The following is a 144179-nucleotide window of genomic DNA, read 5'->3' as shown; positions in this document are numbered from 1 at the left end:
CTTTCCCTCTCTCTTTCAGTCTCCCCCCACCCACCCTCAAAAAAGTCAATGGAAAAATGTCCTCAGGTGAGGATTACCAAAAAAACCCCCAAAACCCCACAACAAACAAACAAACAAACAAACAAAACAAGCCTGTCCGGTTTGGCTCAGTGGGTAGAACACTGGCCTATGGATTGAAGGGTCAGGGGATCGATGCCAGTCAAAGGCACATGCTCAGGTTGCCGGCTCAATACCCAGTGGGAGGCATGTAGCCAATCAATGATTTTCTCTCATCATTGATGTTTTTATCTCTCCCTCTCCCTTCCTCTCTGAAATCAATAAAAACATATTTAGAAAATAAAATAAAACAAAACAAAATTTAAAAAAAGCCTCCTTAGTGTCTGGTCTAATAGAAGACAGCTGAATTTTCAGATCTGCTTCTGCATTCAGTCTTTTATGATAAAGCACACCATGTGACCACTGCAGGAGTCCAATATTCACTCATAAGAGAATGAATTGTTTTCAAAAAGGCAAATGACAGCTTAGTTATTATTATGAAAATAATTTGACTTCATGAACTCTCTGTAAAGGGTCCCTGGACCACACTTTGAGACTACTGAACTGGCAAAATGGGTTATACTCGTTCAAAGCTAAAACAATATTAGATGTGATATTTTCTAATGGCCAATATTCTTTGAGTTTTTGTTAACATTTTTTTTCAATTATTATTGTGGTAAAATATATATAACAAAAGTTACCATTTTAACCATTTTAAGTGTACAGGTTAGTGGTATTAAATACATTTACATTATTGTGAACCATTACCACCATCCAACTCCAGAACTTCCTCATCTTTGCAAACTGAAAACTTGTACTCATTAAACTATAACTCCCCATTCCACCTTTCCCCCAGCCTCTGGAAACCACCAATCTACTTTCTGTCTCTATAAATTTGACTATTTCTCATATAAGTGGAATCATACAGTATTTGTCTTTTTGTGACTGGCTTAGTCACTTAGCACAGTGTCTTCAAGGTTGATCAATATCATATAGCAAGTGTCAGAATTTCATTACTTTTTAAAGCTGAATAATATTTCATTTCATTGCATGTATATATCACGTTTTTTATCTATTCATCTGTTGGTAGACATTTAGGTTGCTTTCACCTTTTGACTATTGTGAATAATGCTGTTATGAACATTGACCTACAAATGTCTGCTCATGTCTCTGTTTTCAATTCTTTTGGATATATACCCAGAAGTGGAATTCCTGGACCACATGGTAACTCTATATTTAAAATTTTTTGAGAAACTGTCTTATAATTTTCCTGTGTCAAAATTTTTAACATTACTTATTTCCTGCTAAAACTTTTAGATTACATTTTTCATAGTAGTGAAATATTTTTTATTTTCCTTAGATTTTGTCCAATAATTAACAAACATTCACAGAGTAGCTCATGGATTTGATACATAATATAAAGAACGATGAGTTTTCTGTAAGATAGCTTTCTTAAAGCCCTGGTTTTCAAGGAGCTCTTAAACTAAACTAGAATGTGAAAGTTAAATTCTACTATTAAAAATAATAAAAATAAGGAATAATATTTATTCTGCACTGAGTATGTTCCAAACACAATTCTAGGTGTTGGGATTCAGCAGTGAACACATTGGAATCCTTGCCCTCAAAGGTGAGCTATAGCTAATTACAAAAGTTCTGAAATAGTGATCCTCAGACCATGAGTGATCAATGTATCTTCAGGTGATCTGGGGGCTGTCAGAAAAATCAATAGTTCACCATTATTGATGAACTATTGGCCAGTGCCAATCCTTCACTAGTAGTGCAACATTGAGCAACCTTAGGAGACAGTCCCAGTACCATCCTGTCCACCCAAGAATTTAAGGAGTGATATCCATGAAATGCTAAATACCTCTGCTTTCCAACACCCCAAACTCCAAGGACCAGAAAAAACATTTCGAAAAGTTCTTTCTAGAAAAACAAAGGAACAGGAAAAAATAGAACGCTTTTCAAAGGGAAGGAGTGGGCAGTGGTTCTAGATATGTTTGTGCTCCCTCTACCCACCTTCCTCCACTTTCCCTCTGAGTTTCCGCAGTCTGTTCTATGTAATAAATTCTTATTTTATAAAAGACACGCTAGCACAAAGAACTCTTGCGGTTTTTCTATTCTCCGTGTTTATATTTTCCAGAACGCATTTGGCCCTGCCGTGTTCCTTCTTATATTACTGTTTCCTCTGCTACTATGTTTGCATAGTTGCTCTCTGTGTTATTTTGTTTATGCTTAATGTTTTTCTTTTCTTTTCATTCTTCTTATGCATAACATGGACAGACCTTTTCTAGATATGTTTTTCTCTGATATAGTATAGGTAAGTCTCTCTCAGCATCCTTTCTGCCTGTGTGATAAGTGTTATCATTTTCTATAGCTAGGTTTGAAGATTAATGTCAGGAACAGATTTATTATGAACCATGAAATGAGAAATGAATGAATGGAAACCCAGAAATATCTCTCTGCTGGGCTAGGACCTTTCCTAATTTCAGAAGTCTCTCTGCAAATATGAATTATGCTGAACAGAGTATAGTCATGTTTTTGTTTTTAAAAAAGGACAATTAAGGGCAACTTGTATTAAGTGTATAACTAAGTAATGTTCATTAAGAAAGTTTTATTTTTTAGGTTGCAAAAATAATGCAACCTCAAGATTAAAGAAAAATGTATCATACAGCCTTGCTCTCCTTATTCCTACTACTAACTGGACGACAGCTGTGGACATTGGACTCTGGTTAGAGGTTTATAATATAGTCTGTGTAAAAGCTCTGCCCAACAAAGACCCCCAATATGGCATAGTGAATGTCCAAAACAATCAGATGCTCTTTTTGAGGGCATTTGAACTTGAGACATAAGAGAAATAGTTCGGTAATATTAGTAGTAGAAGCAGAGTTGGAGTATTCAAGTCTCCTTAAAGGCAGAGTACAAATTGGAATGGAAAGCTTAATGTTGCTTTGGTGATGACAATACAACTTAATGTCTTATACCTTAAGACTTCTAGCTCTGGAATTATGTCATCCTTATAAGCCATGCTATTATGTCTCAATAAAACACCATTATAATTGTGGTTGGAAACGTAAGAGTATAACTTACAAAAACATTTAACTTGCTTCTGATTTTTCTTTTCTTTTTTTTTTTTTTTTTTTAAATATATTTTATTGATTTTTTACAGAGAGGAAGGGAGAGAGATAGAGAGTTAGAAACATCGATGAGAGAGAAACATCGATCAGCTGCCTCCTGCACATCTCCCACCGGGGATGTGCCCGCAACCCAGGCACATGCCCCTGACCGGAATCGAACCTGGGACCTTTCAGTCCGCAGGCCGACACTCTATCCACTGAGCCAAACCGGTCTTGGCATGATTTTTCACTATTATATATGAATAACTTCATGCACATAGCTTTAATCTTCTGTAAATTTTTTTCCTAAATTATTTCTAATTATAGCCTAAACTCCCCAAAGTAGACTTACTTTAGATTTCAGAAATAAACATTATGAGTTTTGCTACCTATGTTGCCATGTTACTTTCCAAAAGGATTGAAGGGATTTATCAGCAAGATTTAAATATGGATTTCACTATACTCCCATGCATTATTTTTTCTGTTAATTTTATACATACAATTGTACCTCAAAGCTTTCTTAGTTTGAATTTCATGATGTCTATCAAATATCACTGAGAAAAATTTTTTTAAATACTTTTACTGATTTCAGAGAGGAAGGGAAAAAGAGGAGGGAGGGGCAGGGGGAGAGAACATCAAGGACGAGAGATAATCATTGATTGGCTGCCTCTTACACACCCCACACTGGGGATTGAGCCCACAACCAGGCCATGTGCCCTGACCAGGAATTGAACCATGACCTCCTGGTCAATCAATGCTCAACCTCTGAGCCACACTGGCTGCGCTCATTGAGAAAATTTTGATGAACTTTGTGCAGACCCAAAAGTACACATAGCTGATTAATTATAATTGAAGAGTAAGAGCAAAATACTTTTTCAGGTATGCAAATACTAAGAGAATTTATTATCCGTAGATATATTATGAAAGAACTACCAAAGAATGTACATCAGCAAGGAGAATGAATCCAGAAGGAGTGAGACGTGGGAAGACACTGAATTTAGGAAAAATCACAGCTACATTTTAAAAAGTGTACAATTATCAGTTTAGCCTTGGGAAACACATTTCTATTTCATGTCAAATACAATGCTCAAAGACAAATTCTTGCCTCTGCAAATGCTTCCAGTAGACACTGAAGTTATAACTGTCATAAGACAGGTCAAAAATGTTTGGTTTTCTTAGCATAATGCCCAGACTTGTACCACAAGTATCAAACTCTTAAAAATGAAGATTATATATTCACACAGTCATAATTAAGCCTACAGCTAGGGCTGAGTAAAAAGAGAGGTCAGCTTTTAATTTGAACTTACCTGTTATAAATTCCTGTAAGTGTTAATACCTGAAGTGAGATGGAATTCCCAGTATTAATCAAGAATAAATGACTTCAATCTCCAAACATCCTAAATTTTGTCTGAGGTGAGTCTATCCACATTGCCTTCGACTTTTTGTAATCTTTCAACTTCTTTCTTAAATTAAAGGGTTTGAAGAAGACTACAATACTTATTACTGTAAGCCTATATTTCTGTGGTTGTGATGGGTATATTAGCAGTTCTGAGGTTGACCTCAACTTTTAAATACCTTATCATTTGATATCTCATTTTGAACATGTTATTTTCTACTTGCGTCTGCCATTATAATTTTTCTTTGTATGAGGTCAGGTGGTTACTTCAAGGTGAAAACAGTTGCTCAAATGAACGTTAGTCATTTCAGGCTAAGCACAGAGCATTTACTCAAATAATTTAGAAAATTTTAGTTGACTTAAGAAACAGTGCATGATGCTGCAATTTTTAACCATGACATCTCCCAGGATGTTGATGGGGAGGTATGAGTGTAAGTAAGACCTGGTACCTATCTATGTGAAATCTACAATCTGCTGGGGAGATGAGATGTGGGAAGTGCATGGGGCCAGTTTATAGTTGTCTCTACTGACAGAGTTGAGCAGTTTGAACTTGATCTGAAAATTGACTTTCCAGAGTAAGCAAGTGATGTGCCAAAAATATAATGTTTTAGAGAATGATATAAGTATAATCTGAACATTGTCTTATGATCTTTGCAATTACTGCTAGTTCTTTATGATCCATATCAAAGTTCTTTACCTATTGTGGGAATTAACCTCAACAGCTATTTAGACTATAAACTGGAGCCAACCTGTCATTCAGCATGCTTGTGGCCTGCCTTCCCCACCATCCTTTAACATGCTTTTTGAAATGCAAATTTTAACATCTGTCTAACCAAAACATAATTAGAAAGATAACATTGTAGTCAAAATCATAAAATCCAATATAAATGATTTCCTCTCATTTCTCCCTTTTTGCCTAAAATCTGCTCCTTTTGGCATTATAAACCGCTCTCTTTTATGGCTTCTTTATGATACAACACCATCCTGTTTTTCATTTTTAATTATAAAAATAATACAAGGAAAATATTATTGTGATCTTGTTGTGGGGAAGGGTTTCTTAAACAAGATACACAAAGTGCAGTCCACAAGGCAAAGAGTCAGAGCTGTGTATGGCTGCACATGTCATACACTGCACAACTCTGGGGGTGAGGGCGGAGGGCATTTACATAGATTTCTTTTTAATATATTTTTATTGATTTCAGAGAGGAAGGGTGAGGGAAGAAAGTGATAGAAACATCAATGATGAGAGAGAATCATTGATCAACTGCCTCCTGCAAGCCCCCTACTGGGGATCGAGCCTGCAACCAGGGCATGTGCCCTTGACCAGAATCAAACTTGGAACCCTTCAGTCCGCAGGCTGATGCTCTATTCACTGAGCCAAACCAGCTAGGGCTACAAAGATCTTGATGTGAATGCCTTCCCCAGAGTTGTGTGATGTGATGGCCTGGTGACAAATGAGTGAATTTGACACCATCAGCAAACTTAAGATGGAGGACAGAGTGAGAGAAGGTATTTTCAATGTCTAAAACCAACTAAGAATTAATATCTTGAACAGCATGCCCAATAGTAATATAATGTAAGCCACAAATATAAGCCACATAAGTAATTTAAAGTTTTCTAATAGCCACATTATAAAAGATAAAAATAAACGGGTAAAATGAATTTTAACAATATATTTGACACAACACATCTAAAATACTATCATTTCAACATATAATCAATATAAAATTATTAATATTTTACATGGTTTTCGTACTGAGTCTTTGAAATTGGGTGTGTATTTTACACTTACAGTACCAGTCAGTTTGGACTAGCCATATTTCACGTACTCAGTAGCTCCTGTGTGACTAGTTAGCAGTTAGTAGCTAGTGACTACTGTATTGGACTACACTCTAGAACATAAATGATACTCCTGAAAATCAAAAAACAAATGGACACTTATTAGAACAACATGAGAAAATGATACACTCAAGCAGTTTATTGAAGGAGACACCTGAAATCTGAGGAGGTATTCATACTTATTAGAAAAAAAAAATTAACCTCAATCAATAAGATGCAACTTTATATCCATCACATTGGCAAAAATGAGATTACCAAGTATTGGTGAAAATGTATAGCAATGGGAACTCTCATGATCTGCTGGTGGAAATGTGGACAGTGCAGCAGTTTCTAAAGAGCATTTCGGCTTTCTCATATGTACGTGGACATGATGTGGTAAGTGAAAAAAAATCACACAGTGAGAGCTACAGCATAATGCCATTCATTCACATTCAAACATACAAACTCCACAAAACCCCACACATTTTACAGAAATCTGTATAAATAAAAGCCTAAGTGACCGTTTGACTGTTCAACCATTCAACCGTTCAACCGTTTGTTAGCTATAACACACACTGACCAGATGCTCAATGCACAGGCATGATGCTCAATGCACAGGCATGGAAACATGGAACAGACTGATGAATCTCAGAAGGAAAGGGGAAAGGGGAAGGGTGGGAAGAGATTAACCAAAGATCTTATATGCATACTAGAGGCCCTGGCCTGCTGGGATTGGGCCAAAATCAGCTTGGTGCACGGATTCGTGCACCAGTGGGTTCCCTCAGCCTGGCCTGTGGGGATTGGGCCAAAACTGGCAGTCTGACATCTCTTAAGGGGTCCCCCAGATTGTGAAAGGGCTCAGACCAGGCTGAGGGACCCCCCCCCAGTGCACACTGGGCCTCTAGTATATACATATTTGAGGATAATCAGAGTGGGTGTCTTAAGTAAAGGGAGAAAAGGGGATCAGGGATAAAAATGAAAAACATGTAATACTGCTTATGACTAAAAGTTCACAATGCATAAGAGCTCATTCTAAATTCCCAAAATCTCTTCTGATTTCTCTTTTAGGGCTGTGGGGGTGTCTCTCTCCCCCCCCCCCAATCCTGGAGGGGTTTTTCACCATTTCTGCTCACTATTTTACATATTCTCTGAGAGAGCCTGATCTGATTTCAATTTTCTTCTCTATGATAAATCCTCCTACATCTCTACTTCCAACCAAGTCCTCTTGGACTATTTCTTACTGCACATTCTCACCATCAGCTAAACTCAACACTGTGAGCATTATTTTCACCTCCAACCTAGACGCTGCTCTCTTACTTCTACCACCATCATTCCTTCCGTCTCTAAGAGTAGCATTATAATAATATTTCCTTCCATTTCTTTAGCATCTAGGCAGTTATACAGACTTACTATTTTTACACTGAACATCATTGCTGTTTTGTTTTCATTGCCACACTCTAAACCTAGAGAACTTACCATCTGCCTTTAGATTTTTATAACAAAACAAACAAACAAACAAACAAACAAACAGCACTTGTTAAAGAGCAGTTCTAGGTTAACAGCAGTTTGAGAGGAAGAGATAGATTTTACATATATCTTTGCCCCTACACAACCATAGCCTCCCCCATTATCAACATCTCTTACCAAAGTGGCATTTTTGGTACAATTGGTGATCCTACATTGACACATCATCAGAAACCAAACTCCATAGTTTACATTAGGTTTCATTCGTCATGAAATACATTTTATCTTCTAGAAAGGACTGGATGAATGTATAATGACATGTGTCCATCATTATAGTATCATGCAGAGTATTTTCACTGCTTTGAAAATCCTCTGTGCTCTACCTATCCCCCCTCTACCTACCATCATCTTTAGATTTTCATTCCTCTAGGGACTAGAGTCTAGTCCATTTGCAAATTGCCAAATCTCCCTATAGCACATTTTCATCATGTTGCTACCTTGCTCAGAACCTACAGTGGTGCCAATAGTGAGCTTTTGTTGCTTTTGGATGCTCACATTTATTTCTCCTTCACACTTCATTCCCTTTTGGGGCATTCTCTCTTCCTATTGGATATAGTTTGGGAAAACTGTTAATCCAGTACTCATCTTCTTTAGCTATGAGAAGGGCATGTGACCCAAGCTAGGGCTTTGGGACACTCTGTCTCTCTATTTGAATCCTCAGCAGTGTGATAAAGAGATCAAACATGGTTGATATTCATTCATCCTAGCATGGTGCTCTGGCCTGCTTCAAGACCACTCTTCTGGTTCCTGCTTTTTAGCTCTTGGAGGCCACCTTGCTTTCTAATGCTTCCAAACCTGATTCTCCAGGCTCCCTATTGGTTCTGATATCTTTCCAATAAACTCCTCTCTTGAAGTTTGCCAGAGTTGGTTTCTGATGCTTGCAAGCGGAGCCTGATTGATCACTTCTCTGTTGTACAGAGTGCGAACTTCTTTCCTGGTTTTGAATCCTGCATGATCTGGTTGTGGCCTTATCTTCTTACTAACACCACAGCCAGGTCAGTCACCTCCTGACTCTGGGAAGTGCCATGTTAGTCTTGCTTCTATGCTTTATGACATCCTGGAATGACCTACTCTCCTTCGTGCATCAGTATCCATTTACTGATTCTTCAAGGTTCCGCTCAGGACTTGTTTTCTCTATGAAAATAAATATTATGCCCTAAAATAGTCTTTTACTATCTTTGAGATCTGTTAGTACTTAGCGTCTGTTATTAATTTTATAGTTGGAATCAAGTAATTTTGCACTTACAAGAACATTTGATGGACAAATCTCCTACCCCTCCAATTTTTTTGACTGATAATCTATTGTATAATCCATTGTTGGACAACTATAGTTAAGAACTCTTTCTTACATGAAACTGACATTTCTCATCCTAGTATAACCCATTAGTTCCTTTGCTGATTTCAGCTTGACATTCCATTAGCTAAGAATATCTTGAATATAGCCTCTGTGCTTAGCTAGTGTCTAGTCCTTCCACCCATGTGCCATCTGAGAACTTGGTAATGTCTCTATCTAGGCTCTTGATAAAAATGTAAAAGGGAACAGGGATGAAGACCACATACATTGATATGATATTTAATTAGCCATGAATCACTTAATAACTTACATTTTACATATTTTTAAAAAAGATATTGTGAGACATTTTGGGAAAGGCTTTGCTGAAATCAAGATACAGTTTGCCCTGATCAGTGTGGCTCAGTTGGGTTAGTGTATTCCTGTGCACTGAAAGGTTGCAGGTTCAATTCCATTCTGGTCAGGGCACATGCCTGGGTTGTGGGCTCGATCCCCAGCAGCGAGTGTGCAGGAGGCAGCCACTCTCATATCGATGTTTTTTCTCTCTCTCCGTCTCCCTTTCTCTTTCTCTCTCTAAAAAAAATCAATTTAAAAATGTTTTAAAAATATATATTCAATGTCATAATATAACTTAAAAAAAAAACCATACACACTAAGTCTGTGATATTCCCCTGATCTACTGACCTAGCTGCCCTACCAAAAAGAAAATAGGTGATTTTGTCGTGATTTGTTTTAGGGAATCCCTGTCAGCCGCTGGTGATCACCATGGCTGTGTTCATAAAACCAACTGCTTAACAATCCACTCTAGACTTTTCTTGATCAGGTTCAGACTTTGTAGTTTGCAGTTTCCAGAAGCAATACTGTTTTCCTGTTTAAAAATCAGAACCTTTGACTATTTTCAGCCTCCTGCCACCTCTTACCTTTTCTGTGGTTCTTAAAGTTGTTGATAACAGACTGTGAGGAATGCACATTTTTGGACTCTTCTTCACCTTGGAGCAGGCTTTGTCTGAGCCCAGGCATTAGAACAACTTTAAGGCAATTACATTTTCTCTGACTCTTTACTAACTTTGGGGCTATAGCTCATGGCCTCTCTTTCTCCTCAATTTGCATTTTAGTATATATTTAAAATTATGGAAATGATATATGCTCATTATAAAACTATTCAACTATTACAGAAATGTACAAAGGAAAAATGAAAGTCTCCTTCCCAATCAATCCTGGTGTTAACAGGCTGGAATGTATCCTTTTAGAGTTTCCATGCACTAACAAACATGTTCTTACATCATTTTAAAATTAGGTCATACCCTGCACATGTGCTGCAATTCCGTTTTTCACCTAACAATATATCATTAGCATCATCCTGTGTCTGTTATATAGACCTATCTCATATTTTTTTCAATATGTACATGGTATTCCTTTGTAAACACTGCAAAAATGCATTCTTGTACACATGCCTCTTTCTCCACCTGCTTTTCTACCTGCCATTCCTTGAGACGAAAGGGGAAACTGTCTTAGACAAAATAAGGGAGGAAGGGCACTGTTCTGTCCCAAGTATATGGTCATGTTGTTATCTCGAAATGGCAATTTATGGTTTATGACTGCTTTCACATTTCATTTGATCTTCACACAAGTCTGTGAAGTAGATAGGCGAGACGGTTAAATTATCATTTTATAAAGTCTCAGAGGTATTACATGACCTGACTCACGCCTCACAACTACTTAGGGGGAGAGTGAGGTTAGAATCTGTGTCTTCTGTCTCATAGTCCACCGTTTATTACAGCGGAGACAGCTGCTCCGCTGCCGCATGTGGAAGGAGAATAGGACTAACTGAAAAAACCCCGTGCCATGAATCACCAGGACCTTGGGATCATGGTTGTCAGGAATGTGCCCTGTCAGCCAGCTGGCGTCATGGGGAGCAGTGCTGGTGTGGGTAGTTTTTTTTTATACGGTAAGCAGCAAAGAGAATGAAAGTCTCTCCATGTGCTTCTAGGTTGATCAATGACTTCTGCCTATGCAGTAGAGATAGTATGCCTATGCACTTATATTCTTAAAATGTAAGGCTGGGATTCTTAACCCTGTCTGTACATTGCCATCACTAGGAGAGCTTTAAAAAATAATTACCCCGGGGCCTCAAACCACAGGCAGTCTGACTCACCTGTCTGGAAGGGGAAAGCTTCTCAGGTGATCCTAATGTGCAATCACCGTTAAGAATCACCAAGTGGAAGGGCAACCTGGATTGTGAGTGAATTGAAGCTTTATTAAGTTTCTGGGAAGAAACATTTCCCCCTTTCCTGCAAGTCTGCCCCAGCAGAAGGATTATGAACGACCTAGATGTTTGTTGATAACTGGCCTGATAGGTTGTAGAAGGTTCAGCAGTCAGCAAACAGGAGAGACAGGAAACAAAACCAAGGCCTCTTTTCTGGGAATTGGAGGCTGGGGGTGGAGGAGACCTATCACAGAGTGGGGAAATCAAGATTTTCTTCGTAAGGGAAATTCCTTAAAGTAGTGTGACTTTTCTTTTGAGTAGACAATAGCCAAGTTGTGGGCAATCTTTCCAGGGAAGGGAGCACTTGTCATTCCTAGCCCCTCCACAAGTCCTGTTTAACCCCATATTCACCTGCAGGGCTAAAGCAGTAACTCATTTCATTTCAGCTTCTGCTTGTAGTTCTGGGGTCTTAGACCCTGGGCCCAAAATTATACTCTGAACTTCAGAATAGCCTGTAGCTGACATGGCATCCATTTAGAGAATATTAATCTTTTAACTAGGAACCAACACCCGAAAGATACAGCTTAAGTGGGCTGAAGTCACTTTAAGAAACCCTTAAAGCAAATTTGGTATTCTCTTTACACCACATATAAAGGAGAAACTTTCAGATCCTGATTGCCCTGAGTGAATGGTTACCCAAAGATCCCAAGACAGGCAGTAGCAAGAAAATAACCTAGATTTTACTTCCACAAACATTATAGACTTAAGGAAACATCTTTAAATGTTACATGTTTTGTATCTCCAGACAGAGACTGTGTATGACTTCTTCCCACTCTGGAAAGAAAATACCATGGGGTATGAATGCAAAAATACAGCCAGAAACAAAGGCACTGAGTGCAAGTAGATGGAAAAAATCTGACGGAAACCAATAGCTCCCAAGATAAAATCAAAATAGGTAGGGAGGCGCAAATCTTACACAGGTAGCTTAGTAAAGGAGAGATAAGTCATTGTATCCATGAATTTTTAAAGACTAGCCTGTGGATAAATATCAAATTAAAGGATACTTAAAGGGAAGGTAATCAACCATCTCAGTTTTCCTGAAACTGTCCCGATGGAGCAGGCCAGTGCATACATGTCCCGATGTCTCTCCTTCCTCCTCTGACCTCTGCTAGTGCTTCCCACTGGCCAAACCCAACCACAAACGAGAAGGAAGGAAGCCATGGATCAGCCTCCTGGGGTACAGAACAGGATAGAAAAATGTGGAGAGTGGATCTGAAGGACAAATGGAAGCATCTGACACAGAAAGAAAGAGTAAGTGTCTATACCTATGCTTATCTGTGGAAAACAAGGAGGATATAGAACAGTAGCTGCTACCCAAAGATAAGGCTTTGGAGAGAGAAACATGGATAAAAGGGATAACAGATTTGACCTTGGGATTCAAAATGCTGAGGAGACAGAGGCTCCAAATTGTTTAGGTAAATGTTGTCCAATAAAACTTTCTGTGATGACGGAAATGTTTTATATCAGCCCAGGACTGTGACTGTTGAGCAATTGAAATCTGAGAATGTACATTTTAAATTTTATTAAATTCTAATATATTTGAACTTAAAGAGACACTGGTGAGGAACTGCCAGACTATTTTCCAAAGATACGGATTGGATGATGTAAGTCTATGTGCAGAGGTCATCTATGCCAGAGTACTGTTGCAGCTGGATAGAAGCCAAAATGAATTATATTTCACAGCACTCTCAGCCTTATCTTAACTGCTATGAAACATTTTTCACTGATGAGTATCCCTTCCTTTTTAAACTGTTATTTGTTTTGGCCTTTTATGATACTACTAGAGGCCTGGTGCACGAATTCATGCACGGGTGGGGTCCCTCAGCCTGGCTGGTGATCAGGGCCGATGGGGACCTGTCAGCTGGGGGGAGGGACCACAGGAGGTTGGCCAGCCACGGAAGGTTGGTTGTGGGAGTGCACTGACCACCAGGGGGCAGTTCCTGCATTGAGCATCTGCCCCCTGGTGGTCAGTGCATGTCATAGGCCTTTGTTTGGTTGACAGGTTGTAACAGTCGCTTAGGCTTATATATATATAGATATCCTCTGGTTTTTCCCTTACTTTTTTGTCCATTTCTTCTCATTCTCTTTTCTAGGCTGGTCTTCTTCACTTGCTCCTTAAATGTATCTCAGTATGTGAGGATACTTTGGTCTGCAAATATCAGAAAATCCAACTCAAAAAGATTTAAAAAATAAAGAAATTTATCTCACATTATGAGAAGTCCAGAATTCAGATGACTCAAGGGTTGCTTCACTCAGCAGCTCAACTGAGTCATTGAGGTCCCAAGTTCTTTGACATAGTTCTTCTCTGGAATCCTTAGTGTGTCAGCTTTTCCCTTGGACTAATGCTTTTCATGGCTGTAATACAGCTGCTGTAATTCCAGACACAATGTTCAAAAGAAGAGGTTTCCTTTCCTATAACTCTTGCTAGAAAGCTGTCCTAGAAACCCTAGAAAAACTTCTTACATCTTGTTGGCCAGAGTTGCACATATGCCCATGCCTAAACTAATCCCTAGCAAACTAACCATGATTAGCTCAGACTGGTGGTTCTCTAGCTTTGCTGCATATTTGGGTCACCTGAGTTTTTTTAAATCCTGATACCCCAATCTAAATAAACTGCAATCTTTGGGGATTCACAGAGATTATGCAACCATTGCCATGGTCAGTTTTAGAGCATTTTTTATCATTCCCTGAAAATGGTTTCTCCCATTTTGTGGGTTGTCTTTTCACTTTCTTGATGATATCCTTTGAGACACAAAGGTTTTTAATCCTGATGAAGTCCAATTTATCTATTTTTTTCTTTTGTCACATGTACTTTGGTGTCATATCTAAGAAACCGTTGCCAAATCTGAGGTCATGAAGATTTACCCCTATGTTTTCTTCTAAGAGTTTTATAATTTTAGCTCTTATATTATGTCTGTGGTCATCTTCAGTTAATTTTTGTTTATGGTGTGAAGAAGGGATCCAATTTAATTATTTGCATGTAGGTATCCAGTTGTCACCACATCTTTTGTTGAAGAGACTATGCTTTCCCCAATGAACTGTCTTGGCATCCTGTAGAAAATCAACTGACTAAGTGTGGGGTTTGTCCCTGAACTTTCAGTTCTATTCCATTGATCTACATGTCTAATACCACCGCAGTATCTCAATTACTGTAACTTTGTAGTAAATTTTAAAATCAGGGTGTCAGTCTTCCAACTTTGTTCTTCTTTAAGATTGTTTTGGTGATTCTGGGTTACTTACATTTTTATTTAAGGATTAGCTTGTCAATTTCTGCAAAAATAAAAGCCAGATTGGATTTTGATAGGGACTGTGTTGAATCTGTAGATTAGTTTGAGAATTGCTTTCTCTTAACAATAGTAAGTCTTCTGATCCATGAACACAAGATGTCTTTCTGTTTATTTAGACCTTTCAAAATTTCTTTTAACAACGTTTTATAGTTTTCAGAGCTTACAAACTAATGCCGGGGGTTGGAGAGTGGGTTGTTGTTAGGTGTATGTTTAGCTTCCCCCTAATGCACATGAGTTGCATGGGAGAGAGGAAACTCCAAATACAGACATACCTCGTATTATTGAGCTCTGCTTTATTGTGCTTTATAGATGTTGCATTTTTTACAAACTGAAGGCAAGACCCTCCACCAGCAAAAAGATTACAACTAACTTTCTTGTTAGTTGTAATCAATACTCTGAGGTATGCCTCTAAAAATCTAGGTTCTCTTTAGACAGAACTAAAGAGTATATGATGAGAACTAATTCCTTGGGCTTACTTCTAGCATGTTAAACTCATGGCCCATAGGCCACATGCAGCCCACAATGAATATTTTTGCAGCCCAGCCAATATATAATGGCATGTAAGAAACATTTTAATAAAAATCTCATAATTTAATTTTATAATATCCTGTTATACATAATTATTAATAACAAAATACAACGCTCACTAATGACTGATTACTATAATCATGCTGTGCTGGAGGCTAAAACCAGCAGGTCATAATTATGCAAGAAGTCCTTCAGAAGGCTGATGGACCTTGGGCTTTTAGCAAGGGCTAAAGATTATGCACTGATTGTTCTGTCAGACAATGGTGGCCGAAGGCAATTCCCCTATCCTGATAACATTTTACTGTTTACCAAACTTTACCTTTGATATGTTTGTTTGCTTTGCTGAAGGGCAAATGTATGTTCTAGTAAATAAAAGCAAAGGGGACGGAAAAGTCAGAGAGATTCTCCACTAGAGGGAAGTGATCCACCTGGTTCCCCATGCCTTCCAAATTTATATTTCTTGTCTAGTGTATCCATGTATGTCGCAGCCCCTCCTCCAGATTCCTGAACCCTTTTGCAAAAAGACTGCAGCAATGTTGCATTCATTTCCCTTACAAGCCTTACGCACAGGCGCACCATTTCTCCCCACTAATACTAGCAGCAATTACTTTAGCAGCCGATTGCCATGTCATTAGTCTTGGACTGACTTGATTGGTGTGCGCAACAGGAAATGTTTCACTTTCAGAGAACAAGAAAAATAGGTTTATTTGTGTTACGCTTATTAATTTGTGCAGTCATTCAGTGTCTGGTAAGTTAATGCTAAAAAAATATTAATTTTTATTAAAATGTTCTATTATTTTATGTTAATGATTACTCATTTATTTCAGCCCTTTGTATTCAGCATGTCTCTATCAAAATAAACTTACATTTCTATGAAAATTGAAGCTTTTGTTTTTTTGCAACCCACATAAATTTAAACCTTGTTTATTTGGCCCTTGTTAGCCTTTGAGTTTGACATGCTTGGCTTACTTGGTGCCTTGAGAACCCACACTGAGGACGGGGAGGTGGAACATGGTTTATTTTTTACACTTTTTTGCTCCTTCTGTTCTTTTGCAGTTCTGACTCCTCAAGGTGGTGTGTGTGTGTGTGTGTGTGTGTGTGGCAGGTAAATAGGCAAAGGCTGGTGCTATTTACCGTTTTCTCTTTTCTGTAAGATGCCTTTGTTGTAATGTACCCTGTGAATCACAGGACGCCTCAAGATGTCGAATTAAAAAAAAAAAAAAAAAAGATGTCGAATATAAGAGTCACATTTATTGCAATCCAGGACTATGAGGGGCCATTCCCCAAATCTCATAGCAATAAGATGGTCGCAGCTCCAAGATTATATAGGCAAAAAATCACAAAGGTATTGATTACATCCCAGGGTTTGGAATGAGGAACCTGGCTCGAAAAAAGCAGTTTACAGAAGCAGAATTAAGCATGTTAATTATAGTTTTGGGTCTCGGGGTCACTGAATTGACAGAAATACATTATCTAGAGCCCTCAGGTAACCTGGGTTAAACTTAGGCATGTTATCTAAATTACAGTTTTGTGCCTAGAGCCCTCTGACCTTGGGATAACTGTGCTGTCCTTCCCAGGTGAAGGAAAAATGTGCTTTCTAAGACCAGTATGACCACAACCCATGGGATATTCACATTACACTCAATAAGGCATTTAATTGAATGGGATGATTTATATAATTCAGAAAATCAAAGTAACTGTCCATTGTTAAACAAAGCAAATAGGTACCATACTTCACCTTCTATTATAGCAGGTGATCAAATGTCTCTCCTTTGTGGGGCATGTTTATGTGTTCTGTGGCAAACCTGTGGTGGGCCTCCACACACCTTTCTGGGTCAAAGGTAATCTTTTCTCTGGGTGACTTTTGGTGATCTCCCCTCACCTTTTCTGTCTTCTATGCGCACATTTCCTCTTTTGGGCCAGAGGGTAGGAGCTGTCACTCAGTGGTCAGTTCCCTCAGAGAAGGTTCTTTCAGACAGCTTATATGGGGCTCCCTTTGGCCAAGGAATTCATGTACTCTTGCCATGCCCAGTCGTGGAAGTACAGCATGACCACTCTCGCCTTGTCTTGCTGTCATGGTAGCTCTAGCAAGTCTCTTGCCTTCAAGTTCCTCCCGATAAAGAGAAGTCATCAGGGCTAAGACTCCTGCTACACTTATCAGGCTCTCCCAGGATTCCCAGGCTTTGCTCTGATGGTAAGTACCCTGGGGCAGGCTTATAGTTCCTATAACTCAACCAGCATTCATTCAGCTAATCTCTCCTGTTGCAGTGAATCTCAATATCTATGAAGATTCTCTCCGAACTCTAGTACCTGGCTTGGGAGAGGGTGACAGGGAGAAGGAAAAGGAGCCCAATGACCTTGCGTGGATTAGAAAAAGGACTTTACTCCTCAAGATACTTTACTGCCACCTGCTGGAAAATTGTGATAACCCTATAAATGTCCAATGAGTGTGGAGTGAATGGTGCCCCCTGTAGTTGTGCAATGTACACTTAGCTCAGTTGTAAGGAGTGTTCCCAAGAAGACAAGTCTCAACAGCCTTTGCTTCTATGAATTCCTTTTAGTGGCTTCTTTTCTAACAACCTCTTTTCTCATATTTTGATTACATGTAGATAGATAAGGGTTTTATCTTTTTGTAAACCCTGCAAAGATGTATTTAGCACATTTCCTACCAATGTGGTAGTCTTTATCACCCTTTGTCTTAAACTCTGTGGCTTTAGATGAAATTCTCAAATGATGGAAAAATCATATTTTACATCTTGTCATTGCCCTTTGTTAGCCGTTAGGCAGAGTGTCTAGGTCATTTATGAAGAATCCAGAAGATAACAGAGCTTTAGAAGTACAAAATATCTACGTAAACTTTCCTCCATCTACAGAGTTAGGAGCAAACAACCTTACCGTGGATAAGAATGTATCAAAGAATCTAAAAAGCCCCAATCATATTTAAAGCCAGGTACATAGTAGATATTTGATAAATGAATGAATGAATGAGAAAATGAATGAAGAAACGACCAAATGGAGGCCATCTCAGAATCTGAGAGTCGTTTGTTATCATTCATCAGGGTGTTTCTGTGAGAATATGCCTCACACCAGTTGTATTAGTTTTTTAGACCTGCCATAACAAATTACCACAGACTGGGTGGCTTAAAACAACAGACATTTATTCTCTCCGTTCTTGGGGTCAGAAGTCCAAAATCAAGATGTTGGCACGGTTGTTCTTCCTGGAGGTTCTGAGGGAGAATCCGTGCCAGGCCTCACTCCTGTCTTCTGGTGGTAGCTAGCGATCGTTGGCATTCCTTGGCGTGGAGCGGTGTACCTTCATTCTCTGCTCCCATCTGCACATGGCTTTTCCTCTGGGTCTCTCTTGTACCCAAAATCTCCTCTTTTCTCTTTTAAGGACAATTGCCATTAGATTTAGGCCACCCTAAATCCAGGATGATCTTACCCTGAGAGTCTTAAATATGTCTGTAAAGACCTCTTTTCCAAATAAGGCCACATTCATAGGTACCAGGGTTTAGAACTTAGATGATCATTTTGGGGGGCCATCATCCAACCTGCCACACCAGTGAAAACCACTCATACTGTAGTCCATACTTGGGTCCTGCAATACAAATGAATGATTTCCCCCTAGTTGCTTTTCAACAGACAGTAGGATTCTATTTGGCAAGTGCAAGCATGGCTTTGACTTTGTCACCACCAATGTCACCACCCACACTAACAAGGTCATAGGGACCTTGCATGAGAATAAACTAAAGGAAATCGCAAATAGAAAATCATCTTGTCCCAAACATTCTCAGAGGTACAGCCATCAAACTGAGATGTAAAAAAAATGAGTCTTTTTGAAAATACAGAGAAACAAGAGGCACCCTAGAAGATTCCTTCCCTGTTAGCACAATGGTTTTTCCTGATACAGTATAATTTGGTATTCTTTCATTTTCCCATCCAATAAAAAGACAAACCTCTCTTAGCCCCACAGCCTAGAGGGGCATTGTGTACTAGTTATTATGTATTTGAGTACAAGGCTGGCTCTCCTAAGATTCTTTCCCATCTCAAGAACCAGAACATTCCCAATCTATGCAAAGGATCTGTGCCTAACTTCCCGTTATAATATCTGGCAGGTAGTTATGGAAGATGTTTTCTGCTCAGAATCATTGATTCTGTTCAAAGTGAAAATCGAAGGGTTTTGGCCTGAAGGCAAAAGGTTTTAGCTCTTCCTCTGTGCTTTCCCTTACACAGTGACCTAGAAAAATAGAGACCTGAATGGATGTGAAAGTAGAAGCCACAGTCTTAGGATTATGAACCTGCAAGTGAGGTCAGACCTCAAACGCTATCGTTTTGAGGTTAATGGGGTATCCTAGAATTTTTTTGTTTTCTCTTTTCCTTGGCCACAGAGCATGAGCAGAGAACCTATGGTCGTGAAAGCTGCCTAAAGAGCTGGCTGCAGGGGTATTTGTATGAACCATATGGGAAAGCACAAAAAATCTTAGAATAATCCATAGGCAGCAAAGTATCAGACATATCTCATAGCAATATGTTTACTGATACATCTCCTAGGACAATGGAAACTAAGGAGAAAATAAACAAATGGGACTACATCAAAATAAAAAGCTTCTGCACAGCAAAAGAAACCACCAACAAACAACAAGAGAGCCCACTGCACGGGAGAACATATTTGCCAATGATATCTCCAATAAGGGCTTAATCTCCAAAATTTATAGGGAATTCATACAACTTAATAAAAGAAAGATAAGCAATCCAATAAAAAAAATGGGCAAAGGACTGAAATAGACACTTTTCGAAAGTGGACACCTGTCAAATGGCTATCATCAACAAATGACAAGTGCTGGAGAGAATGTGGAAAAAAAAGGAACCCTAGTACACTGCTGGAGCGAATGCAGACTGGTGCAACCACTGTGGAAAACAGTATGGAGTTTCCTCAAAAAATTAAATATGGAACTCCCATTTGACCCAGTAATCCCACTTCTAGGAATATAGCCCAAGAAATCAGAAACACCAATCAGAAAGAATATATGCACCCCTATGTTCATAGCAGCACAATTTACAATAGCTAAGATTTGGAAACAGCCTAAGTGCCCATCAGCAGATGAGTGGATTGAAAAACGATGGTGCATCTACACAATGGAATACTATGCTGCTGTAAAAAAGAAAGAACTCTTACCATTTGCAACAGCATGGATGGACCTGGAGAGCATTATGCTAAGTGAAACAAGCCATTCAGAGAAAGATAAGTATCATATGATCTCATTCATTTGTGGAATATAATGAACAACATAAACTGCTGAAGAAAAATAGATCCAGAGACATAGAAGCATCGAACAGACCATCAAACCACAAAGAAAAGACAGGGGAGGGTGGGGAGGGTAGGTAAGAGATCAACCAAAGGACTTGTATGCATGAAAATAAGCATAACCAGTGGACACAGACAGTAGGGGGGTGAGGACCTGTGCCGGGCAGGCTGGCTGGGAGAGGTCAATGGAGGAAAAAGGAGACATGTGTAATACTTTCAACAATAAAGAATTTAAAAAATAAATTAAAAAAATAAATACAGCACCTACATTCACTTTTGCATAAAGTGGCTGATTTCAGAGCAGCAAAAGCAGGAATGAAATTAACTTGGTGAATCTCAAAACACCACCCTATGGGAAACCCATCCTGTACTCACAGTAGGGTAACAAAGATTAGGTTTGCCTGAGATGAGATGGAAGTGATCAGAAAGAGAAGGACCAGTCAAGGAAAAGGAATTACATGAGTCATAGGATCCTTTTAGAATGTGAAACAAATATTTTACCTCTGTGGTTTTGTTCGTTGCGGAGTTTGAAGATGCAAAATATAATTCTCTCAACCTTAGCTCACTATCCTGGTTGCTACCCCTAATGTTGGTTTCTATACTATGGTCTGCTACTGTCTTTACCCAGGCTGAGAGAAAGACAGATTATATACAGGTCAGGAGAGATTGAGGATTGGGTGATGATGGGACCCAGGTCTGCAAATGAGCTTGTTAGCTCCCTTTAATTACAAGGTAGACTTGTACATTACCAGTTTCCTTTCCCAAGAAATTCCACTAGGAAGAGTCTAGTGACTAGTCCCTAAGAGAATTGCTGCTCCATCTAGGCCACTCTAGTCCATCCGTGTATCTCAGTTCATTCCTTAGTGGTGGTTCCTCCTCCAATTCCTTCATTCTTCCAATTCCCACACCTGATGTCCATCACACCTGTCTTCCTGTTCCAAATTATTGCCGAGTACCACTTGATTCCTTGAGGGTGGGAAGCATTCAGAGGGGAATGAGTATTGCTCCAAGTTTATCTCCTACATTCTCTCCATCACATGGATAGAGTGTAAAAGCATGAATCCTAACCACATTTTAAGCAAGTCTCTCTTCTCTATCTTATTGGTCATAATAGAATTTTATCTGCAATACACATATAACAAGTGATTTATACTTTCCTTCTAGTAATTGGATGTAGGAATCGCATACTCTCATTAAACTATTCTCAGCAGTTTACACTGTAACTTCAGTTTATGACAGTGCCTACCTGCAACAGCCACCTGATACTCCCCTCCCTGAAAAGAATTTTCTTCTCTTGTGCTTCCTTTGCTCTTTTGTGTATAAGCTTCTTTTGATATACTTTCATGGTTTGTCGGAATCCTGCTGCCTACGCCCTTCCTTTTCCTCGCCGGGTTGAGAGGCTTGGGGATGATGCGAGTCCTGGGCTCCTCCCTCCTTAGTGGATTCTCTGGTCCCCTGGCTCTTTCTTCTCCCATCTCCTGCTCTCTTGACACTGGCATCTCCAACCTGCCTTGTCTTTTTTAAAATATGTTTTATTGATTTTTTACAGAGAGGAAGGGAGAGGGACAGAGAGTTAGAAACATCGATGAGAGAGAAACATTGATCAGGTGCCTCCTGCACACCCCCTACTGGGGATATGCCCACAACCAAAGTACATGCCCTTGACCGGAATCGAACCTGGGACCCTTCAGTGCGCAGGCCAATGCTCTATCCACTGAGCCAAACCAGTCACGGCAACCTGCCTTTTCTTATCTCTTTCCTCCTTTGCCCAGCCTTATAGTACCCCCTAAGAAGTGTGTTTAGCAGGAAGAAGGTGCCTGTATAATTTCTTCTTTGGCTATCCAGTTGACCCTTGAACAATGTGGAGGTTAGGGGCACCAAACCCCATGCAGTTGAGAATCTGTATCTAACTTTTGACTCCCCCTGAACTTAAGATTGGTTCCAAGACTACCACAGATAATAAAATCAGTGGGTGCTCAAGTCCCCTACATAAAATGGCATAGATCAATGTGTGTGGTCATCCCTCTGCATCCATGAACTCACTACCACAGATCAAAAACCATACAGATATTTATTTAATTTTTAAAAAAATTGGTTTATTTTTATTTGTTTAAGTATGTTTTTATTGATTTCAGAGAGGAAGGGAGAGGGAGGTAGAAACATTAATGATGAGAGAGAATCATTGATTGGCTGCCTAATGCACGCCCCACACTGGGGATGGAACCCATAACCCCAGTATGTGCCCTTGACCAGAATTGAACCCGGGGCCCTTCAGTTCCCAGGCCGATGCTCTATCCACTGAACCAAACCAGCTAGGGCCATACAGATAGTTATTGAAAAAAATCCACATATAAGTGGACCATGCAGTTCAAGCCTCTATTGTTCAAGATTCAACTGTAGTTGTAGTTTTTGTGTAGGATCTGAAATTTCTGTTGCAGTAACACAGCTGGGCCCTAAGGAACAGAGAGGGGAAGTTGAGCAAAGAAAGAAAAGAGCGAAGGGGTGGACCCCAAACAAGCTAGCATGGGGTACTTGGGAGTTAACCCTGAAAATAGACACACTTTTATAATATTTATCATTTATCAAATGCTTTTCACATTTGTTACCTGAATTATTTGGAGCATCCGTATGCTTCTTCACATTTTGTAGATGAAGAAACTGGGGCTTTCCATTAAGAATGATAGAACTGTGGCCCTAGCTGGTTTGGCTCAGTGGATAGAGCGTTTGCCTGCGGACTGAAGGGTCCTGGGTTTGATTCCAGTCAAGGGGACATGCCTGGATTGTGGGCTCGATCCCCAATAGGGGACGTGAAGGAGGCAGCCAATCGGTTATTCTTTCTCATCATTGATGTTTCTATCTCTCCCGGGTCCTTCCTCTCTGAAATCAACAAAAATATATTTTTAAAAAAATGACAGAACTGTGGAGCTGCAGCTTGTAACAGCAGAATTGGGATTTGGAACCTCAGCTCTGTTCCTCTGTTGGCCATTCCATAGCGCCAGGAGAGATGAGGAGGTTGAACTCAGGGAGATTTAGGTCATACAGGCTATTCTTTTCACAAATTTAAAAAACCCAAGAGTCAAGACTTAAGCCCTACATTATTGTAATTAATTTTTCTTGTGGTAATCAGATAATTTAAAAATTAGGCATGTTTGTTATAGCATCAAGCCATGAATTATTGTCCAAATTGGGAATATCCCTTAATAGTCAAAAGAATAAGTAAAAGTGTGAAAGAGTAAATGTGCTTAAAGATAAATATGAGATAAATGTGCTGAAATTTAAAACATTCCTGAGACATTGACAGAGTGCTTAGACCTGATTTCCCAGTGGGCAGGAAGCTCTCTGTCTAGAACAGCTTTGCTGTGGTCCTGTGCAGAGGCAGAAAGATGGGCGTGGAGGCCACTCAGGGTCCCCTTCAGCAAGTCAGGAAGGGTAGGCGTATTAGCGGGTCATTTTTGTGATTTCAACAATCTGGCAGATCCCAGGCTCCCTCCTTTCTGTGCGGACGTGAGCTGCTCGTTCTCCCTTACAGCGCCTCAGATCCACCAGGGCAAACATTCTGAGCGGGGAGCTCACTGGATGTAAACAGGCCGCCCTGTCACTGCGTTTGGCAAGCAATCATCTTAAGAGTTTTCAGGTGCGTGAAAGAACCGGCAGGACAAACTGACACCACGGCCTCTGCAGCCGACCTGACGGGAGTGCGTTCCTGTTAGGAACCTGAGCAGAAGGTCTGGCCCGGAGGCCTCTATTTTGCTGGAATCCTGCCCCAATTTAAAGGTCAGATTGCAGCTCTCCTGAAAAATAGCCGGTAGTAGGCTGCACTGCAGAATTGAAAATTCCAACAAAGCACCAAAACGTCTGAGATAAGAGAGCTCTTTGTAAATTAAGGAGAAAAATAAAGGACATCAGCATAATCCTATCTCTCAGCCAAATCTGGATAATGTTAAAGGACTTCCAAATAACACCATTTAACTCCTTCTTTGCTAGAAGTACAAGAATCTGCCCTTAAAAGGTGTTTTGTTTTGTTTTTCCCTTAGCAAAGCAAGTAGCAACACCTCGTGAACTTACTATTTAAACTGTGGGAAAAATGAAGGAGAAAAGTGGAAATGAAGATAAAGTGAGAAAACAGCAAGGAGGTGACCCACTCTTAAATACTTTAAAAAAATTGCAATGCTGATATTTGCTTAAAGAATTTCTACCCCCCATTATACCTTTACTTCCCTCCTTAGGCAACTTTGATTCATGGTTCTCGAATACACCCCATTTTGTCGCCCCTCTTTCCTTCTATAGTACTTGCCTGCCAAAGTACAACTCCAATTAAAACAAGCTCTGTCTAGCCCTAGCCAGTTTGCTCAGTGGTTAGAGTGTCGGCCTGTGGACTGAAGGGTCCTGGGTTTGATTCTGATTAAGGGTACAGACTTTGGTGTCAGGCTCCACCCCCAGCTCCAGTTGGGGTGCATATTGATGTTTCTCTCTCTGTGTCTCTCCCTCTCCTTCCACTCTCTCTATGGGAAAAAATATCCTCGGGTGAGGATTAACAACAACAAACAACTAACACAACAAAACAAAAAAAAACAAGCTCTGACTATTTCACCTGTAAAAATTTTGGCTGAAAAAATACAACCATGCCACTGGACTCCATTTAAATTTATGATCATCATCAGCTTGGGTACCCCAAGCTGCCTGACGATTCCATTGCATGGCCCACTCCTCCGGATGGCTAGTTCCACCTGCTGCTCCTTTGTACTTTGAGGGTCACCTTGATTACTATTTCCTTATATGACTAACCGGAGGAAACTTCCCTGTGCTCCCATTACCCCAATTCCTCCGTGACTCACATCTCGCAAGGCCTTGGAAGATGGGGCCCAGCATTGTGTTCATGCTCCTACTCCAGCTGTCACTTTCTTAAACGGCAGAATATTTACTGAGGTTAAAACAATCAGAGAGTACGAATCAAGATAGCACCTCCCTGGGCATGCTCCCTGGTAGCAGTATACCTTTGCCTCCTGTTGCTGCAGCTCTTCCGTTGGAAGCTTCAATAAGCGAACGCAAGCCTGTTTAAACTAGGGCCCGAGGGAATGGCCCCTGCCTACATTTCTGCTGAACTCCAGGTGGCATGCCTCCCTGAGCCGGCCCTGAGAGAATGCTGAGTGTACAGACCGCCATTGGCTCTCACCACTGCTGTTAACCACGTCCAGATGCCTCCCAGAGCCCTGCCCAAGGCTTGCAGGTGCATGCCCCAGGGGGAAGGTGGGACCAAGGGACAGCACCTGCACAGGGCTGCCCACGGAGAGCTGAGAGCTGCCCTGCTTTCTGCTGCTTCTGATGTCTGCCAGAGAAAGAGACCATGGTAGGGCCTAGGAAAACAATACTGGCTGTATTCATAATATCTACCATGATCGAGTATCTGTTACGTGCCAGAGCCTTACGTGCATTAGCTTACTTAATTCCCACAACCACATTCCAAGGTGAGTTTCATTGTCCTTTCTTTCTAGATGTGAACACCCTTGTAGTCTCAAGGGCCTCCGTTTCAGATTTCTAGATAGTAGTTTCTCTGGCAAGAATACCCTCCCCTCTTATCCCCCCCGCTTTTTTTTTTTTTTAAAGGTACAAGCAAGAGGCTGCTTTAATTGGTTTAGATTCATATAGAAAGACAAGAGACAGTACCTCCCCCTCAGAAGAGACAAAGCAGGAAGGGATGAAGCGCCGTCTCAGCAGGAAGCAACTATGTTACCAACGAGACACCTAGTCAGGTCTCCGCTGAGAACATCTGCATGGAGGTTTCCTCAAATGCTCTCCATGACCCAGGAAACCATGAGCTTCACTTTTTATAAAGGGTTCATTTCACCAGAACAAACGGTGACATCGATGAGTAGTCAATGTTTTGCCTCTTCCAGTGGTTCTCCACCTTCTGGCCCTTTAAATACAGTTCCTCATGTTGTGACCCAACCATGAAATTATTTTCGTTGCTACTTCATAACTGTTATGTTGCTACTGTTATGAATCGTAATGTAAATATCTGATATGCAGGATGGTCTTAGGCGACCCCTGTGAAAGGGTCGTTCGACCGCCAAAGGGGTCGCGACCCACAGGTTGAGAACCGCTGTTCTAGACTGAAACAATAGCTTTTCCTCACCTTTTAAAATCTTACAATGTCTGGGCATCCTGTTGAAAAAACTCCATTCCAAAGATTAGATAACTGAGATTTAGAGGCTTGATAGCTTGCTCAAGATCTGCCAGGACATGAGCCCAAATCTTTAGGTACATCTATTCCCTGCATTCTTCATTGTGGAACGCTGTCAGTTTAAGCTACTATAAACTCAAAGACTTTGAGAGACATTCCTTAATAAGGCCTCAAGTTTGCATATGCCCCTGTGTACTTTTTTCTATGGAAAAGAAACTAGCCCTAAATCTTCACGTGACTATAGGTGGAAAAATAAGTACGGATGAATTCTACACCATTGAAGCTTAGAGGTGTAAGCAAATTCTAGTTATTATCTAATCCAAATCCATCATAAATTTTAAGTATAAGGAAAAACTCAGAATAGCCTTATTTAAAACAAAAACATGCCTTTAGATAGAAATGATGCTATTTTCAATGACACATTATTGATACATGAATATATTGAGACAAAAATTATATTAGGATAAGATATCTCTGAGGCCATGACTGGTCCTTTTTATATTAATGGTAAAATTACAGGTTCAAAATATATGTTAGGACGAAGGTGAAAAAAGTTACTGAGGACTGAAAATATAATGAAAGTTTTGGCTTTCATACAAGGTTTGAATTTGTTTTGTAGATTCTTCCTTATAATTAGATTTAGGGTTTAGATTATCCCATGTGACTCTTACAAAAATAGAAGTTTTAGCCAAGCACTGACAAGCAAAATATAAATAAACATCTTTTTCCTTCAGGGACTAACTTAGCTATAGTTTTAGCCGGAAATTCAGTAATGCATATACACATATTATGGCAAGTAAATCTAGCTTCTAATAAACTTAAAGTTAAATTTTAATGTCCTTTTATAGCTGGATAATAAATTATATAAGTGAGTCATAGATGGAGACCTTAGTTTTATCAAATGTCAAAAGATAGGACTGATAGATACACTGCCAAGAAAAGGGGCCTGAGAAATCTTATCTAAGTCTGCCCCCACAGGTCCTTAGCCAAATCACTTAGCTTCTTGGTTTCCTCATTGGTAAAATATGATGGTTAGGCTCGGTAATTGTAACATTGTCACTAATGTGTGTACAGTACTTAAGTCTCCAAAGCTCTTCTCTGTGCATGGTTTAACTTAATGCTTTAATTCTGCGAAGTAAGGATGATACCCATTAAACAGATGAAGAAACTGAGGCTCACAGAGGTAAAAATACACGACCAGAGTACTGCAGTTTGTAACTGGTGGAGCTAGGGTTCAGACGCAGAGCTTCTGACACAGTCCTGTGTGGGTGGGGGCACACAGCGCCTACCACCTCTAAAAGTCGATATAATAAAATGGTGTTTAGTCATTACTCAATTATAACCAGACTTTTAAAGCACCTTAAACACTATTCAACAGGTACAACATGTTCTCTAGCCTGCAGGACTGAATGCTCTTGTGATTCCACTGTAGGAGGATCCAATTAAGTGCTAAGTTAATAGCCAACTTTATAGCCAAGCTAATAAGAAAAGCCACATTACACTGGCTCCATCTTGTCAGACCAGCCACTTTTAAGACTTCGTGCTGATTTATGTCCCCTGATATTTATTGGAACCTCTAGATTACTTGGGGGAAAAAAGAGCATTCTCCCAATTGCTTTGTTAACTGAGATGTGTTAAGTCACAATAGTAGCCAACTAGTTACGCCCTGGCTGGTTTGGCTCAGTGGATAGAGTGTCAGCCTGTGGACTGGAGGGTCCCTGGTTTGATTCGGTCAGGGGCACATGCCCAGGTTGTGGGCTTGGTCCCCAGTAGGGGGCATGCAGGAGGTAGCCAATCAATGGTTCTCTCTCATCATTGATGTTTCTATCTCTCCCTCTCCCTTCCTCTCTAAAATCAATAAAAAATATATATTTTTTAAAAAAGATACTATGCTAGTTAATTCCGGTCAGGGGCACATGCCTGGGTTGTGGGCTTGATCCCCAGTAGGGGGTGTGCAGGAGGCAGCCAATCTATGATTCTCTCTCATCATTGATGTTTCTCTCTCTCTCCCTCTCCCTTCCTCTCTGAAATCAATTATATATATATATTTTAAAGTTTACTTGTATTATCATCTTAAAGACAAACAATGCCCCATACACTCCTTTCTTCCCAATCATAAGAGAGAGCATAGAACAGTGGGAATGTTAGGAGATCCTGCTGCCCTCCTTAACTTGCTGTATTCACTATTTTGTTTTATACTTATGAAACACCAATGTGTAGGTTGAAGTTATTCTCTGAGGTCTCCAAATAGCTATTCATTTATTTACTTAGGCTCTGATTTTCTGCCTGTTTTTAACCCATTGGGGCATTCTAAACGTTGAAGAATGAATACAACAAGAGGGCCATAGAACTTCCATGAAGATAACAGAATGAAGAACAGTAAAGTGTGCTATAATCCCCCTAAAGTCTGTAGTGCTTGGAAGCAACAATGATAAAATAGAGCAACACGTGTTTCAAAAGCTCTAAATCATCTTAAAAAACATAACCGAGGTTCAGCAACTGTGCAATTTGAAAGGATAAGAGAAAGTTGGTAGGAATTGGCAAAGAACACCTTTGCAGAAATGCCAATAACAAAGAGGCCAAAATAAATTAATACTACTTATTTTTAAAAGACAAATAAACAATTGAACACAACTTTACCAAAATGCATAAATGGTCAAAGTAAGAGAAGAGAATGTGGCATGAGGTTAATAGTTAGGTATCATGATTTCATAAATAATCCTTTTTATAATAATGTTTTAAAGATTATTTGAGCGTGCTAGTTTCTACAAAGAAGAAACACAGTCTGAAGGCATATATACCACTTTATTAGCAGCAATTGTCAAGGAGAGAATATTTATTTGTGTGGACTTTCATCTGATCTCACACAGAAGTTTCTAAATGTTCTTAAAATAAGTGACAGTATTCTCTTTCATTCATAACAGTAGGCTCAGTCTGCTTTAAAAATCCCAGCTGGAGAGCTACTGATCTGCCCGTGAACTTACCGTCCCTTGAGACATTTTAAAAGTCAGTGTGTTTCAATCGTGGGCCCGTCAGAATTTGGCTTTGTGCCTTTCTCATACATTCTAATGAGTGAGGGAGAAGGAAGAGAGGAGAGAATAAGATCTGGAAGTCACAAGACGAAGGATAAAATATTATGGTCGTATTTTAACTTATCCAGGAACAGAGAGAGGAGCATCTTAAGTCGAATGCTCACCATAGTGTATTTCAGAATATCCAGGGCTTCCTGGCCATTTTATATCTGGGAAGGCTCCAGACAAAGCCCAACGTGGTTTATTGCCTTTTGGGGACTATCTGGCTCCGGCTGGAGTTGTTTTCCTCATCTGTCCCCTCTGAGTGCACCTAAGTGGCCACCTAGTGGCTGGGTTAGGAATTGCAGCTTCCCTGTAACCAGGAGCAGTTGGGTCAATTCAGATGTGGGATGAGAGAAATTAGGTTTGCAAGCCTCTCCCTAACAGAGATGACCTTAATGACCCACTTTGCAAGTCTGTCTCTTTGTCCAGAAGCATCGCTCAGAGAGCCTTAAATTCTCACATTACCTCACAAGGGGATAAGCTGAAATTACATAAACTGGAACATATAAATGTAGTTTTAAAATTACTGCTATTGTTTTTGTTAGTTGAACCCTAGGACTAGGTCACTGAAGAGCCTCGTTAAGAGCAAGTATGTCATAAAATCAGAAATGCTAAGGTAGGCGGGCTTGAGAAACTGATTTCAAGAATGAGGAAGAGGCCCTAGGCCTATCCGGTTTGGCTCAGTGGATGGAGCACCGGCCTGCGGACTGAGGGGTCCCGGGCTTGATTTCAGTCAGGGGCACATGCCCAGGTTGCAGGCCCGATCCCCAGTGGAGGACATGAGGGAGGCAGCCAATCAATGATTCTCTCTCATCATTGATGTTACTATCTCTCTCTCCTTCTTCCTTCCTCTCTGAAATCAATAAAAATATAAAAATAAAAAGGGGGTAGAGTTTGGAGGTGGTGGGGGGGAGAGGCAGACAAATTACAGCTCATTATAAAGGATGCTTCAATTGCAGGGTGTTGTGGGGGAGCCCCAAAAGTCTAAATTTAGGGTCCATTATGAAGAACTGACAAATTCATAAGAGCTTTAATAGGAGAAACTTACAGACACGGGCACAGTGGTGGCTAGCTGGGAATTATCCAGACTCCTCCCAAGACAGGGTCTCTTTTTTATAGGGGGTTAATAGTAAAACCTTTTGGGGGAGTGGGGGTTAGACCTGTAGACCACCAGAGAGAACAGTGCATTTCTATGGTAACAGGTAGCATCAGGCAGTTATCCACACTCTGTAACTTCATTAACCTCCTTCCTGGGGGCATGTTTATCTTTGGACAGAATTTCAGATTTCTAGCTAGGCGGTCAGCCAAGCCTGAGGCTACAGAGTTAAACAGTCACAGAAGGTTAAGCAGAGTGCAGCATTTCCCAGATGCCTTTGCTGCTGGAGTCATATTGCATCTCTAAGTGAGTTCCCCTCTAAAGGGTTAGAATGGGGTCTCTCAGGAGATCACAGTTAAGTTGAATAAGCACCCACTTCCGGGCCAGCTGTACCTGGGTATAAACTCTGGCTCTGCCACTTGGACTATGTCACTCTAGGAGTCTCAGTTCCACATTTGTAAAATGGGGCTAGTGCCAGCTACCTTGCTGGGTTACTTTCAGGAGTCGTGACAATGTCTACAACATGACTAGCACGGGCCTTGGCCCATAGGAGGTTCTGAATAAGTTAGAGAAGTTATTTTCAGTAGAAAATTAAATAGAAGGTGGATAACACCTCAATAAGGTGTTAGAATATGTATTCAAGCATTAGTCACCTCTGAGTCCAAGCATTTATGATTCTTTGTACCATTCTTTGTAAGTTTCCCAAGATCACACAGCTACTAAGTGGCAGGCCTTCTGTCCTGAGAGCAGTCTACTCTGTTGGGCTGCCTTAGGCAAGAGGATTACTAGTTGTTAATCAGCGAGTCACATCCACAGCAGGCCCTGAGGTATAGGAGCCCGTTCCTTTAAATTTGAGTGTTCTCTGGAAAAGTTTGGAGAGGGGAAGGTTGTTGAAGCAGTGGCTATGAACACACAGGCTTGAGGATACCATGACTTTGGGGTGGGTGGGTGGGTTGGGAAGATGGGAAATTGTTTTTAAAAAGTGAATTAAACAGGAACCAGGATGGTGGCATAGGTAAACACCTGAAATGCTGCCTCCCACAACCACTTCAAAAATACAACTAAAAGACAAAACGGACATCATCCAGAACCACAGGAAGGCTGGCTGAGTGGAAGTTCTATAACTAGAAGAGAAAAGCACACTGAGACTCAGAGGAGGTGTGGAAGTAAAGTGCAGAGCTATGGAGGCGCAAGCGGAAAGGGCTGGCAACTGAGGACGCGGTTGTCTTTTTCAATCGGGAGGGAGTCTCAAGCTCCTGACTGCTCTGAACTCCAGTTCCAGGCAAGTCTCTGGGAACCCAGACTCATACGGGGAGAAACTGGACTGTCTGGCATCGTGTGGAACTGGAGGGTGGCTTTCTCTCAGAGGTGCTTGCAGCAATTACCGGAACACTGAGACCGGGCCCTCTTAGGGTAGGACTGAGGATCAGCCATAGCTGTTTGCTCCTCCCTGTTGATTCCCTGAGACCCCGCCCCACCCAAGCTGTGGCAGAGGCTTTTGCATATGAATGGCTTGGCCCTTTGCAATCTGAAAATTACCTAACAAACTGCAGCTGGGTCAGAGAGACTCAGAACATCCAAAAGAAGGCCCAAGGCCCCGCAGAAGATTGCATTGCTTCACAGCTGGGCCTCCTCTGGGCACCTACACACCCCAAAGAAGAGGTATCTGCAGATCTCTCCATAGCTCCTGCTGGGTAGCCTCAGGCAGAGGCTAAATAGCACCTCCTTAGAGCTCTAAGAGCCAGTGTACCCAGTGGTCAGAGTGGGACCATCCAGATTACAACTCCTCATATCCATAGGGTACACACTCAGGGGGCAGACTCAGTGAGCACAAAGCCCCACTGAAGCAAGTCTTGCCCCAGAAGGGTGTCTTCAGCACAGAAGTTCTCCCACTGCAGACACAGCTGATTCTCACAGACAATTGGCCTGGAGGTCAATTCCTCCCAGTGATACCTAGAACAGTCAAGGCTTAACTACAACAAGACTGTGCACAAATCCCACAAAAGGGTGCACCAAGAGTGTCCACCTCTGGTAATTGGGGAGGCTGAGCCACTAGGTCCCATAGGACACCTAGCACAGAAAGCCACTCTATCAACACAGGGAAGCATAAAAAATGTGGAGACAAAGAAACAGGTCACAAATGACAGAAATGGAGGAAAGCAAACTACTGGATATAGAGCTCAAAATCACACTTTTAAAAAAAATATATATATATTTTATTGATTTTTTTACAAAGAGGAAGGGAGAGAGATAGAGAGTTAGAAACATCAATGAGAGAGAAACATCGATCAGCTGCCTCCTGTACATCTCCCACTGGGGATGTGCCCGCAACCCAGGTACATGCCCCTGACCAGAATCGAACCTGGGACCCTTCAGTCCGCAAGCCGATGCTCTATCCACTGAGCCAAACCGGTTTCGGCCAAAATCACACTTTTAAGGTTTTTCAAGAATGTTCTAGAAATCGCCAATAAATTTAGTGAGACTCTCAAGAAATCTAGTGAGACCCTCGAGGTTATGAAAAAGGACCAACTAGAAATTAAGCATACACTGACTGAAATAAAGAATATTATACAGAGTTCCAACAGCAGACCAGAGGATCGCAAGAATCAAGTCAAAGATTTGAAATACGAAGAAGCAAAAACAACCAACCAGAAAAACAAAATGAAAAAAGAATCCAAAAATACGAAGATAGTATAAGGAGCCTCTGGGACAACTGCAAGCATACCAACATCCGAATTATGGGGGTGCCAGAAGAAGAGAGAGAGCAAGATATTGAAAACCTATTTGAAGAAATAATGACAGAAAACTTCCCCTACCTGGTGAAAGAAATAGACTTACAAGTCCAGGAAGCGCAGAGAACCCCAAACAAAAGGAATCCAACGAGGACCACACCAAGACACATCATCATTAAAATGCCAAGAGCAAAAGACAAAGAGAGAATCTTAAAAGCAGCAAGAGAAAGAAACTCAGTTACCTACAAGGGAGTACCCATACGACTGTCAGCTGATTTCTCAACAGAAATTATGCAGGCCAGAAGGGAGTGGCAAGAAATATTCAAAGTGATGAATACCAAGAACTTACAACCAAGATTACTTTACCCAGCAAAGCTATCATTCAGAATTGAAAGTCAGATAAAGAGCTTCACAGATAAGAAAAAGCTAAAGGAGTTCATCACCACCAAACCAGTATTATATGAAATGCTGAAAGGTATCCTTTAAGAAGAGGAAGAAGAAGAAAAAGGTAAAGATACAAACTTGAACAACAAACACACATCTATCAACAAGTGAATCTAAAAATCAAGTGAATAAATAATCTGATGAACAGAATAAACTGGTGAATATAATAGAATCAGGGGCATAGAAAGGGAGTGGACTGACTATTCTCAGGGGCGAAAGGGGAGTTGGGGGTGCGGGAAGAGACTGTACAAAAATCGTACACCTATGGATGAGGACAGTGTGGGGGGGAGAGGGGCGGGATTTGGGCAGAGGGTGGAATGGGAACCGGGTGGAGGGGAGCTATGGGGTGAAAAAAGAAGAACAACTGCAATAATCTGAACAATAAAGATTTAATTTTTTTTAAAAAGTGAATTAAACAAAAAATTGGAAGACAAACAGCCTGCCTCACCATTTTCCAGGGAATTAAATTAATACATCATAAGGCATAAATTAAGAGATGCTATTTGGAAAACCAGTTTCTTTATTTGCAAGGAAAGCAATAGATTCAATCCACATAGACAAGAAAAACCTGGGGTAGTTGTAGCACTTTGGGTTAAGTTTTCTCAAAGCCTCTTTCTTACCCTGACTCTAGGCTTCTTTTTAAAAAATATGTTTTTCTTGATTTTAGAGAGAGAGGGAGAGGGATAGATAGATAGAAACATCGATCAGCTGGCTCCAGCATGCCCCATACTGAGGATCAAGCCCACAATCCAGGCATGTGCCCTGACTAGGAATCAAACCGGCGACCTTCTGGTGCATGAGTCAATGCAAAATCCACGAAGCCACACCGGCCGGGTGACTCTAGGCTTTTTAACCTTTACATTTCCAAAGAAAGGACTTGTTGGAGTGGGACCTCTCAGTTTTACTCTAGGCTCCTTTCCTGACCCCTGTTGAATATTTATTTCCTGAGGAAACAAAACATTTAGAAACAGTGTCTCCTTGTTTTAGGCCTTGTACACTGTAGCCAGACTCACTTTTTGAACTTGCTTATTCTCTACAGCTGCTCGAATGCTATATCTTGGCCCATACAACTTTCATATTGGATGAAAAATAAATGGTATGAATTTAGCTTGCCATAGCTTTGGCCTTAATTAAAGGACAGAAATACCAGCAGCTTCCTTCTGCAAGCAGCAACTTATTTTAGCATTTTCCCCTGTTCAGACTAAAGCCTTTGGTAAAAACCAACATTACAGCCCAAGCCCACACAAAAACCTCAGATTTTAGTCATATGTCTCGCAAGGATGTTACATCATTTCTTAGTTTACTAAACACAGACATTTCCTGAAACACAGAGACCCACTGCAGAAGTTTGCCTAAACCATTTGGGATGATCTGAAACTAGATCTCCTTACTTAGTTATTCCATTAGCACAGTGGTTCTCAACCTTCCTAATGCCGCGACCCTTTAATACAGTTCCTCATGTTGTGGTGACCGCCCAACCATAAAATTATTTTCGTTGTTACTCCATAACTGTAATTTTGCTACTGTTATGAATCGTAATGTAAATATCTGATAAGCAGTATGTATTTTCATTGCTACAAATTGAACATAATTAAAGCATAGTGATTAATCATAAAAACACTATGCAATTATATATGTGTTTTCCGATGGTCTTAGGCGACCCCTGTGAAAGGGTCATTCAACCCCCAAAGGGGTTTCGACTCACAGGTTGAGAACCGCTGCATTAGCAGCTATTTCTCCTCCTTGGACAGCAGGCCTGTTTTTTTTCACAGGCAGAATACGAAGCAGTTGTCTTATTTTTGTGATCCCAAGAAGCCCCTAAAAGACGATGTTAGGTCCTGTGGAAACAATGGCACACTCAAAATGAGAAATTCGAGGAGACTATGACAAAAGGACTATTTACAAAGATAAACAGGGTTTTGTGGGGGGGGGGGGGGGTGGGGGGTGGGTGGGAATAACAAGGGATTGGACAGTATCCCAGAGTTAGTAACTGCAAGCAAAGGAAAGGGAGCAGTTAGTGTCAGCAGTGGTTTCAAACTTCACAGGCATCAGAATCTGGGCCTCACCCTGGATCTTCTGCTTCAGTGGGTTTGGGGTAGGACTGGGGCATTTGTATTTCTCACAAAGTCCCTGGTGATGGTGAGGGAAAGCAGAGTTTGCAGCCCAAAATATGCTTCTTCGGATATTGATTATTTAAAGCTGGTTAATTTTAGGAAACAAAAGACTCAGAAAGGACCTTGACCCTCTCCCTTGCCTGCCTACAGGAATTTAGAGATCCTGTTTCAGGGAACTGTTATCATAGATAAAGTACAGTTTAATAGGAACTGAGTGTGATAGACAGGGAGGGACCTCGCAAGGCTGATCAAAGTCCCCTCTGTGTCAGATGTTAAAGATGATGGCCCAGCAAACATTTGTTTACCAAACTCATGTGAACTGCCTTCCTGCCCTTTGAAGTCCCAAACTACAACACGGCCCCCCCCCCCCCATTTAAGCCTCAACTGCCCGATTTGTCCTCTGCCCCATAGTCCTGTGGAACCCCTGCATGTACATACATAATAAACTTGGTTATTTTCTCCTGTTCATCTGTCTCATCTCAATTTGATTATTAGATCAGCCAGAAGAACTTAGAAGGGTAGAAGGAAAATTATTTTTCCTCCTGCACAAGGGCTGTGCTGCTGGGCTTGGAGAAAACTGTATGGAGAAGGCAGTGTGACTTGAGTTGTACCTTTCATAGGGAGGTGCAGCCAACCTGAGGAGACCCAGCAAGGAGGATGCTGGTGGAATCAAATCCAATCAGAGGAATAGCTGCCCCTCCATTCCCCTCTGTTGCTACTCAGCCATTAAATTCAATCAGCAGCCAAAAGACAGGGGAGACCATTAGTTCAGTTTAGAAAGAACAGCCTGCAGGACACAGACCAGAGTGGAGAGTGAATCTGGAAGAGCAAATGGCAAATAGTAGCACTTTCACCCAAAATGCCTTCATGTACCTTGTCTTCACCATTTTTTTCGTACTATGTTCTTATATCCTTTTATACTAATAAAAGGATAATATGCAAATGGTCAGGACGCCCTTACACATAACGACTGATCAGCTGGAGGCTGCAAGTGCAGCAGGTGCGGGTGGGCAGGGACTTGCAGCGTTGGGGATGGGGGTGGGGCCACAGCCGAGGCCTCCTCCTGCTCTGGCCTACCTCTTTGGGGCAATTCATCAAATTGCCCTGGATGGGTGGGCGGGCCTACCTCTTTGGGGCGATGGATCGTGGGGGCTCCCACATTGTGACAGGGCACAGGCCAGGCTGGGGGACCCCCGCTCCCCGAGTGCAAGAATTTTGTGCACCAGGCCACTCGTTTACAAATAAGGAAACTGAGGCTCAAAATGCTGCACTTTGGATGAGCTGGAACTTGAACTCAAATTTCCTGGTTCTCAATTTGGAGCTCTCCCCAAGACTGACTTCACACCCGGGATATGAGGGAGTCTGGTAGTGACGCTGGTCTCTCCACCCCAGGCTCCTGCAAAGCTGTCTCTTCATCCCTCGTGTGCAAGCCCCTCAAGCTGCATTGTCTCCTAGAAGAGGTGCCTCCCTTCCTAACTGAGAAGCTCAAGGGCATTTGGTGAATTTCATCTCCTGCTAGATTCATTTCTTTGAGTTATTCTCTGGTTTTCAAACTTTTCAGTGGCAGGGCTACTTAAAGTCTTGATGTGGGGGCTTTGAAAAGTCCAATAAACCACAGCTCTTACGCCTCCATGTTCAGAACCTTTTGAGAAACAGACACACAAATCAGACACATGGAGATAAAAATGTCAGCTTTGATGGGGTGAGGCCAAAGTGGAGGAGAAACCAGACTTTCTAAAACTCACCCCCCGCCCCCGACCTTCTGGGGAAGCTGGGGAAGCAGGAGTGCATGTGTGTGAGGGGCTTGGGGCTGGATGCACCTGTCTGGTGGGCAGGCTAGTCCCAGGAGAAGGTGCAGACGGGGCCGCATATGCTCAGCTCCTTTCCCAGAGCCTCTTTAGATGGGTCACTCCTTCCTTGGGGAAAACTGAGAGGGGAGTAACAGGAAGGCAAATGCTCTTCACAATTTTAAAGTGGAAGTTTCTATTTTATGGATCGAGGAGAGGGAGATAATGGCTTCCCCCAGCAATTCTGCCCCTTGAAGAACATCTTGCACTTAGCAGTATGTGAGAACAATCAATGTGACTGATTCTGTCAGATGATCTAGGTACCGAATTTTCAAAAAATTCTTTATTATTGAAAGTATTACATATATCTCCTAGGTACTGTATTTTTAAAGACTTGGCTCTCATTAGTACATTAGTATAGCTTTGGGCCTCAACAGTACTATCATCTGGGGAACGCTACTTTTGCTTCCTTTAACGTGATTCATTTCTGGGTCCCTTGATCACTTTCTACAGTGCTTTGGGATCAGGGCCTATTTGAATATTGAGAGTTCCCATGGTTTCCCTCTGAGAAGATTCTTGCTGATCAAATCTACAGCCTATCTCTTTTTCTTGTCCAGGATTAGGTAGACTATTGGGAAAAGTCCTTACAAAGACTTCTTGGGAACTGCATTTTTAAAACTGCATGTCTGTGGGAAAATACTCTCCAAGTACAGAGGGGGCTCTGTTTTTGCCTCCACTTATTTCTCAGGCTCCTTGGGGAAAAGAAACTATTACAGGTCAAATCTTTTCACAAGTAAGCACCACTGGACTGTACAAATACGTGGTATGGATTAGAATTTTGTTTCATTGACTACAGCTTGAATTAGGTTAGACATACCCTGGGCTCTGGAGGACTCCTCGTTAAAGATGTTCATTGCGAAGGTATTTGTTGTAGAGGAGTTCAACCTGCTAAACATAGCTCTCTCCCAGCTGATGTTTTTACCAGGCTGATTCAGAGTGGGGAGCAGGAGTGGGAAAACATTGTGTACACAGTCTGCTGGCCAGCAATCAGGGCAGAGGAAAGAAAACACAGGCAAAGAAAGGTCTGTGTGAAATGTGCATCTGAGTCACAGAGGGAGAGGAAGAAAATAGCATGTGTCATCCTGAAAAAGCTACTCTCAGGGCAGTTTCTTTTGGCTGTACCTGCTGCTTCTCCCCTGGAGAGTCACAAGGCCTCACTTGGCTCTTCCTGCCGCCTTTTCAGACTCAGAAGGAAGCCACCTTCAGACAAATTCCTTCTTCTGCCCAAGAAAGGAAATTGAGCGTCCTGGTCTCTGAAGAACCTGGGTTGGTTTTTGAATGAACCCAGGAGAGTGCCCTGCCTTCAGGGGCTGGGAATGCCTATGGGCACAACTGGGACTTGCTCCTCTGGCGCCCCCTGGGGCATGAGGGTGGAACTGTGTTCTTTAATGTTGCCTAAATCCCCACCATTTCAGTCCCTGCAACTCTATCCAGTAAATCTCCCTTTCTAATCCTTGCCTTTCAGCCTGGATAGTTTCCTCACCAACTTCTGGCCATTCCCAACGCTGATCTCTTGAAAGTTTTCTCTGGTTGTCCCAGCAGTTCTCAACCTGTGGGTCGCGACCCCTTTGGCGGTCGAACGACCCTTTCACAGGGGTCGCCTAAGACCATCCTGCATATCAGATATTTACATTACGATTCATAACAGTAGCAACATTACAGTTATGAAGTAGCAACGGAAATAATGTTATGGTTGGGTCACAACATGAGGAACTGTATTTAAAGGGCCAGAAGGTTGAGAACCACTGCTAGACCCTCCTCAGTATTACTATTTCTAAAAAAATTCTTTCTCTTTCCATGTCTGCATGCACCTCTGGTCACTAAATCCCAGAAAAAGCCTGGAGCAAGCTGCCAATTAATAATGGACAAGTACTTCTGAAATTCATTAAAAATTTTTATCATTTTATTGAAATGTAATTTATATACCATTAATTTCACCCATTGTAAGTGTATAGTCAATTATTTTTAATAAATTTATAGTGCTGTGCAACCATTGCCAACTCCCTCATGAGTATCTGCAATCAATCCTCAATTTCACCTCCAGTTTCAGGCAATTACTGACCTGATTCTTTGGTCAGTTTTTGCAATTGGCTTCTTTCACTTAATATAATGTGTCTGAGTTTCATTCGTGTTGTAGCATGTATCAGTGCTTTATTGGTTTTATGGCTGAAAGATAGTCAGTTGTATGGGCATACCACATTTTGTTTATTCATTCATCCGCTGATGGGTATTCGGGGTGTTTTCGGCTTTTGGCTGTTATGAATGGTACTGCTTTGAATGTTTATGTACCAGTCTGTGTGTGGACATACATTTTAATTTCTCTGGGGTAGATACCGAGTAGTGGAATTTCTGGGTCATATGGGAAGTTTGTTTAAAAAACTTCCAAGATTCTTTCACAGTGTGGCTGTTCATTTTGCATTTTTGCCAGCAATATATGAAGATTTCCCCATATCCTCTCCAACACTTGGTATCATCTGTCATTTTTATTATAGCCCTAGTGGGTAATAAGATGTAATGCTAGAGATCAGCCAAAGGACTTGTATGCATGCCTATAAGCCTAACCAACGGACACAGACACCAGGGGGGTGAGGGCATGAATGGGAGGGTGGAAGGGACATTGGGAGGGATAAGGACACAAATGTAATACTTTAATCAATAAAGAAAAAATTATTAAAAAAAGATGTAATGCTATCTTATTGTGGTTTTAATTTGCATTTCCCTCATGACTAATGATCTTGAGAATCTTTTCAAGTGCTCTTTAGCCATTCATATATCCCCTCTGGTGAAATCTACATTCAAATGTTTCACTCAGTTTTTAATTGGATTGTTAAACTTATTAGTGGTTCTTGGTATATTTTGGATACAAGTCTTTTATCAGATATATAATTTGTAAATATTTTCTCTTAGTCTCTGTCTTGTCTTTGCAACTTATTATGAGTATCTTTTGAAGCACATTTTCATTTTGATGAAGTCCAATTTATTACTTTTTGTGTGTGTGAACTGTGCTTTTGACATCATATTTAAGAACTCTGCCTAGTCCAAGGTCATAAAAATTTTATCCTATGTTTTCTCCTAGAACTTTTTTAGTTTTACTTTTACATTTAGGTGTAAGATCCATTTTGAGTTAATTTTGGATATGGTGTGAGTTAACTTTTTTTGCACATAAATTTCAAATTGTCCTAGCATCATTTGTTGAAAATAATGTCTTTTTCTCCAAACTGTTAGCTAGTTCCTTGAAAATCAATTGACCATAAATGTAAGAATTATTTCTGATTCTTAATACTGTTACATTAATTCATATGCCTATCTTTATACCAATACCACACTGTCTTGATTACTATAGGTTTATAGTAAATTTTAAAATTGGCAATTTTAAGCCATCCAGCTTTGTTCTTCTTTTTCAAAATTGTTTTTGGATATTCTACATAAAATTTAGAATCAGGTTGTCTGCTTGTGCCAAAAAGGCTGCTGCAGCTTTGCTTAGAATTTATAGGTCAATGTGAGGGAGATCTGCAATCACAATATTGGTTCTTGCCAATCCATGAACATGGAATATCTATCCAGTCACTTAAGTCTATCTACCATTAGAAGCAAAAATTGACAAAATTGAAGGGAGAAATACAGGCTACAATAATAGTTGGAGTCTTCAATATCCATTTTCTATAACAGTTAGAAAACCAGACAGAAATATAATAAAATGGAGGCCTTGAACAATACTGTACATTACTAGACCTAATAGACATATACAGAACACTCAAGTAGAATATACATTCTGCTCAAGTGCAGATGGAATAGTCTCTAGGATAGAGTATATATTTGGCCATAACACAAATCTTTTAAAATATATTTTTATTTATTTCAGAGAGGAGGGGAGAGAAAGAGAGAGGTAGAAATATTAATGATGAAAGAGAATCATTGATCAACTGCCTCCTACATGCCCCCTATTGATGATCGAGCCCGCAACCCAGGCATGTGCCCTTGACTGGAATCAAATCCAGGACCCTGCAGTCCGCAGGTTGATGCTCTATACACTGAGCCAAACCAGGTAGGGCCCACAATACAAATCTTAATGCATTTTAAAAGTTTGAAATCATATGTGCGTGCAAAGTATTTTTTTTCTCACCACAATGAAATGAAACTAGAAATCAATAGCAGAAGGAAAACTGAAAATATGTGGAAATTAACATACTCTTAAATGATCAGTAGGTCAAAGGAGAAATCACAAGGGACATTAGAAAATACGTTGAGGTGAACAAAAATGAAAACACAACATACCAACACTTATGGGATGCAGAAAAATCGTGCTAAGAGGGACATTTATAAGTACACACATATACATTAAAAGGAAAAGGAGCCCAGTTGGTGTGGCTCAGTTGGTTGAGTATAATTCCATGCACCAAGAGTCGCTGTTTTGATTCCCGGTCAGGGCACATGCCCAGGATTTCAGGCTTGACCTCCAGTAGGGGGCATGCAGGAGGCAGCCCAATCCATGTTTCTTTCTCTCCCTCTTTCTTCCTCTTTTTAAAAATTAATAAAAACATACTTAAGCCCTACCTGGTTTGGCTCAGTGGATAGAGCGTCGGCCTGAGGATTGAAGGGTCCTGGGTTTGATTTCACTCAGGGGCACATGCCTGGGTTGGAGGCCTGATCCCCAATAGCGGGTATGCAGGAGGCAGCCGATCAATGATTCTCTCTCATCATTGATTTTTTATAGCTCTCTCTCTCTCTCTCCCTTCTCTCTGAAATAAAAAAATATATATATATTTAAAAAAACACAACAAAAAAACATACTTAAATAAAAGAAAAAGGTTTTCAAGTCAGTAACCTAATGGTACACGTTAAAAAAAGAATATTAAAACAAAACCCAAAGCTAACAAAAGGAAGGAAATAATAAAGACTTGACCAGAGATAAATACAATGGAAAATAGTGAAACAATAAAGAAGTCAAAATATCAATAAAAAGATAAACAAAATGGACAAACCAAATTGACTTAAAAAAAAAGAAGACCCAAAAAAGTCAAATCAGAAATGAACAAGGGGACATTATAAATGATGCCACAGAAATATAAAGGATTATAAGAGTATACTATGAATAATTGTACCCCAACGAAATGGATAACCCAGATGAAACTGATAAACTCCTAGTAACACAAACCTACTAAGACTGAATCATGAAGAAACAGAAAATCTGAACAGACTCATAATTATTAAGAAGATTGAATTAGTAATCAAAACATCCCAATGAACCAGGCTGGTGTTGCTCAGTGGTTCATCATCAACCCATGCACCAAGGCACATGCCCAGCTTGTGGGCTCTTTCCCCAGGATGGGGCATGAGGAGGCAGCCAGTTGATGTTTCTCTCCCATCAATGTTTCTATCTCTCTCTCCCTCTCCCTTCCTCTTTCTCTAAAATTGAAAAAAAATTAAACAAACAAACAAGCAAAATGTCCCAACAAAGATGAGGGTCACTGTTGAATCTACCAACATTTAAAGAATGAACACCAATCCTCTTCAAACTCTTCAAAAAAGGAGAAAAAAAAGGGGTCACTTTTCCAAACTCAAATAAATCAAGAACCTAGCATTACCTTGATACCACAAAGTCAGACAAAGACACTACAAGAAAAGAAAACCACAGACCAATATCGCTTGTGAACATTGATGCAAAAAATCTTCAACAAAATACCAGCAAACAGAATTCAAAGAATGTTAAAAGAATGATACACAATAACCAACTGGGCTTTATTTCTGGAATATAAGGGTGATTTAACATATAAAAATCCATCAATGCATTATACCACATTGTTAGGATGAAGAAAATACAAGTAGCTCATACAGATTTAATATAATTATAAATATGGTTGGATTCATGTCTGCCATTTTCTATTTGTTCTCTATATGCCACGTGTTTTTGTTCCTTTTTTATTGTCTTTTGTTATATTTAATAAATATTTTTGTATCCCATTTTAATTACTGTGTTTATTTTTTCCTACATTTTTTGGGTTATTTTTAAGTGGTTGTTCTAGGAATTATAATGTGCATCTTAATTTATCACAATCTATTTCAGATTAATTATAACTGGAATAATAATAACATTTCAGCCGAAGCCGGTTTGGCTCAGTGGATAGAGAGTTGGCCTGCAGACTGAAAGGTTCCAGGTTCGATTCCGGTCAAGGGCATGTACCTTGGTTGCGGGCACATCCCCAGTAGGAGATGTGCAGGAGGCAGCTGATCGATGTTTCTCTCTCTCATCGATGTTTCTAACTCTCTCTCTCTCTCTCCCTCCCTCTCTGTAAAAAATCAATAAAATATATTTAAAAAAAAATAATATTTCAGTAAAATACTATAGAAATTTTGCTCCAATTATAGTTCCTTACTGCTCTTTCTTTTGTGTAAATATTATAATACATATTACATCTGTATATGTTATAAACCCAACAATAGTGTTATGATTTACTTTACAAAATCTTTCATTTTTTAAAAGTTCTTAAAAGAAAAGAGAAAATATATATTTATAATCTATTTATCTACATATTTACCATTTTTCTGTGCTCTTAATTTCTTTGTATAGTTTGAGTTGCTATCTGGTGTCATTTCCTATTATCCTGAAGAAATTTATTGAGTAGTTCTTCTAAGGCAAGTGTGCTAGCAACAATTCTTTGATTATGTTGAAATGTCTTTATTACACTTTCTTTTTTTAAAACAGGAGAAAAGCATACACATTACTTAAGTTTTATGTGACATGGGAGCCTTCAAAAAGAAAGACCTTCACTTTCATTTTCAAAGGTCAGTTTTACTGGATATAGAACTCTTTTTGTTTCTTGATTGATTTTTAGAGGGAGGAAGGGAGAAAAAGAGAGAGAAAGAGATTGATTGATTTGTTGCTCCACTTATTTATGAAGGCATTCATTGGTGGTTTCTTGAATGTGCCCTGACTGGGATTGAACCTGCATCCTTGGTGTAATCAGGATGATGCTGTAACCAACTGAGCTACCCGGACACGGCTTTGGATACATACTTGAATTTTCAGCTCTTTGAATATATTACCTCACTGTCTTCTAGTCATTGCTTCTGATGAGAAGTCAGCCGTAATCGAATTGGTTTTCCCTTGTACATGATAGATTGTCTTTCTCTTGCTGTTTTGAATATTTTTCTCTGTTTTTTAAAAATCAGATGTGAGAAGTTTTTAGCCATCATTTCTTTTTAAAAAAAATATATTTATATTGATTTCAGAGAGAAAGAGAGGAGAGAGAGATAGAAACATCAATGATGAGAGAGAATCACTGACAGGTTGCCTCTTGCATGCCCTCACTGGGGATGTAGCCCACAACCCAATATGGGCATATGCCCTGACTGGGAATCCAATCATGACCTCCTGGTTCATAGGTCAACGCTCAACCACTGAGCCACCTGGCCTGCAATGGTTTAAGTATTCTTATTCCCTCATCCTTCCTCATTCTCTCTAAAGATTAAAAAAAACATATTTTAAAAAGAAAATAATACAATAATTAACAAATAATGATACAAGAATAAACTCTGTTTTGTGTACTCACAACTGTAAACTTACCTTTGCCCCACCCTGTGTTTGTTCCACAGTCTAAACAGCTCATTGATCGCAGCTTTTACCAAATGGTATTTTTAAGTTGTTAATAGATATTTATTATAAAAGGTAATCTGTGGCAAAATTCACTGGAAAATGCTACACACTGTATTCTGCTCACAGCCTTGCTCTTGGAGATATGAAATGGTTCTTGTCATATACATGACATTTTGGATTCAGACTATTTTGACCTGATAATAAATAATATGATCAGATTTCTAAGATACAAAGCTCTCTCTGAATGTTTGGCTGAATAAAGAAGCTGATAATAATGGGTGACTAATTAGAGTGTTTTTATAATAATCCAGGACAGAGATGAGGTAACGAAAGCAAAATGGTGGCAGAGAAAATGGAGCAATGGAGGTGTATTAAGCATGTTATTAGAGGTAAAAAGAGGCAATTTAGCTATAAATGGGAAATCAGAATTATTGGTGAAAGCTGACAAGGGTTTTGCAGGGAAAGTATTGCCAAATGTTAAACCCACAGGGCAAAAGGATGAAGAAACCTAAATAGAGTTGAGATGTCTCGGGGGTTGGGAATAGAATGGATGACTTGGAGCCTGCTGAAGAGTCTGGCCAAGGACAGAGGGTGAGAACTGAATGGATATGCGTGTGTCCTGGAATTCTCCTTCCAGATGGTTCCCAGGCAAATTCCCAGGATGGCATGGCAACCTGGAGTAAGTGCACATGAACAACTGCTGTCAGTCTTCAACAGGTCCGTTGAATGAGGGCAGACATTTTCCGAAAGCTGTTACATGAAGGAAAGCTTCCCTAGAGATATATCCTGGAAAAAAGGGGGCTGAATTTTCTGTGGACATGGGGTGGAACCTAAGACTTTCAAAGAGAAAGCTAATGTTTATGTATAAAATATTTCTGATGAAATAGATTATACCGGTTGCTTTTAGGGAGAGCAAGTGCGTGGCTGGGGGATGGGAGGAGAAAAAGACTTTTCTCAGTATAACTTTTTTTACATTTTGTATTTTGAATAAAGTGAATTTAACATCTATTCAAAATTGCCGGGAGCCGGTCCATCCTTGCTGTTTCAAGGGACCTGGCATATATGGCATACTGTTCTTAATATGTTTGCTCACCTTCTTGGCACTATGTGTTTTAACCAAGGTCACCTCTCTGAGAAAGGTTGTTTCCCCAGGTAGGGATTTTCCCCTGAAGTTAGGGAGGGAATAAAACCCCTTAACTAAGTGCCAGGCGGGTAATTAATCACTTTAACTATGAACAATCATGCTTAAGCTACATAATCTTTACTCCCTGGAATGGAGATAAGAAACTCCCTAACCTTTGGAATAGAGATTGATAGGATTGGAATCAACTGGTATAAATACAGATGTAACAAGACAACAGGACACAGAACCTAGACACAGAACCTACACAGAACCTAGAGACAGAACCTAGCGAGAGAACATGGAAAAAGATCCTGGACAGAACCTGGCTACAGAACTTCGCTGGAGATCCTAACCAGAACTTGGCTGAAGAACCCGGCTACAGAACCTGGCAACCGAACCTGGCTGGAGAACCTAGCGAGAGAACATGGCTACAGAACCTGGCTGGAGATCCTAGACAGAACTTGGCTGGAGAACTGGCTACAGAACCTGGCTATGATGATCACCTGAACGCTGCCTCTGTGTCATTCCTTCTTCACCAACTCCGTCCACACCTTTGGAGACCCCTGGACCTGCTGGGGTTGGACCCCAGCACAAAATAAAAGATTTTTATTTTCTTATTTTTTTGTTAATCCTCACTCGAGGCTATTTTTCATTGACTTTAGAGAGAGTGGAAGAGAGAGGGAAAGACAGAGAGAAATATCGACGTGAGAGAAACATCTGAATAAGTTGCCTCCTGCATGTGCCCTAATCAGGGCCCAGGCTGCGGAGGAGCCCGAAACCGAGGTTCGTGCCCTTAACTGGCCTTTGGTCCGCAGGCTGACACTCTATCCATTTAGCCGAACTGGCTAGGGCAAAGATTTTTATTTTTACTTTATATATATTTTTATTGATTTCAGAGAGGAAGGGAAAGGGAGATAAAGAGAGAAACATCGATGATGAGAGAGAATCATTGATCCGCTGCCTCCTGTAGGCCCTCTACTGGGGATTGAGCCAGCAACTGGGGTATGTGCCCTGACAGGGAATCGAACGGTGAACTCCTGGTTCATGTGTTGCTGCTCAACCACTGAGCAACACTGGCTGGCCAAAGTAAAAGATTTTTAAAAGGAGAGTTAGGAAATACACTGAAGAGAAATAATGTTTTTATTGTCCTTTCACACATCTGCATGTATTTCTAAGTGAGACAGCCCTGCTTGGAAAGTTTGTGGTGGGGCTGCTGATATTCTTATAGGGAATACACTAATTTGTGTCCCGCCCACCCCCCGCCCAATGTCCTAGGACCACTGCGTCTTCTCTTCTTAAGGAACATGCAGCTCATTCACGTACTGAGTCACTTCTCTACCCTATTTTTAGCTCAGTGAAGCTGCCCTCCTCCCTGACTGGAAGAGACAGAGGACGTCCAGTTCTACAGGGTTTAATTTACTAGGTGCAATCCCCGTGATAGTATGGCTTTCTGAGTGAAATTACCTGGGACAGAAGAAAAGATGGGAAAAGGAGGAAGAAGAGTCCATATTTACGGGAAAATGGACAGTCCGAAATTATAAGCTTAAAAGAGAACATCCATCCCCCCCTTCATTTCAGGGCAGGGCTTGGAGCCAGAGTCTCAGAACAGGAAGCCACAGGCAACCACTTAGTTCTCTGTCAATAGCATGAAAGTATGGGGAAAGGAAGTCGGGTAGGGTGTTGACAAAAGCTCCAGGCTCAAAGTCTACCCCTAGGTTGTGCGACTTTGGTCAAATGACTTCCAAAGCCTGAATACAATATCTTTTTTTTTTTTTTTTTCCAAATTAGGTAGACGGGTTGATAACCTCCAAATTTTCTTCCAATTTCCATATCCCATTTTTCTAAATATCAGGAAGTCCTGCTATATAATTTTATAGCGTTTCCTACCAAGAATTTCACTTCTGGGCTTTTGACATTTGTTTCTTGGCTTTATTTTCAATTTTTAACGTTTAAGGTAGAAGCTTGAGGAGGAATGGCAGGAACTGATGAGAATTCAACGATCTTTGTGTCTGGGTCACAGGGTAGAAAGCTCTGGAAGTTGCTCCAGCAACTTCTTCATAACCTGGTCAATTGGAATAGTTTTGTCTTTTAACCAAATTTCTCTTTTCTAAGAATTCCTTTGTCTTTTCTTGAAACCATTCACTGTACCCCTAAACTCTTTTGCTGTTCACTAGCCTATACTCATATATCAATTGATGTGACTGAATGATAAATATAATGATTATTTAAACAAATAATCAAGCACCTCCTATGTACTAGATAAGCAGTTTTCAAACTTTGTGATCTCAGGACTCTTCTACATGCTTAAAAATTGAGGACCTCCAAAAGCTTTTGTTTATATGGGTTATATCTATGATACCGAATTTTTGGACTGGAACCCGGATTCTTTGTCCTCCGGAATCTAAGAATGAATCCACAGAGAGAAAGTGGTATAGCAAAGGTGGAGATTTATTGAAGAATAAGTACAGACTCCCACGTGGGGAGAGGGAAAGAGTCCCACAGAATGGACTCCCAAGTAGGGAGGGGGAAAGGGTCCCACAGACTTCCTGTTTCCATGGTTTATAAAGGCTGCAGTTCCTGTGTCCTGATATCCCCTCTGATTGGTCAATATTCCCCATTGAATTGGTTACTATAGTGATTCCTGAGGCCCTCCTCCCTCATAGTCCTTCCATTCCTCTGGGCTTTCTTCTTTTCCATCTGAATGAAGGGCTTCCTTCTCTTTATTTTGTAAATATAGACCTTTCTTGGCTACTTCCAGTTCCCTTGTCTTATGGAAATATACCCGTTGTTGCTTCCTTGTCTTATGCAGATGTAACTGCACCTGTCTTCCTTGTGTTATGGAAATGTACCTTCTCCAGTCTGTAGCCCTGTGTTTTTCCATGGACCCCAATTCTAAAAAATCCCTAAGCCTGCCTATATTCCCCTAAAATTCCTGCTTTATTTATAGGTATTTATTGAATTAAAAAATAAAATGGAGAAAATTTTAAGCCATTAATTGACTTTAAAATAGCCATAATAAATCCATTATGTTAATGTAAAAAACCATTGAAACCTGTAAAGAATTTTTGTGAGTTTATTTGAGCCAAACTGTCGACAATGCTGGGAAGCAGAACCTCAATGAATTGAGATAATGCTCCAGAGAATGGTGGGTTACAGCTGTATTTATACATTGCAATCAAAGGAAAGGGATGTAGATAGGTTACATGAAATCCATTGGTGATAGACTAGAGAGGCAGGAGAAAGCAAAGCAGGGAAAACCCTGGGATTAGATAAAAAGTAGAATGACAGACATGTACTTAGGTGGATGCAGGAACAATTAACATAACAATGAAGGAATTTGTGGTATCTGTCCTAGAGCCCAGGAACACTAGGTTATGCCCCAAGGGGTACAGAAAAAGGGAAGTTACAAGCTACCCAGACACTTCAAGGGTATCTACACTAATAATAGACAAATATGTAAATTGATGGTACCTCTATGACTCCCCACAGCCAATCAGGAGGGAATATGCAAATTGGCGGGACAAAGATGGCGGCAGCCATGGAGCCAGCCAGAGCGGGAGGGAGGCTTGGGTCACCCCCAGTGACGGAGGAAGCCAAGCTTCCCACCTGCCTGGTCTGGCTGCCGAAGGAGGGGCCTGTGGGCGGCAGCCACGGAACTGGCCTGAGCACGAGGGAAGCTTGGGTCGCCTGGGCCGGCCGCCAAGGGAGGGGCCTGCAAACGGACCTCAGCCCCTCCCCCAGGCTGGCCATGCCACCATCAGGGTGAGGGTCCCCACTTGGGGGCGTAGCCAGCCTGCAAACAGCCATTAGCCCCTCACCCAGGCTGGCCAGGCCCCCCAGTGGGGACCCCCCACCCCATGGGGGTGTGGCTGACCTGAAAACTGCTCCAGCCCCTCACCAAGGCCAGCACCATCCCCAGTGTGGACCCCCACCCCAATGGGGGCATGGCCGGCCTGCAAACCACCACAGGCCCCTTGCCCAGGCCACCCCGCCCCCTAAGGGAACCCCCACCCTGATCCTGGGACACCCTTCAGGGCAAACCAGCCAGCCCCCACCTGTGCACCAGGCCTCTATCTATACTAATAAAAGGGTAATATGCTAATTAGACTGGGAGACCTTCCAGGAGACCTTCCGGACATTCTTCTGGACAAAGCCATGGTGGCAGAGCTATGGTAGAGGTGGTTAGGGGCCATGAGGGGAGGGCAGTTGTGGGTGATCAGGCCGGGGGGGGGGGGGCGGGGGCGTTGGGGTTGGTCAGGCCGGCAGGGGGCGCAGTTGGTGGTGAGCAGGACGTCAGTGGGGGGCAGTTGGGGGTGAGCAGGCCGTCGGACATCCCCTGAGGGGTCCCAGATTGGAGAGGGTGCAGGCTGGGCTGAGGGACACCCCCCATGCATGAATTTCATGCACCGGGCCACTAGTGTTATCATAGATGCAAAAAGGCAGGCTCAGTTAAGGTAAAGGTTGACCTAGTCAATGAAGATACCGGCCTAGGATGTAACTACCCACCATAACTGCTTTTAGTTAAAGTTTAATTTCAGACCATCCTTTGTGGTTACTTTACATCTCCGAGTTTGCAAAACCGCCAAGCAGGCCTTCCCTGAGCTTGTCAGGTTAGCATTGAAACAGGAATTTTAGGGGAACATAGGCAGGTTTAGGGAATTTTTAGAATTGAGGTCCATGGGGAAAAAAAACACATAGTGCTACAGGGAGAAGTTACATATCCATAAAACAAGGAAGCAGCAAACAGGTATATTTTCATAAGACAAGGGAGCAGCAACAGGTACATTTCCATTACACAAGCAAGCCAGGGGCAGGGAGCAGCAACAGTTGCATTTACATAAGACCAGGGAACTGGAAGGGCAAGGTCTATATTTACAAAATAAAGAAGAAGGAAGAAAGCCCAGAAAGAAAAGAGCAATCGGGAGGAGGGCATCGCATGCCCCATGTGGTGTTTGACCTTTGAGCTCAGGAGTTGCTATAGTGACCAAATCAAAAAGAGGGACAGTGGCCAATCAGAGGGGATACCAGGACACAGGAACTGCAGCCTTTATAAAACATGGAAACAGGAAGTCGGTGGGACCCTGTTCCTCCTCCCCACGTGGGAGTCCATTCTGTGGGACTCTTTCCCTCTCCCCACGTGGAAGTCTGTACTTGTTCTTCAATAAATCTCCTCCTTTGCTATACTACCCTCTGTCCGTGGATTCATTCTTTGACTCTGACAGACAAAGAATCCGGGTTCCAGTCCAAAAATTCCGATTTCATCCACAATTACATGCCAACAACTTAAAACAAACAAACAAACAAACAACAGCTATATATTTAAAACAGAAAAAATTTTAGTGAGAGGAGTGGCCTTGTTCTGCAGTTTTTGCGAATCACTTTACTGTCAGGCTTACTATAAGACAGCTGGATTCTCATGCCTGGTTCTGTGTTTAATCTTTTGCTTTGGGGTTTGTATGTTTCCTGGGGCTGCTGTAAGAAATTGGCTCAAAACAAGAACACAAGATGCCTTAGCAGGTTTGGGTCAGTGGATAGAGCATTGGCCTAAGGACTGAAGGGTCCTGAGTTCGATTCCAGTCAAAGACACATGCCCGGGTTGTGGGCTCGATCCCCAGTAGGGGGTGTGCTGAGGGCAGCAGATCAATGATTCTCTCTCAGCATTGATGTTTCTCTCTTTCCCTCCCCTTTCCTCTCTGAAATAAAGAAATAATATTAAAAAAAAAAAATAAGAACACAAGAAATGTGTTCTCTTACAGTTCAGGAGGCGGGAGGTCCCATGTCAGTCTCACTGTGCAGAGGCCAAGGGGTGGGCAGGGAAGTGCTCCCTCTGGAGGTTCTAGAGGGAAATTTGTCCCTGGCCTCTTCCAGCTTCTGGTGGCTGATGCTCTAATGACTGAGAACACCCGCCAGGGCAAAACTGGATTAAAAAAAAAAAAGTGAGTGTGTGGTGGTAAAGAGTACAGTTTGGAGCTTCTGCCTTGATTTGTGTTGAGGTGCCAGTGATTTTTAATAGCATTAGTGCAAATACCATAGTTTTCTCAGGATAAACTATGAGATTTAAAAAAATTTGTTCAACACTTATTTCTGCACCCCCGTGTCTAGTGCCAAGCATTTATATTAAAGCTCTTCTTCAAGGATTTGTTGTTGCTTGTATTTAATAGATACAAACAAAGCAACAAGTCTAGCTACATCTGTAATTATATAATTGTTGTCTATCTGAAAGGCAGTATAATTCTGCAGATGAGATATTAATTCAGTCTTTGTGTTTGAAACAAATTTCCTAATTTGGTGAGTTACTGCATCTTTGGAGAGTAGCACTGCCATGATTCTTTTGACTGACTTTTCATGTAGCAGACATTCATTGAATAATGTACAGACGTTATTAGTGTCTCAGTTATTGTGCGCCCTTCTCTAGCCAGTGCAGCGCAATCATTTAACCTGTAAGATGCTCCTGGGGGTTTTTCCTTTCTAGTTTGAAAAGTGGTAACACAAAAGTTTTGGCGTTTAAAGATCTTGTCATGTTTAAAATCTTAAGTTCCCTTTCCTTTAAACTGAATTATTGGTCTCAAAATGATGCCTCAACTTAACTGGAACCATAATAGTATTTGAATCTGTCTTGTTGAATAAGACAAGATAAGGTAAATTATTAACATCCCTAAAGCCAAGGAAAAGAAAGAAGCTTTTGTTATGCTTCCCTTACTTATTTGCAGTTTCACTCAGATTCTTCCCTTTACCAAAGTGAGAGAATTCTCTGGTACTGATGTCAAGGTCATCCTTTTCAGCATCTTAAGATGTGGGAGGGTTGAGAAAGCAAAGTCTTCTAATCTCCCTTTTGTAAGCCAATGAAATCCTAAAAACAAAACAAAACATAAACAAAATTTTATTTTAGAACTAGAGGCTGAGCACGCACGAAATCGTGCACAGGTAGGGTCCCTAGGCCCAGCCTGGACTCTGGTGCATGGCCTCTGCTGCTCTGTGACGCTATGTGAAGCTCCCTGCCCCAGGACGCTCCTTGATGCTCATGGCTCCTCGACTTCGCAAAGCCTGCTGCCGCCCCACAAAGCTCGCCATTGGATGCTCCGAGAAACTCCCTCGCCCCGTGACTGCTTTGCAAAACTCACTGCCGCCCTGGTGACTGCTCCGCTAAGCTCAGGGCCACCCCGGGAAGCAGCCCACCACTGCCGCTCTACAGTCCCCAGTCCTGCCCCACCTCCAACCTCCCATCATGGTAAACAGGTCGGGCCAGGGGAGGGGCGGGGACCAAGAGGTGCTTCATGTGCTTCATGGTAACCGGTCACCCATTCGGTCGTGATGGCACCTAGCACTTTATATATATACTAGAGGCCTGGTGCACAAAAATTTGTGCACTCGGGAGGGAGGGGGGTCCCTCAGCCCGGCCTGTGCCGTCTTGCAGTGTGGGACCCCTCGGGAGATAACGACCTGCTGGCTTAGGCCTGCTCCCGGGTGGCAGAGGGCAGGCCCAATCCCTAGGTGCAGCCCCTGGTCGGGCTCAGAGCAGGGCCGATTGGGGAGTTGGGGTGCCGCCCCCTGTCATGCACAGAGCAGGGCGGATCGGGAGGTTGCGATGCCACCCTCAGTCACGCTCAGGGTAGGGCCGATTGGGGGGTTTGGGCCCCGCCCCCTGTCACACACAGAGCCGCAGGGCGATCAGGGGTTTTGGGCGCTGCCCCCTGTCACGCTGATCCTGGTGCTGGGAGGCATATTACCCTTTTACTATATAGGATAGAGGCCTGGTGCACGGGTGGGGGCCGGCTGGTTTGCCCTGAAGGGTGTCCTGGATCAGGGTTGGGGTCCCCACTGGGGTGCCTGGCCAGCCTGGGTGAGGGGATGATGGTTGTTTGCAGCTGGTCACACACCCTTCAGGGTGGGGGTCCCCACTGGGGTGCCTGGCCAGTCTGGGTGAGGGGCTGAGGGCCGTTTTCAGGCTGGCAGGTGACTGAAGCTCCCAACTGCTCTTTTATTTGTTTTTGTTTTTTTTTATTCTGGGCCAGCTTTAGCTCTGAGGCTTGGCTCCAGCTCTGAGGCCTCCGCTGCTGAAAGCAGGTATCTGGTTTGTTTGGGTTCTATAATCGAAACACTGTTTCAACTCCAGCTCGGAGATCCCGGCTGGCTGAAAGCAGGTTTCTGGGGTTTTGTTTAGCTTATATATTTGTAACAATGTTTCAAACTGCAAGCTCAGAGGCTGGCAGCGGCAGGCGGGGAACGTTGGAGTCCTCCGTCACTGAAGCAAGCAAGCCTCATGTTCACTTCAAGCAGCCTGGCTGCCGGCTGCCATCTTGGCTGGCAGTTAATTTGCATATCGCCCTGATTAGCCAATGGGAAGGGTAGCGGAGTGACACCAATTTGCATGTTTCTCTTTTATTAGATAGGATTAGGATAAGACATTAATGTCTAAAAGGAGAACAATTTCAGGTAAAATTTAAATATTTAAAGAAGTTTTCAATAAATTTAAAAATATTCTCCTAAAACAAGTCAACAAAACAGACCTTTTGCTTGTGTTTCTGACTAGGTACTAGGACAATTTCGGGATTTCAAAAAACCATTTGTTGGAGGACTAACGAGGTTACAGAGATTAGGTATAAGTGAAGCTAGTGCATAAGAACACTAGAAGTACTGAGGACAAATTGAGTTAGTTTCTGAAAACTAACATTATATATAGACTAGAGGCTCGGTGCGTGAAATTCGTGCTGCGGGGGTGGCGGCGGAAGAGTGGGGTGGTCCCCTCAGCCCAGCCTGCACCCTCTCCAATCTGGGACCCCTTGGGGGATAGGGCTTAAACCAGGAGTCGGACATCCCTCTCACAATCCTGGACTGCTGGCTCCTAATTGCTCACCTGCCTGCCTGCCTGGTCTCCTCTAACTGACCCCCCTGCCAGCCTGATTGCCCTTCACTGCCTCTGCGTGCCGGCCTGATTGCCCCTAACTGGCCCCCTGCTGGCCTGGTCGCTCCTAACTGCCCCCCCCCCCGCCGGCCTGGTCACCTCTTACTGCCCCCCACCCCTGCGGCCTGGTTGCCTCCAACTGCCCCCCTCTGCTTGCCTGGTCGCCCCTAAATGCACCCCCCTGCCAGCCTGGTCACCCCCAACTGCTCCCCCCACTGGCCTAGTCGCCCCTCACTGCCCCCACTGCCAGCCTAATCGCCCCCAACTGCCCCTCCCCCCCCCACTGGCCTGGTCTCTCCCAACTGCCCCACCCCCTTGCTGGTCTGGTCACCCCTCACGCCCCCCTGCTGGCCTGGTCGCCTCACGCAGCCTGCTGTTCAGTCGTTTGGTCATCCCTCACTAACCCTTGTGCCGGCCTGGTTGCCCCACACAGCCTGCTTGTTGTCATTTGGTCATCCCTCACTAACCCCCCTGCTGACCTGGTTGTAGACAGCCATCTTCTGAGGGCGTGAGGGTTAATTTGCATATTACCTCTTTATTATATACTAGAGGCCCGGTGCACAAAAATTTGTGCACTCGGGGGGGTGGGGGGTCCCTCAGCCCGCCCTATGCCCTCTTGCAGTCTGGGACCCCTTGGAGGATGTCCACCTGCTGGCTTAGGCCCGCTCCCTGGGGTTCGGGCCCAAGCTGGCAGTCAGACATCCCTCTGGCAGACTGGCAGCCCTCGGGGGATGTCCACTTACCAGCAGGGAGCAGACCTAAGCTGCAGTTGGACATCCTTAGTGCTGCTGAGGAGGTGGGAGAGGCTCCCGCCACCACCACTGTGCTGGCAGCCATCAGTCTGGCTTGTGGCTGAGCAGAGCTCCCCCTGTGGGAGCGCACTGACCACCAGAGGGCATCTCCTGCATTGAGCGTCTGCCCCCTGGTGGTCAGTGTGTGTCATAGTGACCAATCATTCCCAGTCTTTCTGCTGTTAGGGCCAATTTGCATATTACCCTTTTATTATATAGGATAGAGGCCTGGTGCATGGGTGGGGGTCGGCTGGTTTGCCCTGAAGGGTGTCCCGGATCAGGGTGGGGGTCCCGCTGGGGTGCCTGGCCAGCCTGGCTGAGGGGCTGATGGCTGTTTGCAGGCTGGTCAAGGCCCCCCCAGTGGGGACCCTCATCCCATGGAGGTTTGGCCAGCCTGAGTGAGGAGCTGATGGCTGTTTTCAGGCTGGCCACACTCCCTTTAGGGTGAGGGGTCCCCACTGGGGTGCCTGGCCAGTCTGGGTGAGGGGCTGAGGGCCATTTTCAGGCTGGCCAAGCCTCCCGGTGACAGAAGCTCCCAGCCTCTCCTTTTTTTTTCTTCTGGGATTTATTTACCTTCTATAATTGAAACTTTGTAGCCTTGAGTGGAGCTCAGAGCTGGCCAGGGTGGGCGGGAAGCTTGGCTTCCTCCATTGCCAGGGGCAACCAAGCCTCCTGCTCGCTCCAGCTCCGTGGCCATGGCTGGCTGAAAGCAGGTATCTGGGGTTTATTTATCTTCTATAATTGAAACTTTGTTGCCTTGAGTGGAGCTCAGAGCCGGCGGCAGCAGGCGGGAAGCTTGGCTTCCTTCATCACTGGGGCAACCAAGCCTCCTGGTTGCTCCAGCTCTATGGCTGCCGGCCACCATCTTGGTTGGGTTAATTTGCATATAGTCGCTCTGATTGGCTGGTGGACGTGGCTTAAGGCGTAGCAAAGGTACAGTCACTTTGCATGTTTGTCTTTTATTCATGTAGATGAACTAGAGGCCCGGTGCATGGATTTGTGCACCAGTAGGGATCCCTTGGCCTGGCCTGGGGGAATTAGCAGAAACTGGCTCTCTGACATCCCCGAGGGTTCCCGGATTGTGGGAGGGCTCCCGGGTGTGTGGGGCCTGACTTGCTCAGTCCCGATTGGCTGGACCCCAGCAGCAAGCTAACCTACCGGTTGGAGCATCTGCCCCCTAGTGGTCAGTGTGCGTCTTAGCGACTGGTCCAATGGTTGAAGGAGCGGTTGAATACTTAGAATATTAGGTTTTTATTATATAGGATATTCATATATATTCTATATCTATATATACATATATATGATGTCAACCTTAAAAGATTCTAGAAAACACGATTCAAGCACACATTTCACTTGTCAATAGAGCGACTGTATACTAGCTATTCTCTTGAAAACTTCTCTGGACAATCCCAAGAGGATGCGAATAAAAACAACAAATAACGCTTAAGTAAGATGGATACAGTTTTGACTTCATGGCTTCCCGGGAAGGGTCTTGGGGACCCTCAGAAGTCACCAGCCCGCACTTTGAGAACCGCTGTCCTAGATTCCGCTCCAGGTAGCAACTGAGGCAAGAGCAATAGATCATCTCTCTGGGGGCAGACATATTCGTGCAGGGGCGGCCGTGATCAGTTCCTTCCTGGAAAAGCAGGCGGGAGCCCGGGCGAGGGCAGGGGCCGCATCCTGGCTGCCTGGGGCTGGGGGGCCCTCCAGCAGAGTGACCGTGACCCTGCGACCCGAGCAGGAGGTGGCGGGGCGGGCCTGGCCTGGCGGTTTCCTAAATCCCAGGAGAAGAAAGGGACGGACTTGTAGGGCAGCCCGGCCGTCTGTCACTCAACACCGCCGGGGTCCCCAGCACCGCGCGGACGGGGCCGCACATGGCGCCTCGGGGTGCGGTGGAGGGAGTGAGCGCTGGCCCAGCGGGACCAGAAACAGGCACCTGCCCTTGAGGGGGCCTCGGGCGCCCTTTCCTTCCTTCCCGATGTCAAACGGCGCGCGCAGGCTGTGCGAGTGCCTCTCCCCGCGGCCTCTCGCGCCCCCGCGCGGCCTCTGCCGAGAACTGCACTGTGCTTGACCACGCGGAGCATCAATAAAGATTTCTGCTTCAAACAAACAGGAAGTGCCTACGGAGGCCGGGCGGGCGGCGGGCGGCGGGCTGGGCCGGGCATGAAGCCGGGCGGAGGCCGGGGCGCGGGCGGCGGCGGCGGCGGCGGCGATGAGCGACATCGTGGAGAAGACGCTGACGGCGCTGCCGGGACTCTTCCTGCAGACGCCGGGGGCGGGCGGGCCCGCGGCCGCCAGGGCGCCCTTCTCCTCGCGGCTGGGCGGCCTCATCCGCGGCATCACCGCGCTCACCTCCAAGCACGTAAGCGCGGGCCGGGCCCGGCCGGAGGTCGGGGCGCCCGGGAGGCCCCGCGCGGGGAGGCCGGTGTCCGCCGGAGCCAGGGGCTGGCCCTCCGCGGGGCTCGGGCAGCGTGTGTCGGTGCATCTCTGCGTCCGTGTGGACGCGGCACTCTCCCGCCGGGACTGACAGCTGGGAGGCCGGTGTCCATGGGCCGGGCCCTGACGCCCACTCGGGATCGGCGGGCAGATCGCTGGTTCCTGAGCCTGCAGGTGTTTCCTGGGCGCTGAGGTGGGAAGAGACCATGCATGTGCCATAGGTTGTTGGGAGGACTGGGCGAGACATCACGGCGTGAGAATGCCAGCGGGAGCAGGTGTCAGCACGCACCGCCCGCCAAGTTTCTCCCTCCTCCCCTCCTCGGTTCCTTCTCTCCCCCAGCTCGCCCTCTGCGGATGCCACCCGCGGGAGCAGACCCTGCCATCTGAACCCGCTGTCAAGTATCTTGGGGGAGCTTGAGGTGTTTAGTTAGACCAGTGGTCGGCAAACTCATTAGTCCACAGAGCCAGATATCAACAGTACAACGATTGAAATTTCTTTTGAGAGCCAAATTTTTTAAACTTAAACTATATAGGTAGGTACATTCAACTTTAAATTAACGGTTTTCGTCTTCCGTTTTTGCTTTTTCTTTGTAGCCATCTCAAACAGGGCACCTAAAAAATATTTCATTTTATTTTTATTTTAAAATATATTTTATTGATTTTTACAGAGAGGAAGAGAGAGGGACAGAGAGTAAGAAACATCGATGAGAGAGAAACATCGATCAGCCGCCTCCTGCACACTCCCCACTGGGAATGTGCCCGCAACCAAGGTACATGCCCTTGACCAGAATCGAACCCGGGACCCTTCAGTCTGCAGGCCGACGCTCTTTCCACTGAGCCAAACCAGTCAGGGCAAGTGTTTCATTTGATAATAATAAAGCCACCAACACAAAAGAATTACAATTCTTAAATTGATGACAAAAATACCTGTAGGATTTGCAGCTGGTTGGAAAAATACAGGTAACTTTATGCTTCGAGTAGGTACTTTTGTCACCCGCGCACCATTTGTGGACCCGACTAGTACTAACCACTGCACAATGAGACTGCTGACTGACTGGCTCACTCAACTCCTGCATGAATCCTGCATGTCCCCCCCGCCCGCCCCCCTCGCCCCTCTCCCCCCTGCACTTGGTATCCCGGGGCCCACCTGCGGCGTGTCTCCCATTGCCCAACCAACCGACACCCCCCACTTCTTCTAACGCCCAGGCCAAAAACTGACTTCTGCGCATGGGCCACGAAGTTTCAGTCGCTCTGTAGGTGTGCGCCCGCACGTGGTATTTTGTGGAAGAGCCACACTCAAGGGGCCAAAGAGCCGCATGTGGCTCGCGAGCCGCAGTTTGCCCACCACTGAGTTAGACCAATGGGTAGGGCAAAGAAAAAAGCATAATTCTTCCAACATGTACAGTTTACTGCGTGAGTCACTGCCTCAGATGGGCTTTGAAGATGAGCAGTTATTTTGCAAGTGATTACATTCCCACAACTTTGGGTAGTTGCACAGGTTGTGCAAGATACTCATTCAAAGCTTCAAGGAGCTTGTATCTTTACAAAATCACGTTACTGTGTCATAATTTGTTCAGTTGTTTTTATGGAAGAGGTTATGTGGGAGACACGGAGGAAACAGGAAAACACACTTTCTCTTCCCAGGGAGTGGGTCGTTCATCTTGGGCTTGGACGAGTAGAAGAGTATACAGTGATGTAAGTGCCAGGAGAGAGGGAAAGGCAGCGAGGGAAGGCTTTTCTTCAGAGTGCTCTGGGTGTTGAAAAAGTTCTTTTAAAACTGAGATAAGATGCTGCTGTACTGGGGAGGGTCTGCTTCACATTCAGAATTCATTATTTATGGACTTAATATTGTCTTAATGTTTTGTCCTTTGCTAATTTTTATAAGATGCTGAATGAAATAAAAAAAAAATTTGGTGCCCTGGCTGGTTTGGCTCTGTGGATAGAGCGTCGGCCTGTGGAGTGAAGGGTCCCAGGTTCGATTCCGGCCAAGGGCACATGCCTGGGTTGTGGGCTCAATCCCCAGTAGGGGGTGTGCAGAAGGCAGTCGATCAATGATTCTCTCTCATCATTGATGTTTCTATCTCTCTCTCCCTCTCCCTTCCTCTCTGAAATCAATAAAAACAAATAAAAAATACGTTAAAAAAAATTTGGTCCCAAATTGAGGTTTGAAACTATATGTAAGGTATCTATATGTGGTAGTGCTTTACCAGTAGTTCTTGGTTAGCCACCAAATGGACACCTGTTAATTCAATGTGTAATTTAAAGATAGCATTATATTAGCCAAAAATGGGGCCACTTTTCAAGTGCCTTTAAGAAGGTAAAATACAATGCAGAGAGTGGAAGTGGCCACATTGATGTATTTATAGGGAAAGGTGAGAAATAAGGAGAAAAAGATAGAGAAGAATATAGTGTAAGGGAAACAGACTGATTTTGTTTCTGCCTTACCCTGTTTCTCTATTCCATGAAGGCTTTTTAATTTTAAGGGAAAGGTGTGAGAACCTTTTTGTTGGCCACTACATGAAGAATTTCTTTTCTTTTTCTCCACTGTTTATTAAAAGAAAAAATTTTTTTCCTACTAAACTGTCTTTAAGGGGTCAGTAACTGAGTGAAGAAAGAGGAAGATGGGTTAGACTGGAAATATATATTCTTTCCAAGAATGAGAGACTGAGGATTGGATAAATGCCTTTAAGCAAATCTTAATGACATAATTTTTATAACTCTCCTTTAAAATAATGTTTATTTTTATTGAAAATATTGTTAATTATATTTTCCCTTTAAAAATACTGTTACAGCCCAGCTAATGTTGCTCAGTGGTTGAGCATTGACCCATGCACCAAGAGGTTGCCAGTTCGATTCCCAGTCAGGGCACATGCCCGGGTTTCAGGCTCAATCCCAGTAGGGGGCCTGCAGGAGGCAGCTGATTGATGTTTTTCTCTCTCTCCCTTTGTCTGAAATCAATAAAAACATATTAAAAAAATAAAAAGTTTTAAAAATACTGTATAGTTTAAAAAGGCAGTTGTTCATGCATTTAAATATGCTCACTTTTTCAGGAGGAAGAGAAACTAATCCAGCAGGAACTAAGTAATCTGAAAGCAGCTGTTTCTGCTCCTACAACAACACTGGTAAGTTTGCATAGTCAGCGTCAGCACATTTGGAATTTGAAATCTGGTCCACTGTGGACTCCAAAGTGACATCTAATTGATCACTTGCTAAAATCTAATTTATCACAATCAGTTATGGATGGTAGCAAGTCAGATGTTAACTTTAGCCTTTTATTATTGACTGACTGCATGGAGCAAGATTTGCTTGACTAAGTTATTTTAGTGCCAATGTGATGATAATTTGCATAAATGTGGCAATACTCCTGGAACCCTAGTGCTGATCTTACTGTTTTAATATTGTGCTCTGTAAAAAGGTGAATATATGTCATTTAAATTAATATTATCAGATCCAAATTGACACATTGTAGATCTCATTTTACTGTTATATATCTTCGAGTATAGGTTTATATATCTTGGAGTATAGGTTGACTGACTGACAAGATAAAAAAAATGTGTTGTTTTTTTTTGCTATAAAACTAAGTATATTGCCTAGCAGCTAAATCACAATCCAGTTGTTTTTAAACTTGGTTCTACATAGTTAGATTTTTCAAACAGCATTAATTTCATCAACTTTTTTGTTAATCCTCACCCGAGGATATTTTTTCCATTATTATTTTATTTTAATTTATTTTTTTTAGAGAAAATGGGAGGGAGGGAAGAAGAGGGGAGAGAGAGAGAGAGAGAGAGAGAGAGAGAGAGAGAGAGAGAGAAACATCAATGTGAGAGAGACACACTGATTGTTTGCCTCCTGCATGTATCCTGACCAGGGGCGGGGGATCGAACCTGCAACCCAAATATGTGCTCTTGACCAGGGATTGAACCTGAGATCCCTCCGTCTATGGGCCTACACTCCAACCACTGAGCTAGACCGGCCAGGGCACATAAACTTTTTAATGAGTGGCTACTTTATGCAGGTCACTATAGGACTGTTCCTACATTGTTAAATTAAGACCTATGTGGGTTTTTTTCTTTGCTAATTTTAATATGGTTTCACATAATTAGATTTTCCCAAGCAATATTTACTCAACAGAGTTTTAGTGAGTGCTTTCTGTATGTAAGTCACTGGGAATGTTCTCCCTCTTCCTCTAATAAAAATATTGGGTGATTATTTTGCATGAGTACATGCCTGTACGTGAATAGCACTTGTAAAGTCTGAGAGAATGTATATATTTCCTTGTATGATCAAAATATGTGGACAAAGGAGACTCAAAACATAACTAATTTGATGTATCTATGTATATATGTTTGTGTGTGTACATAAGTCTGTGTACCTATAATATCGTGTTTCGTAGTACTTGATAGGAATGTTAAGCAGAAATGGTTTCCCACTTTTTTACTATGTTAGATTTCCATTTTCTATAATTGGCATCAATAAATATAATTTTTCTTGCTACCAGGCATAAACCTGGTGAGGGCAGAACTAAGATAAATAGGTGGAAGTTAGGAAGGGAGATGTTATAATTATGGCCATCCAACTATGGACATGCTTTACAGGGTAGTCTGTCCCTGAGGTGGTCATGAAGAGGTTGGGTGAGTTTGTTAGACAGTTGTAAAGAGAATTCCTGCAATGGGGGATATACCTTCTTCTCTAAAACTAAGAGAATAGCAATGTCTGTAATATAAATGTAAGTACATGATGACTTTTGAAAAACTCTGAGATAAATGTTATAAAACCAAGGTTGATACTTAATGGCTTAAGTGAACACTTTCACTCCTAATTTATATAGAAGCCCTTTGAAGAGGGTCTTCCAGTATCTTACAAGCTTGTGTTTTTAGTATTTGTAGTCTTAATGTGGTAATGAATTAGTTTATATTACTTTAAGTACAAGCGACCTGAATTAAACCTTATTCCCCTAAGATTTTCCTATGGTTTCTTTTTAAACTCTTTATTTCACATATATACATATATAATAATGAAATATTAAACATTATTATGCTTACATTAAAATATTTTATTGTTTCTGGAATCTCAGAGGGAAGGTAGTGGTGGGTGGGTGGGAAAAGATCAACATAAGAACTTGTATGCATATATGCATAACCCATGGACACAGACAATAGTGTATGGTGAAGTGGGATGGGGGCGGGCTAGAAGGGGTCAATGAGGGGAAAAGGGGACATGTAATCTCTTCAACAATAAAGATTTAATTTTAGAAAAATCATAAAATATTTTGTTTCCTAAGGATTTGTGATTCAGTAATCCTATAGTATACTAACTTTAATTTTTAAATATTAGAAGTCTGAGCTTTTTTTTATTTTGAAACACATTTTATTTTTATTTCTGATTAAACATGCTATAAGTATTTAGAATGAATACTCAGTGATGCAAATACTTAAAAATGCAAATATATTAATAGAATCTTCTAACACAACTTATTCACTTGTGTTGTAAATATTGAAAGACCCAGTTAAAAGATTAAAGATTGGAATGGCTCTACCATTAATGAAATCATGTCCTGTAGTTCATAATAATTGTGAGAGTTTTGGAAAAAGAATGCCTATAAAGCTAACTGTTGAATGTTACATACAGCATAATAATTCTGAATAATTCACATGCAATTATTTATTATTTTTGTGTGTTTTTTCTAATCCTCACTTGAGGATTTTTTTTTTTTTTTTTTTTTTAAGAGAGAGTGGTAGGGAGAGGGGAAAAACAGACAGAAATATTGATGTGAGAGAAATATATTGATTGGTTGCCTCCTGCACGAGCCCTGACCATGGCCTGGGTCGGGGAGGAGCTTGCAATTGTACCCTTGACTGGAATCGAACCCAGGACCCTTCGGTCCGCAGGCCAACGTTATCCACTGAGCCAAACTGGCTAGGGTGAAATTTTGTTTTTAAATGTGAAAAATATTTTATGACAGAAATTACTACCAACTTGTGGGAATTTTATGAATGTTTTCAGTTGATAAAATATATTAAAATAGTGTGCTGCATTCTAGAAGCCAACTCACATTACTGTGGGCAATATTTTTTCTGAGGATCAATCATGTGTCTCATATTATGACCAAATTTTATATGAGAGTCATCTAGAATTATAAATAGCTACAGTTGATTTATTTTATAGTATTGTGACTAACAAAATATTGAAATTATTTTACTAAAATGAATACTGTTGGTAGTTAAGTTAGGGAACAACTATTTTTTTAAATATATATATATATATATATATTTTTTTTAAATATATTTTATTAATTTTTTATAGAGAGGAAGGGAGAGGGATTGAGAGTTAGAAACATCAATCAGCTGCCTCCTACACATTCCCTACTGGGTATGTGCCCGCAACGAATGTACATGCTCTTGACCGGAATTGAACCTGGGACCCTTGAGCCCGCAGCCCAATGCTCTGTCCGCTGAGCCAAACCAGTTAGGGCTTAATATATATTTTATTGATTTTTTAGAGAGGAAGGGAGAGGGATAGAGAGTTAGAGACATCGATGAGAGAGAAACATCAACCAGCTACCTCCTGCACACCCCGCACTTGGGATGTGCTCGCAACCAGGGTACATGCCCTTGACTGGAATCGAACCTGGGACCCTTCAGTCCACAGGCCAGTGCTCTATTCACTGAGCAAAACTGGTTAGGGCTATGGAGCAACTTTTATTTATAAAGTCTGACTTAAGGTGATTAATTTATCACACACACACACACACACACACACACACACAAACACAAACTCTTTTCAGTGCCAGGATTAAAGGATTTCCTTGTTAAATGATTACAACAGAATTAAAATATAAAACATTCTATTTATTTACACAGTTACTGGATATTTTTCTTTTCAGAAAACGATGAAGGAATGTATGGTGAGACTTATATATTGCGAAATGCTTGGATATGATGCTTCCTTTGGCTACATACATGCAATCAAGTTGGCACAACAAGGAAACCTTTTAGAAAAAAGAGTAGGTATGTATGTGTTCAAGACTTAATGTTGCCTTTAAAGTTCCAATTACTATATAAACTGAATGATGGCAGGTATCTATATATATAAAAACCTAAGTGACCATTAAGACCAACTGGTCGACCAGTTGCTATGACGCTCACTGACCAGCAGGGAGCAGACACTCAACACAGGAGCTGCCCCCTGGTGGTCAGTGCGTTCCCACTGCCAACAGCCCGCGGTCCCTCCCCCTGGCCGGCCAACCTCCCGCAGTCCCTCCCCCTGGCCGGTCAACCTCCCATGACCCCTCCCTCCGGCTGGCCAACCTGCCGTGGTCCCTCCCTCCAGCTGGTCGCCCCAATCGCCCCGATTAAAACCTCCCGATTGGCCCTGGTCGGCCCCGATCAGGACTGGGCGAGATGCCCCAATCGGCCCGATCGCCGGCCAGGCTGAGGGACCCCACCTGTGCACGAATTTGTGCAGTGGTCCTTTAGTATAGTATGTTTTTAGAACATTGCCTTGTAGTTTCCAAAGCTCTAAAAAGGTAATAGTACTTCAAAACTCAGAGCCAATAAATAAAGTCATTTTTCCTGATTCATAGCATTTTGGAGTTATAGAGATTAAAAATTGCCTGTTCTTGTGATGGTGGTTGGATGACTATATATATATTTGTCAAAACTCATTAAACTAGGCCTGGCTCAGTGGTTGAATGTCACCTGTGAACTGGGAGGTCATGGTTCAGTTCCCCGTCAGGGCACATGTGTGGGTTGCAGACTCGATCCCCAGCAGGTGGCGTGCAGGAGGTACTGATCAATGATTCTCTCTCATCATTGATGTTTCTATCTCTCTCTCCCTTTCCCTTCCTCTCTCTGAAGTCAATCTATAATAATAAAAGCATAATATGCTAATTAGACTGGACAGGTGACGACCTTCTGGATGAAGCCGCGGTTGCGAGGGCCGAGCCCCTTGCACGAATTTCATTTTGTGCATCAGGCCTCTAGTAAAAATATATTTTAAAAAAACCTCATTAAACAAAAATGGGTGAACTTTCTTGTATGCAAATTATATAAACCTCAGTAAAGCTAATTTTTAAAAGCCTATCTAACCTCATGAACTTAATGATCAGAAATGTTTCTTTATAGAATAAAACTGATATTGACTTGAATAATTTTAAATATCCTGTTCTCAGTTTCACATACGTTAGCTATAAGTATTAGAGGCATCTTTTTATTTATTTATTTATTAAAATTTTTTGTTTATTGATTTGAGAGAGAGAGGAAGAGAGAGAGGAGGAAAGGAGAAAGAGCGTTTTGTGTGTTCCACTTATTTATGCATTTATTAGTTAACTGTATGTGCCCTGATGGGGATCAAAGCTACAACCTTGGTGTATGGGGACGATGCTCTTACTAATTGAGCTACCTGGCCAAGGCCTAGAGGCATTTAAAAAAATTTTTGTCTCTATAATCAACCTTTAGGGCTATTAAGGAAAATTCTTTCAAGGACTTAAAAAGTTCTATTCATATAGATTCGGCTTTATATCAGAATCCCAAGAAGGAAGCACTTTAGAATAATATAGGACTAGAGCATGTTCTTTATTTCATTTTATTTTATTTTATTTTATTTTATTTTAATATTTTATTGATTTTTCACAGAGAAGAAGGGAGAGGGACAGAGAGCTAGAAACATCGATGAGAGAGATCGATCAGCTGCCTCCTGCACGCCCCCTACTGGGGATGTGCCCGCAACCAAGGTACATGTCCTTTACCGGAATCGAACCTGGGACCCTTCAGTCCGCAGGCCGACGCTCTATCCACTGAGCCAAACCGGTTCGGCAGCATGTTCTTTATTGAAAGGAGTTGATAGTGTCATATTGTCCAGGACCAGCATTCTTCACAAATTGTAGTGACTTGTGCTGTCACATGGTGGGATGGGGTGGGAGATGTCTTGGTAAAGATTCTCAGACTATATGCATACGATACTCCACTCGTTGAACCTCACTCTACCCAACATAGGCTTCCAATTCTAGACTTGTTTTCTTCCCTCAAATAGAATGTCCTTTGGCATCCTGTCTCTTCTTTTCATATTCCAAATCAAGTTTGAACTCTTCTGTCATCATTCAGGTGGCTCCTACCGTCTGTTATCTTATGGTGTCTTTTCACATATTAATGTTTCAGTTCCCAAACTAATTCTAAGATCTCTAATGGCAGGAAATTTTGGCAACCACTAGATCAGGTGTGGGCAAACTTTTTGACTCAAGGGCCACAATGGGTTCTTAAACTGGACCGGAGGGCCGGAACAAAAGCATGGATGGAGTGTTTGTGTGAACTAATATAAATTCAAAGTAAACATCATTACATAAAAGGGTATGGTCTTTTTTTTTTTAGTTTTATTCATTTCAAACGGCCGGATCCGGCCCGCGGGCTGTAGTTTGCCCACAGCTGCACTAGGTAGTCAGTAAATATTGGATGGTTGTTGTTGGTGATATTTTGTACAACTCTTTCTATATTCTGCTTTTTAGACTTTCATGTAATTCTTTTCATTTTCACTTATTTTAAAAATATGTGGCCCTAGCCAGTTTTGCTCAGTGGATAGAGCATCAGCCCACGAATTGAAGGGTTCTGGATTCAATTTTGGTCAAGAGCATGTACCTTGGTTGCAGGCTTGATCCTGGCCCTGGTCGAGTGTATGTGGGGAGACAGCCAATCTATGTGTCTCTTTCACATCGCTGTTTCTCTGTGTCTCTCCACCTTTTACATGTCTTCATTTTGGTACTATTTTCTCATTAACTCTCGTGAGATTATTAATGCTACTTTTGGTGTTTTCTCTGATGAAGAACGCCTTCTTATTTTTCATATTAATATTGTTAAGTAACTGAATTTCAGTACCCATTAAGTCAGGCATTATGTTAGGTGCTCTATCTTGTGAGATAGTATTTCATTTTACAGAGGAGAAGATGGAGGCTCAGAAAGATCAAGTCACTTGTCCAAGGTCGTAGAGCTAATGAATGGTGGAGCCAGAATGTGAACCCAAATTTCTATGAGTCAAAGCCTATATTCTTATGCTATACCTAACTCTTAGTCATAGCAAATATACTCTATAATCATAGCTGTCATTCTTTGTTTTTGTGAAACCGTTTTCATTCTTTTATCATAGAATATCTCCCCCCCCCCCCCAACCCCCCCCCCCCCCCCCCCCCGGCGTTTCCTAATTGTGAAACAGGAAATTTTTGTAACAGAATTAAGATTTCATGTAGATAGTCTTTGGATTAGTTTGTTGTTCTTGTAATTTGACGTTGGTGACTTGGGTGTGGGTGATACTCTAGCAATAAGTTCTTAGCAATCTGATAAGACCTAATCTCCGCTTTAATGTTCTCTAGAGTTTTTCTCATCTCTTTCTTGGTCCTGGTTAGGTTTTTATTTTCCCTTTCATGATTGTGCGAGTAACAGCACTTCCTATGATCTTCAGTAAAGATGTTGCAGTGGGTCACACTACTTGGTTGTGAGAATAGGAACTTTCTTTTTTTAATCTTTATTGTTGAAAGTATTACATATGTCACCCTTTTCCCCCCATTGACCCCATCCAGCCTGCCCCAGGCCTTTAGCACCCTATGGTCTGTGTCCATGGGTTATATACATATATGCATACAAGATCTTTGGTTGATTGCCACCCACCTTCCTCCACCTTTCCTCTGAGATTCCACACTCTGTTCCATGCTTCCATGTCTCTGGATCCACTCTGTTCATCAGTTTATTTTGTTACTTAGATTTCACATATGAGTGAGATCATGTGATACTTGTCCTTCTCTGACTGGCTTATTTCACTTAGCATGATACTCTCCAAGTCCCTCCATGCTGTCTCAAAGGGTAAGAGATTCTTCTTTTCTTACTGCTGCATAGTATTTCATGGTATAAATATACCACAACTTTTTTATCCACTCATTTACTGATGGGCACTTGGGCTGTTTTCAGATCTTAGCTTTTGTAAATTATGCTGCTATGAACATAGGGGTGCATACATTCTTTCTGATTGGTGTTTCGGGTTTCTTAGGATATATTCAAGAGGTGGGATCACTGGGTCAAATGGCAGTTCCATATTTATTTTTTGAGGAAACTCCATACTGTTTTTCATAATGGTTGCTGTTAGGGTCACCAAAGGAGGAACGCATGAGGCCAAAAGGGGTGAAGAATTATAAATTTACTAGAGGTCTGGTGCATAAAATTTGTGCATGGGCAGTGTGGGCGGGGGAATCCCTTAGCCCGGCCTGCAGCCTCTCCAATCCGGGACCCCTCAGGGGATGTTTGACTGCCGGATTAGGCCCGCCCTCTCGCAATCCGGGACCATTGGCTCCTAACTGCTCGCCTGTCTGCCTGCCTGATGCCCCTAACTGCTCCCCTGCCGGCTTGATCGCCCCCTAACTGCTTCCTTGCTGGCTTAATTGCCCCCTAACCTCTCCCCCCTGCCGGACTGATTGCACCCTAACTGCTTCCCCCCGCTGGCCTGATCATCCCCTAACTGGCCTGATCGCCCCTAACTGCCCTCTGCTGCTGACCTGACTGCCCCTAACTGCTCTTCCCTGCCAGACTGATCACCCCTAACCATCTCTGCCTTGGCCCCCGCCACTGTGGCTTTGTCCGGAAAGACGTCTGGAAGATGTCTGGTCTAATTAGCATATTACCCTTTTATTAGTATAGATTAGGTCATCTGGATACCAGATGGGCTGAGCTCCAGAGGTTTTTAAAGGACTCTAGGCTGGCTTTTTCTGGGTGGAGAATTCTCTGTGCAGGTGTGGATTCTGGAAAACTCCGGAGGGGAGAGATAATGGTCTTAGCAAGTGGAATGTGGTCTAAGCAAGTGAAATGTCCATTGTGAAGGGGCCTAAAGGTCAGTTCCCAGGGGAGGGGGCATCGATTCAATTATTTGATCAGACCTAACAGTTGCACCAGTCTGCATTCCCACCAGCAGTATACTAAGGTTCCCTTTTCTCCACATCCTCGCCAGCACTTGTCATTGGTTGATTTGTTGATGGTAGCTATTCTGACAGGTGTGAGGTGATACCTTATTGTTGTTTTAATTTGCATCTCTCTGATGATCAGTGACTTTGAGCATTTTTTCACATGTCTCTTGGCTATCTGAATGTCCTCTTTAGAGAAGTGTTTATTTAGGTCCTTTGCCCATTTTTAAATTGGATTGTTTGTCTTCCTTTTGTTAAGTTGTATAAGTTCCTTATATATTTTGGATATTAACCATTTTCAGATGTATCATTGCCAAATATGTTATACCATACAGTGGGCTCCCTTTTCGTTCGGTTGATGGTTTCTTTTGCTGTACAGAAGCTTTTTATTTTGATATAGTCCCATTTGTTTATTTTCTCCTTAGTTTCCTTTGCCTTAGGAGATGTATCCATAAACATATTGCTATGAGAGATGTCTGAGATTTTGCTGCCTATGGTTTCCTCTAGGATTTTTATGGTTTCACTACTTAAATTTAAGTCTTTTATCCATTTTGAGTTTGTTCTTGTGTTTGGTGTAAGTTGGTGGTCTATTTCATTTTTTTTGCATGTATCTGTTCAATTTTCCCACCACTGTTTATTGAAGAGACTGTCTTGACTCTATTGTATGCTTTTGCCTCCTTTGTCAAATGTTAATTGAGTGTAATGGCTTGTGTCGATTTCCTGAGTTCTCTGTTCTGTTGCATTTCTATGTGCCTGTTCTTGTGCCAGTACCAGGCTGTTTTGTTTATGGTGGCTTTGTAGTATAGCTTGAAATCTGGTATTGTAATTCCCCCAACTTTGTTTTTCTTTTTCAAGATTGCTGCAGCTATTCAGGGCCTTTTTTGATTTCATATAAATTTTTGGAGTATTTGTTCTAGTTCTGTGAAATATGCCCTTGGTATTTTAATGGGGATTGCATTGAATCTAGATTGCCTTGGATAGTATGGACAGTTTAATGATGTTGACTATATCCAATCCATGAAATTACGTGGGTCCCCTTCTCAGTTCTGGTGCTCTCTGCTGGGGGTTGGGGGAGGGCCCAGCTTGGGGATTAGACCCCAGAGTTCTCAGTGGCAACTCCCCACAGCTGAAATACCTCTCTGGAACTTCAGTTGCTGTTTGTGGGTGTCCAGACAGCCCTTTCGTGCCCCTGCCCCTGCTACCAGTCTCTATGCGGTCTCCACTTTTGGTCCTTGGGTATCAGGGTTCTCTCCAGCGAGTTTCCCATTGATTATTCAGAAAGTTTTTCTGTATTTTAGTTGTAATTCAAGTTTGTTCCTGGGAGCCTGCCCGTGCAGCATGCACTTATTCCGCCGCCATTTTTAATCCTCTCCAGAGCTTCTTTTAATAGGTTTCTGTACAGATCCATTTGGTATCAACTCCCGGTCTCTGATGATAGTGTCAACAGAAAAACATCCAAACTTATAGAGAATTTTTATAAATTTATTTCAGCCAAGCAGAGGATACACCTGAAAGCAACATCTCAAGGGACTCAGAATAGGAACTTTCCATATTTTTCCCATGTTCCCAAACACACACATATAGTGTAGGCGCTGGGTAATGATGGGTATACTTAACAATAGAAACCCTAATGAAAGGGCTGAAAAGAGTTGGGAAGAATGAAAAACAATGACGACAGGATTCAGGGGATAGGGCCTTACAGTAGACTATGTGGAGAGAAAGAAGAATATAGGGGTTAAAAACATGAACTAACTCTTCCTGCTAGGTTGAGCCCTGGCTCTACCTTGTAATAGGTATAGATCTTGGGCAACTACCATTTAGGGGCTTCATCATTATATCAGGGGTAATAATATCTATCTCATAGAGTTGTGAGGATTAAACGAGGTGAGGCTTGTAATGTAGTTGACCCATAGTAACTGTCTAACAAATATTCCAATATGAAGGGTGACTAGTATGTCTTCAAATTGAGGAAATAAGGTATTGTTTATGGCTTAGTATATGATTTACATCATATGGCTTGATATTAGGTGGTAGCTCATTCAACAACACAGATAGCCAGTAACACACTTAACTCTAGTAGCTATTAGTTTTTGAGTAACTCTGTGTTTGGCTACAGGACAGAAAATGTTTTGATAGATTGTGTAGAGATATGCACAAAACATAACTTGTATTTCTAATGTCTACATAGCTTTAAGTTGGTGCACACAGTCTCTTTTCCACTTTAGGTATATCCTATGAAATATGTAATTCTGGAATATTTCAGGATGAAGAACTCTTGAAATCTTCCTTACTAGAGGTTTTGATCTTCATATTTTACAATTTGTTTTCATATTTACCTACAACTGGTATCTTTGACACTTAATTTTGGAATATATGATTGCTTTGTTTAAATTCTTGGGAACATTGTGATGAGACTTTTCCCTTCAAATTTTATAGGTTATTTGGCAGTGTCTTTATTTCTACATGAAAGTCATGAACTGTTGCTTCTCCTTGTGAATACAGTTGTAAAGGTACTGTATTGTATGTTGGTTATTATGAAGTCAGAAATTATTTCTGCAGGCACCTGACATTTTTCCTTAGTCATATTGAATTAGATATTTTTGGAAGAAGGTAGGTTTACAGAATGGACGTAGAAAAATCCTTTTATTTATTTATGTATTTATTTTAGATCTTTTAGATCAGTGTCTGTATCTGCAAAATGGGGATAATGATAGAACTTAACCAAGTTGTGAAGGTTGTACGAAACACTATGAAAGTAGTAATAGCTACTGCTGCTGTTATTGTTAGACTTATAACTCAGTTCTCCAGACTCTTAGTTCTGGATATTTCCATGTTGTTGTCTCTTTCTCTGGGATATGTTCTAAAGGGATGTAGATGTAAACTGAATAATTATTTTAAATTCTAAAAGTAACCCTTATAATAAAAGCCTAATATGCTGAGTGTCTAACCATTCATTCGACTGTTCAACCAGTCGCTGTGATGTGCACTGACCAACAGGGGGCAGATGATCCAACTGGTAGGTTAGCTTGCTGCTGGGGTTCAGCCATTGAGACTGGGCGATTCGGACTGACATGCCCTGGAGCCCTCCTGGAGTCCCTCCCCTGCCCTGATCGTGCACCGTTGGCTTGGCCTGCACCCTCTCACAATCCAGGACCCCTAGGGGATGTCGGTGAGCTGGTTTCAACCTGATCCCCGCAGGCCAGGCTGAGGGACCCCACTGGTGCATGAATCCATGCACCGGGCCTCTAGTAGAATATAATTGGAACTGGAATGTACAGATAATAAAAACACAATTTAATCCATACTCACAATATTTTTTCCTGTTAAATTTTTAAAAAATTATTTCTTTGAAAATATATTTTTATAGATTTCAGAGAGGGAGGGAGAGGGCAAGAGAGATAGAAACATCAGTGATGAGAGAGAATCATTGATAGGCTGCCTCCTGCATGCCACCTGCTGGGGATCGAACCTGCAACCTGGGCATTTGCCCTTGACCCAAATTGAACCCAGTATCCTTCTATCCACTGAGCCAAACTGGCTAGGGCTCCTGTTAAATTTTTAATCAAAATTGGTAATGAAGTATAATTGAATTGTTGAGTATTTTCCTGTTTACTTTGTGTCAGTCTTTTGATGTGTGAGTCTGTGTGTGTATAGTACTTTCTGAATTTTAAGTCTTATACTCTATTAAGATTACTAGTAGCTTAAATTTTTCCAAACTTTTAAAAATAGTTTTTCGTTTTCTGTTAAAATGATTAATAAAATTTGTGCATATCTAAATATGTATGAATTCATGCCTTTTATTGTATAGTAGAGGCTTGGTGCACGAAATTGTGCATGGCGGGAGGGGGGGCGGGGGGTGTCCTCAGCCTGGCCTGCACCCTCTCGTGGTCTGGGACCCCTCAGGGGATGTCTGCCTGCTGGCTTAAGCCTGGTCTTCCTGGGGATCAGGCCTAAGCCAGCAGCCAGACGTCCCTCTCGCAGTCTGGTGCTCTCGCAGTCCGGAACCCCTTGCTCCTTACTGCCTACCTTCAGCAGAGGTGGGAAAGGCTCCTGTTATTGCCGCTGCACTCGCCAGCCATGAGTCCAGCTTCTGTCTGAGTGGTGCTCCCACACTGGGAGTGCACTGACCACCAGGGGGAAGCTCCTGTGTTGAACGTCTGCCCCCTGGTGGTCAGTGCATGTCATAGCAATCGGTCATTCTGCTGTTCAGTCGATTTGCATATTAGGGTTTTATTATATAGAATATTTGAGAATTACTTCCTTTTAAACTTTCACTCATTGTTTAACAAGGACAATTCATAAAGTTGGTTTGCTATTAGTTTACAAAGGTTTTAAAAGCTGTTCTAAAGGAAACTACTTGGGCCAGTGTCAGAACAGAAATACAGTTTCCTTTTGGATCAATTGCTTTTTGGCTGTGTTTATTTATTGACTGTTAAAGCAAATGAAACAGAGATATTTCTATAAAAGATGAGGTAAATGTACAACTTAATTATAAAGTTAGTAGAAAACTATTAAGTAAGTGGGGCCATTGCAATGTTGCGCTCACTATACCTAGTTTTAAACTTTGCACTGAATGTTTTCTTTGCTTAATGATTGTGTCAGGACTTGCAGAGCACTAACCTGGTGGAAGTATGTATGGCACTTACTATCGTTAGCCAGATTTTCCCTCAAGAAATGATTCCAGCTGTTCTTCCATTAATAGAAGATAAACTTCAACATTCTAAGTAAGTAAATTCTTTTGGATAGGTGTATATACTATATATATTTCAAAACAAAAATTTATACTAAAAATTTATTATAACTTAGTGCTACTAAGGTAAAGGATATTCTTTGTCAGATAAAATACAAAAATCCCTGATAGCATCGTCCTTTATTTTTACGTGGATTTAGAAAAATACCAGGCAGCTTTCTGAAGTTAAACTGAGAGGCAGTGAGGAGCTTAGTGTCAGGAGTCCTTGGCTTTCCTCCCACTTCTACCTCTAGTCAGCCGTGGGCCTGGTTTTCCCTTGGTTGTGTGGGGTTGCTTGAAGCTTCTTAATTCTCACAAAATGGTTTGAGGATAGAGTCAAATAATGGAAAACATTTAGAAATAATTCAAATGCTATGAATGCAGAGAGCTTCATGTATTGGGGATGCTTTTATATTAAAACTGCAGTATCCAAATACTATTTTATAGTAGAATAAATCCTAATAAACCTTAACTTTTAGTATTTTGCTAATCTTATCCTGTAAGGTTCCGTAACTCTTTCCTTAATGCTTGGCTTGTTTTTTCACCGTACTTGAATTCTTTTGTCTTCACCATACTTGAATTCTTCTTTTTTTTAAATTTTGTTTTATTGCTTAAAGTATTAGAGTATTACATATGTCTCCTTTTTTTCCCCCCCTTGACATTTCCCTGGCCTCCCCTGCCCCCCACATACTTGAATTCTTTTGTTTCTTAACTTTGTAACCTTTAAAGCTAGGAAAAAAATTTCAATTATTTTCTATTTTTCCTTTGTGATTATAGTATTTTAGTTATGCGTACATTCTTGATAAAGATTTATGTGTTACTCAACATTTCTGTATTTCTTATGCCTCTTTAAGTCAGTGTTTTTAGTGTTCTAAGGTTATAAATTGTTGACTTATAGGTTTGTGTTTTTTTTTAAATCCTCACCCGAGGATATTTTTTCTATTGATTTTTAGAGAGAGTAGAAAGGAGAGGGAGAGACAGAAACACTGATGTGAGAGAGAAACATCGATTGGTTGCCTCCTGCACACCCATGACCAGGGCAGGAAGCCTGCAATTGAGGTATGTGCCCTTGACCAGAATCAAACCCTGGACCCTTCAGTCCGCAGGCCAACACTCTATCCACTGAGCCAAACCGTCAAGGGCTGTTTGTTTTTTTAAAACATATTTTTATTGATTTCAGAGAGGGGGAGAGAGAGAGAGAGTTAGAAACATCAATGATGAGAGAGAATCATTGGTCAGCTGCCTCCTGCACACCTCCTGCTGGGGATTGAGCTTGCAGCCTGGGCATATGCCCTGACCAGAATCAAATCATGACCTCCTGGTTCATAGGTTGATGCTCAACCACTGAACCACACTAGCTGAGCATGGTTTGTATTTTTTTTTTAATATATTTTATTGATTTTTTACAGAGAGGAAGGGAGAGAGATAGAGAGTTAGAAACATCCATGAGAGAGAATTATCTAAGAAAAGCTAATATATTATTTCAGCTGCCTCCTGCACACCCCCTACTGGGGATGTGCCCGCAAGCAAGGTACATGCCCTTGACCAGAATCAAACCTGGTACCCTTCAGTCTGCAGGCCAATGTTCTATCCACTGAGCCAAACCAATCACGGCATGGTTTGTATTTTTAAAGAAAAAGCTAAAATGATAGTTTCACTAAGAATGGTAGAATAACTTTATAGGTTTTTCAGACTTGTTATAATGTTTTTTTTAATGTCAAACCTATTAGAACAAATGCTGGGTAATGACAGTTAATTACTGGAAATAATATATTAGCTTTTCTTAGATAATTATAGGTTGATCTGATCATAGCAGAACATATTTTTATATAATATTTTCATACCACCACTCTGTGGTAATCATACATTCTGATTCTTTATATGAAACTAGAGGCTTGGTGCACGAAATTCATACATGGGTAGGGTCCCGAGACCTGGCCAGCAATCAGGGCCGATCGGGGCCTTCCGGCTGCTGGCTGGGGCCTTCCTTCTCTGGCTGCTGGCTGCCAGCCGGGGCCTTCCTTCATTCTCCACCTCCTCCTGGTGGTCAGCGCACATCATTATGAGCAGTCGAACTCCTGAGGGGACACTTTGCATATTAGCCTTTTATATATATACTAGGGGCCCGGTGCACGAAATTCGTGCATTGGGTGTGTGGGGGGGGAGTGTCCCTCAGCCCAGCCTGCCCCCTCTCACATACTGGGAGCCCTCAGGCGTTGACCCCCATCACCCTCCAATAGCAGGAACGGCCCCTTGCCCAGGCCTGATGCCTCTAGCCCAGGCGTCAGGCCTGGGCAGGGGACCCCCAGACCCCTCCGATTGCTGGCTCTGCCCCTTGCCCAGGCCTGATGCCTCGGCCAGAGGCATAGACCCCCCATCACCCTCTGATCGCCTGATCGGCCCCTTGCCCGGGCCTGACGCCTCCGCCAAGGTGTCAGGCTTGGACAGGGGACCCCCATCTCCCCCCGATCACTGGCTCTGACCCCCGCCCAGGCCTGAGGCCTTTGGCCCAGGAATCATGCCTGGGCAGGGGACCCGCATCTCCCTCTGATCGCTTGCTCCACCCCCCGCCCAAGCCTGACGCCTCTGACCCAGGCTTCAGGCCTGGGCAAGGGGACCATCATATCCCTCCAATCCCCGGCTCCGCCCCCCACCCAGGCCTGATGCCTTGCCCAGGCCTTGACCCTCATCACCCTCCGATCACCAATCACCGGATCAGCCCCTTGACCAGGCCTGAGGCCTCTGGCAGAGGTGTCAGGCCTGGGCAGGGGATCCCCAGCTCCCCGCGGTTGCAGGCTCCGCCCCTGCCCAGGCCTAATACCTCTGGCCAAGGCATTAGGCCTGGGCAGGGGACTCCCAGCTCCCCGCGATCTCCCGCTCTGCCCCTGCCCAGGCCTAACACCTCTGGCCAAAGCATTAGGCCTGGGCAGGGGACCCCCAGCTCCCCGCGGTTACAGGCTCCGTCCCTGCCCAGGCCTAACTCCTCTGGCCTAGGCGTCCGGCCCGGGCAGCGGGGACCCGCAGTGGCAGCGGGGGGCGCCGCGATCACGCGGGCTCCGCCCCTGCCCCTGCAGGACGCCTCTGGCTGAGGCGTCCAGCTCAGGCAGCGGGGACCTGCAGCTGCAGCGGCCCCACTGTTGTGGGCTCCGCTTTAGGCCCAGGCAAGGGACCCCTAGCTCCCGGGACTGCCAGCTTCGACCATGCCCAGCTCCCATCGCTGGCTCCACCCCTACTTCCTGCTATCACTGGCCAGGGCAGCAAAGGCGCCTAATTCTCCGATCATGACTGGGGGGCAGGGCAAAGACGGCCCCAGGGCCGCCTTTGCCCTGCCCCCCAGCTCTTAGCTCCCCCCTGGGTCCGATCACTGTCAGTGGCAGGGGGCTTCTTCCTGCTTTCCCTTTCGCCTCCCTGCATTGTGCCTACATATGCAAATTAGCCGCCATCTTTGTTGGCAGTTAACTGCCATTTTAGTTGGCAATTAATTTGCATATAGCCCTGATTAGCCAATGAAAAGGGTAGCGCCGTATGCCAATTACCATTTTTCTCTTTTATTAGTGTAGACTAGAGGCCCGGTGCACAAAAATTTGTGCACTCAGGGGGAAGGGGGTCCCTCAGCCCGGCCTGTGTCCTCTCACAGTCTGGGACCCCTCGGGAGATAATGACCTGCTGGCTTATGCTTGCTCCCGGGTGGCAGAGGGCAGGCCCAATCCCTAGGTGCAGCCCCTGGTCGGGCTCAGAGCGGGGCCGATTGGGGAGTTGGGACGCCGCCTGCTGTCATGCAGAGAGCAGGGCGGATCGGAAGGTTGCGATGCCACCCTCTGTCATGCTCAGGGTAGGGCCGATTGGGGGGTTAGGGCACCACCCCCTGTCACACTCAAGGCAGGGTCGATGGGGAGGTTGTGGCGCCACCCCCTGTCACGCATAGAGCAGGGCCAATCAGGGGTTTGGGGTGCTGCCCCCTGTCACGCACAGAGCAGGGCCCATTAGGGGGTTTGGGGCTCCGTACCCTGTCACGCACAGAGCAGGGCCCATCAGGGGGGTTGGGGCTCCATACCCAGTCACGCACAGAGCAGGGTCAATCAGGGGGTTGGGGAGCTCCCCCCGTCACGCACAGAGCAGGGCCCGTGTGGGGGGGGTGGGGCGCCGCCCTCTATCACTCACAGAGCAGGGCCGATCAGGGGGTTGGGGCGCTGCCACTCTCACACTCAGAGCAGGGCCGATGGGCAGGTTATGGCTCTACCCTGACACACACAGAGCAGGGCCCGTGGGGGGGGGGGGGGTTGGGGCGCCGCACCCTGTCACACACAGAGCAGGGCTCGTGGGGGGGGGGGTTGGGGCGCCGCACCCTGTCACATACAGAGCCGCAGGGCGATCAAGGGGGGTCTAGGAGCTCCCCCCTATCAGGCACAAAGCAGGGCTGATCAGGGGGTTGGGGTGCCTTCCCCTGTCATGAACAGAGCAGGGCGGATAGGGAGGTTGTGGCCCCACCCCCTGACACACACAGAGCTGCAGGGCAATCAGGGGTTTTGGGCGCTTCCCCCTGTCACACTGATCCCGGTGCCGGGAGGCCTCGCGGCTCCGCTGATCCCGTGGCTGGGATGCATATTACCCTTTTACTATGTAGGGTAGAGGCCTGGTGCACAGGTGGGGGCCGGCTGGTTTACCCTGAAAGGTGTCCTGGATCAGGGTGGGGGTCCCCACTGGGGTGCCTAGCCACCCTGGGTGAGGGGATGATGGCTGTTTGCAGCTGATCACACACCCTTCAGGGTGGGGGTCCCCACTGGGGTGCCTGGCCAGTCTGGGTGAGGGGCTGAGGGCTGTTTTCAGGCTGGCGGGTGACTGAAGCTCCCAACTGCTCCTTTATTTCTTTTTCTTTTTTATTCTGGGCCAGCTTTAGCTCTGGCTCCAGCTCTGAGGCCTCTGCTGCTGAAAGCAGGTATCTGGTTTTTTTGGGTTCTATAATCGAAACACTGTATCAACTCCAGCTCTGAGATCCCGGCGGGCTGAAAGCAGGTTTCTGGGGTTTTGTTTAGCTTTTATATTTGTAACAATGTTTCAAACTGCAAGCTCAGAGGCCGGCAAGGCAGGCAGGGAACGTTAGTTTCCTCCGTCACTGAAGCAAGCAAGCCTCATGTTAGCTTCAAGCTGCCTGGCTGCCGGCTGCTACCTTGGCTGGCAGTTAATTTGCATATCGCCCTGATTAGCCAATGGGAAGGGTAGCGGAGGTACGGCTGATTACCATGTTTGTCTTTTATTAGATAGGACTAGAGGCCCAGTGCACAAAAATTTGTACACTCGGGGGGGTCCCTCAGCCCAGCCTGTGCCCTCTCCCAGTCTGGGATCCCTCGAGGGATAATCACCTGCTGGCTTATCCACGGGAGGTCCGGATGGAGGCGGGGTGGGTGGTGGCTTGCGCTGTCCCGCCCTGGTGCCCCGGGTCACACACTGGAGGCCCGGATGGTGGTTCGCACTCCCGCCCCGCCTGCAGTATGCAAATTTAATGGCTATCTTTGTTGGTTTAGTTTGCATACTCTTCTGATTGGCTGATGGGTGCAGTGAAGGTACGGTCAATTAGCATCTTTGTCTTTTATTAGTGTAGATAGATTCTTCTGGGAATTGATTTTTTTTTCTTTATTGCTTCCCATTTACCCTTTTAAGTTTTTTCTTACTGTTTCCCATCTACTCTAATTTCAAATCCTGGACTTCCTGTCTTCTACTAGTTAAAGTTTAGACTTGAAACTCTGATTCTGCAGTTATGGCTATATCTATTCCATGTTATAGAGTGAAGCTAAAGAATATGGGACAGAGCTACAGGTAGGCTAGTGGATGTCACAAAGAAGATGTGAGACAGGGTTTGGACTCGACTTTGAATCCCTGCTGTATTGTGGCATGCCAGATTTAGAGCTCGAATCCACGTCTCTTCACACATTGTTTGCGGGTAGTTTTTATTGCGTGCTAACAGGTGGCACGGGCCATTTTTGCTAATTTTTTGCACAAATGGCAACTTTCAGTAAAATTACGATAACTTTAGTTTACGTATATATGTTACCCGCATTCTACCGCTAGTCTATAAAAAACGTATTAATACGTGTTCCGCGCTGCTCTACTACCAGTCAACGTAAAACGTATAAATACGTTTCCTGCATACAATGTGTTAAGGTCTTGTGTTAGTACCATCACTTAGGGCCAGGCTTAGGCATTCCTGAGCATGTTCAGAGTTCATTTTTTTCTGATCTCATTTACCTGCTCTCCCAGATTAATTAATATTGCTTAATATCCACTAGCAATACATTGGGATGTTGTTTACAGTCACCATAGTATTAATACTAATGACAAGTGTGTTAATTTTTTCTACGTGAAAATAATTTTTCATCATGGCATAGTTTGGCTAGGAAGATATGAGTTGCTTGTTAATGGAATTTAGCAGAAGCTAGATGACCATTTGTTAGGAATCTTATGAAAGGAATTATTGAATAGAACACAGAGGATTGCTTTGAATAATCTCAATTTTGATATTCTCTGATTTTAAGTAATAGCAGTAAAACTTAAGCATCATGAACAAAACTCTGGCTATTAAAACAATAACAAAACAATGCCAATGCAAAACCCAAACTACAGACATGTTACCATTTTAAAACTTAAACATAAAGCTCTGGCTATTAACAAAACAATGCCAATGTGTAAACATTTTTAAAACTAGTAAGAATAACAAAACAGTGCCAATGCAAAACAGCAATAAGTGAGTTTCTGCTAAATGAAAGTTTCTTTTGCTGATTTACTCAGAGTCCTCAGACTTGGCTGCGCAAAATTTTGCAGAAGCCTGGCAGCTATCCAATGCTAGCATAGCCAGAAACATGACTGAGGGAGTAGCTTCCACATCTTGTTTTTCTACCATCTGCTGGGCCTCCGTTGTTAACTTCTTCAGCTGACCCCATGTTGGCACCTCGGTCCCTTGCATAGCCTTCGTCATCTTCCTTTTCCGTATTGCTGTCATCGGGGCAACTCTCAGTCTTTTGAGCGAAGGGATGAAGAGACAAGGAGCTTCTCTGGGTCCATTGTGGTGACACACGTAATGCTCTGGCCCTCAAATAGGCTGCGCTGCTCCTTCTGGAAAGATACAAAACACAACCTCTTCCCCACATTAACTAGATCCGGTAAAACTCTTGTCTGGTTTGTGCATCACTCCACTGGGCTACCTAGGTGGAGGCTATTGCACTGGAGGCTCAATGCCTTTTGGCTTCTGTCTGTATTGTAATTCAAAAAACTTAACACATAACATTCTTCAACTTAACACACAGCATTCTTCTCCCCCCTTTTTTTGTTTTTATAGTTCCATTTTAAGAGTAGGATTGGCTCTTTCTGCTATTGCCTGAGTCCTGATCTATCACCCCAGGGAGAACTTGCCAATTCTGCGCTTCCCGGGGTGGCATGATAAAGATTTACTGAGCTGGCTGGAAAGGCTGCAGTGGGGTTAAGGATAAGGCCCCTACTGTTTGGTGGGGCCAGCCCTGCTTGAAGTTTCCCTGCCTAGGTGGCATTGGTTGCCACAGCACCCCCTTTCTTTTTCTGCTGACAAGTGAATGCAGCAGCTGATACTATTCCCCGAATGTAGGCTGGTCCAGTGTCAGCACAAACACGAATCTCTAAGTTGTTTTCCTACCTTCTCCCATGTCTCTACATTTACCTTTCCTTCCTCAGGAAACCATGGGCCCTTTTTACTTACAAAATCCAACAAATCGAAAAGCTCTTGATACCTCACAGAACAGCCCTGTGCTTGGAGCATAGCCTTAAGCATGGATACGTATATACGATCCTGAATTTCCCATGTTTTACACCTAGTTATATCACTGAACTTCGCTCCTTACCTTCCGTCTTGTTTTCTGCATTTGTTTCACTGGAGCGTCCTTTCACCTGACAACTGTAGTTCCCCCGAACTCATGCCCCACTTTGGGCGCCACATGTGCCGAGCCAGCTCCGCCAAGGGTTTGAAAGCCTGAGTGAGGGCGGTGAAGGATGAAGAAAGGACAAAGAGAATAAGCTGGGTCTTGGTGGATCTTCCTGTCCCTGGCTGAGGCCACAGAGAGAGATCCAGAGGCAAGCTGAGCCTTTATTTTATAGCCAGAGGTAAACAAGGTAGTGGTCACCATAGTTACAATGTTCTTGTGAGATTCACCTGTTTTGGCAGCACTTGCTACTTCTCCCTCAGCCCATTAGCTTCCCAGATAAGATCTAGGGAGGGTCATAAGGTCAAGCCTAATTATACTAAGAGGACTGTGCCCTCTAAGCTGGGACTTGTTGGTGGCTTTGCCAACAGGTCAGTCCGAGGCTTAACCCTATAGCGGCGCCCTACATTTAAGAAAGGAAATTAATGAATGTGTATTTCTCTTTTTAGATTAAGGTGATAGCTAATATATTGAAATCATTTGGTCTGTAATCTTTTAAAATTAAATGCCTGAAAATTCAGATGGTTTGTTCAGATTTCATTTTTTATCTTTAGGGAGATTATACGAAGAAAAGCTGTTCTGGCATTATACAAATTCCATCTCATTGCTCCTAATCAAGTACAACATATCCATATTAAGTTTCAGAAAGCACTTTGTGACAGAGATGTTGGAGTCATGGCTGCTTCCTTGCACATATACCATAGGATGATTAAGGTAAGTTGAAAATTTCAGTAGTTGACATTAGAAAAACATAATTATGGCATAATAAAAAAAACCCTCAGATTTTTCAGTCAAATGCTTAATTTCAATGTTTTATTACTGACTTTTATTTGTTAAAAAAAAAAATATATATATATATATATATTTTTTTAATATATTTTATTGATTTTTTTACAGAGAGGAAGGGAGAGAGATAGAGAGTTAGAAACATCGATGGGAGAGAAACATCGATCAGCCGCCTCCTGCACATCTCCCACTGGGGATGTGCCCGCAGCCCAGGTACATGCCCTTGACCGGAATCAAACCTGGGACCCCGCAGTCCGCAGGCCGACGCTCTATCCACTGAGCCAAACCGGTTTCGGCTGTTAAAAAATATATTTTTATTGATTTCAGAGAGGAAGGGAGAGGGAGAGAGAGATAGAAACATCAGAGATGAGAGAGAATCATTGATCAGCTGCCTCCTGCACACCCCCTACTGGGGATCAAGCCTGAAACCTCAGTATGTGCCCTTGACCAGAATCCAACCCAGGACCCATCAGTCCATTGGCCGACGCTCTATCCACTGAGCCAAACCAGCCAGGGCTATTATTGACTTTTAAATAGTAATCTTTGCAAGTTGTTGATAGCTTTAGTAGTAGACACATTATAGAATTAGTCTTTTTTTTTTAAACTCTCACCTGAGCATATGCTTTTTTTATTGATTCTAGAGAGGAAAATAGAGGGAGAGACAGAGAGAGAAACATCCATGTGATTGTGATTGGTTGCCTCCCATATGCACCCTGACCAGGGATTGAACCCATGACCTGGGTATGTGCCCTGACTGGGAATTGAACCTGAGAGCAACCAGTGCTCCAACCATTGAGCAACACCTGCCATGGCAGTCTTTTTTTTTTTTTTTTTAATGCCTAAAATTTTTTCATGTTACTGAAGAAGCATAGAAAAATGATAGGTAGGAAAGCGATTGAAATTTTCAGATTTGTGGTTTTTTAAGTAGTGATTGTGTTTTATACAACTTTATGTGATGCATAACAGCTTATAGAAATGAGCAGAGCCTGTAGGGGTTTTGCAAGGTAGAGACTAGTGTTGATGCCATACATTGATACTATATCAGAAAAGCTAGGAGGGTTGAATGGTATGGTAAAAACATTTTCTAATTGGTGACATGGATTTCTACTAATTCGGCCACAGTGAATTGCCTGAAACACTTTATATCTGAAAGTATATATTTGTGAGAGATTTCATGAGTACCTCATAATGAAATGGAATATGCTGTTGAATTCAATTTAAAATTATAGAATTGAAGGTATCTTTAATGCATTGTGTTCTAGAACAATATGATATAAATAGATATTTGATATTCAATCTTATTTTTCCTCTAACATTTACTAAACTTTGAAAGAGCTATTATTTCCTTTAAAAAAATGTGTTCTTGATATGTAATAAAATTATGATGACGAATTCAGTGTTCATTTTGAGGAATGTGTATTTAATTCCCCCAGGCCAAGAGATTAGTCAGATATATAATTAAGGTACACTCATTCAGAACCCCAACATATTTAAGTACTGTAGGGCTGATTAGTTTTTAATAGACAGATTCACTGACTTTGGAGGGCTTAAATGTTTGAGTAGTCTTAGCTGGGCTCTATACTCTTCTACCCAGAACACATTTAGCTCATTTACATGGTAAGACTTTTGCAAAGTTTAGAGATTGCAAACAGGTCTTAATTTTCCTCAAAAGTAGAGATATTACAGCCCTTTTTCAGTATGCCAGTTCTCTTTACCTTTTTATTTATTGCCAGTATTGACTATTAAAGGTTCTATATAAAATGTAATTATAAGAACTTTTGAAATGTGATTATACTGTGTGTGGGAACAAGTAGGGAGTGGTGGAAGTTTTTTGGGGGATGATTCAGCTTTGGATCAGTGGCCAGAGGAGTTTCATCATGGAAGAAATTAATCAGACTGGAACACTTTCATTAAATGTGAACATGGAACTTCTAAGACAACATGTATTAAGTTAGATTCTATATGGCATTTCAACCAAGTCTATTTTATATGTAGTAAGACATTATTATTAACAGAATGTTTTTTGTTTTTTATTTTTTGGATGTAGGAGAATTCATCTGGATATAAAGATTTGACTGGGAGTTTTGTAACAATTTTGAAGCAAGTAGTTGGAGGAAAGCTCCCAGTAGATTTCAATTACCACAGTGTCCCAGCACCATGGTTACAAATCCAGCTCTTGAGAATACTAAGACTTCTAGGAAAAGACGATCAGAGGTAAACTTAAGTAAATTTGATAGTCACCTGGAGGTTTCAAGATAAGCCAGATTCTCCTAATGCTTTGGGTTGGCTTAGTAGTGATAAATAAACCACTTTATACGAAGTATATAATTCAGGTTGCTGGGATAATCCTGGCTCTCTGCTTATCTAAATCCTACTCCTAGTGAAAGGTACCGGTGAAGCTTTATGTCTTCTCTGAAACTTTCTTAGTCATTCTACTTTAGAGGTTGGGAAACTTTTTTTGTCAAGGGCCAGATAGTAATAAATATTTAGGCTTTGTGAGCTATATGTTGCCTGTTGCAACCACTCAACTCTGCTCTTGTATAGCTCAAAGCAGTCATAGACAGTACACAAATGAGCACAATTAATAAAAAAACTTTTTATGGACATTAAAACTTGAATCTCATACATTTTATGTGTTATGAAATGTTACTATTTTGACCCCCCCCCCCCATTTAAAAATGTAAAAACCATTTTTAGCCAGCAGCCATACAAAAATAGATGACAAGCGAAGTGAGCCTGCGGACTATAGTTTGCTGACCCTTGGCTCTAGTTGGATGCTTCACCTTAATTCATTTGTCTGAATACTCCTTTAACCAATAATTTATATTTTATGGGTATCTTACCTATTATATATATTTCAAACTTACAGAAAAGTTCCAAGAATAGTACAAGGAGCTCTCTTATGCCCTTTATCTAGATTTATTGTTTGCATTTTCTCTCTTTCTGTATGTGCATGTGTGCACACATTATTATTATTATTTTAAGCCTCACCCATGGATATTTTTCTGTTGATTTTTTTTTAGAGAGAGTGGAAGGGAGGGAGGAGGAGGGGGAGAGAGAGATAGAGAGAGGAGCATCAATGTAAGAGAGACATCAATTGGTTGCCTCTCACATGCACCCTGACCCAGGCTTGGGATTGAGCCTGCAAACGAGGTATGAGCCCTTGACCAGAATCAAACCCCAGGGCCAGTGCTCTAACTGCTGAGCCAATCCAGGTAGGGCACACTTTCTTTTCATTTTTTTTCTGAACGATTTGAGAGCAAGTCCAACTAGATTTTAGTTCCCTTGAGAGTAAGGACCATGGCTTGAGTCCCTGAAGAGTTTCAGTGTTTTGACTTTATGAGATTCGGTTCTCTTTTATGCAGTAGGATTCATTTACATTCTGATTCTTTTTTTCTTTTAAATATATTTTATTGATTTTTCACAGAGAGGAAGGGAGAGAGATAGAGAGTTAGAAACATCGATGAGAGAGGAACATCGATCAGCTGCCTCCTGCACATCTCCCACCCGGGATGTGCCCGCAACCCAGGTACATGCCCTTGACCAGAATCGAACCCGGGACCCTTCAGTCCGCAAGCCGATGCTCTATCCACCGAGCCAAACCGGTTTCGGCTACATTCTGATTCTTAGCCTATCTTTACGAAGGGATTTTCCTTGAGGATGTCGCTCCTAGTAATGCCTCGTCAGCATCCATTTGCCCTTTACACTCCTGATAAGTGCTAACTGGGCTATATCACTCTTGGTGTATTGCTATTTTACTTTTTTCTGTGTTTATGAATCTCAACCCTGATTGAAACTAGGGATCTCATGGGGCAGACACACATGAAAAATGTTTGTCCTAAATACATATTATTTTATGTAACCCAGCCTATCTTGTTGTGGAGCTCTAGTTGGAGTTCACTGGAATTCTCTTTTAAAAACACAAATTTCATAGCAATGCACCCAGGCCTTACTGGTCTAAAAAGATTTAATGCCATCATATTTTGTCAGGGCAGAACTTTCAGGCTTTTAGTGAATTTACTAAATGTAGTAACTCATCATCTTCCCTTTCTTTCATGGATGAATTTGGAGCATACATACAAAGATGAATAAGAGCGCTTACCTTCAAAGGGCTCAGCTGAATAAAAATTAGGCACAATTAAAGTGAATAAAGATGGGAACTCTTACAATGTTGTGGAACATTAAAATGTTTTCTCCTTTGTTGTTCCAACTCTGAGATTTTATGTTAACATAAACCTTATATTTCTTAAGAAATGATTAACTCAATGTGGCAAAGAAAAAATGTTATGTTATAACAGATTCTAATGTATTTAATTGAAAGAAATAATTTAGTAATTATTTATTGATGGGTTTTTATATCTATTGTTTGAGTATTTTCTTGTGTTTTACAGCATTTTGCTTCTTAGGTTATTTATATTTAGCTTGATCATGTCTGCAAATGTTTCTACATTTCATGTGGTTAAATATGATTTATGCCAGATATTGGCTTTTATAATTAAGAAACTAGATTGTAATCCAGGTGAAGAATTAACTAAATTGGGGGGCGAGGGGAGAGAATTTGTAACATCTACTGTATGGTTATTTTCTCTGGAAGAAATGCTTACACAGTAAAATGAAGGATTTTAGAAAATGGTTATGGATTCTCACTGGATATTTATACTTTGATCAAGATGGAATCAAAGTACACACACTTCAGATTGAATTTGATAGTTGTGTATTGGAGAAGAAGAAATTTTTGATAAAGATACAAATGATGAAGTAATTTGTGTAGCCCCAGATTATTTTGATGTTTTTGCTTGTTTGCTTTACAGTGTACTTTCTCTGATTTTGTGCATGCAAGGTTGAAGTAGCTTTTATTTCTGTTAGTAGTGTTTGAGTTTGTAAAACTTACAAAAATATCAGCTGAGAAGCCATAGTTTTCATATTGGCATCTTGTAGAGGACTTTTCTAGGCAGGAGGATGAGTGCTAGGACTCTGTAAAGCACCGCATTTCTTACAGCATCTACCTCCACCCAGTTATCGCAACAGTAATCAGTGATCATAATGGCATAGGAATGGACAAATTTGTTAATTTTCTTTATATTTAACACAAATGAAAGCTAAAGTTTTCTTTCTGAAGAACTCAATGCTGCTCATAGACTAGTGTTTGAATATTTTAAAAAAATTATGTGGTTTAAATACAGAAAATGTACTGTCTGGAATAATCTGGATCTGTGAGGTATTACTGTAGTAACTTTAAACAGGTAGAAATATTTTATTATAAAGAAAACTATAAAAGATAGTGTGTTCAACCAAACAAAAGCCTGACTTGTAAACTAGGTATAGGTTTAGGAAAGAGTTGATTGACATGTTTATCTTCATTGACTAGTCAACTTCGATAAAGCAGGAAGTTAAACTCATGAAAAAGAACAAATGGAATTTTTAAAAAGTGACATTCCCATAGCTTCAAAAAATGAATTTTTTTCACTTCTTTTCTGTAGATCCTCAGTTTTAAAGAGGGAGAAGTTTGAAAAACTATGTTTTATTGGGTTATAATACTATAATTTTACTGCAAATAAAATATCTTTTAAACAGGACAAGTGAATTAATGTATGATGTTCTTGATGAATCCTTACGAAGAGCCGAGTTAAATCACAATGTCACATATGGTAGGTAACATGTGAATGCTACTCTAACGACTAACGGTATTTTTCAGTATTATAGCTGAATCTGTGTTAGAATACTACAAATTCCAATAGAATTTTGTGTCAATTTTTAAGGTGATTCTTTGGGTCATTATTTTTCTTTCTTTTTTTTTAAAAAAAGTCTATTTTTATTGATTTCAGAGAGGGAGAGGGAGAGAGAGATAGAAACATCAATGATGAGAGAGAATCATTGATTGGCTGCCTCCTGCATGCCCCACACTGAGGATTGAGCCCGCAACTTGGGCATGCACCCTGACTGGGAATCAAACGGTGTCCTCCTGGTTCATAGGTCGATGCTCAACCACTGAGCAACACTAGCCGGGTGGGTTATTATTTTTCAGTGGAAGCATTGCATAACTAGTGGAAATTATTTGAAATTATGGCATTATTATTTTTTTTTTAAGTATATCTTTCTTGATTTCAGACAAGAAGGGAGAGGGAGAGAGAGAGAGATAGAAGCATGATGAGAGAGAGAATCATTGATTGACTGCTCCCCGCACGCCCCCCACTGGGGATTGAGCCCACAACCCGGGCATGTACCCTTGGCTGGACTCGAACCTGGGATCCTTCAGTCTGCAGGCCGACACTCTATCCACTGAGCCAAACTGGCTAGGGCTATGGCATTATTTTAAATGTTGACCTAAATTCATTTTTATATTTGTCTCTCTTTTAAGACTTTATTTTTAAAGAGAAATTATCTTTTTATTGAAAATACTCATCAACTTAGTAGACCTGTTCCATATTTAATAGGAAAGTTCTTAAATACATCAATTAGTCAACTAGTTGTGAAATATTTTTTAAATTTCTGTATTTTGTCAGGTCTTGTGCAAGATACTTGGAATACAGCTGTGAATAAAACAGTGTTATTATCATTTAGCTCACTGACTAGAAAGGGCCAGGTGCTGTAAATGTTATAAAGGAGAATTACAGGGTGCTGTGGGAGAACACAGCAGCTAGTTGTTTTTTTTTTTGTTTTTTTTTTTTATTAATATATTTTATTGATTTTTTTTACAGAGAGGAAGAGAGAGAGATAGAGAGTTAGAAACATCGACGAGAGAGAAACATCGATCAGCCGCCTCCTGCACATCTCCTACTGGGGATGTGCCCGCAACCCAGGTACATGCCCTTGACCGGAATCGAACCTGGGACCATTCAGTCCGCAGGCTGACGCTCCATCCACCGAGCCAAACCGGTTTTGGCACAGCAGCTAGTTTTAGGTGAGGGGGAGAACAGGGAAAGTTTTTATGAAAAAGTGATATTTAAGAACACAACTGAAGTATGAGTAGGATATAGATAATATATATATATGTGTGTGTGTGTGTGTGTGTGTGTATATATATATATATATATATATATATATATATATGGAATAATAACACTATTTTGTGAAGAGACAGTAGCTCCTTATATATATTTTATGTAATCTGAAAAGGTAATTTAGTGAGAGGAGACAAGTTTGAGGGGAGAAGTGGGGAGAACTCGGAAAGGTAACCAAAAACACTTCCAATTGTAATAGCCAGAGGGAGGAACTATTAGTTTTCTATTGATCAATGTGAGAAAGCTGGGTGAAGAAATTGGGATATTTAAAAGATAGATATGAAGCAGTTTGAATTTCATGCCATGCAGAAGGGTAGTAGAAGAGGCATTGAGAGGTATTAACTCAAATGAGAAGTCATTTCTTTTTTATCATTTTTTTAAATTTATTTTTTTAAATTAAATCTTTATTGTTCAGATTATTACATTTGTTCCTCTTTTTTCCCCCCATAACTCCCCTCCTCCCAGTTCCCGCCCCACCCTCTGCCCTCACTCCCCACCCACTGTCCTCATCCATAGGTGCACGATTTTTGTCCAGTCTCTTTCCGCATCTCCCACACCCCTTCCCCCCCCCCAAGAATAGTCAGTCCATTCCCTTTCTATGTCCCTGATTCTATTATGATCACCAGATTATTTATTCACTTGATTCTTAGATTCACTTGTTGATAGATGCATGTTTGTTGTTCATAATTTGTATCTTTACCTTTTTCTTCTTCTTCCTCTTCTTAAAGGATACCTTTCAGCATTTCATATAATAACTGGTTTGGTGGTGATGAACTCCTTTAGCTTTTCCTTATCTGTGAAGCTCTTTATCTGACCTTCAGTTCTGAATGATAGCTTTGCTGGATAAAGTAATCTTGGTTGTAGGTTCTTGGTATTCATCACTTTGAATATTTCTTGCCATTCCCTTCTGGCCTGCAAAGTTTCTGTTGAGAAATCAGCTGACAGTCGTATGGGTATTCCCTTGTAGGTAACTGAGTTTCTTTCTCTTGCTGCTTTTAAGAGTCTCTCTTTGTCTTTTGCTCTTGGCATTTTAATTATGATGTGTCTTGGTGTGGTCCTCTTTGGATTCCTTTTGTTTGGGGTTCTCTGTGCTTCCTGGACTTGTAAGTCTATTTCTTTCACCAGGTAGGGGAAGTTTTCTGTCATTATTTCTTCAAATAGGTTTTCAATATCTTGCTCTCTCTCATCTTCTGGCACCCCTATAATTCTGATGTTGGTACGCTTGAAGCTGTCCCAGAGGCTCCTTACACTATCTTCGTATTTTCGGATTCTTTTTTCATTTTGCTTTTCCGATTGGGTGTTTTTTTGCTCCTTCGCATTTCGAATCTTTGACTTAATTCTTGCGCTCCTCTGGTCTGCTGTTGGGTGTCTGTATAATATTCTTTATTTCAGTCAGTGTATGCTTAATTTCTAGTTGGTTCTTTATCACAACATCTAGGGTTTCATTAGATTTCTTGAGGATCTCACTACATTTATTGGCGGCTTCTACACAGTTCTTGAGAGACCTTAAAAGTGTGGTTTTGAGCTCTATATCTTCCATTTCTGACATTTGCGTCCTGTTTCTTTGTCTCCGCATTTTTTTATCTTTTCTTGGTGCACCCCCTAGTGGTCTTTGTGCGCAGTCTTGTTGTTGTTAAGCCTTGATTGTTGTTGGCAATACCGGGGGTGATTTGACATCCAGGCTAACTGGCTATGAGAGTCAGCTGTGTCTGCAGTGGGAGAGCTTCTGTGCTGGATCTCTAGGGTGGTGCTAATCTAGCGTTTGCCTGAGGCTATCAAGCAAATGGCTCTGCGCAGGGCTTGGGCGGGGCCGATCCCCGGGGATCTACAGGGCAGGTGGAGCGAGCAGTTATGGCTGCTCTCAGTTCCGTCCCTAGGGGCTCTGCCTCTCAGAGTCCCAGCAATGGCTGCAAACCTCGGAGAGAAAGCTGCCTTCGAGTTCCGACCAAAGCCAGACAGTCCCGCTTCTCCCGTTTGAGTCTGGGTCCCCAGAGACTTGCCTGGATCTGGAGCTCAGAGTCTGAAACTCCCTCCCGATTGAAAACAACAACTGCGCCCTACGCCTCCAGCCCGCTCCGCGCGCACTCCGCACCTGAGTATTTCACTTCAGCACTGCGCCTCCTCTGAGTCTGGGTATGATATTCTCTTTCCTCCTAGTTGTAGAATTTCCACTCAGCCAGCCTTCCTGTGGTTCTGGATGATGTCCATTCCATCCTTTAGTTGTATCTCTGAAGTGGTTGTTCGAGGCAGCAATCTCCGGTGTTAACCTATGCAGCCATCGTGGTTTTCGAGAAGTCATTTCTTAATCTGGTGAAGTACCATGAAGATGGGGATGAAGAGTGTTGCTGTTTCTTTCAGACAATGATAAACTGTTGGTCTTTAAGAATAATGGTTGTAGAAGTGTAGGGTAGAGGGCAGAAATTGAACTAGTTTAATTGAAGTAAAAGATTGACAAAGATGCAGTAGGAATAAGGAGAAAGGTTTGCGTGCGTAAGACTCATGCAGGAAAAATAATGCAAATGGTAGTGAATTGGGATAGTAAATTTAAGAGGATAGAGTTAGGTTTTGCATGTATAAATGGTGATTAAAGTCAGTAAGAGTGGTTTATTCATTTGTTCAACCCGTATTTATTGAATGCCTACAAAACAAAACAAAACCTTGATTTGTAAACTAGGTACAGATTGAGGAAAGAATTAATTGACTTATATTTCTCCATGCTCAGTATGGGAGATTAAAGGAAGAATAAGGTAGACATAGCCCCTGCACTTATGAGTATACTAGAGGCCGGTGCACGAAATTCGTGAAGGGGAGGGAGGCTATGTCCCTCAGCCCAACCTGCACCCTCTCCAATCTGTGACCCCTCGAGGGATGTCCGACTGCCCGGTGTGGGATCGGGCCTAAATGGGGAGTCAGACATCCCTCTCACAATTCAGGACTGCTGGCTCCCAACCACTTGCCTGCCTGCCTGCCTGATTGCCCCTAACCGCTCTGTCTGCCAGCCTGATCAACACCTAACTGCCCCCCTGCTGGCTCGATTGCCCCCAACTGCCCTCCCCTGCTGGCCTGGTCATCCCCAACTGCCCTACTCCTGCTGGCCTGGTCTCCCCCCAACTGCCCTCCCCTGCTGGCCTGGTTGCCCCCATCTGCCCTCCCCTGCTGGCCTGGTTGCCCCCATCTGCCCTCCCCCTGCTGGCCTGGGCCTCTCTTGCTGCCCTCCCCCTGTAGGCCTGATCTTCCCCACCTGCCCTCCCCTACCGGCCATCTTTTGTACACATGGGGGCGGCCGTCTTGTGTTGGAGTGACGGTCAATTTGCATATTACTCTTTTATTAGATAGGATAGTATAATGAACAGTTGACATTACAGTGGTCGGCAAACTCATTAGTCAACATAGTCAACAGTACAACAATTGAAATTTCTTTTGAGAGCCAAATTTTTTAAACTTAAACTATATAGGTAGGTACATTGTTATTGACTTAATTAGGGTACTCCTAAGGCTTAGGAAGAGTCACACTCAAGGGGCCAAAGAGCCGCATGTGGCTCGCGAGCCGTAGTTTGCTGACCACGGATCTAGGATCCTGCTATATAATGAGAAGACTAAGGGTCCAGAGGTAAGGATGACCCTTACCAAGGCAGGTGGTTTGGCCAGGAGCTGTCAGAAGATCCAAAAGAAGTGTCAGAGTCTTTTCAGGCAGCTAAAGGAAGTTAAAAAGTTTTCCTGAGATATAATCAGTCATTGTCTAGGGTAAAAGTTTTAAATGCTCTCCAGAAATTCTGTTTAAAATTAGTTAAGAATTTATTTTTCTTGAAGAAAGCCCATTTTTTTAATAATTGCATTTCAGCTTTAATGTTTTTATTTTTTTGAATAGGTAATATATGCACATGGTTCAAAATTCAAAAAGTACAAAAGGGTATTCAGTGAACAGTAAATGTATTAGGTTTTCTTTTTGCCTTGCATACCCCAGACAGCAACCTGGAAATGCCAACAGGTGCAGACAGAACACCCCAAGAAGAAAAGGACAAGCTAGGAAGATAGAAACATTTAGAGAATAGCCCCTCTATCCTAACCAAGCACCACACAGAAAAACTGTGGGTCCACCAACTGCAGCAAAGGCTTAGAGGAGAGCTGAGATTTCCACCCTCACCAGGTGTAAGGAGTTGCTCCAACCATCCCACTGGGCTGGTGGCAGGGAAGCCCAGGAGGGAAGTAGGAATTTCATTCCTGCCAGATGTTAATGGAGGCACCCCCGCTTCATTATCAGTAGAGATAATGTGGGAAGCCTGGATTTTGCTTTATCCAGGAGTAGGGAGGAGCAAGGTACCTCTCCCTCCCTTTGCTGGGCTGGTTGGTGTTAGAGGAAGCTAGTGAAGGCCACCCCCTCAATGTCAGTGGAGGCAACATAGGGAGCAGTAATGAAGTATCCCTTCCTCTCCCAGGCAGGGTAGTGTTAGCAGCTACTCGCACCTCCCACCCAGAATGAATCAGGATTCCCTCCTCTGAAGGTGTCATAGAGGCAGCGTGGAAAACCTGGGCTCCATTGGGTGGTACCTCATCTCCCTGCCAGAGTGGTGTCAGTAGACAGAGACATAACTTAATTAAAAAGAAAGTAATGTCATCTGAAGGATAAGGTACCTGTAGAACTTCTTCAAATGTTGTGCATATTTCAACCCAACATATCTATGATAAATTCACAATGTCATGGATGTTAGAAAGCTATTAGTTTTTAATTTGGTAATTTTCACTTGATGATATTTTGGTTAGGATCTGGGTTGCTCTGGAAGAGTAAATAAAGCTCCAAGCTATGTTTTTTATGTTTAGAAATCAGAAGCACATTTATCTGAACCATTGTGGAAAGAAGACCGTTTTTATAAACTTACTAGTGGCCCATGCACGAAATTCGTGCACCGGGGGTGGTGGTGTGTCCCTCAGCCCAGTGTGCACCCTTTCCAATCTTGGACCCTTCTGGGGATGTCTGACTGCCCTGCGGGATCGGGCCTAAACCGGCAGTCGGACATTCCTCTCATAATCCGGGACCGGTGGACGCCCGGCCCGGTGGCGCCACGGGCCTGCACGCGCCCCCGCTGGTGGCCGCTTCCGCCAAGGGCTGCTCCCAGGCCAGGTGGCGCAGTGTGCCTGTTCGCGATCCCTGGCCGGGCGGCCTCTGGGCTGGGTGGTGCTGCAGGCACCACTTCTGCCAGGGGCCACTCCCGGGCCATGCCTGACCAGTTGTGACTATTAAGTGCCTGACTGGTTGTGACTGCTAAGGCGTCTGGGTTAATTAGCATATTCCTCTACTATTATATAGGATATTCAGATATTGTAGAGTTGGAGAATAAAAGGACTTAGTTCTAGGTGGGAAAATAATTTAAACACCTATTAAATTCATTTTCAGGTCATTTACACCTAAGTTGACCAGTAAATGCAGTTTTTGAATTATTAATTTTACCTATATTAGCTTTCTAGAAATCTTATGAGCATCCTATCTAATAAAAGAGAAACAGGTAATTAGCATATGTCCGCTACCCTTCCCATTGGCTAATCAGCGAGATAGGCAAATTAACTGCCTGCCAAGATGGCGGCAGGCAGCCAGGTAGCTTGAAGCTAACATGAGGCTTGCTTGCTTCAGTGATGGAGGAAACCAACGTTCCCCACCTGCCTTGCCAGCCTCTGAGCTTGCAGTTTGAAACATTGTTACAAATATAGAAGCTAAACAAAACCCCAGAAACCTGCTTTCAGCCCGCCGGGATCTCAGAGCTGGAGTTGATACAGTGTTTCGATTATAGAACCCAAAAAAACCAGATACCTGCTTTCAGCAGCAGAGGCCTCAGAGCTGGAGCCAGAGCTAAAGCTGGCCCAGAATAAAAAAAGAAAAAAAAGAAAAAAAGGAGCAGTTGGGAGCTTCAGTCACCCGCCAGCCTGAAAACAGCCCTCAGCCCCTCACCCAGACTGGCCAGGCACCCCAGTGGGGACCCCCACCCTGAAGGGTGTGTGACCAGCTGCAAACAGCCATCATCCCCTCACCCAGGGTGGCCAGGCACCCCAGTGGGGACCTCCACCCTGATGCAAGACACCCTTCAGGGCAAACCAGCCGGCCCCAACCCGTGCACCAGGCCTCTATCCTATATAGTAAAAGGGTAATATGCCTCCCAGCACCGGGATCAGTGGAGCCACGAGGCCTCCCGGCACCGGGATCAGTGTGACAGGGGGCAGTGCCCAAACGCCCTGATCGCCCTGCGGCTCTGTTTGTGACAAGGGGTGGGGCCACAACCTCCCTATCCACCCTACTCTGTTCGTGACAGGAAGGTGCCCCAAACCCCTGATTAGCCCTGCTCTGTGCCTGATAGGGGGGAGCTCCCCAACCCCCTGATCGCCCAGCTGCTCTGTGTGTGACAGGGTGCGGCACCCCAACCGCCCCCCCCCCCCCACGGGCCCTGCTCTGTGTGTGACGGGGTAGAGCCATAACCTCTCCATTGGCCCTGCCCTGAGTGTGACAGTGGCGGCGCCCCAACCCCCTGATTGGCCCTGCTCTGTGGGTGATAGAGGGCGGCGCCCCAACCCCCTGATCCGCCCTGCTCTGTGCGTGACAGGGGGGAGCTCCCCAACTCCCTGATGGGCCCTGCTCTGTGCGTGACAAGGTACGGATCTCCAACCCCCCTGATGGGCCCTGCTCTGTGCGTGACAGGGGGCAGCGCCCCAACCCCCTGATTGGCCCTTCTCTGTGCGTGACGGGGGTGGCGCCACAACCTCCCCATCGACCCTGCCTTGAGTGTGACGGGGCGGTGCCCCAACCCCCCAATCGGCCCTACCCTGAGCGTGACTGAGGGTGGCATCGCAACCTCCCGATCTGCCCTGCTCTGTGCATGAGGGGGGGCGGCGCCCCAACTCCCCAATCGGCCCTGCTCTGAGCCCGACCAGGGGCTGCACCTAGGGATTGGGGCTGCCCTCTGCCACCCGGGAGCGGGCCTAAGCCAGCAGGTTGTTATCTCCCGAGGGGTCCCAGACTGCAAGAGGGCACAGGCTGAGCTGAGGGACCCCCCTCCCCCCCGAGTGCACAAATTTTTGTGCACTGGGCCTCTAGTCTATATATAAAAGTTTAGTATTCAGATGAGTAACAAGAAGTTTTTGTAGTAAAATAGAGTTCTGAATGGCAGGAATCCAATAAGGAAGAAATGCCAATTATGATAGAAAATGGAGCATCATCATTTTTTAAAAAAATATATTTTATTGATTTTTTGCAGAGAAGAAGGGAGAGAGATAGAGAGTTAGAAACATCGATGAGAGAGAAACATCGGTCAGCTGCCTCCTGCACACCTCCTACTGGGTATGTGCCCGCAACCAAGGTACATGCCCTTGACCGGAATCGAACCTGGGACCTTTCAGTCCACAGGCCGATGCTCTATCCACTGAGCCAAACCAGTCAGGGCAGAGCATCATCATTTTTAATCTTGCTCAGGGCTGTCACATTATTAGTTCAGGGTTTGATAAATATTTTAGGCTTCGTAAGTCACATACGTTTCTGACACATATTTTCCTTTGTGTGTGTTTTCTTTTTTTACAACCTTTAAAAGTGTAATTAGAGCCAGGCTGGAATGGCTCAATGGTTGAGCGTCGACCTATGAACCAGGAGGTCACAGTTTGATTCCCTGTCAGGGCACATGCCTGGGTTGCAGGCTTGATCCCTAGTGTGGGGTGTGTGGGAGGCAACCGATCAGCGATGTTTCTCTCTCATCATTGATGTTTTTCTCTCTCTCTCCCTTCCTCTCTGAAATAAATAAAAATATTAAAAAGAAAGTGTAATTATATACTTGAAAGTAATATAATGTTATATGTCAATTATATCAATTAAAAAATGTAAAAAACATTCTTAGTTCACAGGCTTACAAAAATAGGCTGAGGGTAGCTGGTTAAGGCTCTGTAGTTCATAAAGTTGTAAAGTCCACTTTTTCATAGCACAGAGCAGACATTTTATAGTGAGGCGTCCGAATATACAAAGTATCTTTTTAAGTTAACTTAATTTGTAGGTTTTTCTTTAATTAAAGAAAAAAAAGCTTGACCTTTTTTTCCTCCTGTTTTTTTTTTTTTATCCTTACCTGAGAATATATTTATTGATTTTAGAGAGAGGGGGAGAGACAGAGATAGAGACAGGCATCAGTGTGAGAGAGAAACATTGATTGGTTGCTTCTCCTATGCAGCCCGATCTGGGACTGAACCCGCAACCTAGGTATGTGCCCTTACCCAGGATTGAACCCGCAATCTTTTTGGTGTATGGGACGACACTCCAACCAGCCAAGCCACCTGGCCAGGGCAAGTCAGTTCCCTTCTTTTTTTTTTTTTAAAGTCAGTTTTCTTTTTAATTAGCACTTTATATTTCTGATTTCTCCTTCTATAGAAAGGGTTTATATAAAGTTTTTTACACAATATTTATGTGTGCCTCAATTTATAGGCAAGTATAAAAAATAGCTAGTTGAATATTCAGAATCTATCATGCATGCAAAGAAGTGTCCGATTGTTATGTTTTAAACCAGGGGTCCTCAAACTTTTTAAACAGGGGGCCAGTTCACTGTCCCTCAGACCATTAGAGGGCCGGACTATAGTTTTAAAAAAGACTATGAACAAATTCCTATGCACACTGCACATATCTTATTTTGAAGTAAAAATACAAAAGGGGAACAAATACAATATTTGTATTTGCATGTGGCCTGCGGGCCATAGTTTGAGGACCCCTGTTTTAAACTTTTGGAAATAGAGAAGGAGTGATTCTGTCAGGGACATTTGATATGCTTCAACTTGCATTAGAATGGTTTTTAAGGCTGCAGAATCTGTCTCACTTCTCATGCTATGATTGCAATAGGCCATGCAGGACTTAGTGGTGCCTGCTTGATTCTTCTTTACCGTGGCAAAGCCCAGCCCCACAACTAATGCTCTTTAAAAGAGTTTGAAAAAAATGTTAGTATCACTTTGATCACCTGTCATAGTTATCAGATCTTTGACTGTATAAGGAAATCATATTGAACACTATCAAAGTGTTCAATAGATTGTTTTATATTCTTTGTGGTTAATTTTTAAAGAACTGATTTGAAGATTATTGAGCAGTGACTCTACTTTGAAATAAATGCTAAAGTATCCCAAAATGATTATATTGAAATAAATCACATATAGAGTTTTTGTATAGAAGTGGTAGAAACTGTCTGAAAAGAAATTATTTTAAATAAGTAAATTATTTTAATAAATTATTTTAAAGCCTTCAAATAGAAATACCTATTTATATAGGAACAATGAAAACGTTACCTGTGTGTCATTGGACTGTGAGCTCCTTGAGGGAAGGGTTTTTTCTGTTCTGTTCACTGCTGTATCCGTACTACTAGAACAATGTCTGGCACATAGGGGTGTTCAGTAAATAGTTGTTGCATGACTGAATGCATTATTTTTATCTGTTACTATACGTAATTCTCTTTAAATTGTACTCTGTTAACATATCTTAAAAACTGTATAAGTCTGAAAACAGTAACGTTTATATCTTTGAAAATTTTCCAAAAAGATTTTTGACTACAACTGGCCTTCTAATTAGTTTGCTTTGTTATGAGTTCCACACAAATGTTTTCTTTCATTATGCCTTAATATGATCCCTGACATTTTTATGTTTTCTTTCTCTAGCCATTCTGTTTGAATGTGTGCATACAGTCTATTCCATTTATCCCAAATCAGAATTACTTGAGAAGGCTGCCAAGTGCATTGGAAAATTTGTCCTGTCACCTAAAATAAATCTCAAATATTTAGGTAAGATGATTGGTTCTTTTCACAAAAATTACAAAGAGAGCTTTTGAGATTTGCTGGGTATTTGTTGCTGGTCACTTCATACAATGTGATTTTTGCTTTTAGGACTGAAGGCTCTTACCTATGTTATCCAACAGGATCCTACTCTGGCTCTTCAACACCAGATGACAATAATTGAATGCTTAGACCATCCTGATCCCATTATTAAAAGAGAGGTAAACTGATATTTTGAATTATGTATGTGAAAGTATTACAATTTTAAAACTTTTTGTTACCATTATGGAGAGAAATTAAAGTGGTGGGCAGTGAGTGTGTGTGTATGTGTGTGTGTGTGTATGTGTGTGTATTTTAACTTTTGAGAGCATTTTATTCTTTCTGCTAAATTTAAGGAACTTTTCTAAAAACTTCTTGTGTTAGTATTCACAGGAATGGTTTTAAATTATGAGTTGGAGAAATTAGGTCCAATTACCTGTATAGATTCATTAATATCTTTTTGGTCCAATAGGAGACCTGCATTTTATTCCCAGTTTTTTTTTTTATTAGTACAATTTTAAGATATATTATATGATGATTAATAATCTTTCATTGTTCTCTATAATATTTGTAAAATGGGATAATGCATTCCCTATTACATATGTAGGAATGTGTGAAACATTCCTAAAATGATGTTAACTTCTTGGAAGGAAAGGTGTATTATTTGCTTAATTTTCTTCAACTTTTTCCTTTTATAAAATTGCTTGGGTGTCTATATAAATATTTCTGTTAATTCTCATGTAGAGAATTTCTGATTTTAAAAGTACCAAAGATAAAAAGAGACACTAAACATGTAAGTTACTTAAAAGCAATGAGTTAAAAATAGTTATTGAGAGAACATTGTATTGCGTTAAGCAATTGTAATTTTAAAAAAAAGATTACTAATTTTAAAAGGTACTGTGTTTGAAACAAAACTATTCTTACTATTTATGTATTTATCCTTACCCGAGGATATTTTTTTCATTGATCCTTAGAAAGAGAGTGGAAGGGAGGGAGGAGGAGAGAAAAAGAGAAAGAGAGAGAAACATCTATGTGAGAGAGACACATCAATTGGTTGCCTCCCACACACATTCCGTCCCAGACCAGGGATCAGGCCTGCAACTGAGGTACGTGCCCTTGACTGGAATTGAACCTGAGACCCTTCAGTCCGTGGGCCAATGCTCTAGCCACTGAACCAAACCGGCAAGGGCCATAATTCATTTTTTTAACAGTAATTTTATTTTTCTTAAGTTCTATTTATTTCTTATAGTTACCATTATTAAGTTCTGTGCATTTTTTGCACACCTATTAAACGACCTGCTCAGGAGATCTATATAAAAGTGGAAGAATCAACCATGTTATAAATATGTGTTACTGTATTTACTGGTGTTATCATGCATAGTTTTATAATACTGTTTTTATTTCTCTTCCTTAAATAGACACTGGAACTTCTTTACAGAATTACTAATGCACAGAATATAACAGTGATTGTCCAGAAAATGCTTGAATATTTACATCAGAGCAAAGAAGAGTATATTATCGTCAATTTGGTTGGCAAAATAGCTGAGCTGGCTGAAAAATATCCTTTGTTTGAACCATAATCATACAATGCCTTTAGTTACACAGTGGTTTAAAATGATTGCTATGGACATGTTCACTTGCAAGTTGAGTTCAGAGACCCAGCAGTAATTTCCATTCCTGATATTTAAGCCTCTCTGGTCAAAAATAGGGATTTGTGTAGACTTCTTAGGGGATGGCTTTTTTCCTGGCTCTTTTCATTCAGTTGATCAGTATTTGAGCAAGAAGATACAGGAGCCTCTGCCTGATTTCTCTATCAGTCCCTCCTTGTCTTTGACTTTACTTCCTACTCAGCTTCTTTTCTGAGTAAAAGTTGTTGTTGTTGTTGTTTTTAGGGGTGTGTGGGTTGGGTGGAGGGATCAGGATGCTAACATTTATCCAACTGCAGGGGTTGGCAAAAGTAGGTTTACATTGTATGGAAAATAATAGAATAATTAATGAATAATAATACTCTGTTTTGCATACTTACAACTGTAAATCTACTTTTGCTCACCCCTGTATTGTTTATATTAGAAATTGTCATAATAAAGTAGTTGGGAACTCCACTCACATGTTACTTTTCTTCACATTAGTTTTTTAAAAGTCAGGAACTTCTACTGGTCAAGACTTAATGCTTAAGACAACATAAATTGCCCTGACTGGTTTGGCTCAGTGGATAGAGCGTCAGCCTGTGGACTGAAGGGTCCCAGGTTCGATTCCGGTCAAGGGCATGTACCTTGGTTGTGGGCACATCTCCAAAAGGGGGTGTGCAGGAAGCAGCTGATCAATGTTTCTCTCTCATTGATGTTTCTAACTCTTTATCCCTCTCCTTTCCTCTCTGTAAAAAATCAATAAAATATATTTAAAAAAAAAAGACAACATAAATTAATTATCTCATAGTTTCTGTGGATCAGGAGTATAGGCATGGCTTAGCTGGATTCTCTGCTTAGGGCCTCTTAGGGTTGCATTCTCTTTAAGATGTCTGTGTTAAAGCAAAGGAAGAATGAATGAATAATGTTAATTAAATTATCTTGGAAATTGCTTAAATCCTAGCCAGTGCTCTAGGTTTGGCCAGCAAAATGATAAAATATTAGAACTGAAGAGAAGCAGATTAGATAGGAGGTTAAACAACTTGTTCAAGTAGATACATCACAACATTCAGTCTCTTTGGAGTGTATATTATTTTCCATTATGTATTGTCCGTAATTCGCTGTAACCTTTCTTTTTTTTTTTTTTTTTAAATATATTTTATTGATTTTTTACAGAGAAGAAGGGAGAGGGATAGAGAGTTAGAAACATCGATCAGCTGCCTCCTGCACGCCCCCCAGTGGGGATGTGCCCGCAACCAAGGTACATGCCCTTGACTGGAATTGAACCTGGGACCCTTGAGTCCGCAGGCCGATGCTCTATCCACTGAGCCAAACCGGTTCGGCTGTAACCTTTCTTTCAATTACTTTACATTTATTTATTGGATGCCTGTTATGTACAAGGCAGAGTGCTAGATAAAGCAACATGAACTAGTTTTTAAAGTTTATTAAATAAGATTTATTGAGCACCTATTTTACATAAAACTGGAATATAGAACAATTTATTGGCAGAGATTAAAGGTAAAAATGCCAAACTAGGATGAATTGGTTATTTTTAAAAGGTTGATGCAGAAATATAGTTTTAATAAGTGGCATTTGAAGTGTACTTGTTCTTAACACTGTGGACACATATGCTCCTGATAATGCATGGTTTATTCAGACAATGAATGCTGTGTTTTCAGTAGGAGGAGATGTGATGAATCCTGATATTCCCAATAACTTCCTGAGACTGCTAGCGGAAGGTCAGTAAACAATTGCATTCTGTAAAGACTTTTAAATTAAAGGTTTTTACTACAGAGTCCTTAGAGAGTTTAATGAAAATGAAAATAATGTATCAATTTCTTTGTAGGTTTTGATGATGAAACAGAAAATCAACAATTAAGACTTTATGCAGTTCAGTCTTATCTCACTTTACTAGATGTGGAAAATGTGTTCTATCCACAGAGATTTCTTCAAGTTATGAGTTGGGTGAGCAAAGTATATTCAATCATAAATGTTTATAAAATTATATATAAAAGCAAATGCTAACAGTATATTCCCTTCAGAAATCATTCAGTTTTACTCAGCTAACTCCTTCAGCTGTCAGTTCCCCCCTCTCTTCCCAGTGGCCAGCTACCTTCTGTCACTTAACTATTTACTTATCTGCTCATTCTTCCTGCTATCTCACATGTCTAGTCTTTTAAATATGGGTATTTGTTTAGATTTCTCTGTCTACAACACATTTGTTGTGTTTCCTTTGTGAATCTATATTTGAATGTGTGAATACTTACGTAATGATGACATATTAGTTAACAATGGCTGTAAAATAATCTTACCACAGACTTAATGCTTAAAACAACATAAATCTATTATCTCATAGTTTCTGTGGGTTAGGAGTATAGGCATGGCTTAGCTGGATTCTCTGCTTAGGGCCTCTTAGGGTTATAGTCAAGGTATTGGCTGGGGCTGCTGTCTCATCTGACATTCGACTGGTAAAGAGTCCACTTCCAAGCTCAGAAATCGGTTTCTTCGGCTGTAAAACTGAGGGTTTGAGGTTTACACTGTCAATTGTAGGCTTCTAGAATGACCTTTAGTTTCCTGCCATGTGAGCTTCCCAACATGACTGTTTGCTTCATGAAAGCCAGCAAGGGAAATCATCTCTTTGTAAGATGAAAGTCACAATTTTATGTAATTTAACCATATACAATCACATATATCTGTCATCTTTGTGTATTCCTTCTATGCATATGGGTAAGTGTTTATTGGAGAAGTGCAACTTTTGGGTCATAGGATATGCACATTTTAATATTTTATAGTTTTGCCAAAACTTAGCATGTTAACTTAAATTTTATCTACACTTTTATTTAAGAATTTTACTTTTCTTATCTGTGGGAATGTTGAAACACTAGTAATAACAAGAACCACTATACTTTTCTTCTAGATTCCCAGTTATTATTATTATTTTATTTTTTAAAATTATTCATGTCAGAGAGAAAAAGAGAGAGGGGGATAGAAACATCATCAATGAGAGAGAATCATTGATCAGCTGCCTCCTGCACGATCCCTACTGGGGATTGAACCTGAAACTCAGGCATTTGCCCTGATAGGGAATTGAATTATGACCTCCTGGTTCATGGGTTGATGCTCATCCACTGAGCCACACTGGCCAGGCATCCCAGTTATTAATTTTTAATCATCTTTGCTTTATTCTATCAACACCTATATCTATATCTAGGTCTACCTCTATACAGTTTGTTTTACTGGACCATTTAAAATTGAGTGGCGGACATCATGACACTTGACCCATAAAAAAATTGAACATGAATCTCATAAGAATGACATTATTCTAGATAATGATAAAACCATTATTATACCTAAGAAATATTAATTTATTAATATCACCTAAGATACAGTTTATATTCAGATTTATTCAGTTGTCAAAAAAAGAAAAAGTCTCCTTAAGGCTGTTTTTCTGTTCTTCCCAATCCTAGATCCAGTAAGGGTTTGCAAATTCTATTTATTTATATCCTTTTAGCCTTTTAAGAATTTTATAATGAGCCTCAGTTTCTTTTTGTTTTCCTGACATTGATTTTTTTGGATGAATACTATTGAGTTGTAGAATGTCCAACATTTCTGAATTTCTCTGATTATTTCTGGTTCTGTTAAACATTTTTAGCAAGACTTTTACATTGGCAATCATACGTATTTTCTACTGCATTATATCAGGATGCATATAATTTCAATTCCTTCAAATATCGGTGATTGTAAGTTTGGTGAAGACATTGACCTTTAGATTTCTCCATTGTCAAGGAGTGCTTTCTCTTTAGAATTTATAACTAATCTGTGAGGTGATTCTGTGAGGCTCTGAACATCTTTTCCTCAGCTCTCTTTCACCAGTGCTTTTAGCATTGATAATCCTTATGCTAAATTGGTTATTATATTTGGTGGCCATTTGTTTTTTTCTCCATGAATATGACATGTCATTTTATTTATTTATCTATTTATCTATTTATTTATTTATTTACATTCCATATATTTAGAGTGTTTTTATTTCTACAGTATATAAATCCTGTACATGTTTTGTTAGATTTATACTTAAGTAATTCATTTTCTTTAGAGAAGTAGTAAATGCATTTTTAATTTTGGTTTCTATATGTTTGTTGCCTGGCAATCTCGAATTGTTTTTGTAGATTTCTTGAAACATTAAGAATTTTTTCATTTCTGTTCACGAGAGATATTGGTCTGTAGTTTTCATATTTCTTCTCTGTTTGGTTTTGGTATCAAGGTAATGCTGGCTTCATAAAATGAGTGAGGGTGTTCTTTTCTATTTTCTGGAAAGATTGTGTAGAAGAGAGTTGTTTATTTTTAAGTGTTTGGAAAATTTCCTGTTATCTTTTCTGTTACTGATTTCTAGTTTGATTCTATTGTCAGAGAAAATACTGTGTGATTTCAGTTCCTTTTAAACTTGTTGAGGTTTGTTTTACGGCCTGTGCTGTTGTCTGGGTGGTGCTCTGTTCTCTGGGTGCCTGAAAGAATGGGCATTCTGCTGCTGTTGGGTGGTGTGCTCCATAAATGATGGCTACGTTCCTTTGGAGATGGTGTTGCGATAAGGGTGTTAAGATTAAACAAGTGGCCTCTGCTGACGCTGTGAAGGGGTGGCCTTGTTATTGCTGAGCAGTGGGGAAAGTGCTGACTCCCCACACGCAGGGGTCCTCAAACTTTTTAAACAGGGGCTAGTTCACTGTCCCTCAGACCGTTGGAGGGCCGGACGATCGTTTAAAAAAACAAACTATGAACAAATTCCTGTGCACACGGCACATATCTTATTTTGAAGTAAAAAAACAAAACGGGGACAAATACAATATTTGTATTTGCATGTGGCCCGCTGGCGTAGTTTGAGGACCCCTGCTCCACAGGCTTCGCACCCCCAGCAGAGAGGGGAACGGCACCTCTTTCTACCTGGGTGGAGGTGATGTAGGCTTCCTGTGGGGCCTTCGCGGACACTGCCAAAGAGTGCGCCTCTGCAGCTCGGTGGGATGAAAGTCCTGACCCCCCCCCCCCAACCCCCCCCCCCTCGGCCTTCTCGGTCACCATCCTTGTGGGGGAGTTGTGCCTCTTACAGCCTGGCAGGGGTCCAAGTCTTGGCCCTTCACTCTGCATCTGCTGGTACGGGTAGGGCTGCAGTTTTTTTCTCTGTGGTGCTTAGCTGGAGTCCAAGCTTTTTGTCTTCTTGGCTACTTGGCTAGAGGGCTGGCTTTTCCTGGGACTTTTTTGTTTGAACCCATTGGTGTTTCCAGGTTGTTAGTTCTCTAGTATCCAGTCTGGGGTGTATGAGGCAACAGATAACTCACTGTATTGTTCCTTAGGTCCCAAGGTCCTTAGCGATTCGCCTTTTCTTCACCTTTTACAGTCTTTTTACATGTGTTTTATTTATAACATCAAGGGTTTTTAGGTGTATTTCATGGGAAGAATAGGGGGAAAATGCTTCTATTCCATCTTCCAGAAATATAAATTCACCAATTTTGAACTGGGATTTAGGCTATCTGCTCTTCTTATTAAAGCACTCAAAAAATTATCTTATTATTTAAGGATTGAACTTAATGAGTCGTATTTCTTTATTAAAAAATATTTTTGATTTCAGAGAGTAAGAGAGAGGGAGAGAGAGGTAGAAACATCAATGATGAGAGAGAACCATTGATTGGCTGCCTCCTACACTCCCCCTACTGGGGATCGAGCCTGCAACCCAGGCATGTGCTCTTGACAGGAATGGCACCCAGGACCTTTCAGTCCACAGGCTGACGCTCTATCCACTGAGCCAAACCTGCTAGGACAATGAGTCGTATTTCTTTTTCCTCCTCTTCTTGTTACTAAGCGATACATCCTTCCTTGACTGTCACCTCACCTCCCTTTTTTTTCTTGCTAGTGCTAATGTTACACCAAAGACATGAAAATACTTAATAAATACTATTTAGGAAAGGTCTCACAGTCCATGAGTTATCATTTTATTAGTGATTTTTAGACGAGTAGGATTATATATCTCCTGGATAAGTTAGATGTAAGAAAAATGAACATAGATCAGTGTTCTTCAAAGTTCTGTGGGTCATCTTCATCAGAATCAGCTGATGCTTGTTCAAAACGTGCAGTGCAGATTATCACCGCAGGCATGCTATAGTTTCTGTAGGTTGGAATTTTTCTCACATTAGTCTGAGAGAATTTGAGAGCTTTGGTTCAGTAATGATCCTAATCAGGAATTGAAGAGTGTCTCTTCTGGAGCACTGCAGTGAAGGGATTTGTACTCCTTGACAATCTCTTTTAATATGTCTGTGGTTAGAGCCTAGAAATCTATATTTTAATGAAACACTTCAGGTGACTCTTATGCATGCTAGCATGTGAAACCACTCATTTAAAAACTTTATTGGAAAGTAATAACAGAATGTGAAAATGCTGGTAAAAACCAACAGCCAAACCTGGAAGTTCAGAAGAAGGCTAACTGGTAAAGGTGTCTGTTTTGTATATTGTTAATGATTAAGATGTAGAAAACATTTTTGTATTAAGTTCCAATTCTTGGTATAATTTTGAACTAATATGTACAATTTGATCTTTAATATATTTTTTTACCACGAGAATATGTTTAATCTAGATTAGATTCACTTCAGCAATAGGCACTTTGTTTAGATTTCCAAGTATAGTTTGCTGTATAACTTGATATTTGTATATAAACATCTCCTTGTTTTACTCATAGGTATTAGGGGAATATTCCTATCTCTTAGATAAGGAAACGCCAGAAGAAGTTATAACCAAGCTCTACAAGTTACTTATGAATGACTCCATTTCTTCAGAAACAAAAGCCTGGCTAATTGCTGCCGTGACCAAATTGACACCTCAGGCACACTCTTCTAACATTGTTGAGAAATTAATCCAGGAATTTACGGTATCTTTGGATACTTGTCTGAGACAGCATGCATTTGAACTAAAGCATTTGCATGAGAATGCAGAACTTATGAAGAGTTTGCTCCCAGTTAATAAGAGTTGTGAAGACATGGTGGTAAGACATCTGTGTTCTACCTTTATAAAAATTGCATAATTTTTAAACAATAATTTTTGCATTTGTGATATGTCAGAAATGTATCAAAATATAGTTTCTGTAGGTTGGAATTTTTCTCTCATTAGTAGAAGAGAATTTGAGAGCTTCTCTGCAGTAGTGATCCTAAGTCAGGAATTGATGAGTGTCTCTTCTGGAGAACTGCAATGAAGGATTTGTGCTCTGACAATCTCTTTGAATATATAATAATTCAAGAATTTTATCTCCTTTGAACTCTAATACGTTGTTTTATTATTCCGCTCTTTTCTTTGAGAATGTAAAAGATAGTTCTCCATTTTATTTTGTCCATCTACTGTCTAAATTCTTTACCACTTTGGAATCTGACCACCAACCTTTCTTTCTCCCACCTCCTTTTAGCTACCACCCCTTTTAACCCAATGCACTCAGTCTGTCCCTCCGATTGGTGTTAATCAGAAAACTTCCAAAAGGAAACCAGATTTGCTCAAATTTTTATATGTTAGATGTCATATAGTTGATAGAGAGGATGGGTGGTATTCCCACTAATTCTGAATCAGATTTTCATGACTTGTATTAATTTTGAAGCTTTGTTCCTTCATTCTCTCAATAGGTCCTCAAAGGCAAAGGCCTTGCTTTAACATTTGGCAGACATTTCAGAGATGTTCATTGAGATGATCAATAAATATGCTGCATATAAAATTAAACTAGGAAATAACCACACTTCCTCTTTTCTCCAAGAATCTTAGTGAAACTAAACCTTTCCAGATTCAGAGTGTGACAAGCCACTTAAATGTTTGAGAATTACTTGCTGTTCTAAATTATCTGAGTTGTTTGCATACGTTTGGCTAAATCAGGAGAAGCTATTCTGGTTTCTGAGGTTATCACTACTATCCTCTTTTGTATATCTCATTTTTCTTTCTCTTCTTACTTTTTCTCTTCTCCTTTTTCCTTTACTCATTCTCCATCTCTTGTCGTCCCCCCCCCCCCCCCATTTAATCATTCTCTAGTACTTTTCTATTCCTGTTGAAATTAGTTAAGTAATTTTCCATAGATTTTTGAAAAAGCATTTTCAGGTAGAAAGGAATTGGATAGTTAAATCAAAGGCACTGTGGGAGGCCAAATAATAGCTCCCCAAGAGGTTCACATCTCAATCTCTGGAACCTGTGTGTATGTACCTTACATGGTAAAAGGGACGTTGTAGATGTGATTAAGATAAGAATTTTGTGATGGCATTATCCTCGATTGTCCAAGTAGGCATGAGATAATCACAAGGGCCCTTAGAAAAGTGAGGCAAGAGTTCAGTGTAGAGAAGGCAGAGTAGCTATAGAAACTGATCAGAGGGATGTGGCCACAGCCAAGGGATGCTGGCAGCCCTCTAGAAGCTGAAAGAGATAAGGAACTTATTCTCCCCTTTTATCCCTCAACAGCTGGAAACTAATACAGATTATAGCTTTAGTATATGATGTGTCTTCTCCTCTGGTAGGTTACAAGTCTCATGAGGGCAGGTACTGTGTCTTCTTTTGTCTCTATCATAGGAGCTAACATGATGCCCTAATATATTGGATGCTCAAAAATGTATTCCTCGGTGCAGTGAAACTCAGTAATAATTGCAAATGACTTAGCTGAGTGATTTGATTATAGATGTTTCAGAAAGCTACGGAGTTAGGTAGTACTTTTGGAATTGAATCTCTGCTTTTCACCTAAAAAATGTTTTTAGGATATATGGGCTGAAAGTACCTATGTGAACATACAATCTACTGTTTTAGGGCAGATTTTTTAATTCCTGATTTTTGCTTCAATTTGATATAGGTAGATGCTTCCTTATCTTTTCTGGATAGTCATGTGGCTGAAGAACTCAGTCAGGGGGCAGCACCGTACAAACCTCACCACCAACGGCAGGAGGAAAAGCTTTCCCAGGAAAAAGGTAATTTTTATGAGTTTATAGGCTAGGTTATAGGGATCTCTTTTTTTTTTCTTAATGGAAAAAATATCCATGGGTAAGGATTGATTTTTAGAGAGAGTGGAAGGAGGGGGAAGAGAGAGAGAAATATCAATATGAGAGAGACACATCCATGGGTTGCCTCTTGCATGTGCCAGTACTGGGGCTGAGGAACGAACCTGCAACCAGGTAATGCCCTTGACAAGGAGTTGAACCTGTCACTCTACCATTGAGCCACACCGGCCAGGGTGGGGCATCTTTTTTTATGTGTGTAAGTAAATAATTGAGGGTATTTACTTTTATTTTTCCTCTTTAAATCTCTTGTGACTTGTTTACCCTGACTAGGTCGTTGGAAACCCAGGAAAAAACAGTTAGTCTAGAGGTTTTCCTAAAGTCATAGGTTTCCTATACAGCAGTGCCTAAGATATGACAGCCATCCAGGAATTTCAAAAGACCTGCTTGGCAGGTGGAATTATCATGTTGGTCACTGTGATAGAGGGCTGACAGATAGTAGTGTGAGCATACCTGTGAAACAGTTTTAGGAAGAAACTGGTCCTATGGACTAGTGAGTTTCATTTTCATTCTGTGCAGTCTTGTATATCTTAAGTGTGTTAGAACACTTCCTCCAACAAAATATGTGATCAGTGACGTTAGGAACAGCGAAGGCAGGAAAGAATTTAAGAAATGTAGCTGTCAGGGAAAGATTTCTGTCATGATTTTAGTAAAGAGGAAATTATTTAATGGCTTAAATAATTTAATGGTTTTGTTGAGTACTTAATATTTTCTAGGCTCTGTGCTAGGCATATGAGTACAACTAAATGGTTGATCCTAAAATGAGACCAAAAAGCACAAACACTAATAATAGGCATGATGTTATCTTTTTGTAGAAGTATTTGTTCTTTTAAAGTTTGTGACATATTGTTTAGCACAGTGATACCCTGTATTGATAGAATATGTGTGTGTGTGTGTGGCGGGGGGAGGGGACGGTAAATAAATTTTGAGTTATAATTGCTCGACCTGTGACTGTAGTGCATATAGAAGCTTTATGACATCCAGGGCAAGGAGTGAAAATCTGGAGTTCCAGAGTGGGAGATGTGGTCCGTTTGCCATATTCCTTATTTTCAGTGTGCCTGGGCCATCAGCCTGCTATTACTACAGTTCAGGGGTCAGGTAGGGAAGGGGAGATAGGATGAAGAGCCTAGTTCCTGGCACTGCCTGTCTCTATTCTTAAAATAAGGTAAGTGGCTGATGTAAATATAATAGATAATCCTGGAATTCCCCAAACGAATGAATTCTTTTGCCAAGTACTGTTCCCCCATAGAACATCATTATAAATGGGGTTAAGCTCTCAAATTAGGGTCTTCCCTTTTCTTCCAAAATCTATTTTTCAAAAGTTTTCTAAAGTAAAATCCAAATTTCATGAGCTTAGGCTATCTGTTACATCATGGGGAGAGAAATCAGTTATAAGACAGGACATAGCCCTGTCCCTATACCTTCTATATTTAAATCTCTGAAAGCTTTGCTGTATGTACACAAAGATCTATGGGTGATTGGTGAAGTCAGCTTGATTCTGATTATCAAATCAGCATTTGGAAACTGCTGACCTAGTCTGAACTCTTCACTTTATAAAGAAATGAAGGTCTAGTTCATATACTTAGTTAACACCTGACCTACATCAAGAACTCATTTTTCCTGATTATCAATTTGCACATTACTTTTTTCTACTGCACATTGCTTCCTCTTCTATATCATTCATTTAGCTAACAAACAAACATTTATTTGGTACTTTTTGGGTCACGTACTCTTCGTCAGTAAGGGAGATTTCACATTGAGGGCTATGTGTCTTTGGAAGAGGCAATGTAATATAGTAGTTGAGAGTGAAACTCTGGAACCAGAATGTCTGATTTCTTTTTTCTTTCTTTCTTATCTGCCTGTATCCTTTCCTTTCTTTGTAATCTTGGGTAAGTTCATGGCAACCTCTTTGCCACAATTTCTTCATTTGTAAAATGAGGATATCCACATTAATATATTCTTAGGTACTTTTTATGACTTAAGAAGAAAAAAGATATATGAGGCAGTTAGGAAAACAAATATACATAGTGGGACCTTATACAAAGCAGAAGGTTATTGCTCTTTCCCATTAAAGAAATATCATAAGTATCCAGCCTAGGATTGATGTTGGCTTCATGAATATAGGAGAGGAAGGGAGGGAAGAAAGATGTCAAAGGAGTCTGGGAATGCCATCTCTTTTCTGGGTGGCCATGTACCTAGCTAAGAATCAAGGGTTCTGTTACTGAGAAAGAAGAGAATGTATATTGGCATCTGCTCTACCACAATAACAACATGAATTTTCAAGGCTCTGGCTGAGTTCATTTGGGTGTACAGGCTCAATGGAATCCGAACCTGAGTAAGCCTGTTCCTCATCTGGAAGGGAGGTTTCACATCGAGGGCTATGTCGGCCTGTTCAGTACAGGAATGTGCCATTTTGTTAAGCAAAATGCAGCCATCTCTTCGTTCATAGCTGCTTAAACGTTTTTGCTTGAGAGCAGCAACTTTTCAGTAGATCTGGTTTATTAGCTCTCTTTCCTAATTGAATTTTTTTTTTTAGGTTCTAAGGGAGGTAAAATGATAAAAATGAAGTACTGTCTTTGATCAGCTAATAGTATGAAGACTGTAGTAGTATTAAATAAATCATAGCTGCTTTGTTATTATTATAAATATTTGGTTAGGTCATTTCCAAGTTCCCTTCCAGTTTAAAAATTGTCACTGGATTCTAGTCTTCAGTTATTTTATTTTAGTAATGATGGTAACTTTGATAATTTTTGCCTTTTTAAAAATAATTTTGGCTTTGTTTTAAATATAAACCATTCTTGTTGTTTTAAATTTCTAGTTCTCAATTTTGAACCATATGGACTCTCCTTTTCTTCATCTGGTTTTACTGGACGACAGTCTCCTGCTGGCATTTCTCTGGGTTCAGATATATCTGGAAACAGTGCAGAAATAGGGCTGAAAGAGTAAGTTCCTTTCTTATTAAAATTGAGAACATGGGAATATTTAAATGTCTTTAAATGTATAGGGTTCCTGAAAGATAAATTCTGCTTGGGCTGTTGTTTCTATTTATTGCTCTCAAAAAAGTATTGATACGATACAGTACGCCTTTACACTTTAAGAGAGTTTGCGCCCTAGCTGGTTTGGCTGTAGCATCAGCCAGCCCATGGATTGATGAGTCCCAGGTGCGATTCTGGCCAAGGGCACACACCTCGGTTGCAGGCTAAATCCCCGGCCCTGGTTGGGTGCATGCTGGAGGCAACCAATCGATGTGTCTCTCTCACATCGATGTTTCTCTCTCTGTCTCTCTCCTTGTCTTCCATTCTCTCTCTCTTTTTAAAAAATATATTTTTATTGATTTCAGAGAGAAAGGGAGAGGGAAAGAGAGATAGAAACATCAATGATGCCCTAGCTGGTTTGGCTCAGTGGATAGAGCATCAGCCTGCGGACTAAAGAGTCCCAAGTTTGATTCCTGTCAAAGGCACATGCCCAGGTTGTGGGCTCGATCCCCAGTGTGGGGAGGGGTGGGGTGTAGGAGGCAGCCAGTCAGTGATTCTCTCTCATCATTGATGTTTCTATCTCTCCCTCTCCCTTCCTTTCTGAAATCAATAAAAAAATTTTTTTAAAAAAGAAACATCAGTGATGAGAGAGAATTATTGATTGGCTACCTCCTGCACACCCCCTACTGGGGATCGAGCCCACATCCCCAGCATGTGCTCGTGACCAGAATAGAACCTGGGACCCTTCATTCCACAGGCTGACGCTCTATCTACTGAGCCAAATCAGCTAGGGCTCTTCCACTCTCTTTAAAAATCAATGGAAAAATATCATTGGATGAGGAGCAACAAAAAAATAAAAATGAGAGAGAGAGAGAGAGAGATTGCTTATTTCCAAGATAGCATAGGATGTATACTACCTTTACACATAGTAATGATGTGTGTATTATTATTACATACTAGGGGCCCGGTGCACGAAATTCGTGCACTGGGTGTGTGTGGGGGGTGTCCCTCAGCCCAGCCTGCCCCCTCTCACATACTGGGAGCCCTCAGGCGTTGACCCCCATCACCCTCCGATCGCCGGATCGGCCCCTTGCCCAGGCCTGACGCCTCCGCCAGAGGAGTCAGGTTTGGGCAGGGGACCCCCATCTCCCCCCGATCACTGGCTCTGGCCCCCGCCCAGGCCTGAGGCCTCTGGCCCAGGAATCATGCCTGGGCAGGGGACTCCCATCTCCCTCTGATTGCTTGCTCCACCCCCTGCCCAAGCCTGACGCCTCTGACCCAGGCTTCAGGCCTGGGCAAGGGGACCATCATATCCCCCCAATCCCCGGCTCCGCCCCCCACCCAGGCCTGATGCCTCGGCCAGAGGAGTTGACCCTCATCACCCTCCGATCACCAATCACCGGATCGGCCCCTTGCCCAGGCCTGAGGCCTCCGGCAGAGTTGTCAGGCCTGGGCAGGGGACCCCCAGCTCCCCGCGGTTGCAGGCTCCGCCCCTGCCCAGGCCTAACGCCTCTGGCCTAGGTGTCCGGCCCAGGCAGCGGGGACCTGCAGTGGCAGCGGGGGGCGCCGCGATCGTGGTTTCGCTTTAGGCCCAGGCAAGGGACCCCTAGCTCCTGGGACTGCCAGTTTCGACTGTGCCCAGCTCCCATCGCTGGCTCCACCCCTACTTCCTGCTATCACTGGCCAGGGCGGCAAAGGCGCCTGATTCTCCGAACATGGCTGGGGGGCAGGGCAAAGGCGGCCCCAGGGCCACCTTTGCCCTGCCCCCCAGCTCTTAGCTCCCCCCTGGGTTTCCGATCACTGTCAGTGGCAGGGGGCTTCTTCCTGCTTTCCCTTTCGCCTCCCTGCATTGTGCCTACATATGCAAATTAGCCGCCATCTTAGTTGGCAGTTAATTTGCATATAGCCCTGATTAGCCAATGAAAATGGTATCGCCGTACGCCAATTACCATTTTTCTCTTTTATTAGTGTAGATTGTATGTATATGTGTGTATATATATGTGTGTGTATAATATGTTTAAAGAAGTATATCATAACTTATATACCCAGGTGAATATTGAGCATATAATTCTACATTTCTCATAATCGACTTTTCATAACCATCTCATTGAAGATTGACAGATATAGAGATGAACATAAAATAAGGTGATTGACTTCACCTGAGGAAGTTGTGTGCTTTACTCAAAATGCTTTTAGAGTCCCTTTCCTTGAAAATTGGTGATACAGATGTCTAAATGTCTTATGTGCAGCCAAATGGTAACCTTTTTAAGTAGGTTTTGATTTTGGAAATATAAATAAATTACTCTCAGAAAGATGATTAAATTAAATGAGATAATTATGCAAAGTGCCTCATATAGCTGAGTACATAGTGATTAATAAATGGTAGCTGTCATCATTATCATTATCCAAAAGCTGAGTTTATCAAATAAAATTTCTGATTAATCTGGATGACTTTGGTCACTATTCTGTTGTGATATGAAGTAAATGAAAATGGCCTTCTTGTTTGTGTAGGAGCTTCTTGTAAAAGAGTTCAAGTGTTTTGAGTAATGGCAGCATTGTTGGAATAAATGTGATAAAATCTCAAAGGTGACAACTTTCAAAGATGACATTTGAATTTTGAGTTTTCATATATTCATTAAGGAGTCATTCACCTTATTTTATGTTCATCTTTACATTTGTCAGTCTTCCAGGGAGATGGTTGTAAGAAGTATTTCTCAGAACAAAAACACATAGATCATGAGGAATGTAGAATGATATGCTGAATGAAGTGGCATAAATTCAAATTCTCTTCCTTAGCCTTTTTTCCTGCTCTGTGGACACCCATTTCTTTCTCAGACATTTAATTTTTGGCATTCCAAGCATGGAAAGCAGGTATGGTTTGTAGGCATGTGATAGTGGAGGTGATAGCAATTAAGTGCCCCAAATAGGGAACTGAGGGGCAAGGGAAGGAGAGACAAGAACGCTACAAACCCAGGGAGGAGACATAGTCCCTTTACCTGCACAACAATTGACAGCATCTGCTTTTTAGTATTAAACAGGGCCTTGTAAATTCTATGTGCAAACATGTACTACTCTCAGAGACAGGGCATTTGGCAAAGCAGCTAAGGAATTACACATATGCTGTATTACCATAAAATGGAACACACGGGTGCATTTAAAATTCTTTTCCAAAGAGCACCACAGCTCACTCATTATTTCAGATTAGAAACCTCTGTGGTAGTTGGCCAGGTGAATCAGCTTTAGGGAGGAGACTGTCACTCTTCTGTAGTCTCTAGCAAGGTGATAACAAAGCAGTTTCCAGCCCAATTGAGAATTTCTTACCCTAAGTCCTATTATAGGCAGTACCATACCTCAAATGGGAATTCCTAGAGCTGAGTGTAAAATATGTCCCCAATCTTTTGAAGGTTGCTTGGCCAGAATTTACTTCTGCGTTTGAATGGTCTGAGTCAAAATAATACAAGGTATACCACTTGTATTAGGTTTTTATTATTATCCAAATCCAGACCAAGATGACTCATGTTTAAAAACATTTTTTTACAGTATGTTTTATATCATATTTTGTATATGAAGGCTTTATGCTGCTCTCTTATTTACTTGTCTGCCTATGGAAGGAAGGGGAAAGAAGCAGGTTTGGGCAGAGGAAGTAGTTCAGATGCCATGCAGTGCAATGACAGATTTTACTCACCCCATGGGGAGCTCTGGAGCTAGAATGGCCCTTCAGAGTATCCTCAGGTGGACAAAATGGGTGGACAGGGCTCTGTGCTTAAGTTCATCAGTCACTGCGTGTGGGTTGCTCTGGAAGCAGCGTTATCTTCGGTGAGGTGGCCCTCTGCCTAAGGCAGTGGGGGGATGGCACTGCCAACAGCAGGGACAGTACAGCTCTGCATTGAAGGGAGATCTGTATGGAGCATCCTGGTGTCCAAAACACCTGCCTTTTTATTTTATTTATTTATTATTTTTTTATTTTTTTAAATATATTTTATTGATTTTTTACAGAGAGGAAAGGAGAGGGATAGAGAGTTAGAAACATCGATGAGAGAGGAACACCAATCAGGTGCCTCCTTCACATCTCCTACTGGGGATGTGCCCGCAACCCAGGTACATGCCCTTGACCGGAATCGAACCCGGGACCCTTCAGTCTGCAGGCCGACGCCCCATCCACTGAGCCAAACCAGTTTCGGCAAAACACCTGTCTTTTTAAAAAAAACTAGTATTTGAATCATTTATTAGTAAAACTTGGGGACTTGCTTTTAAAAAAAATCATTAAAGGATATATCTTGGAAAACTGGGTTATAGAAGCTCTATAATCCTGCTGTGAACATTATGGATCCCTTTGAATTGCTGTTGGTGAGCACCCTAGAGATACTGGGGGTCATTTTAGTGGCTACCATGAGCACTTTTGGATCTGCTCATGCAAGGACAACCAGTTTTCTTGTAAGAGGTTGATAGATAACAGTTTTTATTTTTTAAATAACTTTTTATTTTATTTTATTTTCTTTTCTTAAATATATTTTTATTGATTTCAGAGAGGAAAAAAGAGGGAGAGAGAGATAGAAACATCAGTGATGAGAGAGAATCATTGATAGGCTGCCTTTTGCAGGTCCCCCATTGGGGATTAAGCCTGCAGCCCAGCCTGGGCATGTGCCCTGACCAAGAATCGAACCATGACCTCTTGGTTCCTAGGTGGACGCTCAACCACTGAGCCATGCTGGCCAGGCTACTTTTATTTTAAAAAAAATATTTTTATTGATTTCAGAGAGAAAGGGAGAGGGAGAGAGAGATAGAAACATCAATGATGAGAGAGAATCATCAATCGGCTGCCTCCTGTACACCCCCTCAGGAATTGAGCCCTTAACTTAGGCATGTGCTCTGACTGGGAATCAAACTGTGACCTCCTGGTTCATAGGTGGGCACTCAACCACTGAGTCACCCGGTCTGGGCTTAATAACTTTTTAGAAAATTCTTTGGTACCTGAAAGAAAGAGAGAAATGGAGATACTTGTAAAGGACCATTTAGCAGCAAAATTTATTGAAGAGGAATGGACTGATTCCCTGTAGGTCATTCTTTATTAACATTCAGATTCTCTTTCAGCCAATTAGTACTTAATAGCTATTAGTTCTTCACTCAGTATGAAGTATAACTACCTATTTTTGTTTCTGGCATTATACAGAAAATCAAAGTGATCACGATTCTAACTAATTAGAAGGGAATCATAATCAGTACAAACATTTCTGAGTCTTTCTTTTATGATCTGCCTATCTTGTAGTGAAAATTTCCAAAATGCTATTTTGGACCACAACAGGGCTACTTAAACGAGCCAAGTGCCAAGGACACACAGTTCTTATATGAACATAATAGAGGCAATCTTTGGCTGTTGCAGCCTGTACTTATGGTTATATTAGACACTGCAGATTCATAGCTGTCATTTTTGGGACAGCAGTAGGTGAGTCCAAATTCTAATCACTACTTCAATTCTTCTTCAACTCAGGTATAAAAACCTCCTAATCTTCATGTTTTTTTTCAAAAATCTTTTTTCTTTTATAAATCAAACCTCGCTTCATTTTTATAAAGGTACATTGTAATGGTTGAAAATGTAGCTAGTGTTCATATCAAGAAAACCTTTTGGATTAAAGGTAAATTTATACATTGGAGTGGATTTGAATGATTATTTTTTTTACAACAGGATTTTATTTGATGAATTTATGTAGAGTTAATTCTTTCATTGAGTGACTATAGCTAAAGAACTTAAGAGTCATTTCTCATCATTAACTCATCAGAATTGAAGATATTTTGCAAAGTCATTGGGGTTAAGGAACTGATTTACAGTAGTTCTATTTGTGGGCTCCTTATGTAAGCAATTAAATGAAAATTAAATGATCTAAATTTTAAACTATGTCTAGAGTTCTGTTGCCTTAAATCCTTTGTCTGAAGGATGGTGGAGGGGGGGTTTGGCTGTAACTAAAATAAAATCTAGAGATCTAGATTTTGCTTTGGGCATACAAAATAAAATAAAAAGCTGTTTCTAAAAGGCCGTGGCAACAACAGATTTTTAAAAATGCCTCAAGAAAGTAATTGCTTAGCAGTTACTTAAATTGACTTGATTTCATTATCAATCTCCTTAGGACAAGTAGCTTGAAGCTGGAAGGTATACAGAAATTGTGGGGGAAAGAGGGCTATCTTCCCAAGAAGGAAAGCAAAACTGGTGATGAAACGGAAGCTCCGCCTGTTTCTCAAGAGAGCATAATAGAGAATGTCGACCAAACGATGACAAAAAAGGACCCATCTCAAGCCCTTACCCAGTCTAAAGAGGAGAAAGAAAAGCAGCTGCTGGCATCGTCATTATTTGTTGGGCTAGGATCAGAAAGTACAGTCAATTTGGTAAGTAGCCAGTTATATTCCTCTGAGAGTCTGTGTCCCCTGTTTCATATAAAAAACCTTGCTCTATGAAAGCTCTTGGCCATTATCTATCTATATCTATCTATCTATCTATCTATCTATCTATCTATCTATCTATCTACCTATCTATCGTGGGAAATGGCTTTCCCAGCTCCAGAGCCACCAGTGACACACCTTTTTATTCCTGAAAGAGAAAATCTAATTGGCTCAGCTTGAGTAAGGAGTTCTCTCTAGTCTGTCTAGTCAGCTAGGCAAGGGGCAGGGCCCTAATAAAGTTATAACTGTAACTAAGAGTATTCTCACCCCAGTGGGTGGAGGACAGTTCTCAGTGGGAGGGGTTTGATGGAAATACTGTCAACAATAATAGTTCAACAATATTGATTTGTCTGTGAAAAAAGTACTTCTCAAAATGATGTTTTTAATAGTGAAAAATAGGAGTCAATTTAGGTGTCTAACAGGAGAAAGGGTACATAAATTACATCAGCTCAGAATACTACTCAGCCATTAAAAATGATAAGTACTGCATTGTAAAATAAAAAATACTTAGGATATATTAAAATTCTGTTTACATCTTGTCTATAACTGTTAAGAAGATAAAAGTGTTTTGAGATTGAGTGAATTATACAAAAATGGAAACTACATTCAGGCATTACGATTATAGTGATTTTCAAAAGTTTTTATCCTAATGTATTATTCTCATAGTAAAAGAAGGGCAGGTGCTATTTTTAAAAATATATTTATTTTTATTGATTTTAGGGAGGAAGGGAGAGGGAGAGAGAGAGATAAAAACATCACTGATGAGAGAGAATAATTGACTGGCTGCCTCTTGCATATCCCATACTGAGAATTGATCATGAAACCTGGGCATGTAACCTGAATGGGAATCAAACTATGATCTCCTGGTTCATAGGTCGATGCTCAACCACTGAGCCACACCTGCTGGGCAAGGTACTATTTTTGAGTGTCTGAAAATTCCATGTCGTTTTCCATTTGGTGGCCTGATGAACATACCTAGAGCAAAATTGTGATTAGAGCTACATTTTCTTCAGTTTTATATGATCCCAGTTCTTTCATCCTCCTTCTCCCTTAGTGGAATTTTCTCTCCATCCCTGTCAACACTAGGCCAGACTCCAGGCTATATTCTTTACTGTATTTCTGTCTTTTACAGGTCCCATTTCTGTTAGACTTGATATTCATTCCCTCCTAAGAAAAAACAAGTTTAGCCTAACAGTATTGCTTGCAGTAAATGGCTTGCTGTCACTCGTTTCAGGGGATCCTTTGCTGAAGTCTTTGTGTAGGCTTAGTACTTTCTGGAGCAACACATTACCCTCATTTACAACATGTTTCCTGTTCATGTCTCTCAGCCACAAATTTAATGTGTTTTCTATCGTAACTAAGTACTTTTCACTGACTGTAGCTGTAACTTTACTGTTTGAGTTGCTACCACAGTCGAGTACAAATTTCTTTTTTCTTCCCCACAGTTTCACAAACAGAAGATTTGTTTCTAGCAACCTCAGCATATGATTTTTGTTGTTGTTTCTTATTAAATCAAGAACTTTCACCTTTTCGTTTAAAGGAAGCATTGTATTGCTTCTCTTTGGCATATCTAAATTGCCAGCTTCACTACTCTTATATTTTGGGGGCAATTATTAAAGTAAAATATGGGCACATGAATTACAAGCACTGTAATACTGAGACAGTTGATCTGATAACCCAGAGGGCTAAGTGACTAATGGGTAGCTATCATATACAGCCTGGATATGCTAGACAAAGGAATGATTCACGTCCTGGGATGTACATAGCAGGACAGTGAGAGATTTTATCACACTACTATGAATGACGTGCAATTTGAAACTTATGTATTATTTATTTCTGAAAATTTCCATTTAATATTTTTGGACTGATGTTGACTGTAGGTAACTGAAACCATGGAAAGCAAAATCACAGATAAGGGGGACTACTGTCTGTCTAATTCAAGTTCTATGGCTCCTGGAATGGAAATCCTTCACCCACCCACCCCCACTTGTTTTTGTCTTAAAACTGTTAGTTTTTGTGTGATGACTTCTGAATTGAAAGGGAGGAGACCGACTCATGCCTTACTTTTGAGGGTTGGAAGAGGTGTTGGGACTTGAAAGAATGAGAGAGTATGGACAGGGACCTAGAATTCTGGTAAACTAGAGTCATGTGAAGGTTAGCCACGTGGTGATACAGCCCCCAGGAAGGTGTAGGCATGGACTTAGACTTAGAGTAGTGAGTGCCAGTCTGTTCTACTGATTTTAGATAGGACTTTGAGAGGCAAGGGGACACTTGAGTCACTCTTCTTACATAGATTTGCAAGCCATTCCTCAGGAGGGTTAGCTCAAGGATGGCAAATTTACTGTTCCCATCTCTAGAATCCATAGCAAACATCACTAGTCACTTATAGAATTCTTTCCTGCTATGTGTTCCCGTCAGCCATTGCCAGTTGATTCTTGAGGTAAACCCAGTTTTTCTTCCCTGTTTATTGACTCATAGGCCATGAAATCATGATTATTGTATATTACTGAGTCAGAGTTTGAGCCATCCCTGTATTTGAGGAGAAGTCTATAAGAAAACTCAAGAACAAAAAAATAGCTGGGTTTTTCACTCTTTTTAATATACGCAATTCTGTACTCTAGTATTCTGAAATCTAGCAAGTTTTTACAATTATTTACATTGGACTTTTTAACATTTCTTTTATGTGTTATTTACTTTTATTTTTAAAATATATTTTTTATTGATTTCAGAGAGGAGGGGAGAAGGAGAGAGAGAAACATCAATGATGACAGAGAATCATTGATCAGCTGCTCCCTGCACACTCCCTGCTGGGATTGAGCCCGCATCCTGGCATGTGCCCTGACTGGGAATGAAACCATAATTTCCTGGTTCTTGGTTGACACTCAAACACCCACCCATGGCAGGCTGATTTTATGTGTTATTAAATGAGAAATAAGATTTAGCTAGTAGTTCAATGTTATATAGCTGTCAGAATTTCAGGGCTTAACATTTTATTTATCTCTGATTCTTTTTTATTCTGTGCTTTATAGATAGAACTTCAGCAAGCTATTAAATTGCTCATTTGAAATTATAGAAAAATGTTTAAAACTCATGACTAGAAGAATGGTTTCTTTTTATATTATTATGTTTCATTTTCACAGCTAGGAAAAGCAGATACCATCTCTCACAAGTTCAGAAGGAAATCAAAAGTCAAAGAAGCCATAAGTGGAGAAAAAACCAGTGCTCATAATATGACCCGTTCTTCCTTTAGTTCTCCTACAAATGTGACTTATGAAGAAGATTATTACTTGGATAACTTGCGGGATGGAAGAGACAAAGAATTAGAGAAATTTGCTCTAAGTGCAGAACTTCTGGGTTCCGAGTCACTCGCAGAACCGCCTTTGGTGGAGAAACTCTCAGAGTGCAGGCGACCCGCACCTTCCTTGTTTGCTGATGACATGGAAGTGTTTCACCCTCCCCGGTCCACCTCAGCCTCACTTGCCAGTGAAAGCTCCTTAGCTTCTTTGTTGGAAGAAACTCCTGAGCACATGCATTCGGATCTTACGGAGGTCTGCAATACTGAAACCATGTCATTGTCTTCTTACAAAATTTGGAAAGATGATTGTTTATTGATGGTGTGGTTAGTTTCTAATAAGAGTGGTTCAGAATTGGAAGGTGTTAACTTAGAAATTGCTCCTGCAGAAAATTTCAAGGTATGACAATGGTTTGTTATTTCTTGCCTTAAATGTACAGCGCTTACTTAGTATTTCTGCTGTTGGCTCTTCTGATGGTTTGTGCATTTTTTTCACATTCTTCCTTTCTCTTTAGTAAAAAAAAAAAGTATAAGATATGACAGATTATTTAATTGGTGTAGGGGTGAATTATTCAAAAGATTCAAGGAAACATAATAAAGGTTGTATTGGAGAAGGCCACAAATACAGGGGTGACAAAAATAGGTTTACAATTGTGAATACGTGAAACAGAGTTTATTCTTGTATTATTTATTAATTATTGCATTATTTTCCATGTGAACAACTGTAAACCTACTTTTGCTCCACCCTATATAAAATGAGTTTTGATAGAGCACAGTAGTTACAAATATAGACGCTTGACTCAGACTGCTTGCCTTTGAATCTTGCTTCTGCTGCTTTTTAGCTGTGTTCCATGGTCACGTTATATACCTGCTTGTGCCATAGTTTCCTGGCATTGTACGTGAAGGTATTAATAGCGCCTTTGCATCCGAGAGTGCTCAGGCTTCAGTCATTCCTTGCCTGGCTCCAAGAGACCTCCATTGTGATATCTGGAAATAGTGCTATTTGTGTTGTTATGTGGCTGTCCTTGGTGGAGTTATAATGAGATTTGACCGGTAGATCAGTATTCCGCAAAACGGACCTAATTTCTTGTGTGAGCTAGATTGTGTTGAATGGGATAGTACCTTGGCCTGACCAGGGCAGAAGTTCTAGATTTGCATAAGAATCACCTATGGAACTTAAAACAAAACAAAACCCAATTCAGTTGCCTGAGTTCTAGCACCAGTAGTTGAGTAAGGGTGGAAAATGGAAAGGAAAGGCACCTGTATATATCTTTTACCTCTCCTAGCTTTAAAGATCTGGTGCTAGCCAGGATCGAGAGCCACAAGACTAGAGTTTAATACATATTTTTTTTGTTCTCAAATTATACAGAGGCTTTCATTGTAATGACATTTGTTACATTTTTTTTTATATGTGTACTATTAGTTCTTGATTATCTGTGTTAGTGAATTTTTCTCAAGTGAAGTTGTTAGTCATCTTTATAATGTAGTTATTAACATCTCACAGTAATGTGCTTTACTTCAATTAAATAGGAATTTGGTCTTCATATGATAGTCTGTATCAATCCCTTCTTCAATACTTGTATTACTTTTATCTACAGATCACTGAGCAACCCGGATGCTGCTTGCCTATAATAGAAGCAGAGAACACAAAAAACTTTCAATATAGTGTGCAGATGGAAAAACCTTTTACAGAAGGGAATCTTTCTGGTTTTATAAATTACCAAATGATGAACACTCATGCTGTTCAGCTAGAATTTTCAGTAAACTTATCACTGTTAGATTTCATTAGGTAAGTATTTTCTGGAATGTTAATTCAGGTTATTCAGTCATTCAGCATATGTTCATTGGGCCTCCTCTCTGGACAGAAGTACTATGCTAGGTGCTAGAGAGTATAACAATTCAGACACAGCCCCTACTGTCCAGCCTAGGGAGGAGACATTGAACAATCATATCAACGCATATGTAATTGTGAATTGTAGAGAAAATAAATGGTACAGTGACCAATTATAATATGGGACCTGATTTAGGTTGGGGTTGGTTGGTGATCCTGGAAAACTTCTGAGAGAAACTGATATTAAAGTAATGTTTAAACTGAAATAACTTTAAAGATTCCACATGGCTTTTCTTAAAGCTTTTCAAATTTCTCATTTGTATTTTGTTTGATTAATTCTGTTTATTAAACTTCAGAGATCTGCAAGAAAATTACTCAGCAAAGTTATACTTTTATTAGACACGGGAGGCCCGGTGCACAAAATTCGTGCACTTAGAGGGGTTCCCCTCAGCCCGGCCTGCGCTGTCTCGTAGTCCAGGAGCCCTCAGAGATGTCCAGCTGACGGCTTAGGCCCACTCCCCGTTAGGAATGGATCTAAGCCGTCAGTCGGACATCCTTAGCACTGCCATAGAGCGGGGAGAGGCTCCCACCACTGCCGCTGTGCTCGCCAGCCATGAGCCTGGCTTTTGGCTGAGCGGTGCTCCCCCTGTGGGAGCGCACTGACCACCAGGGGTCAGCTCCTGCATTGAGTGTCTGTCCCCTGATGGTCAGTGTGCGTCATAGCGACTGGTTGTTCCTCCGTTTGGTTGATTTGCATATTAGCCTTTTATTATATAGGATTATATTAGTATTTAGCATTATGCTAGGCACTGTTCAGTGTTACCAAAATAATTGAAAACTGCCTAACTCGTCTCTCATTTAGTGTTACGAATATATTGTACTGTATTCAAACATTTTTTTAAATTCATTTTTTAATTCTCACCTGAGGATATTTTTTCCATTGACTTTTAGAGAGGGGGGAAGGGATGGGGAGGGGGGGAGGGAGGGAGGGAGGGAGGGAGAGAGAGAGAGAGAGAGAGAGAGAGAGAGAGAGAGAGAGAGGAGAGAAAGAGACAAGGTGAGAGAGACATATTGATTGGTTGCCTCCCGCACATGCCCCGACCGGCAGGGATGAACCTGCAACTGAGGTACAATGCCTTGACCAGGAATTGAACCTGGGACCCTTCAGTCCACGGGCTGATGCTCTAATCATTGAGCAAAACAAGCCAGGGCTGTATTCAAACATTTTTTTAAATGAAGACTGCTTGAACCAAGAATGCAGAATACCGGGGATTGTCTGTAAAACTTTTAAACTCTCCACACTCTGGTTGTGTTACAGTACTTCAGTTTTTGCCTACTCTTTAAAGTTTTTCAGTATGAACATGTCTATTAATCTGTCAGAGTATTTATACTTATGTTGCTATATAAGAACTTACATTCTTTGACTGTGAGGTATCTCCCATGGTGTGCATTCATAACCCGAAGAAGCACAATATATATAACAATTCTTCTGTGTATATTAATAAAATCCTCTGTCTTTAAAAATATTTTCCTAATTATAAAATTGATATTATAAAAATTTAAATGCTGTAGAAAAATATAAGTAGAACATAAAAGTTCTCTATAATTCCACCTCAGTATACCACAGTGTTAGCTATTTGATCTTTAGTCTTATGAATCATTTTTAAAGTATGTGCATTTACTAAAATCTTTTCTGTTGGTCTAATTTACTTAAGGTGCTTGGTCTTTATATTCATGCTCCTGTATATGACTTTGATAGAGTGTCTCCTTATCCCCTAATCCAGAATGTATATGAAAGAAAAGTTTTGTTTTTTTTAAAAGATATATTTTATTGATTTTTTTGCAGAGAGGAAGAGAGAGGAATAGAGAGTTAGAAACATCGATGAGAGAGAAACATCGATCAGCTGCCTCCTGCACACCCCCTACTGGGATGTGCCCACAACCAAGGTACATGTCCTTGACCGGAATCGAACCTGGGACCTTTCAGTCCGCAGGCTGACGCTCTATCCACTGAGCCAAACCAGTGAGGGCTGAAAGAAAAGTTTTGTTATATTTGAATGATTCATGAAATTGCTTGGAAACATTTTACTGAAATCGCTAATACTAAGGAAAAGAACTAGGTGACTTATTGAAAAAACATTTGCACGTTAATAACATTTCTTGCTTCAGGTTGGAGGGTGAAAAAATGGTTAGCATTCTAATCATATTTAGTTTAAAAACTTAAATTTTTGTGGGACCCAGATTTACAGTAATTGTTTTATTCCCGGGAATCATTTAAAATGTATGTTTTTTGTTTAGAATTATTTAATTCTTTTGGACATCAATCTAATTTTAAACATTATTTTCAGACCATTAAAAATTTCAACTGAAGCCTTTGGCAAACTCTGGTTATCCTTTGCAAATGATGTGAAGCAGAATGTAAAAATGTCAGAATCTCAAGCTGCTCTGCCTTCTGCCCTGAAGACACTGCGACGGAAACTGAGACTCCATGTTGTTGACATTATAGGTTCGTAGTTACGAAAAGGCCATCCTGTGTTTATGAGGGCTTCTCACAGCCAGAGCACAGATCAGCTCTCACAAGGGTCAGATTTCTTAGAGCCAGAGGAGTGTGTTCTTCAGATTTTATTAAAGAATTTTTGTGGTAAAATATACATAACAAAATTTGCTACTTTAACTTTTCTTAAGTGTACAGGTTAGTAGCTTTAAGTATATTCGTGGTGTTGTGTAACTATTGCCACCATCATCTCCTGAGCTTTTCCTTCTCCCGTAACTAAAACTGTACCCATTAAACAATAGCTCTCATCATCTCCCTCTCCAGTCCCTGACACCTACCATCCTGTTTTCTCTCTCTATGAATTTGACATTAGGTACCTCATAGAAGTGGGATCATACAATATTTGCCCTTTTGTGTTTGGCTTATTTCACATAACATAATATCTTCAAGGTTCATCCGTATTGTGGCATGTGTCAAGCTTTCCTAATGAATTCTGTTCCATTGTATGAATAGGCCACATTTTGTTTACCCATTCATCTGTCGATGGACACTTGAGTTGCTTCCACTTTTTGGCTACTATGAATAATGCTGCTCTGAATAGAGGTGTACAGATACCAGAGTTCAAGTCCCAGAAGTAGAATTGCTGGATCATATGGTAATTCTATATGTAATTTTTGGAAAAGTAATATCATTATTTTTTAAAATGTTTTTGTATTGATTTTAGAGAGAGAGGAAGGGAGAGAGATAGAGAGATAGAAACATCGATGAGAGAGAAATATCGATTGGCTCCTTCCTGCACAGCCCTTATGGGGATTACGCCTGCAACCGGGCATGTGCCTTGACTGGGAATTGAACCAGTAACCTCCTGGTTCATGGGTCAACGCTCAACCACTGAACCACACCAGGCTATCATATCGTTTTTCACAGCAATGGCACCATTTACATTCCCATCAGCAATGTACAAGGGTTCAAATTTCTCCATGTCCTCACTAACCCTTGTATTTATTTATTGTGATAATTGCCATCCTCATGGGTGTGAAGTGGTAAGTGGTATTTCATTATGGGGTTGATAAGCATTTCCTTAATGAGCAGTGATGTTGATTATCTTTTCATGTGCTTATTGGCCATTGTGTGTCTTCTTTGTAGAACTGTCTACTGAAGTTCCTTTGTATTAAAGAATTTTTAATTTTTGTTGTTTGTAGGCAGTGAAGGGCTGTTGGCCTGTCAGCTGCTCCCATCCATCCCCTGTTTGCTGCATTTCCGAGTTCATGGTGACGTATTAGCCCTATGGTTTAGATCCTCCTGCTCTACTCTTCCTGACTATTTATTGTATCAGTGTCAAAAGGTGATGGAGGGATCCTAGCAGAAGCTCTTATATTTTACTCCATCAAAACAAATGGTTTACATATATAAACTTACTTACCAAAGTAAATAATTCATGGTACTTCTAATGAAAATGGGGATAATTGCAAATTGTGGTATTATGTGTTTCCTTTATGATTCCTGATCAAGAAAGATCCCCAAGAAACTGTATCCTTAATCTTTTACTCAGGATTGTACAGTATGTTTGGGTCCTAAAGAGTGACCTGAGCTAATGTTATAAACTGCTAATGCTTTATATATAACTTAGTGTAGAGGGACTGAAAATATTTATTTTGTTATAAGTAATTTTATAGCAAATTTACTCTAGTGTTAGCCGATTTGTAGTAAAGTCAAGTTTGAGTTCTGCATTAATGTGGGGAAGACATGGAATTGATAACCCCAGACCTAATTCACATTTGACTTTGGAATGCAGTGTGTGCTTTTTGGTAGGCACGTCATTATTTTCAATTATGTTTTGCTTAGATTGGTGTTGAACTAAGTTGGCACAGCACACACTTAGTTCAAAAGATCCATGAGCATGCTGGGTATTGGGGATCCAATCTGTGATACAGTTATTATAGATAACTTGCTATACGTAATTGCAGATAATTTGGCTAGAAAGTTTGTTTTCCATTTGTGTTTATTTTTAATATTAAAAATGAATCACTGTATTTTTATGTTAAAAACTCAGAGCCATTTACAAAATACTATCATAGAGAAACAAAACCCACAAGAGCACACAGTACTAAAGCAAACATATAAAAGGACTTCTTAGTTATGGCAAATCTCTTAGTTACCACTTTAGTTCTTTTAGCAAGTTGAAATTTGTGATTAGAGTATACATAGTAAAACCATTTTCCTGGTCTTTAAATCCACTAGTATGCAGTGGATGCCACCGCAACAGTGACTAAGTATACCATACAGGTCTTCAGTAAAAGACATCATTTTCATGTTATAGTTGTGCCTTTGTGGCCTCTGTCAGAACTGTTATCAGTCTAATATGGACCATAATCTTGAGATTGTACATTAAGGTTAAAAACAGAAATTATATTTTATAAAACCTTATGGTGCTGTGGAGATATTTATTATTTCTCTTTTTCTGACACTTCACCATGGAGACTATTCAGGTAATATAGTTTTAAGTTATTGAAGCTAATGCTCTGGTTACTTGGTACTGTGTGTCGACCAGGTATGGAATTCTGGTTATAGGCTATCTCACTAATCATAGCTGATCTGAAAGACGCTACGGGGATTCCCCAGAGCTGATATATTTCATTAGTTATTTGTGTCTAGCATATTCCTTCCTAAAAACAAAACAGTATTTTTTTAAAATTAAGTTTTAAGTTATTCATTTAAAAAATATGTCATACCTTGTTACTTTCATGCTTTTAAAAACAGCAAAATCTTTATATAAGAGCAATGAGAAGTGACTGGAGTTTCCTGTGTAGGTTTCTCCTTTTAAATAGAAGGTGAGATTCATCCTCAAGCTCCTAGCAGTGTCGCAGTGAAGGGGACATGCTGTCTGTGGAGGTGTGGTGGGCGCTGGCAGCTGCAGCATCAGCTTCCTCTTTATTTCTGCCTCTGTCGGCAGCAACCCCACCTGATTCTGCTGTTACTCTGACAAAGAGACAGGAAGTGCCCTCTCACTTTGCAGAGGGATGCAGTTTGTGGCACAGGAGATGCCCCGATTTTTTGCGCCCTTACTTCCATGTGTTTGCATGGTCACTCAGGCTGGGTTGAGTGTAGAGCAGTGGATGTAAGGTGCCCAGCAAACCCGAGGACAGCTGATCTGGGAGAGATTACAGTGAGCTGCTGCGTTGTTACAAGGGTGCAGCAGCCGTTGTCATGAGAGACATGCTTGGCCGATAGATTGTCCAGTGGTGAGAGGCGTGCAGTGGAAGGTGAGGGCTGGGAACATGATTTTGGGTCTTCCAAAGGGAGAGTGTGTTATTTTGTTCTTTCTGAACCCACTAAATAAAAAGTAGGGTTACAGGATTTCTACTGAAATGTTTAGTAGAATGTTTACAATTTTTATATTTTTATGGTTTTAAAAACAATAGTAGGAAAAAGTAGATTTTAAAGAACTTCAGAGCACTATATTTTCTGTCTAAAGTATTTCAGTGTTTTAAGTTCTAAATCAGACATCACTAACGTTTTTTGTATTATAGATGTGACTACAAAGTAGGGAGAATGATTGATGTTGGTAGATCATCTCCTCACCTTATAGTCATCATTTAGTCAAGTGAAGGGGCATCATTTGGAATAAAAGCTAGGGTGTGGGGTTACTCACCTGTGTGAATTTTGTGCCAGGCATCTTTGCTGAGAATGCAGGTGGCAGCAAGTGTGAATCTGGAGGGAATGAAGGGAAGGTAGCAAAGTCTTAAGAGCAGGTAGAAGGATCAAGCTCCCAGCAGAATAGTCCCTGTGGAGGCAGGCAGAGCAGGCTCAGGGAACGTGGGTCTGAGTAAGGATCCTTCTAAAAAACTGCAGATGGGAGCTGAGCAGGTACCAAGTGCTTAAGTGCCAAGCGTGCCAACCACAGCCTATGCTCTTCAGAGGAGCATTGTTTGAAACAATATTCTATCATCTACCATATAGTTGTGGTAAAAATGCAGTATTTTGTTTTTTTCCCTTTATTTTATTTCATGTTAATAATATTTTAAAATATCGAGCTATTTGTCTTAATTTTTATGGATAAATGTGGTCTTTGTCTCATGATTGTGAGCCACTAAAGTGCACTGAACCTATTCATATGTCTTCAAGGTGTTTTGCTGTGTTAAAATTTTAGGAGGGAAAAATGCAACAGAATAACAACTTAGTAACCATTGATTACCTTGTTTTGGAGTTGAATTCTGTAATTTGAAATAATTCAGTGAAACATCTAATAAATACAAAGTGATCTATACGGTTCTTTGGTCTGTGTATTTTTTATTTAAATAGCTGAATAATAAGTAGTACTATTCAGTAATTTGATAAACATTAGCTAAAAAAGAGTAGAAACAACTGGAATGGGATGAAAAGAGTAAGTTACTCATTAAGGCCCATAAGAATCTGGCCTAATGGGTTATTAAAAATAAAGGTATTGCTGTTTTTATGTTATGTTCCGAGAGAACTTTGCAGGCTTCCGACAGGTTAGAGTGTGGATGATCCTCAGGTGCCTGTCCAGACCCCCAGCTTTCAGTCTAGCCTGGCCAGAGATCCCAGAGTTCTCTTTCTTTAATGCCCTCTCCTTACAGCTGCCTCCCTATGGATGAACCACAGTAAGTCAGATAAGACTCTGGATCTTTTGGCCATCTTGTTGTATGCATATTGTAAAACACAAAGCTAGATCAGAAGTGGCTTTTAAATCTCACTGATTTATGCCTCCTATTGGCTAAAATGTAGGGCAGGAAAACATAAGATGTGAAGCTTCATCTTTGGGGCACTGAGGAGTTTAAATGCCCACAGTAGTAATTGAAAGGAAAAGGGCTCTTGAAGGGCAGAGTGGCTTGCAGCCAAATGGACCAGGGTTAATGATTGAATGAAAGTTATTTGTTTGTGTGCATAATGAGAGACTGAGCTTTTTATGGTGGAACCATCTGTATATTTTTATGTCCCTTTTGTCTGGTACATAATAGGCACTCAGTAATAGGCAATTGGTTTATTGAATGAATGACCTACCCCCTCAAAATAAGTAATCTGAAACCAAATAATGTCCAGGGATTGATTTTAGTAATACTGTGGCTCTCTCAGAAATAAAGTGATCTGATGTGGTTTACAGATATAAATCAGTGAAAAAGGTTCCAGTGAAAATACCTTGTGCCAGTTTGGAGAGAAGAAACATAATTGCTTGATGAGATTCTTGCCAGCCTGAAGGCTAAGTCCTGTGAAAACTTCCATGGCATTTAAGAGATCTCTTAGAAATTATGACTTGGGCCTGGCCGGCATGGCTCAGTGATTGAACATTGACCTATGAACCAGTAGGTCACGGTTCCATTCCAGGTCGGGGCACATGCCAGGGTTGTAGGCTCAATCAATCCCCATTGTGGGGTGTGCGGGAGGCAGCCGATCGATGATTCTCTCTCATAATTGATGTTTCTATCTCCCTCTCCCTCTTCCTTCTCTGAAATCAATAAAAATATTAAAAAGAAATTAAAAAAAGAGAAATTATGATTTGGAGGAGGGGGACCTGAGTTATGGCAGATGTCCGTAAAGTTTTACTGGTCTAGAAGAACTAGTGCTAGGACAGAAAGCAGCAGATATTTGATCAGTGAAGTTAAAGTTAAATACTGGGAGCTAGTGACTATGACAAGGCAGATTTACCAGCTAAATTAGCATCACCTGTTTAGAAAAGCACACTGATAACGGAAGAGACAACTATATTGACATTAATAGGTCAGTAGCATCAGGAAAGTAGGGAAGGAGCAGGCCCTCTGGGATAAAGCATCAGGAAAAGGAGATACTTAAAAGGAAATGTGTTTCATTTGTGTCACATGGGAAAATGTATGCTAGGTGCATGAATCCAAGATAGGAGGGTACCCAAAAAATGAGCCCCAGAGAACCCTGAGCACCTGAAGATGGGCCTGGATGTGAGGTAAGTACAGATGATGTCGAACTCAGGAGTTGCTTGAAGCGGCTGTAACGCTGAGAAAGCAGGGGGTTGCAGCTTGTTTGTGGGCTTGGTTCCAAGGGAAGGAATCAATTTCCTTTAGTTATTTTAAACTATTTTCCTAAGTGGATGAGTACTTTTACTTCCCTAAAACATTAAATTGCCAATGTGACTAAATGGCTGACCTCAGGAAGTTTTTCCCTAATGGGGTCTGGCAGGACATGTGCCAAATGGTTAGAGGCTGGAGCCCAGAGATTATTTATGTTTCAGTGAGAGAAAAGTAATTAGAAAGCTATTTAATTGTACATTTCTCTATGCCTATGTGACAAGTAAGAACAGAGGCAAGGCATGGGTGTTCTCAGGGAGAGGCATGTGGTCTGAATTGTTACCACGTAATTGAATGAAGGTAAGGGCAAAACCAGTGATTAGGACGAGCTGGTCCCTTGATGATAGATTATCACGGTATAAGAATTTATTTTTTCGCCCTAACCGGTTTGGCTCAGTGGATAGAGCGTCAGCCTGCGGACTGAAGTTCCCAGATTCGATTCCGGCCAAGGGCATGTACCTTGGTTGCGGGCACCTCCCCAGTAGGGAGTGTGCAGGAGGCAGCTGATCGATGTTTCTCTCTCATCGATGTTTCTAACTCTCTATCCCTCTCCCTTCCTCTCTGTAAAAAACCAATAAAATATATTAAAACAACAACAACAACATGATTTTAAAAAAAAAATTTTATTTTTTTCATCTAGTTGACTGACTAATGGTTGATGGGGTCAAGTAGAAGAGTTATTGTGAGCTATGGGAAAAATGAAATGATTTGAACCCAAACATTGGACCAGTCTTCACCTACAGAAGTGATGAGTGTTATGCCCAGATTTCAAGATCCCCAAAAAACCACGCCAGCGAGCCAGTCCGATGCAAAAGCAGAGGGTCTCTTATACAAGCTCGCTTGGTCCCCCCCTTGCCTCCATTACTGGGTGCAAGAGAGAGCCCCGAATCCCAAGAGAACAAAGAATTTATAGGGCTTGGGGTCTGGGGGCAGGGTGCAGCTAGGGTCTGGTTACACAAAGGGGGGGGGGGGTGGTGGCCTGCATACTTTTGGCCTTGGGCTAGTTTTCCCCGCTTTCCCATTGGCCGAGATAAGGGCAGGCTGAGTAACTGATACACCCTGCGGCTTTTTCTTGGAAGAGGGGTTAAGGACACAGCCATCAGTCCTGCTCTGTCCTTTCAGTGAGTATCTTTTGTTACTGCTACGGAACCTTTTTGAGCACAGCGGGGTTTATGCTAATGAGCTGACAGAGTGGGGCCTGTATTTAGCCTCAGAATGAGGTTGGTCACCAGAAAGACAAAATGATTAAGAGTTGGAACTTTCAGCCCCATCCACTGACCTCAGGCGAGGGGAGGTTTGGAGCTGGAGGTTACGCTCTATAAAAACAATGGGATTTGATGAGTTTCCATGTTGGTAAAAGTATCCACATCCTGGGAGGGTGATGCACCCCAGCTCCATGGGGACAGAAGTTCCTGCACTCAGGACCCTTCTGTTTCTCACCGTATGTACCTCTTCATCTGACTGTTCATCTGTAACCTTTATAATATTCTTTGTAATAAACTGGTAAACCGAAGTACCTGGTAAATATTTCTCTGAATTCTCTGGGCCACTCTAGCAAATTAATTGAGAAGGGGGTTGTGAGAGCCTCCAATTTATAGCCAGTTGGTCAGAAGCACAGGTGACAACCTGGGCTTGCGATTGGCATCTGGAGTGGGGGCAGTCTTGTGGGACTGAGCCTTTAACTTGTGATGCTGTCTCCAAGTAGATAGTGTCAGAATTGAGTGTATTTGTAGGACACCTAGTGTATGTCTGCTAAGAACTAGAGAATTGCTTCATGGTGTGGGAAAAAAAGCATCATTTAACAAAAATGATTTACATTTAGGTTGTACAATGTGGTTTTATTAAAGGTGTGTAACATGATGGCTTAATTAATGCACATACATTGTGAAATTATTACCACAGTCAAGTTAATTATCACATCCATCACCTCATAGTTACTTGTTGTGTGTGTGGTAAAAACACAAGATCTTAGAAAATTAAGTATATAATACAGTATTATTAACTATAATCACCATGCTGTCCATTAGACTGGGGACCTTTTAAAAATTCTATACCCTAAGCCATTAAATCAGAGTCTCTGAGGTGTGGGACGCAGGCTTCAGTAATTTTTAAACTCCACAGGTAACTTCAATGCACAGCCACTACTACTGTTTTAGATGCAGTCTCACCCTCCTCTTCCTCAATGGGATTGTTTGTGATTGTGTTTTCCCCATCCCCATTCCTGCAATTGAGATCGATTACAAGTAATTCGCTATTGAGTGTTTGGGAGGCAAGTAAGGGAATTATTTGGAAAGATTGGGCAGGTGTGGGGGAGGAATCGTATGTGAGTATATAAAATGCTGTAGGTCCTGGAGAGATAGTGGCAGTAGCAGTTAGGGTTTGAATTTCCCTGAATCTCCACACAAAAATGGTCAGAGAAACTAGATAGCAAAACCACAAACCCACATACAATTTTTCAACAAAACTAAGTGACAGGGTCTCAAAATGCAAGAAGGTGGTAACAAGTCATCAAAGCCAAAATATGTGCATCTTATTTGCATCTTTGCAGGAGGAAGCAAAGGGAAGCAATGGTTATCTAATAGACCCGAGAACAGGACTACTCCACAATAGCCAACAGGTCTCTGGAAGGCACAGTGAGTCAAATTGAGGTTAGCATCTGAAACGGGACATGGTCTTGCACAATTCACAGGGAATGAGTGCAAGTCACAGTAAGGTCTGAAGCATTCTAGATTGTATGAACCCTTGAAACTGACTAGTTATGGTTCTCTTCCAGAAAAGGACAACATACTGAGTAAAAACTGCTTGGAGAGGTATCAAAATTGAGCAAGATACATAGGTGCTGGAATCATATTGTCAAATTTGATTCCTGGCTCCACTTACTACTAATTTTTACCTTTGTGGAAATTACTTAAATACTCTGTGCTCCAGTTTCCCATCTGTATAATGGGGATAATAATACCTACCTTATAGGACTGTGAAATGAGTTAATGCACATGGTGGTTCGTGTGATCATGATCTGTCAGTTTCTATATCAGTTTCTTAGCATCATTTTGAGAAAAAACAAAAAACAAAGAGAAGGCAATAAAGATACAGGAAAAAGAAGGTCCAGATAAAAGTGGGAAAAAACAGTCAGAAAACATCAGAAAGCAAGTTGCCATTTTACTAGTATTTTAACATTATAAAAAACACACAGAAAAAACTTTGTAAAGTCAGAAAAGTTACTCTGAAACATGCCTCCTAAATATTTAGGAAAACTAATTTTGTAGAGATACAAACAACAGAAAAAGATACTATGGTCAAATCCCATATAAACTCTGTAGGGGTGGGAGTGGGAGAGAGAGAGAGAAAGAAAGAGGAAGAACAACATAAATTAGAGCTATATAAACTCAAATGAAGTGAAATGGTGGTAAATATTCAAAGAAAGTGTTAAATATTGAAGCTAGGCAAAGAAGGTCCAACATATGGATTGTAAGAGCTCCTATAGAAGACATTCAAAGCACAGAACTAAAACTAATATGAAGCAATAATTTCAGGAAACATTCCTGAAAGTGCAATTAAAAAAAAAAAAGATTTGAAACTAAAAAGACAATGCATACTCGAGGATCTCAACTGGCAAACACCAAGACGCCATTCTAGTAAGATTACTAAACCATTTTAAAAATAGAAAAAATTTGTTGGCCATCTAAGAAAAAAGAGCCAGTGACTTATAAGGAAAAGAAGTTAGATTATTATCAGACTTCTTGACATGTGCTTTATACCAGAAGAAAATAGAATTATACATTTTAAATATTCCAGGAAAGATGTAAACCAAGAATTTTATGCTCAGTAAAATTGATTTTCAAGTACTAGTATAAAGAGCACAAACTGTTGTCAACATATGAGGAGTCACAGAATACCGTTCCTATGAACCCTTCCTGAGGAACTTACTAGAGAATGAGATTCAGAAGAGCTGGTTGTAAGCATGAAATACATGCAGAACTAGGAATAGAGAGAATTAAAAGGAAGAAAGTACAGTATGTAATGGCTATGTGCACTGACAATGTAGATACAGTACAACTGAAAAAAAGAGGGAAGTAGGAAAAGCATATGCAAAATTTAAAAAGCACCTTTAGTAATTGGTAGTGGTAGTATTATCTAAGATTCTAATGTGGGATAAAACAAATGATTGATTATGGGCTATATTAATTTTGTCATAATCTGTATCTTTGGATTCTCAGTGGAAGAAAGTAAAGTTATAGAAGAGGGTGAATAAACTCTGTAGTTTTCATTTTGTGTTGAGGATACACATACACACCTCTAGTACCCACACTATGGTCCTGAAATACTATAACACCATGTCCCACTGAAAGAAGCTAAGGCTTCTTGTAGAAATGGTTCATTCCAGGTCTGGGGCAGAAATTGTACGAAATGAGCCTAGAATGCCTTTTATACCAGATAGTAAATAATCTATCAAAAACTACTAAGTCATAACAAAAAACACAGTAGCTAACTTGAAGAGACTCCCACTGGTCAAAAATTACACAATTTGAGCTTCAGTACAGGTATGCATTGAAATCCAAATATGCTTAAATCCTTGAATTCATAATGCTTACTAGGGAATAAATTCATTGTCTTGAAAACTACCAAATACAGAAATTAAACCACTGGGTAGCAAAATAGATGAAGAGAAGCACCTTTTTTTTAAAAAAAATATATTTTTATTGATTTTTTACAGAGAGGAAGGGAGAGAGATAGAGAGTCAGAAATATCGATGAGAGAGAAACATCGATCAGCCGCCGCCTGCACATCCCCCACCGGGGATGTGCCCGCAACCCAGGCACATGCCCTTGACCGGAATCGAACCCTGGGCCCTTCAGTCCACAGGCCGACGCTCCATCCACTGAGCCAAACCGGTTTCGGCAAGAGAAGCACCTTTTAAGTATTCCTCCTAATAAATGAAAACAAATGATGGAATACTTATACTTTGCAATGGTCAGTGTATTAATAGATCTAGGCAGTGGACACCAATTAATGACTGCTAATATTGAAAAGAAAGGCAACCAGATGTTTTGTGTCTCCTGATGAAAGAATACAAATCACCTATGGACTTATCCAAAATGATAGAATAATGTGAGTTTGTTTAAATCTTTAGATTGAATTGCCAACTTGCAACTCAAAATACAGAGGGCAGAGGAATAAGTTTAACTGCACCACAAGTTTGCAATCAGCAAAATTCAGACTAGAAAATCCTAGAGGCCAAATGGCCTGGGTTCTTCCACAGATGAGGAAAAGAAAGGCATGAAGAGGAATCTTCAGATTAAAAGGGACATATCAAGTTTCTTAAAAATGGCAAGACTATAGTGTCCAGGGATGCACAGCTGGGTATTAAAACTAAAAGAAATACAAGAAAGTGATTGAATTAACAGCCTGGGTAGTATTATTTTGGGGGCAGGAAATGATGATTGGAATGGGGCTTTTTGTGTGACTGGCAAAGTGTTATTTTTTGATCTAAGTGGTATAACAATCGTTTCCCCTTATTGATAGTTTATTAAGTCACTCATATTAGCCTTTTATTACATAGGATTATCTATAATAATTATAATATGTTAATCTCTGTTGTATCTTCTTTGAAGAAGATGGGGCAGCAAGACTACCACTGCCTGTGGAGAAGGAAACACATCATTTGCTCAGTTTTAGTTTCTCTCCTTTCCAAAGACTTTTCACAGTGAACCATCCACAAGATGTGACATTTCACTCTTCTCCTTTCCCTTCCATTCTTTGGTGATGTAATAGGAGAGAGCAGAGATCTTAAATGTGTATGTGGTTTGGCTGGGCTCTTGTATAGTTGTGATTAGCCACGTGGAGATTGTGAGCTGGTAGCTGCTGCTCCTTCAGTGGCATTCCTTACCTTTGCTCATCAGGTGATGGATGAAGCAAGTCCAGTGACAGTCTCCAGAAAGGAGACAGTGGAGCCACTGGCTGGAAGAAGCTCGGGTTTGGGGCGGAAGCAGAGTTCTTTCCCTGTCAACCTCCTTGGACTGTAACCTGAATTAAGAATAACTTGCCGAAACCGGTTTGGCTCAGTGGATAGAGCGTCGGCCTGCGGACTGAAAGGTCCCGGGTTCGATTCCGGTCAAGGGCATGTACCTGGGTTGCGGGCACATCCCCGGTGGGGGATGGGCAGGAGGCGGCTGATCGATGTTTCTCTCTCATCGATGTTTCTGACTCTCTATCTCTCTCCCTTCCTCTCTGTAAAAAATCAATAAAATATATTAAAAAAAAAAAAGAAAAAGAATAACTATTGGGTTGTGTTGAGCCACTGGGATTTTGGGGTTTGTTTCAGCACCCAGCTTTACCCTGATTGATGCAACTGCTGACCCATGCTGTCCAATACGTTAGCCGCTGGCCGTGTGTGGTAACTGAACTCTTGAAATGTGGCTAGTCAGAATTGAGACGTGTTCTAAGTATAAAATAAACATTGGATTTTAAATATTTAGTACAAAAATGTAAAATAGTAAACATAAATATTAATTTTACATGTTTCTTATTATTTTTTTACTGTGGCTACTAGAAAAATTTAAACTTACATATGTGACTGCATTTCATTATATTTCTATTGGATTGTCCTCTCTTGGATCTAATGTTTAACCAAGATCTCAATTTATCCCGACCGGTGTGGCTCAGTGGTTGAGTGTCAACCAGTGAACCAGGAGGTCATCTGTTCTATTCCTGGTCAGGGCACATGCCCGGGTTGTGGGCTCAATCCCCAGTAGGGGGTGTGTGGGAGGCAGCTGGTCAATGATTCTCTCATCATTGATGTTTCTCTCCCTCTCTCTGAAATCAATAATAGCATATTTTTTACTTAAAAAATCCCAATGTATAGTCCTGTAAAGATTAAATCTAGAAAAAGCAATCAGTGATTATTCTATCCCTTACTGCTAATCCTAACATTAAATCCATTATTCTTAAACTTTAATGGCAACTCAGAGAGAATTATGTCTTCTTAAAAGAAAGAATTTCCCTCTACTTCTGGAAGAATTTTTATTTGTTCTGTGTTTGTCTCTTTTCTATATCTAACTTACCTTTGTCTAAACTGCTATTAATATGTTTTTCAGTTCAGATATAATAATTTTCATCTCTAGAGGTTCCTATTTGGGTCTTTCTTGTATCTTCAATTTCTCTCTTCAACATGCTTGTGTTTCCTACTACTTTCTTAAACTTGCGGAGTGTATTTGTAATAGCTGTTGTAATGTTTTTGTTGGATAATTCTGGCATCTCCGTGCTTTCTGTCTGTTTCAGAGTCCAGAATGCTAACCACTGCATAATGGGGCCCGGGTCTGTTTCTGCTGATTGCATTTTCTCCTAGTTATTGGTCATATTTTCCTGCCTTTTTGCACGCCTAGTGATTTTTACTAGATGTCAGGCATTGTGAGTTTTACCCTGTTGGGTGCTGGATTTTACTGTATTCTTTTATGTAGTGTTAGAGTTTGTTTTGGTGCACAGTTCGATCACTTGGAGTTCGCTCATTTCAGGAGCTGCCTGTAAACTTTATTATGTTGAGTCTAGAGCAGTCTTTAGTCTAGTGATACTATATCCCCACTAAGACAACACCCATCTGAGGATTCTACCTCTGTATCATGACGGCACTGTGGCTGGTGGAAACAAACTATTTCCACCCCAAATTCTAGCCATCCTTGCCTGCCTGAACTCTTAGAATTTTTCCTCTTTATCTTGTGCCCTGGAAACTGCAGGTAGGCGGTAAGCTGGGGCAGTCACGGGCCTTGCCTTGTTCTTGTTTCTGTCTCTCAGGGAAATCAGTCCTGAGTTGATTAGTTTTCAATTCCTAAAAAATTCATGATTTCATATAATTTCTCTAGTTTCTTAGTTGTTTAAGGCAGGAGGGTAAATCCAGTCTTTGTTACTCTTGGCCAGAAGGGTTAGTGCCCCAGCCAGGTTATACTTTTGTGAGGGACACATCCCTATCCTGTTCTAGGAATTCCTGAGGCCCTTGATCAAATTCCATATAGAATTTGGGAGAAAGAGATATGTATTACTGTGTGTAGACACAGAACCCTTCTCTGTATATTTTAGGTTTGGTCAGGTTATCCTAATATATAAAAAGCCAGGGGCTGTCACGACCAAAACAACTGGACAGATGACCAAACAGCAGGCTGCGTGGGGTGACCAGGCCGGCAGAGGGGTTAGTGAGGGACAACCAAACAACTGAACAGCAGGCTGTGTGGGGTGACCAGGCCAGCAGGGTGGGGGGCAGTTGGGGGCAACCAGGCTGGCAGGGCGGCATTTGGGGGTGACCAGGCTGGCAGGGGGGGGGCAGTTAGGGGTGACCAGGCTGGCAGGGGGAGTGGCAATTGCAGGCAACCAGGCTGGCGGGGGGGGGGCAGTTGGGGGCGACCAGGCTGGCAGGCAGAGGTGGTTAGGGGTGATCAGGCTGGCAGGGGGGCAGTTAAGGGCCAGCGGTCCCAGATTGTGAGAGGGATGTCTGACTGCCCATTTAGGCCTCGCTCACATCCACAGCTGGTGCCGGAGCCCCTGATTGCACTCACTGCTGGCGCTGGCCATGCTCGCACCTGCAGCCGGTGCCGGAGCCCCCGCTTGCACCTGCTGCCAGTGCCCAGCGTTGGTCCCAATTGCTGGGCGCTGTCAGCAGGTGCGAGTGGCAACTGCCAGCCCCGATTGCCCCTGAGGGTTTCTCCACCTCCCCCTGCTCCTGAGGGGTGATCAGGGCAGCGACTGCCGCTTGCACCCACTGGCGGTGCCGGCCCCACTTGCACCCGCTGCTGGCGCTGGCCCCAGTTGCTCCGCGCTGTCAGTGGGGGCGAGCAGGGCCGGCGCCATCAGTACATGGGAATGGTGGCAGCGGGAGTGGGGCTGCCGGCAGACAGGGGACCGGGGCCGTGGCGGGAGGGGGCATGGCGGATGGGCCGAGACCCGCCTCTGTGCCCACCGCAGCCTCGCAGCCCATAGTTCCTTTCAAGGTGCACAAATTTGTGCACTGGGCTCCTAGTTAAAGATATAAGCCTACCTTTAGAAAGTTCAATTAGGATAAAAAGTAAGAGCCCCTTATGTGTTTGGCATGGCAGTAAGGTGTTAAGAAAGCAGAGTGGAGTAGAAAACGACTTCTGAAATCTCATCAGAATGAAGCCTTTGAAGTTTTGCATCCACAAGCACTGCCTGACAAGCCAGGAGGGCACAAGCAGAGGCAGCCTCAGGCTAAGAATTCTATGGTGGGCTGGTCTGAGCTGAACTCTCCCTGGCATCAGGAGTGGTATTTGGGAATGTTCTTTGTGGGAGAATACTGTGGACTTTGAACTACTGATTTGTCTGTGCA

General features: G+C 41.6%; 1 protein-coding gene across 1 annotated transcript; it reads left to right on the top strand.

Moving 5' to 3' along the window:
* Window positions 1-58614: 58614 nt before the first annotated feature.
* On the top strand, window positions 58615-130158 carry AP4E1 (adaptor related protein complex 4 subunit epsilon 1; the record flags this gene model as incomplete). Its single annotated transcript, XM_081097982.1, has 21 exons — window positions 58615-58827; window positions 61952-62023; window positions 65785-65908; window positions 73270-73343; window positions 75436-75557; window positions 84060-84219; window positions 86339-86505; window positions 89866-89939; window positions 100947-101069; window positions 101172-101281; window positions 102518-102657; window positions 104351-104463; window positions 104571-104689; window positions 109443-109745; window positions 111570-111684; window positions 114590-114713; window positions 120869-121124; window positions 124319-124870; window positions 126069-126259; window positions 128650-128811; window positions 130002-130158. The coding sequence occupies exons 1-21, from the start codon at window positions 58678-58680 to the stop codon at window positions 130156-130158; spliced, it is 3408 nt and encodes a 1135-aa protein (XP_080954108.1). The 5' UTR covers window positions 58615-58677.
* Window positions 130159-144179: the final 14021 nt, after the last annotated feature.

The sequence above is a fragment of the Myotis nattereri genome, assembly GCF_964212035.1.
Source record: "Myotis nattereri genome assembly, chromosome: 1".
NCBI classification, from domain to species: Eukaryota; Metazoa; Chordata; class Mammalia; order Chiroptera; family Vespertilionidae; genus Myotis; species Myotis nattereri.
The sequence above is the reverse complement of the archived record's forward strand: the minus strand, read 5'-3'. Positions and strand labels throughout refer to the sequence as shown.